The sequence below is a fragment of the Eumetopias jubatus genome, unplaced genomic scaffold (genome assembly GCF_037043125.1).
Source record: "Eumetopias jubatus isolate StellerSeaLion01/CBP00866 unplaced genomic scaffold, mEumJub1_p1.0 scaffold_14, whole genome shotgun sequence".
Taxonomy (NCBI): domain Eukaryota; kingdom Metazoa; phylum Chordata; class Mammalia; order Carnivora; family Otariidae; genus Eumetopias; species Eumetopias jubatus.
In genome coordinates this window covers 54,390,969-54,535,147 of record NW_028274820.1, presented here as the reverse complement: position 1 = coordinate 54,535,147, position 144,179 = coordinate 54,390,969, and the positions used below count along the sequence as shown (strand labels likewise).

General features: G+C 35.7%; 1 protein-coding gene across 1 annotated transcript; it reads right to left on the bottom strand.

Annotated features, from left to right (window-relative positions):
* Nucleotides 1-25,012: 25,012 nt before the first annotated feature.
* ABCB5 (ATP binding cassette subfamily B member 5) lies at nucleotides 25,013-140,626 on the bottom strand. Its single transcript, XM_028119335.1, has 27 exons — nucleotides 140,574-140,626; nucleotides 137,646-137,700; nucleotides 135,901-136,051; nucleotides 130,843-130,897; nucleotides 123,055-123,246; nucleotides 122,798-122,969; nucleotides 120,498-120,622; nucleotides 120,240-120,417; nucleotides 118,823-118,936; nucleotides 118,402-118,512; nucleotides 115,624-115,749; nucleotides 114,030-114,233; nucleotides 104,229-104,399; nucleotides 83,992-84,153; nucleotides 79,367-79,501; nucleotides 70,037-70,180; nucleotides 68,982-69,086; nucleotides 68,727-68,804; nucleotides 62,526-62,609; nucleotides 53,542-53,745; nucleotides 49,724-49,824; nucleotides 48,725-48,865; nucleotides 38,693-38,849; nucleotides 35,774-35,971; nucleotides 31,870-32,076; nucleotides 26,681-26,827; nucleotides 25,013-25,210 (listed from the first exon to the last, which is right to left on the bottom strand). The coding sequence occupies exons 1-27, from the start codon at nucleotides 140,624-140,626 to the stop codon at nucleotides 25,013-25,015; spliced, it is 3,768 nt and encodes a 1,255-aa protein (XP_027975136.1).
* Nucleotides 140,627-144,179: the final 3,553 nt, after the last annotated feature.

Genomic DNA, 144,179 nt, shown 5'->3' with positions numbered 1-144,179 from the left:
CAGAAGAAAAAAACAATTAGGGATAAAATATTTTAGAATAATGCAGTTTGTAACCAAGTAGCACACTGCTTTAATCCTGTTGTCTTTGCAGATGCTTGAGATCTCCAGTCCTTATGGTTTTAGGCAAGCAGGGTTAGCCCTGATTCTTTGGTATACCATAGTTCTAAGTAATGGTTTTAAAAAGTAAAATAGTCTCTTTCTGTCACTTTCTTCCTAGGAATAACACGCAGAACACAGTTTAAGTGTTGTTTCTTTTTTATTGAAAGTTGCAATGCTGAGGGATTCCGAGAAAGCGGCTCTGAAGGAGTTAAATGTAGTGGCAGGTAAGAGGAAAGCTGCTTGGTACATTTATAATATAAGTTGCATTACATACAGAATCACATTTGATTTAAGAAGTGGGTAATGACAAGGAGAGATATTGTCTGGAAGATTTCTTTGGGGGTAGTTGAAGGGGGACAGATTGCAAACTTTCGCTTTTCTCTTTCCCCTCCTCCTCCTCCCCCTTCTAGCTCTGGTTTATTTTGTTTTGATGGTTATTGAGCAGTATTTCTAGGTTCACTTTGTGGAGGGTGGGCAGGGTTCCCTTTTGGGGATGAACATCCTCTTCAGAGGACAGAAGGTGCAAAATTGTGATTTCTTTCTGCTTTGTCTGTGGTAAAGCACCTCTTAAGAGTGCCTGAAGGCTCTCACAAATGAAGCCAAAGGCTGGATCTCACTTTGAACCAAGAGACGAGCTTCCAGTCTTCAGATCAAGGTAGAGTTAAACTAGTTGTTGACCCAGAGGTCAGGCCAGCTTTATCAGTGCACCCTCCAGAGACTGGAACAGGGCTATGGCTCAACCCAGCCTTTCTGTTGATCTGCCTCATTTCTTCCCCAAACTTTCTTCCCTACCTTGCTTTATCCTTTGCTGGTTCAATTTCTCTCTCTCTCTCTCTGATCTTCATCTTAGGGACATGACTGTGACTTTTGACATTGGACTATCGACAAAAATATTTTACGCTAGAAGCTTAATTTAAGCCAATGTGATGAGTTACTCTCCCTTATCAACTGATATTAGAAAAAGTTCTTAGATGGTTTTGCCTTCCTTCAACTTTATTCTTACCCCAATCTTGGTATAACTTCCCAACTGGGCTTCCCTTGGGGAGAGAATGCTGAAATTAAAAATTAAAGACAAGCAGGTGATGAGACTGGACTCCTGAGTGGGCAGATCGATAATACTGCCATCAACATTTTCATCTCCCTGAGGATCTTTTGGTGAGATTACTGAATGGAATGTTACAGAAGTCCTGTGGAGGAATTCCTTTAAATTAAATATTTTATTTTGTAGGATTAGCTCAAAGGTCAGATGATCTTTTAGGTTGGTAAGTTAAGGCAGGAAATTTAGAGGAACAAAATTGTAGACGTGATTATTCTCTGGTTGCCTAAGGTGCTGGAGATAGATATAATGAAAGAAGTTCTACATTTTGCTCAATTTTTCATATGAATAGCCTCAAAGAGGGGTTAATTTGATACAGGTATTTTGAATAAACTGGGGTTTTTATATTCCTGCTGTTTTTTGCTGCTTCTGTCCAGACAGGCATCATTATTTCTCCCGGCACCCGTAAGAAAAACTCAGGTATGATCAACGCTTTCTTTTCTTTCTTTCTTTTTTTTAAATATGATTTCCGCAGTTGCCTGCCTTTCTTTCTTTAAAATATAGCCCAGCAGATGAATTCTATCACTGTATCTAGAAAAAAAGAAAATCGTGTTAAGTAAGGAATCAAAAGCAGTGAGGTGTGGAGTAATGGTGTACTCATTTTTAAGTTAGGACTGTCTCTGGGTGGCATCTTTTGAGGACTTTGCTTGTTATACAATTGTTGCTGTTGTTTAAAAATAAGATTCAGAATTTGCTTGCGCCCTATTTATTCCCTGCTTCCGGATTAAAGGAAGGCCGGTAATTCCTTGCTATCCTGGCCTTCAGCCGCTGCGGCTTAAGGGGATGCGCGTCAGTGGCCATCTCTTTAGGTTCGCTGCATTCCCGGTGCGCACAAGTGTTGATTTGCTGTAGCGTGGGGGAGGGGGGAAATCTATTTTCTTTGGTCCCTGGGCGCGTGTTTAATCTAATTTAATTTTCTGCGGAGTCTCCTGGAGGTGAGGAAGCAGCCTTATACATTTAGCTTTGGTTCCTAAGGACTGTCGGGGCTTCCAGAGCTCTAGGGACCGCGAGGAGAGCCTGGGGTGATTGAGAGCCAGGAATAAAGCTCCCGCTCAAAGCTGCCGCTTTTCACTGCTGTTCTAAAGCCATTCTTTCAAGCCCATCTAGGGGGGCTTCCTTTAAGCCCACTCCCTAACTTTGCTTCTCAGGCAAGCAAGCACTTCTTGCTGCGCGGGAGGGAACGGCGGAGGCGCCCTCTGCTTCCCAGGCAGGAGCTCTTAGCTGAGGTCTGGACTGCCCAAAGTTTCCCTCATTCTCTTTTTCTGTGAACTCGGGGGGAGGTTTTGAACCCGGGAGAATTTTCCCAGCCTTTCTAAACGCTACCTCCTCTTTCCTCCCCGCTCCTTGACGGGCCGGCTGACCTCAGAAAGATTCCTCTGAGACCGCCCCCCCCCCCCGGAAGAGCTCCGATCGGGCGAGCCACATCGTCCACTCGGGGGTTAGAGCGAAGGGTCGGCCGCAGTCTGGGAATCTCCCCGCGAGTCCCAGCCCCCGCCCGCTGTCCCCAAGGTGCCGCGGGTCGCAGCTGCCCGTGTAGCGCCCTTGCACACAAAGGCGTAGCGGGCGCCTCCGCTGGCTGCACGGACAACGAGCGCCACCATGCGCCCCGCGTTCGCTCTGCAGCGCGCCGAGCGCCTGCCTTGCCCGCCCGACCCCGGCCAGAGCTTCCCAGAGCCTCTGGCCTCGCGCGAACCGACCGTGGGAATCGCGGCGGTGAGACTCCCCGGAGCTCACCTCCCCGCTCTCTAAAGACGCTCGGGTCGGAGTGGGTGGGGGAATTGCCTTTCCTTTCCTTGCTCTCCAAATTCTCAGCATCCGCGAGCGCCTGGACCTCGCGGCCTTTCTGTCCCACCCTATCTCGGGGTGGCACGCCCTGCGCTGCGTCCTGCCAGTGCCACCAGGGCCTTCCGCGGCAAGGACGGGCCTAGGTCGTTCTTCCCAAACTTGCTTGGATTTCGCTTTGCGACGACTGCCTGCCCTTCTTCACCTTCAGTGTTCTTTTCTTGGCCAAACTGCTGAATTCACTCGCACCCGCCCCCATCCCTCGCGGAGTTCTACAAAGTGCAGCGTCCTCCTTCCGCGGGAAGTTTTAGTCTTGTCACTTTATTATTGGTTTGCCAAACTCAAATCAAGGAACTTCCGCACCTTTACCCACACTGTTATCATACAGGAAGCAAAACCAAGTCTGATTGGCTGTGAAAAAAAACTGCCCTTTTTGATTTCGGGAATCAAACAACAGTACAGCCATCTCATTGACTACTTAGGAGAACATTAGATAGATAGATAGATAGATAGATAGATAGATAGATAGATAGATAGATAGATAAAGAAGTAGCTATAGTTATAGATTTAAAAATAGATCTATTGAGGGGAGAGAGAGAGAGAAAATCATTGTACCTGTTGAACAATACTCAACTTTTCTTTACCGCGTTGCATCCTAAAACCCAGCAACTTCCCTCGGGCTTTCTTCTCCCTCTTTGCCTCTTGACCCTTTGGGCAGCTAGATATTTGGGGAGTGCTAGCAACATTCTCCAGGCCCCATATTTTGGTGATAACTGAAGGAAAGGAAGGACGAAAGCACCCTTTAAAGGGCTTTACTTGGAGCATGTCCTGCAGCTCTATGAGCGGCCTGAGGAAAGGAGCCGGCTCCTTTCTTAGGCACCTCTAGGACTTAGACCCTCTTGTCTTGGAAGTTCATTGTACATGTTTGGATCCATGGGTTATACTTTGTATGGTGGAGGTATGCCAAGGATTAAAATTGGCACTAATTGATGGTTATGCACGCACCATCTATATGCATTTAAGGCACCCTGTGATGCTGCTGCACCGTAAACATTTCCTCACCGCTCATATCCACGGAGTTCTCAGAGCAGTACACCTGCGCATGATGTGGCGCCAGCCTCCTAGCGCCTGTGGTTAAATCCACGAACTCAGCTGGCGCGTATCTCCCTAGCGGGTAAGTCAGGGGAATGACCTATCAGGTCTGCAGTGAGGGCCTCGAGTGCCAAGCCCCTGCAGCCGCCGATATAGAAACATTCTGGCCGCCAGAAGCTTTAGGATATACTTGACGCGACCACCTCTGGAGCCGCCACCACCCTCCTCCCTCCAAGTAGCCGATGACTCGAGCGCATGTTCCCACCCCTCTCTCCGGGGTCCGGAAAGCCAGGAAGCGCTGGAATGCCTCGTTCTCTCACCCTATTGTGCCTAGGTGTTGCAAACCACTGGAGGACAGAGCTTTGCGCTTTGATCTCATGTCCCAGTCATTCTTTAGCACAGAGGGGTGAGTTTAAATTAAATTTCTTTCTTTACTGATAAGTTCTAATGGGCCTCAGAAGGTGAATAATTATGCAGTAACATTTCATGGGTTGTTGGAATGGGAATTCCCACTGAGCTGTCACCAGGAACAGAATTTCCCGGTAGGCTCAATGCTAAATGAAGCTTCTCAAGGAAGCTACAAGTGTCTTTCAGATCTCAGTGCAAATGATAGTCCTTCCCTGCTCTCACCTTTCTTGCCCCTGCAAAACAGTTTGTCGTCACATTTTTCCATTTAAATTTACCTGTGGCTTAAAAATACTTAAAAAAAAACCTCTACTAAAGATCTTATATTTTAAGGTTAGAAAATATTTGCTTTGATTATTAAATATGCGTACCTATTAAGACAAAGTACACACTGATGAAAGCTGGGACCACATTTTCCTAGAAAGAGGGCAGGTGAGCCACCTGGGACCTGTCTCCGAATATCTGAATTTAGTCTTGCCATTTCTTGTCACTTATTTTAGTGAATTAGGCTTTTTTGCTTGAATCCTGAGAAAAAGGGTCAAACTGGGAGCTGCCGCAATCGGTGTTCTGAACCTATCCAGTTTGCAAGTTCAGAAATGGACTTTTCCTTGGGCGGGGGGGGGGGTAGATTAAAAGTAAAAAACACCTTTGCTACTTTATTCAAAAAATAGTCATCTACCTGTTAGAAAATGTGAAGTTAATTTTTAAGATGTTTGTTTTTAATTCCCCCCAAGATATTGAGAAACAACATCAACTCTATGAATATTTAAATGGATGATGACATTTTGATACTCAAAAGGAAATCAGACTCAAACTAAATCAAAGAAATCTAAATTTGTAATTTAAAAGCACAATGGAACTCTTTATTGTTTTGTTTCTTAAAGAAAATCCTTTCTACCCCATTCACATCAGTGTTTCATTGCATAGCATTTTCCTTGTTTACTTTTCTCCCCTTTAAATTTCTTTCTTTAAATGAATTAAGCTCCCACCAGCTTTAAGATTTCTAAATCAGCACATAGAAATTGGAGCCCGCTTATCAAGTTTTCACTTTTCTTTTGGCAACTAATTTGAAAGGGCCCAAACAATGAGTTGATTTACATTATGTTCATTTCACTCTGTACTCTATGTGAATGTTGAAAAAAAAAAAAAAAACAACTCAATAATTCACCTAGGGTTATCTTTGCGTCTTTGAGGGAACTGATCCTTCCAGCTTTAAGTTTTAGCCACTCCATTTTAAGCAGTGAAATAGAAGAAAGAAAGTAGATGTTTTCCCCCCCTAGAGTTCAGATGATTGTGTAGTTCAACTGAAAGTAAAGGATTTGTACTGTGCAATTTTGCACCCAATTTAATGTCCCTAATTATGCAGGTACCCTATCATCAGGTTTCCTATCATTTCAGGAAGTTTTGTGCTCATTCTTCTACACTGATCAATGCTTCATTTCTCTCCTACATACCTATCCCTTATTTTGGCTTTTTTTTTTTTTTTCCATAAGCAGTTTCTTTCCCCTTTCAATTTAACAAACAACGGCCTTTGTAAGGGAGGGGGAACCTGGTGGCAGGTGGAAATGTATTTAAAAGATATTCACATTGGTTTAGTAATGTTTTAAAAATATTAAGTTGTAAAAATGCTCTTTAACAGAATTTGTCTATAGATATATAAAGTTTCTATTTAAAAAATAAAGTTTCTATTTAGGGGGAAATAATCATTTTAATAACATTAAGTTATATTTCTTCCAACTTTAATAAGGTTCTTGTAGGTAACAATTCAGTAGCTTTTGTTCTGTGAGGCAAATTAAATTTTGCTCTTTCTTCTAATAAATATTTGGCTTAAAGCTGCAGTAAAGTTTGAGTAAGGTACACGTATATTTTATTTCCTATGCCTTCAATAGTGACATATTTTAGTTCATTATCACAATTGAATGTTGTAATAGTAATGAACAGAGAGCAGTAAAATAACCTTGTAAATATTTTGTCAACAGAACATCATATATTCTTCAGTTGCATATACTTTATAGAAAGCATATAATTTATTTAGTATATGGTATAATTATTAAATGTGAACACACTTTGCTTAGTGGTATGTTTACTTGAGTGTTTTACTATGTATATTCACGAAAATCAGAAGCAGTGAAGTGTTCCGTTCTTAAAATTCCACCTGTTGTTTTGCAGAGAAAATTTTAGTTTCATAAGAGGAGTGTAATAGTGTCCCCTGTTGCAAAGAAATGGTATTTATATCAGTGAAGTTGTTTGGGAACTCCTTATTTTATAGTTCAAAAGCAGTGGCATGGTTCTTTTTACTTCATTTTTTAAAGTAAACTTTCCATTTTGAAATAATTTTAGATTTATAGAAAAATTATAAAAATAGTACTGTGAATTCTGGTAGTTTTCCCTATTATCATTTTACCTTACTATGGTATATTTGTCAAACCTAAGAAATCAATATTGGTATATAATTTTTTAAAAATAAAGAATAAAAGTCAACGATGTTGCATGGCATATCAGTCAGTGGCAGACTGTAGTTTAGAAAAATGCTGACCTCTTTTTGGTCAGCTTGCCTATGCAGACACTACATAAGAGTAAGTTACATGGAAACCTATTCCTCAGGGATGTGCCTTAAAAGTATAGTTTTTTAGAATGAAAGTTTTTATTTCTTTCATAGTTAATTAAAATACAAGAAAACATAACAACTCAGTTTTTCTTATTTATGGAAGCATCAGATTAAATTTTGAATGTTTGACAGTTTCACTTCAAATTATCAAATATTTGTTCTTAGCAATGTTTTATTTGTAGCCTAGACCTATTTTTTATTCTACAATTTAGAATGGTTTATTTACTCATTATTATTGTCCTTAATGTAGTAACTACAAAATACAAGTAATCTAGTGATTCTATTTATTCCCTCCATATTTTTCAAGTTAAATTTTGGGGTTATTTTTGCTAAGGAACTAGTTTGTCAGAGTACAGAAAGCGTTAAAACCTAATTGTTGTCTTTTTCTCTTTTTAAGCACAGATAAATATATCTCCTATAGGAGCAATACATTTGCATGGGTTTTTGTCCTAAGTAAGATTATAAAGAATTTCATTAAAAAAAAGGAAAGTATTCTTTATTTGGAATGTGTTTTTACTATACCTAGGGTTGCCAGATGAAATACAGGATATACAGTGAGATGTGAATTTTAGATAAACAACAAATAATTTTTCAGTAGTAGTATGCCCCATGCAATATTTGCAACATACTTATACTAAACATGATTTGTTGTTTTTTTGAAATTCAAATTTCAGAATTGGATGTCCTGATTTTTCATTTCTTCATCTTTTCAAATGAAATTTATGTATCCATAAAGACAAAGCTAAAAAAAAAAAAGACAATATAAAAACAAAATAACTTGTGCCTATTCATGGAAATGCTAAGAACATAATGAAATTAGGATTTACTTGTTACCTGCAGGGTGGAATTATAAAATTGATTTTCCTATTACTCTTTTGTGTTTCTTATTTTTCAGCTCATTTGGCTTCATTCTGAGTTATCCTTATACATTTAGACTACTAGTACTATCTTGCGTTCTAAGATACTCTATTTAGCTAGCTTTCAAGAAAGTATTATTATGCTGATGTTTGCTGTTCATTATCTCCACACTTCTTTGTAGTATTAATGCTATAAAAAGGGAGGTATCTTTAAAAAATCCTAATTTCTACTATTTAGATCCTTGTAGTTGAGACCCTATACTGAAGTTTTGCTCATGTAAATTCTATTCCTTAGGTACTTTACACCCATGTCCTGGATTAACTGACTTAGTTAAAGTGCACAAACATGGACACCTATTATTTCCAGAAGCCATGTATAAGCCGTAGCAGCAGTACTGCGTATCAAATTCCCTTGCTCGGTATTCCATAAAGTATAACTAAAGAATCAGAAGTTAAAGTTCTCTATTCCGGGAGAGTTTGTTTTTCCTTCTGTGGAAGCATTGCTATAGGAAATAGAGGTAATATCCACAAATTTGTTCATGACATTTTCTCTTAATATAATAGTTTTCTTTCTTGTGGTTCATTTTCCTGTTAATTTTCCTAATCATTTCTTGTCTTTTGATAATTATTGTTTGTGATTATCCCCAGAAATGATAGGTAAAATTCTGTCTAGCTTACATACAGTACAGGCTAGTAAAGGGTGAGGAAGAGAACGAAACTGGCATCTAAGGTTTATCCATCTTGCCTTCACACAGCTCAGAAAGTGAAAACAATATTAACAGCCATGTATACCAATCAGATAAATCATTAAAAACAATATATGTAGTTTTTTATCTATAAACAGGAAATTTATCAAGGACCCAAAGCTGCTGCTTTCACTAGGCAACACATTTAATTACTGTGAGGTTTCAGAGAAACTGGTAAGTGGGAAGTTTAGGAAAACTTATTTTGGATGGTGGCTTAATGATCATTCCTTGGAAAATTAAATTGTTAGTAGGTTCCCACAAACCATTCTACTTTTTTTCTTCTTTATTTTGTTTTATAAAACCAATTCATTTTTTAAAATATGAAATATTTAAAAAAATATTTTTAGAAAGATAATTACCCCTCTGGATTTTAAGAGAGGCATTCACAAACAAGTGCAAATTTGTCAAATCATATTACCTGCATTCTAATCCAAATACTTTCCATTTCAATAAAAGTTTTAAAATTCATTTCTTTGGAGACAATTAGATGCTCACTGAAGATATTCTAGAAAGCACAAGAAATTGTGAAGCAGAGGAAACAAATTACCTTAACCCTACTTCTGAGATGTAACAATTGTCTTTATTTATAATCCTTTTTAATTTTTTCTTGCATATATGTACAAGAGTGTAACTTACTTTTTTCCCACTAATATTAAAATAAATTTCCCTCACTATTAAAAATTATGTGCAAACATAATTTAATTTTATTTTTAAAAATTTTTTTCTTTTATTTACTTATTTATTTATATTTATTTATTTATTTTTATTATTCTGTTATGTTAATCACCATACATTACATCATTAGTTTTTGATGTAGTGTTCCATGATTCGTTGTTTGCGTATAACACCCAGTGCTCCATGCAGTATGTGCCCTCTTTAATACTCATCACCAGGCTAACCCATCCCCCCGCCCCCCTCCCCTCTAGAACCCTCAAACTGAGGGTTTTTAATTTTTTTTAAAATGACTTTATTTATTTATTTGACAGAGAGAGACACAGCAAGAGAGGGAACACAAGCAGGGGGAGTGAGAGAGGGAGAAGCAGGCTTCCCGTGGAGCAGGGAGCCCGATGCGGGGCTCAATCCCAGGACCCTGGGAGCATGACTGAGCCGAAGGCAGACACCAACAACTGAGCCACCTAGACGCCCCGCAAACATAATTTTAAAAGGTTGTAAAATACTGTATGGGCTGCATGTATCAAAATTTTACCTGCTTCCCTAATACTGGGCATTTAGTTGTTTCCAAATGATTGAACATCCTCATGCACATTTTGTTCTAATTTCTGATTATTTCCTTAGGATACTAGAGGAGAAAGGAATTCTTGAGGAATAAGAACATTTTAAAGGCTTTGGATAGAGGGGTGCCTGGCTAGCTCAGTCGGAAAAATGAACAACTCTTGATCTGGAGGTTGTGAGTTCAAGCCCCACCTGAATGTAGCAATTACATACATACATACATAAAAAAATAAAGGCTCTAGATAGATTACCAGATTACTGTCCTGGAAGTATGTAGCAGTTTATACTCCAGGAAACAGGAGTTGAAAGAACCAGCTTTAAACACACTGAATTCTTAATCTTTGTCCAATTAATAAGGAAGAAATAAATTTCATTATCGCTTTAAGTTGCAAATTTTAGATTCCTAATTTTTTTCCATATGTTTATTTGCTATTTTAATTCCCTTTGTTGTGAATTGTCCTTCTATCATTTTACCCTTTTTTGTTTGAAAGATTTTTATTTATTTGAGAGAGAGCAAGCACAAGTGGGGGAAGAGGCAGAGGGAGAGGGAGAGGGACAAGCAGACTCCCCACTGAGCATGGAGCCCCACCTGGGGCTCAATCCCAGGACCTCGAGGTTGTGCAAAAGTTAGCCGCTCAACCTACTGAGCCACCCATGCACCCCCTATGGTTATACCCTTTTTTGAATGAGAGTCCACTTGATTGCAAAATGAGACAGATGGTCTGGGCCAATGGAGAACATTCTGGGGCAAGAATTGCTGGCTCTGGAAGCAGAAAATCTCTTTAAGGCTTCATACCATACAGTTTCCTTAAACTGAGATTTGAAAATTGGTTTCCTTTTATTAGTACTAGAATAACAACAGGAAGTGGCAGAATGGAACCTTATTTATGCTATCATTTTACAGAAGAATTTTGGGGAAACAACCAGTTCTATTTCCTAACTACAAATAGACATTGTTTTGCACTGTCACATGCTACAAAAATATAGATTCAGTTGAACATGGTAGCTTTAACTGGTTGAAAAGTAAAAATAGATTCAGTCAATAAGTTTATAGGATAGGGGCACCTGGGTGGCTCAGTTGCTTAAGTGCCTGACTCTTGATTTCAGCATAGGTCATGATCTCAGAATGGCAAGATGGAGCCCTGCTTCAGCTGGGCTCCATGCCCAGTGGGGAGTCTGCTAGAGATTTTCTCTCCCTCTGCCCCTTCCCCCTGCTTGTGTGCACTCTCTCTCTCTCTCTAAAAAAATAAAATCTTCAAAAAAATAAGTTTATAGGGTAATCAAAAAAATAACTTTAAGATTTTTATAGTTTATTAACTGAATTGGCCAGATGTTTTGGCCCCTGGATGCATGAAGCCACAGAACTGACCTTTGAAGAGAGTTCATTCATTCATGGTCATCATAGAGAACTCTGATTTGAATGAGCTCTGATAGCTGGACGAAAAGATCTATTTCAAAATCTTAATGTTTTTTGGACATTGGAGAAATAGTGTCCAAGAATAAAGTCTGTTCTACTCAATTACTAATTAATTCTGTTTTTTAAGTTTCTTACAAAATTCTAAATGAGTTATTGTATTGTATTGTATTGTAATACATAGGTGACATGTACATTCGCACTTGAAAGAAACGCTTAAATATAACCACTAACGAGTCTTAAACTCTTGAGGCACCTGGCTGTCTCAGTTGGTAGAGCACATGACTCTTGATCTCTGGGATGTGAGTTCGAGGCTTACGTTGGGTGTAGAGATTACTTAGAAATAAAATCTTAAAAAAAAATAGTCTTAAACTCTTGAGTTGTTGGATTAGGAAAGGAAGAAGAGGGTGAGTAGATTGGACATATATCATATCTAATATAGCTTCAACTTATAGTATAGACAACAGTATTTTATAGTGATATTTTATTTTATTTTTTTAAAGATTTTATTTATTTGAGAGAGAGAATGAGAGAGAGAGAGACCACACGAGAGGGGTAGGGTCAGAGGGAGAAGGAGACTCCCTGCTGAGCAGGGAGCCCAATGCGGGACTCGATCCTGGGACTCCAGGATCATGACCTGAGCCGAAGGCAGTCGCTTAACCAACTGAGCCACCCAGGCACCCCTTATAGTGATATTTTAAATGATATATTTGCTTTTGTTCAGAAATTTTAAAAAATCAAATCAACAAATACTAAATGCCTACTTTGTGTTCTACTAGTACTTTGGGTTAAAAATAAGCCTTGAGGGCGCCTGGGTGGCTCAGATGGTTAAGCGTCTGCCTTCGGCTCAGGTCATGATCCCAGGGTCCTGGGATCGAGTCCCACGTCGGGCTCCCTGCTCAGCGGGAAGCCTGCTTCTCCCTCTGCCTCTCTCTCTCTCTCTCTGTCTTTCATGAATAAATAAATAAATAAAATCTTTAAAAAAAAATAAGCCTTGAGCATGATCATGAATCAGTCATAATTTGAGAACTTACTTATAATTGTAAAACGAAAGTAAAATATTCCTTGAGTTCCTTCTCTAAGGGAAAAATTATGATTTGAAAAAAATAATCACCCCATCATCCTGCCCTTATGACTCTAAAGTTAACTATTTAAAAATTTAACAATATGTAGGCATTGTAGAAAATGCTCAAAGTGTGTTAAAATAACTTAAACCTTGGTGTGTGAGTATATATGTATTTACCGGGAACTAAACCCAATGTATTTGGATCTCAAATTGTTATGTGGGGACAGAGATTAATTTAGTTTGTCCTCCAAATACAGTTACTTAATTATTAAGTAAATTTAAATACTCTGCTGTGTTTAACAAACTAAGAGAGCTCACTGATGATGCTGAATCTATTTAGAAAAGTAATAGCTCTTTCTTTTAACTATATACAGAAATTTCCAAACGCACTAAAAAGAGACCAAAACAATGAGGACAAGAGTGTGTGCCTTTTTAAAACTGGCATGCAACAGAGAAAATAAGTTAACACTTACTGGACTTACTTGTTCTATCCATGCTCAAGCTTATAATTTTTATTCATGAATTCTATATATAAAAAGACTGGGTTTTTTTTGGTCTAGAACAATGTTTTTCAACTTTTTTGGGTTGTTGTTTTTTGGTTAACGAACTCCTTTGAGACTCTGATGCAGGCTATGGATCTTATCTTAAAAAATATGCTCATCTCAACACCTCTCTGATGCCTACAAATGGACCTTACATTTAGAGTTAGAGGTGTACTCTTGAGTCCTTAGTTTGTATGCTCTACTAAAATGTTACACGTTTAGGAGGAATTTCACTTGAGTAAATTCAAGAAAGTGTCTTTTATCTTTGGTTCTGTCATCTAGATTGATAAAAATTAACATGAAGAAAGGAGAAGGGTTGGGGCGCCTGGGTGGCTCCGTTGGTGAAGCATCTGCCTTTGGATCAGGTCATGATCCGTGGCCCTGGGATTGAGTCCCGGGTGGGGCTCCCTGCTCAGCAAGGAGCCTGCTTCTCCCTCTTCCTCTGCCCCTCCCCACTGCTCATGCATGTGCGGCTCGCACGCTCTCTCTCTCCCTCTCATGTGCTCTCTCAAATAAATAAAATCTAAAAAAAAAAAAAAAAAAAAGAAGGGTTAACTCTTGCCTATCAGAATGTGGAGTTTCCATTTTACAATGTGAAGATTCCAATTTTACTTAAGGAGCAACTTGAAATACGTAAGAAGTGGGGTGCGGTGTTGTCCCTCACATTTCAGAAGTATATGATCAAAATTTTGTGACGTTTGTACTTCTCATGCTTGTTCTGTATCTGCTGGGGTTGTGATATAATTTAGTAGTGGTTTCGCCAAATGTTTTAATTTTCTCTAAGTTAATGTCCTAAAGCCTGCCAATATGGAAATATATAGAATTTTATAGTTCATCATTAAATTTAAATTTCAAAACCCCAGTTTTAAAACAATTGCGTTTCTTGAGGCGGTAATTATTTTAGAGTATTTGGAAAGTCATTTGTATGAATAGTAGTCTGAGTATGGTTAAGCAAACCTAAACCACTTTTGATGACTCTACCTTAGCCAATACTTTACTCAATGCAGAGGTTATTACTTTTTTCAGTTACATTTGTAAATCTGTCTTGGTTTCTGCATGATACAGCTGTCAAGATCTTTTTTTATCTTAACCAAAGAAAGGAATGATGCATTAGCAAGTGGGTTGCAAGTGGAACAAAAGAGTTATGATAAACACCCTGAAAATAAAGATAGCAGGGATGATTCAACAATGAGAGACAATGTATGTAGATACCAGGGTCTAATCTTCCCATACACTCTGTGTGTGTGTGTGTGTGTGTGTGTGTATTTGTGTTTGTGTGTGTGTATGGTGTGTGCAGGGGAAGACTGAAGGGTTGTGGGGAAAATATGCTATTGCTGGAGCAGCTGTATTTCTAACTCTTCCAAATTGTAATTGGGTTGTGTACAAGAATTTTTCAGAGTGTGGGTGAGCAGAAAAAAATCCAGCTTCACATCAGAATGTTAACCAAAGAGGAACCATGTACCTTTGTATTTTTGTAGTGTAAGGAGGAGGCAAATAGCAAGTTGTTTCCTATGTGAATAGCTCAAAAGTACCTTACCATTTCCAATTCCATCTTTGTGGGATAACAGGTTAGCTGAGTGTGTGGAATCCTCATTCTGTCACTTCATTGGTGTTTGACCTTGGAAAGGTTCCTAAATTACTCTGTGCCTCACCTTCCTCACTTAGTAAAATTTGAATAATGATAGAATGTAGCCTATTGTCAGTAAGCTAATACTTATAAGGCTCAACCACAGTGCTCAGTGAATGTGAACTTCTTTTTAGTACTTCTACCTTACTTTATATTATTGATCTATTATTGTTACTACTACTAACAGGAGCATTCCATTTTATAAAGGAAGACATTTACCTTCTCTTTGTTATTTTGGAGGTTTTCTCCTTTCTCTATACTTGGGAATCCTGCTGACCTTGCTGTTATTCTTGATGACTCCACTCTTGCTCCTGCCTTCCTTTGGTGTCCTTGTACAAACCATCTGTGAGAGCCAGGCCTTTTCTTTTTGGCTAATATGTCACTTATTAACCCTTCTCTTCTCAGGGCACTTAGCTCAGGAAGTCAGGGACTAAAGGAATTTATGAAACTAATGTAGGCAAAGGTATAATTCTGCCTGAACTGGGGCTGTGGAACTAGGAACTTAATTGAAATTTGTACCACTTTTTTAAGTTTTCTGAGGATATGATGGTGGAATGTTTTTCCCTTCCATTCCTTAGCAATCAGCTTTTTTTCCATTTTTTAACATTTGAGTGTTTTCAAATACTTTTTCTTCTTTCTTTGGGGTTTTTTTTTTTTCTTTCTCACTTTTTTTTTTCATTTTTGCTTCACAATTGTCCAGAATGTTTTGGTAATTTAACAACTTCAATCCTTTTCTGGGAATCTTTTCTTGACTTTCAACTGGGCAGAAAATATTTTAGCCATGTATTATATTACTGTGATGTAGTAAAGCTGATCAAACAAAATACCTCCATTCAATAACAAACTTTACTTGCCTTATAAACGATAGCATTCCATCATTTATACCTACAAAAACACAGATCAGTTTACTAGACTATTCTTTCCCTCGGTTTAATAATGTAACAGTAATTGCATTATTTACGCCTAATTGTCTAACTTTTGCTTTTCTGTAATTTCAATAAACTTCTTTAAATAGATCCTCAAGTAGTTAAAAAGAAAAACATTTTATTATGATTAAACTGAACCTTGATAATTGAGTATAAGTCATTAAGAAAACATGCCCAACAAATTCAGTTACATTGGTGATGCTTTTTAGCATATTTCCACAGACATTATAGTCAAAGATACTATGATTTTGTCCAAGAAGTGTGTCTCTTTAAATTTTTTTTTTTTTGGCTTGGAATTCTAGTATTTCCGCAATTTTTCCCATGTAAAAAGCATCCAAATCCACAATACTTAGACATGTAAGTAAACACTAAAGGAAAAACAGATCTCATACCTTGGGCTGAATTCAGTGTTCTTCCAGTGGTGTGGACGTACAGAGTATTTTTAGGGTGTGGCTAGTTAATTTTATTAGACCACGTAACTACTGCCCTAACTTTGGTTGGATCCTCGCAATGACCCAGTGTACTTCTGTGAGCAATGACTGCGCACTCCATTCAGCTAGCCATCTTCCCAAATTAACTGTAGACAAAAGTCCTTGGGGCTGTGATTGAGACTGTGGGCTCTGGAGTTAGACAAGGGTATGAATCGTAGAGTCCAAGACTCAACAAGTTATACTTTCTTTAAGCTTCAGTTTTCTTCTCTTTAAAGAGAGATAATATTAATAATAAATGCCATTATAAAGTTGATATGAGGACTAATAATTAGTGCTTCTCCCATACCTATGTGAAAAATTTCAAAAAATGTTAGCTCATTAGAAGCAGAAGTTTAAAATGGTTTTAGAAAAATTCAAAAATGCACTGGGCCAGAAGTGTGTGAAAGCTCATATATTTGCAGTATGAAGGATGCTGTTTTTATTTGCTAGCACGTAAAGTTATTTAGTGGAAAGAGAATAAGGTTAAGAAAGTCGAACTTAGTATAAAGTTCCATTTAATAAATCTAGTCTTAGGGTAAGAGGAAATAGCAGCAATAGCAGAATCCAGCAGCAAAAGTAAAGGGAGGGGGATAAACACTTCTAAATCCTGGACTAGCAGTGGGTATAGGTAGCACGTTGTGACGGAAAAGCACAGTACTTGGAGGTAAGGTATGTGAGTTTCTGCTCTCTTATCAACATATGATGATGATGTTGGACTGGATGTTTTCAGGGTTTGCTTCGAGCTGTTAATATAAATCTGAAAAATTTTCTTATATGTGGAATAAATGTTTAAATAGGCTATTTAAATGTTTAAATAGATAGCTTCCCAAAGGTGTCCACATACTCATTCCTGGAACCTGTGAATGTCACAGGAGCTACCTTACATGTCAAAAGGGACTCTGCAGATGTGATTAAGAATCTTGGGATGGGAACATTATCGTGGATTTTCTATGTGAGCCCAACAAAATCACAAAGGACCTTATAAGAGAGGAAGGTCAGAGATAGATGTGACAAAGGAAGCCAGAGATCAGAGAGAGGTAGGCCAAAGAACATGGGAAGCTTCTAGAAGTTAGAAAAGAACAAGGGACAGATCTGTCCCCAGAGCCCACAGAGACTGATTTTAGACTTTTGACTCCAGAACTATAAGACAGTAAATCCATGTTGTTTTAACAATAAGTTTATGGTAGTTTGTTATAGTAGCAATAGGAAACAAGCAATGGAAAAGCAATACAAGCTTTATCAGTGTGGTTTTGCTAAAAGGAGGCAAATTGTGTTACTTGAGATACTATGTAGAGACATCTGGTGAACCATGCTTTTTCTATATGTATATAATTATGGCTTTTAAATGAACTTGTTGGTTTAATTTTTTTAATGTTGAAATAATTTGCTATTTTTTGGTTTTGTTTTATTTTTAAGATTTTATTTATTTGAGAAAGAAAGAGAGAGAGGTATCATGAACGGGGGGGAGGGGCAGAGGGAGAGGGTAAAGCAGACTCCGCTGAGCAGGGAGCTGGATGTGGGGCTCGATCCCAGGACTCCAAGATCATGACCTGAGCCGAAGGCAGACACTTAACTGACTGAGCCACCCAGGCACCCCAGGAATTTGGTACTTGAGTGTACAATTCCAAGTTCCTTTTCCTTGTGGGCCAAATTTCCTATAAGATTTTTATCTATATTACAACACATTCCCTAGTCTTGAGGACTTCCTGGTGTTAGGAAAAGACTGATTTCTGCCAGCCATGATTCATAGCCTAAACTTATTCAGACTGACCTCAATCCAAACCTGGCTAAGCATCCTTGCCCTCTGCTTGTCTTTTACCTTTGGGTTTGGATATAGTTACAAGAGACAAGAATGAAGCACTAGTTTTGAAAGGGGTGGGGGGAGTACCTTTAAATACCTGGCCTAGAAAGTCCTAAATGCAGTGAAGGCAGCTGACCAGAGGTCAGGATCCATCAGAGCCATCCTCTAAATGTTAGTATGTTATAGTAGCCCTCAGACCTCACCACATTTTATACTTTGTACCACCCTTCCTTCCTAGGAGAGAGAGCTAGCTATTTAGTGAGTCTTACAAAAAACTGAAACACTGAAGAGGGTACCATGGAAGAAGGTACCCATGAAATACAAACAATTTAGCAAGGGTAAGGTATGGCACAGATGTTAGTGAGAAGAAAAAACACCATGTCACATCTGTTCTATAACTAACCCAACTGATCCACTTTATATCTTGCCACTCCTTAAAATAAGCTGTAGTGTCTTTTTATGTTAAGTCAACTTAGTATTATGTTAAGTCAAATTAGGTCATAGCTAATAACTTGGTTTTTAGCTTACTCAATATGTTAGTTTAATAGTATACACAGAGTGCTTTGGATATGACCTACTGTATGAAAATATTTCCCATTCGTGTCCACCTATGTGGACATTCATTGTTTTAATCCTGAACTATTATTCCAAAAGGTTTGTGAGGTGGAATCATTGGTTGATTAGAAAGTTCACTCATAAGAACAAGTCAAGGGAAGAAACTGGGAGAGATGAAAGTGAAAGAATGAAGATAGAGGCATTGGGAGACATGGTTTTCAAGCCTTTACTATTTCTTCTACCATTAATAATAATTAACAGATTATTTCAAAATTAAATAAATTAAGCCAACTCATGTACTATAATAAAACTCTAAAATAAATTAAATTAAAATTAAAATTGTCATATGAATGGAAATAAAATTTTTTATGGACTTACACTAGCTTAGAATAGAAGTAAACTATCCAGTGGGTCACCGATGACTAGATATACTCATAACTAAATGGCATGATGTGGTTGTTAAAGCAAAAACAATTTGCAGCCCACCAGGTCATCTTTTCAGTAAATGTGTGTGCCTCATTTTGACAGCTGTCTTCAAAAACTGAATCACCTAGCATTTATTGTATCTAAGGCACTGTAAGAAGATAATGCATCTTGAATTTGCTGATTTGGTACCCTGAATAATGTGGCATTCATTACTCAAAGCCCTTAAATAAATATCAAGTTGTGAACTATAAACCTAAACATATTATTATTTAATAATTAATTTATAAGAACTTTAATGAGTGATTTAAAATTTAAAAATTAGATTTGAATCTGAAGTACCTTTTCATTTCTTTTTTTTAAAAGATAAAATTCTCAATCCCTAATTTAGCTTCTTTTTCAGTTATAGAACACCTGCTTTAAGAAAAAGTATGGGAATTAAATAGAATTATAAAATTGATAATGTATGTGTACATGATGGTTCATTTTGTTTTTTTTTTAAGATTTATTTATTTTGACAGAGAGACAGAGAGAGAGGGAACACAAGCAGGGGGAGTGGGAGAGGGAGAAGCAGGTTTCCCGCTGAGCAGAGAGCCCAATGCGGGGCTCGATCCCAGGACCCTGGGATCATGACCTGAGCCGAAGGCAGTTGCTTAACGACTGAGACACCCAGGCACCCCATGACTGTTCATTTTGAAAAAATTATCACAAGTGTCCCCAAAATCCTGAGCTCTTCAAAGTACAAAATTCCATAGTTGATTGGAATAATTTGGGGGACAAGGTGCTAAACTAGTGTTTTAATTAAAATGATATATTTAAAAACCATTTAAAGAACAGTATAGCAATTTTATACTTTTGAATTGTGTCAGTCCCAAAAGCAGCTTGTCTTTACTTACTTTCCACCTTTATTCGCTGATTACCCACACAGATTCTTATGAACTGTTGGGGACACCAATTCTCAGTATGGCTGCTTGTTCTGGTGAGAGAAGTGACTTTAAGAGAATGCTGCCTATGGAGCATCCTTTAAAATCTTTTGTAATAAAATGTGAATAAAAATTAGGTGGGGCTATTAATTAGAAAGGAAGGTGTATTATTGATGTCTGTAGGTATGACCATGGGGTTGGTGTTGACAGGTTCAAGGGGAAAGTAGGCATTGCAGGTATAAGCATACCTTAGAGATATTGCGAGTTTGGTTCCAGATCACCGCAATAAAGCAAATATCACAATAAAGTGAATCAAATGAATTTTTTGGTTTCCCAGTACATATAAAAGTTATGTTTACACTATACTGTAGTCTATTAAATATGCAATAGCATTATTTCTATAAAGCCCCACAATGTACATACCTTAATTTAAAAAATACTTTATTCCTAAAAATGCTAGCCATCATCTGAGTTTTCAGCAAGACATAATTTCTTTGCTGGCGGGGGGTACTGCCTGGATTTTGATGGCTGCTGACTGGTTAGGCTGTGGTTGCTGAAGTTGGAGTGGTTGTGGCAATTTCTTAAAATAAGACAATAGTGAAGTTTGCTGATTCAATGGACTCTTCCTTTTATGAACGATTTCTCTGTAGCATGTGATGCTGTTTGATAGCATTTTACCTACAGAACTTTTTCAAAATTGGAGTCAGTCCTCTCAAACCCTGCTGCTTTATCAACTAAGTTTATGTAATATTTTAAAACCTTTCTTGTCATTTCAACAATCTTTACAGCGCCTTCACCAGGAATGGATTCCATCTCAAGAAACCACTTTCTTTTCTTACCCATTTGAAGCAATTCCTCATCCATTCAAATTTTATCATAAGATTGCAGCAATTCAGTCCCATCTTCAGGCTCCACATCTAGTTCTAGTTCTCTTGCTATTTCTACCACATCTGCAGTTACTTCCTCCACTGAAGTCTTGAACCCCTCCACACCATCCATGAAGGCTGGATTCGACTCTTTCTAAACCCCTGTTCATGTTGATATTTTGACCGCTTCCCATGTATCACAAATGTTCTTAATGGAATCTAGAATGGTGAGTCCTTTCCAGAAGATAATCCATTCACTTTGCCCAGATTCATCAGAGGAATCACTATGTATGGCAGCTATAGCCTTATGTAATGTATTTCTTAAATAATAAGACTTGAAAGTTGAAATTACTCCTTGATCCATGGGGCTGCAGAGTAGATGTGTGTTAACAAACATAAAAAGAACATTTATCTTATTGTACATCTCCATCAGAGCTCTTGGGTGACTAAATGCATTGTCAGTGAGTGGTAATATTTTGAAAGAATTTTTTTCCTGAGCAGTAGGTCTCAACAGTGGGCTTAAAATATTCAGTAAACCATGTTGTAGACAGATGTTCTTGTCATCCAGGCTTTGCTATTCCACTTATGGAGCACAGGCAGAGTAGATTTAGCATAATTCTTATGGGCCATAGGATTTTCAGAATGGCAAATGAGCACTGACTTCAACTTAAAGTCACCCGTTAGCCTCATTAGCGCCTCTAACAAGAGTCAGTCTGTGAAGCCAGCCTATGAAGACAGGCATTGACTTCTCTCTAGCCATGAAAGTCCTACATGGTGTGTTCCCCAATGTAAGACTGTTTCATTTACATTGAAAATCTGTTGTTTAGTAGATACCTTCATTGATTTTAGTATATGTGCTGCCGAAGCGAGCACGATACCTTCATTAATTATCTGAGCTAGATCTTCTGGGTAACTTGCTGCACATTTATAGCAGCACTTGCTGTTTCACCTTGCTTTTTTTTTTTTTTTGAGAGAGAGAAAGAGAGAAGGAGGGAACAGGGGAAGGGCAGAGGGACAGGGAGAGAGAGAATCTCATGGAGCCCGATGCAGGGCTTGATGTCACGACTCTGAGATCATGACCTGAGCCAAAAGCAAGAGTCAGACACTTAACCAACGGGGCCACCCAGACACCCCTCACCTTGCACTTTTATGTTATAGAGATGGCCTCTTTTCTTAAGCCTCATGAACCAACCTCTGCTAGTTTCAAACTTCTTCTGCAGCTTCCTCAGACTTCACAGAATTGAAGAGAGTTAGGACCTTGCTCTGGATTAGGCTTTGGTTTAAGGGGATGTTGTAGCTGGTGTGATCCTTTATCCAGAACACAAAATTTCCTCCATAAATCTGTTTCATTTTTTTTTGAAGATTTTATTTATTTATTTGAGATAGAGAGAATGAGAGAGAGCATGAGAGGGAAGAGGGTCAGAGGGAGAAACAGACTCCCTGCCGAGCAGGTAGCCCGATGCAGGACTCGATCCCGGGATTCCAGGATCATGACCTGAGCCGAAGGCAGTCGCTTAACCAACTGAGCCACCCAGGCGCCCAATCTGTTTCACTTTTTTATCATCTTTTGTGTGTTCATTGGAGTACAACTTTTAATTTCCTTCAAGAACTTTTCCTTTGCATTTCCAATTTGGCTAACTGGTGCAAGAGGCCTAGCTTTTGGCCTATCTTAGCTTTCGACATGCCTTCTTCATTAAGCTTGATCATTTCTAGCTTTTGGTTTAGAGTGAGACATGGGTGACTCTTCCTTTCACTTGAACACTTATGGCCATTGTAGGGTTATTGGCCTAATTTCATTATTGTGTCTCAGGGAATAGGGGGGCTTGAGGAGAGGAAAGAGATAGGGCAATGGCCAGCAGGTGAGGCAGTTAGAACACACACACATCTATCAATTAAATTCACCATCTTAATGTGTGTAGTTTTTGGTGACCCAAAACAATTACAATAGCAACATCAAAGATCACTGATCACAGATTACCATAACAAATATAATAATAATAATGATGAAAAAGTTTGAAATGTTTTGAGAATTACAAAAATGTGACACAGAGACAGGAAGTGAGCAAATGCTATTAAAAAATGGCACTGATAGACTTGCTAAATGCAGGATTGCCACAAATCTTCAATTTGTAAAAAATGTAGTATCGAGGGGTACCTGGCTAGCTCAGTTGGTAGAGCATATGACTCTTGATCTCAGGGCTGTGAGTTCAAGGCTCACATTGGGTGTGGAGACTACTTTAAAAGTTGAATTGCAATAATGAAGTGCAATAACAAAACTCTATAAAATGAGGTATGCCTGTGTTTGCTAATCTAGGAGGGATTACAGAATTGGAGCCTGAGGTTCTCCTGCTCTGAGGTTTTTAAGCAAAACCATACAGTACTGTGCTTTTCCTCCTGCCCTCCCTACTCTGGAAACAGAAACCACCGAGACCTCTACATCCATCTATAATAGCAAAGTAGCCACAGCAAGAGACATGAACAGGTATTTCTCTCCAAGAAGACATACAATGGCCAAGAGACACATGAAAAGATGCTCAACATCACTCAGCATCAGGGAAATACAAATAAAAACCACAATGAGATACCACCTCATACTGGTTAGAATGGCTAAAATTAATAACTCAGGAAACAACAGATGTTGGTGAGGATGTGGAGAAAGGGGAACCCTCTTACACTCTTGGTAGGAATGCAAACTGATGCAGCCACTCTGGAAAACAGTAGGGAGGTTCCTCAAGAAGTTAAAAATAGAGCTACCCTATGACCCAGCATTTGTACTACTAGGTATTTATCCAAAGGCTACAAGCATAATGGTTTGAAGGGGCACATGCACCCCAATGTTTATAGCGGCAATGTCCACAATAGCCAAACTATGGAAAGAGTCCAGATGTCCATGGAGAGATGAATGGCTAAAGAATATATATATATATCATATTTATATATATAATGAAATATTACTCAGCCATCAAAAAGAATGAAATCTTGCCATTTGCAACAATGTGGATGGAACTGGAGGGTATTATGCCAAGTAAAATAAGTCAGTCAGAGAAAGATGAATACCATTTGATTTCACTCATATATGGAACTTATGAAATAGAACAGATGAACACAGGGTAAGGGAAAGAAAAATAAGACAAAAAGAGAGGGAGGCAAATCATAAGAGACTCTTAACTACAGGAAACAAACTGAGAGCTGCTGGAGGGGCGCTGGTTGGGGGGATGGGTTAATTGGGTGATGGACATTAAGGAGAACACTTGATGGAATGAGCACTGGGTGTTGTATGCAACTGATGAATCACTAAATTCTACCTCTGAGACTAATAATACAGTATATGTTAATTAAGTTGAATTTAAATAAATAAAAAAAGTAGCCATAGGCTTTCAGTGTTAATGCTTCTAAACAATAAATCTGTTCTCAACCCCCACTCCTATTTTTATTTTCCATTTAAAAAAAGTGGCATATGTACAAATGGTTTTAGTTTTTTTTCACAATATTTCTGATTATTGGCCGAGTATACTTTAGAGAAGCTGGCTGTGTCACTGTAAGTGGAAAAAGATACAATTAAAAATAGAGATAATATCACTAGATGAAATTACATATTTAAGTAAGTGGAAAATATGACTCAGTTTACCAATATTATTTACACTGAACTTGTAGATAATATATTACATAAAATAAAGTACATGTAAAATTTAAACAAATTACTTGATTGAATAATAGAAGATGGCTTTTTAAAATTTTCACCAATAATAAAACTAACTCTTATTTTAAGTAAGTAAGTGTTCATACACAAATATGCCTGTAATTCTGCAAAACCTAAAGCTTGGAATAATGAAATCTTCCAGATGGATCATGTGAGGCATTTCACTTACTGGTAAATTGGAAGATAACTATGTAATTTTGACAGAAATTTTACATTGTAATCCTCCCTATCCCCCTAATAAAGGGATATAACTGAATTTTGGGAAGCACTGGATATTCATTAAAAGAAATATTAAGAGAGAGATTATGAGAAAGTCCTATGGTCTGAAGAATAGGACTTGCTCAAAGTGCTTTAATATGTGTCACAAAATGCTGGAAGCTCCAAGGTAAAATCATTCAGCTCCAATTACATCTCTCTCTTTACTAAAATCTTTCAATTTAATTAATTGGATAATTTTTCTCTCTTGGAATATATTCCCAATTTTATAGCCGAAGTTGACAGGAAAACAGATTCATTTTGTAGGAAACTGCTTTACAAACACATGGGTCAGAACATTTTTACAAAGGAGAGAAGCAGGCATTATCTCACATGAGTTTAGCAAATTTTGTTTCCTTTAAAAAATCTGAAGAGAAGATGTTGTGTACATAGAACATGTCTGTACTTGAATAGCATGATTCTAGATATTGATACATGTAACAAAAGAGATCAAAGCATGCCAAATAATTACTAAGTACTTTCTTTGCATTACACAAAGATAAAATATGTGCTAACTCCAACAGCATCACTGCACTGACTGTGCATTTACTAATTTAAAATATATATCTCGATTTCTCAGGAGTTCTTGATGAGTTCCCTGTTCCTTTATTTTCCCATTGTGCAGGACCACTATCAGATCTGCATTCTGTATTGTGGAGAGTCTGTGAGCAACCACTAGGCAAGTCCTCCCCTTTCTGGCCTTATTGAGGGCATACTGAACCACCTGGAAGAGAAAAGGACCTGTGATTGCTAGCTTGACTTAGATGCTAATAAACTTACCCAAATCAAATTGGTAAAGGTAATCTAGTAACATTCTTTGTGTATTTGCTTATCCCCAAAGGCAACTGCCCTGCTTTGTGAAATACTCACCATACTCAATAGAAATCTAGAAAAAGTAATTATAGACACATTTAGACTTCTAAATAGAAAAGCTTTTGTGATAATAAAAATGAGGTGGTTGTCTGTATGTAACTAGGTGGTTCCAAACTGAAGAGTCAGAAAGTAGTATTTCCACACCTAAGTAGAATGTCTAATTTACTTACTTCATTTCTTCTCATAGTATTTATTTATTTATTTTGGTAGAATTTAGCTATAAAATCATTCTGGCTAAAGTCTCAGCTATGATGGGTTATAAGGTACAGGAGAAATGAGAGTGGAGGCTGAAAACCAATATTTGTTGAATATATAAAATATTCATCCCAATGATGGATATCTAATTTAAGTCCCTGCAATAACCCCATAAGGTAGGGGATATTTTTTTTTTGTGATGAATAAACTGAGATTCGAAAAGTCCAGGTCACTTGACCAAGGTCATACCGCTAGTAATTGATGAATCCAGGATTACAGCTCAGGTATGTTTGATTCAAAAAATCATGTTTTTTCTTTCATTAACACACTGTCTCCTTAGAAGTCAAGAATGATAATCATTTACAAATAGCAATTGTGTGATGTTTAATCACATAAGCTCTAAGATCAGACACCCTCTATTAAAATTCAGGGAAGTTACTTAACTTTTCTAAGCCTTAGTATGCTAACCTATAAAACGCACATGGCTAATAAAACAAACTAATTCATCAAGTTGTGAGGATTGAGATAATAGCATATAACGGGCACTTGGTAAATTACCAATGTTCATTTAACAAGTAAGTGCCTACTGTGTGCAAGAAACCATTAGAACACAAGGACATAGCAAAATTAAACATCTGAAGGAGCCTGCAGTGTAGGTCTATTGTCAGTCTCTTTTTTCCCTTGTTTTCTTCTCAAACAGAGCTAACTGTCTATAGAAGATGGAGTAACTAACAGGCTCTGACACTGCAGTGTAGATTACTCTTTTATGCATGCAGATTGCCTTATTAATTTGTTTGGTATCATAAACATAATGATAAATAGGAAAGTTATTTTTCTTGGGCTTTTTCCTTGACTGGAGAAACATTTCAAGAATTGGGCCTTTCTGATAAATCAAGTGAGAAAACCTTTCTAGAACATAAGACGCCCTGTGTCCCAAACTCCCTCCCACCTACCCACCAGCCTCTATCTTTTTTTTTTTAAAGGCCAAAACCTTAATTAGAACTTGTGACCCTATGATTACAATTCTCTCCAGGTCTTTCTTGCCCCAAACTGACCTCGATTTCTTCCACAATACTCCACTCTCTTATTTGATATAATATTCTGAGATGAAATAAGAGAAAGTTACCTTTTCATTCTCATTATCAAGGGCTGAAGTGGCCTCATCCAACAGTAAAATTTTTGGTTTCCGGAGAAGAGCCCTTGCGATAGCTAGTCTTTGTTTCTGGCCTCCAGAAAGCAGTGTTCCTTTGAGTCCAACTTGTGTGTTGTATTTCTATTACAGGAACATGCAATTAAGAAAGCAAGGCTTGGTTATTTAAATTAGCATGGCAACTGTGGGCGAGAACCATCTAAATATTTCAAATTTTGCTACTCTTGAAAATTTGTGTCCCAACAAGTGCTGAAATCTGTTCTTGAGCTCTGTTGCAAATAAACGCTAAACCAGCAGTAAACACTACCATCTCATTTACATATCTATGCAGATCAACAAACAGCAGACCTTTGCCATTAGGCTTCTACAAAGGGTCTTGTTTGAATTAAAGCATAAGAAAAAAATTACTGGCGAATATTCCCAGTAAACACAAATCTTTTTGCATTAAATTCTATTACCTTCTATTTTCAGGTCAAAATGATTTAAAGTATATAAAAACAAGGAAATCATTGGGTTTCTTCACTCTGGCTCTCACCAAACTAGGGGCACATCTCTCCAGGGACTGGGATCCTGTTCTCCGTCCCGCAGGTATCTTCCTAGCAGTAAATTAGGTTGGTGTCTGTAGACAGTCCGTTCATCTTTTCAGGCCATAATAGTGACATTTAGCACTCCCAATGTTTCCGTGGCCCTCCTACTTACTAGTGACCTTTTCTCCAGTGTTTTCCTCCACAGAAGAATAAAGAAACTGCTGGAGGAGTATCCTGAAGCTGTTGTAGTCTGCTAAATCATGACCAGTCAGTTCAGTTGGTACAAGCAGGCTCCCACTTGCCTTCTAGATTGTCCCATTGACTCTACTTCCCTCCAAGGTTTCACACTGTTTTCTAGTACCCCTTGACAATTGTCTAACAAATATATACTATTGATATCTAGACAAGAATGTGTGGATGGATTGATTCCACTGGGAAAGCAAGTCTAATTATACAACCTTGTAAAGGTGGATCCTGTAGCAGCATCATAGAGAAGATGCAGCATGTGATTAATATGCTGTTTGTCTTAGTGACTTAGAGAAGCTTGAATTAATTGCCTTTCCCTCCACATCTGACTGCCTTCAAGGGGTACCATTTGGGCGGAGTGGGTATCGAGAGAGCCTGTCACACAGCCTTATGATAAATGTGTCTACTTCACCTCAGAGTTCATTTTTCAATTTAAAATGCACAGTTGTTTGCTTTCTATAAAACAATGGTGTCTGAGTTACTAAAGACCAGTAAAAGTGTCTTCTCTGAAGTGAATGCTCTCCAAAAAAAACAGACTTTTATCTCCTCTGTGCTTTTATCTAGGACTGCCAGCACACTGGGCCCCTTCCTTCTAAAATACATTTTATTAAATTTGGAATCACGGGGCAGGATAATCAGATAAAACTATGTCATTCATTTCCACACACCACAAAGTTCCCGTCCAAATTAGAGAATCCAACCCTAAACCAAAAACTGAGAGAGGATTGGGTGGAAATGATAATGGTTTATAGCTCTTCCTGCCAGTCTAGCTTAAATTGTACATGGGTTGTTCTAGTGTAGCTGAAGAAGATAACAATACTAGCTTAGAAATCCCTTTGCATTTCTTGGCCTTCTCTGGATTGCAGGAAGATCTTAGCATCAAGAATGAATTGGATGAAGATTAAATTCAGATGTTTTTGTCCATCATTAAGCAGAACAGATTATAAATGTCAATGTACACATTGTCTCAATACCAACCTAAAAACATTTGCAGATACTTAGAGTGAAGGTTTTCATTTTTTAATGAAGAATCACAGGGGCACCTGGGTGGCTCAGTCAGTTAAGCGTCTGCCTTCAGCTCGGGTCATGATCCTGGAGTCTTGGGATCCGGCCCAGCATTGGGCTCCCTGCTCAGTGGACAGCCTGCTTCTCCCTCTGCCCCTTCCCCTGCTCATGCTCATGTGCCCTCTTTCAAATAAATAAATGAATAAAAGCTTTAAAAAAAAGAACTACAGAGTTTCATTTTCCTGTTTAAAGATTTTATTTATTTTTATGAGAAAGAGAGAGAGCGCACAAGCAGAGGAAGTAGCAGCAGAAGTCTGCAGTAGCAGAAGTAGAGGGAGAGGGAGAAGCAGGCTCCCCGCTGAGCAGGGAGTCTGACTCAACTCAGGAGGGCTCCATCCCAGTCCCCTGAGATCATGACCTGAGCCAATGCTTAACCAACTGAGCCACCCAGGTGCCCCTCATTCTGCTGTTTAAACTGAAAATCTAAATCAATTTTCTGGCAAACACTGGGATGGATGGTGAGTGTCCTGAAATATGCAACCTGTTTATGACATGCTTAAGGAACAATGACTCCTCAATATGAACCTGGGGCTAAAAGCCAATTGGGTTCTGGAGAGAACATCAGAAAATCTAATCCTAAACCAACTGTATTCTAGAGAATCCCTGCAAACCCTGGAGAGAAATTTAGGGTAGTTTCAGTGGTTGAAGTCTTATTCAAGGAGCCATGATGTGTCCTGACTGAGAGCTGCATCTATACCTGGTAAGTTTCTCAGAGGATCCTCAAGACCAAGGTGGTGTTGCTTCAACTCCCCTCCTAGGCAGGTATTTCTGGATGTCTGCAGGTCATCTCCATGGTATATAGTATAGATGTTACCCTTAGCATTCTCCAAATTGATGCCTTGCTATTCACCCTCTGAGTTTGAGTTGCCAGTCAGGTCCACAATCCCTTACCAGAAACGCTTAGGTCTATATCTGCTTAAGAATTCTTTTTTGGGGGGCGCCTGGTTGGCTCACTTAGTTAAGCTTCTGACTCTTGATTTCGGCTCAGGTTATGATCTCAGGGTTGTGAGATCGAGCTCCTTGTTGGGCTCTGTGCTTAAGATTCTCTCTCCTGCTCTGCCCCTCCCTTCCGCTCTCTCTCTCTCAAAAAAAAAAAAAAAAAAAGCAAACAACCTGTTTGACGTTATTTATTTTGTAATCTCTATACCCAGTGTGGGGCTTGAACTCACAACCCTGAGATCAAGAGTCACATGCTCTACCAACTGAGCCAGCCAAGTGCCCCTTGTTTGTTTGACTTTAGAAGAAAATATACCACAAATTGTATATACTATAATATATATTTAGTATGTGATATATAATAACACCCCCAGAAGTTCTGGGGAAGCAAGTGGTAATCAAACATATGAATATTTGTACAGAAATATTTGATTATTCATTCTAAGTAGGATTAATAAAGACTATATATGGCTTCACAACATTTTGGCCACAAAATAAGTTTGCACCAAACATACAAAATTTGTGTGTGAGGGATGGAGTTTAACAGCTTTTGGAAATTGGAACTGGGGAACAGAAAATGTGGACCTGCATTGCTCTCATCCAGAATGTTGTAAAGCACCAGGGCGTGTCCTTTTAATGCCAATCTCTGCCATTACCACAAAGGCCACAGTGCCTCCTGGATGAGCAAACAAGAGGCTGAATTTCAGCAGCAATTTTTTGCTTCAAAATCTGATCACATTATTTCTTTGCCTAAAACTGTCTAGTGGTTTCCTATTTCCAATAAGACAGAGTCCAAACTTCTTAGCCTAATATATCAGAAACTTCACATTTAGTCTCTGGTCATGTTTTGGCCTCTTCTCAATTCCCCAATTTATGCCTTATGCTCAGGATTTTAAATTTATTTCCTTCCAAACACCTGAAACTCTTTCACATGTATATGTTTCCATGTGAGCTTATTCTGTCTTCTAAGTATGGATTTGTCTCCTCTCTGCCTGGGGAACTCCTACTCATTCTTCAAAATCTGGTTTAAAACAACATCTTCTGTGTGATTTTCTCTGAGCTCCTAAAGAATTTGTCATTCCTTCCTTTGTAAGCTCATCACACACTCTGTGTGCTTTTATTCCAGCAGGCTGTCCAGTGTATCATACACTTTCTTGCTCACTTTTCACAGACATTCCTGAGCCACGTCTTGGTAATTCCACTTTTCCAATATCTTTTAAATCCTTTTCCTTGTTTTATTTCACTTTATAATTACTAATTCAGGCACTCATAACATTGGAAATAGCTCCTAAATCATCTCCCAACTCCCTCTCTTTTCCTCACTACAACAAATGATCATTTACATTCCTGCTAGATGTGATGTCCGATGTCCTATTCCAAAATGATATTTTGGCACCAGATTTCTTTATGGTTCTACATATTTTTTTTTCGGTAATGGTGATATGAAGGTAAACTAAAGTTAAAAACGCTGAGAAACAAGTCATTCTTTCTTTTAGGAAATAACATCATCTTGGTTTCCAAAGTTTATTGAAAAAAGTTAGCACACTGAGTCTCTGCAAAATGTAGTTTTGGGTAAATCTGGGAAATAGGACAACAAAAATAATGAAAGATAACAAACAATTTAAAAGTCAAATGTTATGACTATGTGGTAGGTGACAGGAGTGGTGGGGACTCTTCTAAGTAAGGTGGCCATGGAGGGTCTTGGCAAAGATGATATTTCAAGGAGCTCGAAAGTTAAGGAGCTGGCTCTGCAAAGAGCCAGAAGAAGGGCGGTCCTGGCTGAAGAAACATTTACAGCAAGTGTAAATGTCCTGAGGTAGGGAAAAACTTGGTGTGTTCATGAGATAGAAAAGAGGACAGTGTGGCTGGAGGAGAATGAGCATATGGTAAGGAAGGAACTGGAGAGGCAAGCAGGACCAGATCACAGAAAGCTTTGCCAGCCACGTAAGAAATTTGAACATTATTCTAAGTGCAAAGGGATGCCATTAGGAAGTTTTAAACAGGAAGGGACAGAATCTAATTTATGTTTTTAAAAGATCCCCCTAGTTAGCGTGAGGAAGAAGAATTACAATGGAGCAGACCGGTAGCAGGAAGACAGACTAAGATGCTACTGGAGTGGTCCAGGGGTGGGGGGGATGATGGTGGTGTAGACATGAGTAGAGTGTATATGGATAAAAGGTAAAGAATCAAATCAATCAAATCAATTAATATTCAGTGAATACAGTTTGGTTTTGGAAAAACTAGTCCCAGAAACATCTCAATCTTTGCTTTTTACATATAACTTTGTATTAGATGCTAGCAATAAATAAATTGTATAATTCAAGTAGCACATAAAAGCACTTAGGCTTACGTGGCAGCTTTGTAATTCAAGATTTCAGATATTTTTCTTACCTCAGGGAGACCCTCAATAAAAGAATGAATATTTGCTGCATTTGCTACTTCTTTTATTTCATCTAATGGCACAACACGGCTGTTATCACCATAGGCAATGTTGTCAGCAATGCTACAGTTGAAGAGTACAGGCTCTTGAGAAACAGTTGCTATTTGGGAACGGAGCCATTGTACATTCAATTCCTTTGCATCCACACCATCAAAGAGCTGCCAAAAGCAAAATGGAGAATGGTATGTGAAGATCCAATAACTGTATCATGTTACAGTTCACTATATTCAAACATATACAAATTATAACAAGAAGGGTAGGAATTCAAGCTACCTCACAGTAAAATGCTATCCAAGGATGGATCATAAATCGTACTGTACAGAAGCAGAGTGTAACTGACTAAAATGCCAACTCCTAAACTTACTTGACATTTCTACGAACAGCCACATAGTCTAGAGACTTGCCTGGATTAAAGTCTAAAGCCTGGTGCTTTGTGCTGAAGTCAGAAGGAAAATGAACAACCTCTACTGTAATAGGACCCCACTTTATTAAAGCCCAGAGAGAGAAGGTGTAGACTGATATAATAGTCCACATATAGAGGTATGTCACTTTGTACACAACCATGCTTATTCACATGAACATATAACAACATTCAACTGGCATTTGATGAGGATACCTACTAGCTGATGGGGACTCTTCAGGTATCAGGGAAATAGTGGTAAGCAAGACAAAGCTCTTGCCCTCCTGCAGCTTATATTCTAGTGGAGACAGGCAGGCAATAAACACACTAACAAATAAGCAACTCAAAAAAGAAAGTGTTATGAAAACAGGATAATGGGATTGAGAGTGACTGAGGATGTGGGGAGGAAGTGGGAAGCAGGTTGGTGAATGTGTTATTTTCTACAGAGTAATCTAAGAAACCCGACCTAAGGAAGTAGCATTTAGATTGAGACTTGAATGATAAGGAATCAGCAAAAAGGTTAGAGCGAGAAAATTCCAATCAGGGAAACAGCAAGAATGAAGGCCATTAAGTGAGTTTAAAGAACACAAAGAAGCCAGTGAGACAACACACAGTATCTAAGGTGGGGAGTTTGGAGAGAGAGGCAGGAACCAGATCATGAAGGACCATGATTGATGGAATGGACTCTGTTTTATTCTAACTGTGGTAGGAAATCATTGGAAGGTTTAAAGGAGGGATGTGCTATGTTATGTGCAAATAGATGACTGTTACCTAATTTTGGACTAAGTGTTAACTCAGTGTTACCACTGGTAACAAGGGAGCTATTCTGGACCATTTTGTTTTGCAAATAGTCATTGAGAATCTGTGATGGGGGAAAAAAAAACCACCCTGTAAACTGCAGGAGAATGAAGATGAATATGACAGTCTTTGACTTTTAGGGGCTTAGGATTTTTTGTGGGGAGGAGGAGGCAGAACAGGATGGCGTGTGTGTGTGTGTATGTGATATGGTGCTGGTTGGGGGGAGAGGATATTGAAAACCTGAATGTAAGGAAGAGTAAGAAAGGTGCCAGGTGAGAAAAAGTCACTGGGATTCTAAGGAGAAAGAGGCTGCATCTTTTCTGAGATCAGGATGCAGGACTTAACGGAGCTGATTTAGGTAAGCCCTAACCATGCTTAAAAGTTTGAGAGTTGGTGGGCGGAGAAGGCCAGTGGGAGTAGTAGGAAGCCTGAATCAGGGCGGCAGAGGACATTGATCTCTGTCTTAAACCAAGAGGATAAAGAAAGAGCCTAGATACAGATATCGGAACCTTCCTCTACAAGAATTCCGTATCTTGTAAGATCAAATTTCTTTTTTTCTTAAAATTTCTCATTTGTAGACTTTTAATTTTTTTTTAATTTTTAAAAAAATTTGAGTCTAGTTGACACCCAATGTCACATTAGTTTCAGGTGTGCAATATAGTGATTCCACTTCTCTATACATTATGCCGTGCTCACCACAAGTGTAGCTACCATCTGTCACCATTCAAGGCTAGTACAGTATTACCGGCCATATTTCCTACGTTGTGCCCTTTATTCTTGTGACTTATTCATTCCATAACTGGAAGCCTCTATCTCCCACGTACCCCGCTTCATCCATTCTACCCATCCCCCTCCTTCCCTCTGGCTACTATCTGTTTGTTCCTCTGTGTTTATAGGTCTAATTCTGCTAGTTTATTTGTTTATTCATTTGTTTTGTTTTTTAGATTTCATATATGAGTGAAATCATATGGTATTTGTCTTTCTCAGTCTGACTTACTTCACTTAACATAATACGCTCTAGGTCCATCCATGTTGTCACAAATAGCAAGATCTCATCTTTTTTTATGGCTGAGTTATATTCCATTGCATACATATATATATATATATATGTGTATATATATATATATATATATATATATCACATCTTCCTTATCCATTTGTCTATCAATGGACACTTAGTTTGCTTCCATATCTTGGTATTATAAATAATGCTGCAATAAACACAGTGGTGCACATATCTTTTCAAATTAGTGTTTTCATTTTCTTTGGGTAAATATCCCGTAGTGGAATTATTGGATCATATGGTATTTCTATTTATAATTTTTTGAGGGACCTTCATATTCTTTTCCACAGTGGCTATATCAATTTACATCCCTACCAACAGTGCATGAGGGTTCATTTTCCTCCACATTCTTGCCAACATCTGTTATTTTTTATCTTTTTGATTCTAGTCATTCTGACAGGTATAAGGTGATATCTTATTGTGGTTTTAATTTACATTTTCCTGATGACTAGTGATGCTGACCACCTTTTTATGTGTTGTTGGCTATCTGTATGTCTTTGGAAAAGTATCTCTTCAGGTCCTCTGCCCATTTTTAAACTGGATTTTTTTTTTTCTTTTTGGTATCGAGTTGTAGAAGTTCTTTATATATTTTGGACATTAACCCTTTACTGGAGATATCATTTGCAAATATCTTCTCCCATTCAGTAGGCTGCCTTTTTATTTTGTTGTTTTCCTTCACTGTGCAAAAGCTTATTTTGATGTAGTCCCAAGAGTTTATTTTTGCTTTCATTTCCCTTGCCTTAGATGATATATTTAGAAAAATGTTGGCTATAGCCAATGTCAGAGAAATTACTGCCTCTGTTCTCTTCTAGGACTGTTGTAGTTTTAGGTCTCACATGCAGGTAATCTACTTTGAGTTGTTTTATGTATGTTAGAAAGTGGTCCAGTTTCATCCTTTTGCATGTAACTGTCCAGTTTTCCTAGCACATTTATTGAAGGGACTGTCTTTTCCCTATTCTATATTCTTTTGTCAAAGGTGTGGCTTTATTTCTGGACTCTGTATTATGTTCCATTGATCTATGCGTCTGTTTTTGTGCCAGTACCATACTGTTTTGATTACTACAACTTTGTAATATAACTTGTGGTCTGGAATTGTGATGCCTCCAGCTTTGCTCTTCTTTTTTTTTAAAGATTGTTTGGGCTATTTGGGGTCTTTTGTGGTTCCATACAAATTTTAGGATTGTTTTAACAGCTTTGTGGAAAATGCTGTTGGTATTTTGATAGACATTGCATTAAATCCATAGATTGTTTTGGGTAGTACAGACATTTTAACAATATTTGTTCTTCCAATTGATGAGCATGGCATATCTTTCCATTTGTTTGTGTTGTCTTCAATTTAAGATCAAAATTTCTGTCACCATCATGACTGAAGAATCTTTGAGTCTTTGTATTTTGTATTTAGCCTCAAAGCCCTATCCATCATTTTTGTTATTGGTTTGCTTGTCCGCTTAGTTAAGGGAGAGAGTTTTTTTTTTTTTTTTAAACTACTGCAGTGTTTGCCCTATTCAAACCGGTAAGGATGATTAAGCCCAAGGGAATGTTTAAGAATAGCACCACTAAACCCTAGATAAGCAGTACTTAAAATCAGTCTTACCACTTGTCCTTGCACAGGGTCATAAAATCTCTGCAGAAGTTGGATAGAAGTGCTTTTTCCACAGCCACTGCTCCCAACAAATGCTACTGTCTTCCCTTTCTCAATACTGAGGGATAAGCCACAAAGGATGAGAACATCCTGGCGACATGGATAGAAAAAAGAGACCTCTCGAAACTCTATATTCCCTTCACATGTATCCTGCGAAAGAAAGTTGGCAGGGTTTAGAATGATAACTTAAAAAGATTGTAACACATTATAGCACATTGGCTGAGTGTTTCCTGAAAATTATGCGTATTTCCACAACCATTTTATTTTAAACAGTATTCCTCTCTATAGAGCTGTTGACTGCATGATCATTTCTGTCACTTTTGTTTAGATTTTTACATCTGTACTTCTTGTCTCCATCACTGGACTTCACCAACTTCCTAAAAAGCACTTGTTTCCTTTGGTTTCACTACCTAGACATAGTCTAATCTGCAGACTAGCTGTTTGACCAAATGTTCTGAATAATTGTATATATCTTTAAAAATTTAGTTTGTCTTTTACAGACCTTTATTGCTTAATTCGGAATAGCTGGGGTCCTCATAAACTATATGTATAATAGTTATTTTTCTAAGTTGGACCATGTTTTACAGTTAATATATATTATGCTTTGAATTTGGGCTTATCTTTGTTTTCAATTGATCATTATTTGGCAGTGATGCCTAAAAGTTTATTTTTCTCTCTATGCTTCAATCTCTTTTGATAATTTGTAAACCAATACTTAATATATACTAGGGATGTTTACAAAAGACTTTCCAGACCTATCACTAAATGATTAACTTTCCCTTTATATATTTGGTTCTAAGATTTTGGATTCTTTTGAACTTCATGTTTGCTTGCCCTCATTCAATTTCATTTGAAATAGTCTGGTGCTCAGCATATTCTGAACCCAGCATACAGGCAGCAGGCAGGGGTAGGTGGAGGACAAGAGCATCAAAAAATGTTTGATAATGATACTCTGTTGTCAAAAGAAAGAAATGTTAGGATATATGCCAAAATGTTAAGTGCTGTAGTAGCTTATTTTTAGCTTATTCAGTGCTTTCTGCTTTTCCCTGAAATGAATATTATTTATGCAAAAATGTTTAACAAAATCAACCCGGAAACTACAGAATAATGAAGAGTGCATTATTTTTGTGTACGCTCTGTGCCTTTGGAAAAGGCATAGAGAGATTTTACACTACTAGACTTTAATACATTTTAAAATTTATTCTTACTATTTTAAACATTTTTTTACAAGATTACTTATTTTTTTGAAAGAGAAAGAGAGAGCTCGAGCAGGGGGAGGGGCAGAGGGAGAAGGAGACTCCCCACTGAGCAGGGAGACTGACTTGGGGCTCAATTCCAGGACATCAAGATCACGACCTGAGCCAAAGGCAGACACTTAACCGACTGAGCCACCCAGGCAACCCTATTTTAAACATTTTATTATGGAAAATTTCAAACATCTACAAAAGCAGAGAGAGAAAAATGTAATGGATTATCTCCCAGCTGCAATAATTATCAACATTTGCCAGTTTTGCTTTCCCAGATTTTAATTTTTAAAAGCACAGGGAGTGATATTTAGAAGTATTTGTATATTAAATAAATTAATTTTATAGTCTTTATAAGAAACATTTCCATATTCCATGCCATGTAATGTAGTTCTATGAAGACATTTATCTATGAGATACTCAATCCCTTTACTGTAATGTTCTGAGAGAAATGAGTAGCAATGTTATTATACATCTAAATCGTAAGATTAAAGAAAAGTTTTCTATATCCTTTACTTTCTAAAAGACAAATATGAAATCTTATTTTGACTATGATGCATCGTTGAGCATTTTATTTTGAGAATTTCAAGATCTTTTTATTTCTGTAACTAAGGGCTGGCATTCCTTTTAATAATTAGGCAGCTTTAGGGATAATATACAATTTTAAGCTATCATACATATAAATCTACTGTTAAAATGGATTCTTTTGAACTTCATGTTTGCTTGCCCTCATTCAATTTCATTTGAAATAGTCTGGTTTAATAGTCATGCTCAGCATATTCTGAACCCAGCATACAGGCAGCAGGCAGGGGTAGGTGGAGGACAAGAGCATCAAAAAATGTTTGATAATGATACTCTGTTGTCAAAAGAAAGAAATGATAATTTTGGGGGATATAATTTTAATTATATGGGGAAATAATTTTAATGAAAAATTTCTTCTAAATATATACCTAATGGCTACTCTTACTTTTAAATTTAAACTGTCTTGATAAGTCTTAAAATTGAATATATATTTAATGTATAAGATACTATTAAGAGGCTTGTTTTGAAATTATACAATCTCACTATTATTTCTCTTTTAATATTTATGGTCTTTTAGAGTTTGTGGTTAAATATGTGTGTCTGTGTATTGTGAATTTAATAAATATAGTTCCTTTTTTTCCCTCTTCTTATTGCAGATATATTTTCCCATAAAATATGGTATCAAAACAGCAGGCATTATTCACTTTGTATGAATTATCAGAGAAAAAAATGAATTAACTCTAATGCAAATCTTCATCCAAGACTTCATCTAATACATCCAGCCAAAGCTTCAGCTGTCTAAATAAAATTAAATATATAAATCAATTCTTTGTTCAAGAACATTCTCAAGGCGTCAGGCAAATAAGCTAGAAGTATATTTTTTAAGATAAAATATGTATATGTTTTAGTAGTAGAGGTGAAAATTTGCTTAAGACAAGATTCCCTTTCTCTGTAGCCATAACAGTTATTTTATACAAGTTTTTAATTCTTTATAGCACTATCTTTTGCAAAGTTATCAAATAATACCTTCATTTAAGTCTCTATATAGAAAGCATTCATGTGTATAATTAATAATGTGGACATTTAAAATCATATTTGTGCTTACTGGTTTTTTCCCTTCTTGACTATAGCTGTCTATAGTTGGTTTCTTTTCCAGCAAAGCAAACAGATGTGCAGCCCCAGATTTGGCTCTCGAATATTCAGGTGCCAAAACAAGTGTTTCTCCAATGGCCATAGCTCCATAAGCAATTGCAGTAAAAACTCTATCAAAAGATAAAGCATTTGAATCTTAGGTCCATTTTCAAACAATAGAACTCTAAAAAAGTAAAAAAATAGAACCCTGAAAAAGCAGGCACAGGAATATAAATAAAGAAACACCACTAATGTTGAAGCCCCAACAATGGTATCTTTTTTGTTTGTTTGTTTTTAGTAAATTTATTTATTTTAGAAAGAGAGAGAGGGAGACAGAAAGAGAGAGAGAGAGAGTGCACAAGTAGGGGGAAGGGCAGAGGGAGAGAGCGAGGGAGAGAAATCTCAAGCAGATTCCCCAGTGAGTACGGAGTCTGACATGGGGCTCGATCCCATGACCCCGACATCATGACCAGAGCCAAAACCAAGAGTCAGACACTTAACCAACACAGGTGCCCCAGTGATATCTCTTTTGTAATTTTCTACCACACAGTGATCATCCCTAGCGTTGTATACCAAAATAACCTTTGGAGCTCAGGTAATCTTAAAAGTTTCTCTTCCAATTAGAGACAAAGATCAAAGGCACTAAACTAGTGAATATAAAACTTCTTAGCCACCTTGATATAAGGCTCACTCGCTTGGAGATTTGACAGAGAATTCAACTGACAATGGGAAGAATGAGTCTCTAGTAGTGAGATCTGAATTTACACAGGAGATATGAATGGATATTTTTCCTTCTTTTTTTGCATATAATGTAGTTAGAACAGACAGTTGATGCCAGATGATTTGTTATCTGCCTGAAGTGCTACATGCCTTAAAGAGAGCAAAGCGTGGAGATTGTACTTTGTTAAGGTCCTCAAAAAATCTGACTAAAACATACCTTAGCAAGCCTGGAAGAAGAGCTTAGATCTTTTAGGTTTGCTATACAGATTATGATCTGTTTCAAAACATGTTTTAATTATAAAATAGTAAGTATGCAAATGATGTCTGAAAGCATGCAGATATTCACAGATATGTGGCATATCATGTGGCCATGGTCAAATATTTTTCTCTCATTTTCATTTTAGCCATGGAAACATTTTAATAGAACAAAAAAATGTATAATCCATAGCAGAACTGAAAGTATAATTCAGCTAAGACTGTACAAGTTCCAGTGGCAATATTTGTTTATTTATCATTGAACTATAATTGACATACAATATTACATTAGTTTTAGGGGTACAGCATAGTGATTCAACATTTTTTATATATTATAAAATGATCACCACAGTAAGTCTAGTTACATCTGTCACCATATAAAGTTACTGTAATATTATTGACTATATTTCCAGTGTTGTACTTTATATCCTTGTGGCTTACTTATTTTATAACTGGAAGTTTGTATCTCATAGTTCCCTTTACCTATTTTGCCCATCCCCCTACCCCTCTCCCCTGGCAAGTAAAAAGATCACAGAACCCAGTTTCTTATTTGCCGTGCTGGATCACAGCAAGGTAAACATGTTCTGGTCTCCTTGTGAATTTCTCTGGAGATGGAACCTACCAATGGGTGGATGTTGATGCAATCTCTTCAATGACCTAAACCTCAGATCCTGAATCCTGTTGTCTTTTTTTTTTTTTAAGATTTCATTTATTTATTTGAGAGAGAGAGAATGAGAGATAGCACGAGAGGGAAGAGGGTCAGAGGGAGAAGCAGACTCCCTGCCGAGCAGGGAGCATGACGTGGAACTCGATCCCGGGACTCCAGGATCATGACCTGATCCGAAGGCAGCCGCCTAACCAACTGAGCCACCCAGGAGCCCTCTTGTTGTCTTTTCAAAGGTCAAGCACAATATAAAATATAAAAACCACTTTACTTGGATGTCTGACGCTTATTGTAGCCATTAGTTCTGTGATGTCAAGGCATTTTTAGTACTAATGTATATGGAAATTGTTTAAAGCTCAAAATGCCACTCAAAATACTCAATATCCAGTTATAAATATCAGAAGTGATTACTGAGTTTAGGTAACACATCAGAGTTTTTGTTGTTGTTGTTGTTGTTGTTGTTTTAATGCAAGAGAAAAATCTGACTGAATCAGACTTAAGCCTCAGTCTGATCCAAAAGTCAGCAGGTGAGATAGGAAGATCATTGGATTATGAGTCAGGAGACCTGGATTCTAGTCCCACAGGGATAGAGGCTTCTCAGAACAACAGAGAACATCCTTCCTCCTCTGATTTCAGACATGCCAAAATACCTACCTGTCCTAAAATTCCCACAACAAAATTCAGTTTAAGCATTAAGGATAAATATACAGAGGTCAATGTCTTTGTTAGGTCCCTCTTTAAAAAAAAAAAAAAGATTTTATTTATTTCAGAGAGAGCGAGAGAGAGCAAGCAGGGGGAGAGGAGAGAGAGAATCCCAAGCCAACTCTGTGCTCAGCATGGAGCCCAACTCAGACCTCGATCCCACGACCCTGAGATCATGACCTGAGCCGAAATCAGGATTTGGATGCTCACCTGACTGAGCCACCCAGATGCCCCTGTTAAAATGTCCTTCTCTTAAAACGGAAGTTTACTGAGAAGGGGAGAAGGGCCTTCCATTTAGAACTTGTATCTGTGGGGCGCCTGGGTGGCTCAGTTGGTTAAGCGACTGCCTTCGGCTCAGGTCATGATCCCAGAGTCCTGGGATCGAGTCCCACATCGGGCTCCCTGCTCAGTAAGGGAGCCTGCTTCTCCCTCTGACCCTACCCCCTCTCATGTACTCTCTCTCTCTCATTCTCTCTCTCTCAAATAAATAAATAAATCTTTAAAAAAAAAAAAAAAAGAACTTGTATCTGTGAGAGATAAATGACCTGAAGGATGCACATTAGAGGAAGAAAAGTTTCAGTAGAGAAGGGAGAGTATCAACTAAAAGCCCCAATGCTGTCTTTATTGTGTTATGTATTGAAGGGAAGGTAAGTCCAGATGGGGGTTGATGTTAATGAGGATTATACTAAGGAGCCTAATTTTGTGGTGAAGGAACTATCTGGGGGTTGAGTCAGGACATTAATCTTTTATATGTTTTTTCCCAGGTGGGTTCTATATAAACATAGGCCAATGCTGGTCTGCTACAGAATGTGCCCTAGCTGACTCTGGCCCAATTAGCTAGAATGAACTAAATTGTGATTCAACTTTATTCAAAAGCTATTTATTGCACAACAAACAGTACTTCAACTTTGTGGGTTGGCCAGGGTTGAGGGAGAATATTGAGCAGTAAGAGGTCTTAGAAAGGATTTTCAGGTGCTGGGCTTCTTTTTCCCTAGTTTTATGGGTTCCCCATGGGCTCATGGGGCCATTATCATTGCATCCTCACTACAGTGATTCTTTCAAGCATGTCCAAGCAATGGGGGAAAAATCCCCTTGCCTATCACTGCTGCTAAAATCAAATTGGAATTTTACAAAGATTCTTTGTCTAGAAACAACACAAAACACAGAAATGAATAATCCTAATTTTAACGCAGCTGATCCAAACAGGAATACCCTGGATAGTTTATTGGTTCAAATCTATTTGTCTCCCCTTAATCTTGCTTCCATACCCAGTTTGTAAACCTTTGGTGACTTACTCTAAGAGTAAGTATACTGGGGGGTTAAAGCCTAGGCTCTGAAGCCAGACCACTAAGACTATATCCAAACTCCACTGTTTATTTACTACCTGTGTGAACTTGGGGCATGTTCTGTGCTCCTGTTTCCTTATTGGCAAACAGGAGATAATAGGACTATCTACATTTTACAGCATTGTTGTGAGAATTAAATACATTTATAATATAAAGTGTTCAAGTTGTTATTACTCTCAGAACTGAAAGTTAATGGGACACTTTTTGTTGGCAAATAAGCTTTCATACTTCTATAGAGATACATCAGCCCACCAGGTCAAATCACAACTTCTGAAGCCCACACTCAGTAATTTTTTTCTTTTTGACTAGAAAGCAGAGTATTTTTCCTCACAGAGGTGGCCATTATAATTATACCCATACTCATGCTCTTTTCCCCTAACATCCATGTAATACTCCAAAGATTCTTTTCTTCCCACCCTAAATCCTTTCCTCAACACATGGAAGAGAGAAAATACACAAATTTTATTTGGTACTTTGGGTTTGAGAGAATGTTTTCATATATATGATACCACTTGATCACCTAGGAGATAAGTAAGGCAGGAAGTCTTATCCCTTCTTAACAAACGGGGAGACTCGAGCTCTGAGAAATTAAGCATTTGTCCAGGATCACACGGTTATAAACAGGTAGGGCTGGGACCTGAACCCCCTTGTTCACTGTACTTTCCCTTACGTGGTGTTCCTTCCAGTGGAAAGTTGGTTTGAACTATCTCTCCCTGCATGTTGGGGCTTGTTACCACTTTGTTTCCCATTTTAGAATCTTCAGAAGGCCCTCGATAATCCAATCTGCCTTGATTTGTCTCCTTTAGATTCCTTCAGTGGTTGATCCCTCTATCTACTCTCCTTATCTTGTCTTCTTCTCTTCTGGATAATCCCTGAGGAAGAGCTGGGTACAAGTTGGGTGGCTGCCACGGCAGTGAACACTGAAAGAAGACTTTCCTGTTTTCCTTGTTTTGGCTACTTAAGGCTGCTCTACCAATTATAATGACGACACACACAGTTCTTCCATGGCTGCTTGGCCTACCAGAGCAAAGATGGTGGTGGAGGCCTAGCTTGTCTCCTTCCATCCCTTAGTATTTCAAGGCCTCAACCAACTATTAATAATCACTGAAAACCCATTATGCTGATTATTATATGGCCAATAACCACATTTAATATTCAGAGTCCAAAGGATTTCTTGTCAAGAACTTTATTTGGAATTCTGGAGGACTAGGCCACCACATATGAAATGCCTGGTTCTGCTTCTCAGCAAGTTTTCAAAGTTGTGGCTTTTATTATTACTGTACTGAAGGCTGCTGTGCCTGATTCTTTCTTACCTATCTGCTTCCTGCTAATATGTCTAGCAAAGAAGGAAGAAATAAAGATAGAGGGAAGTTCTGAAGTAGAGGTATGGAAAGTTACAAAAACCTCTGCTTGGACACCTACTGGTTTCTGACCTAAATTGTAAAAGGCAAGTCAGCTAGAATCTAACCTAAAGATGCTAATGGAAAATCAGACAGGAGAAAATAAACTTATTTTGTATTTTTCAAAATCTGTACATTTATAGTGTACATCGAAAGTTTTGCCAGGGCTAACAGAGGTGGGGGAGGTGGGGAGAGTTTTACTATACATAGGTGTGTGAAAACCTAAATAAGAGATTTTCTAAATGCCTACTCAGTGTTGCAAGCCAGCAGAATGAAAATGTTATCACCTTTTTAAAATGCTTATCTCAGGGAAACTTCTATAGTAACAGAGATGGATGAAGACAGCTTCTACCATTAGAAATGTATGTTGTCTTTTTTTTTTAAGAGGAAAAAGCTAAGGCTGATAGTAGCCTTGCTGATAAACTAACATTATGAGTACATCAAAGGATTCTGCTGTTAAAATTGTGCATTTTCCTTTCCCAAGGCACACTGTCATTTCTGACAGAGACAGCTTACCCATTCCTGTAGCTATAAATCATGAAAGTATGTTCACATTTATTGGATGAATAAAACATCTATTTTTTAAATAATAAATTAAAATATGACTTTACCAATTTTTATATAATTCTAGGAAAGTTTCTGGTAGTGGCCAAAAGAAAACCCTAAGGTTTTAAGCAGGTATGGAAAACAGCCTGGCATTTAGTTCCTATGCTCATATTTCTTAAAGTGTGATCCTCAGATTCTGTGCTTCAGAATAATCTGGATGTTTGTTAAAATGTAGGTTCCTGACCCTATATCAAATCTACAAATCTCTGGATTAAGTTTGTGAGGTGAGACCTGGGTATCTGCGCTTTTAACCAGCTCCTTGATTGTTGAGTTGGGAAACCACTGATTAGAGAACAGCACAAAGTTCTTTTTACCTAAGGAGGGTTCTAATAGGAGGAAGTTTTCTTTGTAAACTCCTTCCATTCAATTAGTTGATTAGATAGAAAACTGTCTGTCACCCTAGATTCTGGAAGGCACAGAGTCTACTAGGCCAGGTATAATTGAGTGTGTCCAAAGGACAATTGTAACACATTCATGGTAGTTGGGGGCCACAGTGAGTCTCTAGCTCACCCTAGATTCTGGAAGGCACAGAGTCTACTAGGCCAGGTATAATTGAGTGTGTCCAAAGGACAATTGTAACACATTCATGGTAGGTGGGGGCCACAGTGAGTCTCTAGCTCAGATAGCTCCCTATTTCTTTCTTTCCGCAGGGTACTGGGAAATACCAATGTGATACTGTTCATTAACCACTGCCCTTATATTAATAGTCCTACATATGTTCTGATAGCTAAAAATGCTTATGTCTACAGAAATGACCCATTTTAATGAATTTAATGAAAAGAGATTCAGGATATATGGTAGATTAGTAGGCGGAGTTTTTGTATTGGAGCCTTTTGATTCCCCTATATTTTTGGGGTCATAAAATAACATTAAGCAAGTTGCTTGTTCTATTCATGTTAAGAATCAGCCCATCTCTGGGTATTCACATGTTGGAAAACTAAGAAAGAATTAAAAAAAAATTTTACAGAAGATCTATGAACGTTTTCTATAAAATTAGTAATAACAATAATCATAATGACAGTAATAATAAAAGAAGCCTGCTTTAACAAAGCCTCTGGCATCTTGAATTGTGACTATGAGAGCAAGTTAGGAAACTTGCATCTTTAATCTTTTTTATTTTTGTTTTTAAGTTTTTATTTAAGTAATCTCTACACCCACATGGGGCTCAAACTCACAATCCTAAGGTCAAGAGTTGCATGCTCTTCCAACTGAGCCAGACAGGCGCCCTGAGGTTTGAGTCTTAAGTTTCCCCATCTGTAAACTGGGAATCATATTGCACATAGTAGTTGAGAGGCTTAAGCAGATAATACCTGACAAATCCCTAATATTGAGTAAGGACTCAATCCAGGTTTGCTGTTATAGTGATTATTATATGAAACAGAATGATGTCAATTGCCAGCATGACTGTAATTAGCATGATTTTGAGGAAAAATAGGAGCCAGTCAAGGAAACAGAGGAGGAAGAGCCAATGACAAGGAAGAAAAGCCTAGAGAAGAAAATGTTTGAGGAAGGAGAGTATCAAATGTTGCTGAGAGGTCAAATTAGGTAGATGGGAGAATGAACAGTGGATAACTGTCTGGGTGGGTGAGATGGAGGACAGTGGTGACTCTGATAACAAGTGGCATGGTGGGAACCAAGGCTTGACTGGAATGAATTTAGGAGAGACTGTGGAGATGAGAAGGTGTAGAGAACAAAAATAGGCAACTCTGGAATTTGTTTTGCTGCAAAGGAGAGCAGAGAGCCACCCAAAATAGGTAGAAGGGGACTTAGGGTCATGGGAGAGATTTCTTTCTTAAGACAGATGATTATAAAACAAAAAAATAGTGACAGAAAAACTAGTGTGAAGAGAGGATTGCTGGAAACTGCTGGAACTCATCATAAATAGGGACAGTTACTTCTTCCACAGAGATGGCAGGCATGATAGACCATGTGGGTAGCCTGGTGAGTTTGGTGATGGGAAGATGAGGTTCTCTTTTTTTTTGAGAGAGAGAGAGAGAGAGAGAGAGAGAGAGAAAGAGGAGGGGCAATGGGAGAGAGAATCTTAAGCAGGCTCCATGCTCAGCCTGGAGCCCAGTGCAGGGCTTGATCTCAAGACCACGAAATCAAGAGTCAGATGCTTAACTGACTGAGCCACTCAGGTGCCCCAAGGTGGTTCTCTCTTGACTGCTTTGTTATACTACCTTCAGGTAAACCTATTAAAAATTAATTTGGTTTACAACAGGGTTTTTTAATGTATTTTTATTTATTTTTAAAATATTAATTTATTTGAGAGAGAGAGAGAGAGCCCCAGTGGAGTAGGGGGCAGAGGGAGAGAATATCCAAGAAGACTCCCGCTGAGTGGAGAGCCCCATGCGACGCAGGGTTCCATCTCACAAACCATGAGATCAGGACCTGAGCCAAAACCAAGTTGGACACTTAACTGACTGAGCCACCTAGGCGCCCCTACAATGGTTTTTAAATATGAAAATTCTTCTGTGAGAACTGATAAAATCATTAGACATCCTACATTAGTATGAATGTATTTAATTGGCTAGCCTTCAACTAATACTAAAGACCAGTAACCCTGAAGAAATGAGACCCTAGGGATTTAAAGACGGCTACAGAAAGTTCAGAGCAAAATGAGGAAAATATGTTCTGAGTCAAACATTTGGCTTGCAAACTTTTGGAATACAACCAACTTTTAAGCTTGTGATTGCCTGTATCAGAGAACCAAGGGAAAAACTTGCTAATTTAGTGCAGGCTGGTGAGCTGAATAAATTACTGTAGGCGATTCTACATTTGGCTTCTTGTTAATCTAAGTAAATTAGTCTGTGTAATCAGAATGAAGCCCAATACTAAATGTCGTACTGTGGTTTATGTATTCATTCAGGCAATACTGCAAACTGTTTTAAAGTGTAGGAAAACACAGAACAAGGAGCCTACAATTTCTGTTGAAATTTCAAATACAGATATTCCATTTTACAAGGAAATCTGCTTCCAGGAAACTGCTAAGGGGACTTATAGTCAGGTAAGATTCAGGAATACTGGGTTGGTGAACTGTGGACTATTTTCTTCGGAGCGCTTAGCAAAAAAACTTCCTGGGAACTCAGTTAATATTTGATAAATAAATAAATACATAATCACATGAACAGAAACCAAAATTATTGCAAGTTATTCTGAAATTATTTGGCTTCTAATGACTTAAAATAAAAGGATTTTATGTGTTTATCTCAGACAAAGAGAAAGAGTCAGCACGAGTGGGGGAGAGGGGCAGAGGGAGAAGGAGAAGCAGACTCCCGGCTGAGCAGGGAGCCCAACATGGGGCTATTTCCGAAGACCCCAGGATCATGACCTGAGCCGAAGGTAGATGCTCAACTGACTGAGCCATCCGGGTGCCTGGGCTTCAAATGACTTTAAGTCATTTCCTCAAATTGAATACATATACTCAAAGTACAACTATGTGCCATCACTGAGGAATTCAAAAGACTGTGCCTGAGTCTTGGGAGGCAAACCCCAAAGGGGAGTTCTCAACATATTTTGCCAAATGACACCATGTTTGGAACAGGTGTAATCTCCCAAGTCAGTATTCCGAAGAGGCTGATCCTTGCTTTGATGTGTGTTTTGGTGGGCTTGTAAAAAAACATAACATTACTTTTGGAGTCAAATAATGTATAGATTTCTCTAGCTCTAAATATTTAGCAGTGACATTTATGATACAGATTAGCAACGTTCTGTCATCTTAGGGAGTCTTAGGAAGTTCAGAATTAACATTCAAAATTAATTTTTCTAATTTCAGAAGTTGAAGTTAGGTGTTCTAGAAAGTAAAGCAACTATGCTCAAACAAATGCCTTGAGAAGAGGCAGCCATTGGAATGCCATGATCAATTCCAAATGTGACTTTTCTAAAGGGAAGTACTCATTTATATGTGTTTCTTCTGGAGCAATTTGCTTAGCAAAGAACACAACCTCACAAATGAACAGTCTTATTTGATAATGCCATCTCCACCCTGGGAGTTCCATGATGTCTTACAAATTCTTGAAGGAATGGATGACAACAAGGCATGTTTTGCCCCTACATTCCCACATTCTAGTAAACTGAAGTAGGGAGAAATTCATCTGTGAGTTTTACTCCGATTACTGATACTATGTCAGTATCAGTTTACCAGGTAGACTGCGCTTAGAGATATTAAATAACAAATTAATATTTAAAAACTTTCTTAGCATGTATTTCCCACATATGTGATTTAAATGATCAATAAAGTATAAAGTAGGCATCTTTCTGGTTAATTTAAGTACATAACCCATTTGCAGGATTTAAATATTTGCACAACTTACACGAACATGCCCTCTGGGGTCACTCGTCCAGCTTGAATTAAATAGGCTCCAAATCGAAACCCCACTGCATAGGCAAAATATACAAAAGCATGGCTGAATGCATAACAGCTTCCAAAGATCTGTGCTTTCTTCAAGGTATTTCTGAAATGCACAAAATTTACTAAGTAATGGGGCATAAGGTATAGCAAGTTCATTTTAATAAATGTAGAGTAATGAATACAGAAGACTAGACATGTTACTTAAGGGATATACAAGTTATATACAAAATATATGAGTTTTTAAAAGTGAGAATTATTATATAGAAAACAAACAATATAATGATTGTATAGTTCTATACTCTATAGTTCATTGTAACAAAGTTGCAATGTCTGTCTATTTTCCAAATGAATGGACAAGGTCTGTGAATGAACAGCTAATGAAAGAGGTAAAGAGATTTGGTTTTGAAGTATTTAGAAATATTTTCTCTCATAACCTTTCACTAGCACAATAAGTAGTGGAAATTAAAGGGTGGTACCAACCACAAGCATGAGTGTAAAAGAGTATAAAGCTATCTCTCTGATAAAGTAATACAAATAGTATCACTAAGTAAATGTGATAAGGAGGACTAGTTTAAAATTAAAAGGAGTGATAACATTTGTCATATATACATTCATTTTAAAATGTGAACTATTTTAGAAATTCAATATAAAAGACTGAGCAATCTTATTTTCTTTCTTGAATATGTTATTTTCCTCAATTTTGTTTCAGGAAAATAATAAACATGTGCAGTTAGTAGTAGTTCATAGCAACATGGGAGGACTAAAATATTCTACCTGTGCCTGTTTTCAATTGCTTTTTCTAGTCTCCTCTTGGTGAAGTCATATGAAAAATTATGATATACCATTATTAGGAAAGATTCCAGAGCAAATGAATTGGCAGGCAAACCACTGTTGTCATCCAGGAAGACTGCCTTTACAGGGACAACTATAGTTAATGAAGTCAGTATGAATCTACCATCACCTGTGCTGCATCTGAAGTGTCTCCTCATATGCTTGCTCAAAGGCTTTTTCTCTTGTTAATGACACTATAGTCCGAATATTTTCCACAGCTTCAGTTGCTATCTTATAAAATAGGACAATAAAATAAAGAAATAAAATTAGTAATGGTTAAACTCTGGTTGTGATTTCCAGTCATTTATACTGGGGGCATATTCAGTGTAGCATTAAGTCAATAAATTTTCCTGACAAGTTTTCTTAGCTTCTTTTTTTCTTTCCCAAAAACATTTTAGGAAAATAACATTTTAGGATAATATCCTAGAATAACATTCTAGGATAATAGGCTCAAGAAAAATTTATTTTGAAAAGATTTAGTCCACTGATCTAAATTCAGTCCCCTTGGAGTCTTCACTGAATTTCTATAAAACTGGTTCCAGGGGCGCCTGGGTGGCTCAGTCTGGCTGCCTTCAGCTCAGATCATGATCCTGGGGTCGTGGGATCAAGCCCCACATCAGGCTCCCTGCTCAGCGGGGAGTCTGATGCTCCCTCTGCCTCTGACCCTCCTCCCTGCTTGTGCTCTCTCTCTCTGTTTCAAATAAATAAATAAGCAAACAAAAAAAGGATTTAAATTGGTTCCATAGGCAGAGAGATCAAACATTAGCATTATGTTCATATGTAATTATGTGAAGAAATCATGAGATAATTCAAGAAGACAGTAGAGAGAATCAAATAATCGATTCTGGCACAAAAATGCAAATACCAACCAAAAAACCTCAGGAACACTGCAGTAAAGTAATATGGGTAAGGCTATTAAATGCTATATAAGTTACAGCCATTTCTCTTTTTTTTTTTTTAAAGATTTTATTTATTTCTTAGAGAGAGAAAGACAGAAAGCACGAGAGGGAAGAGGGTCAGTGGGAGAAGCAGACTCCCTGCTGAGCAGGAAGCCCGATGTGGGACTCGATCCCGGGACTCCAGGATCATGACCTGAGCCGAAGGCAGTCACTTAACCAACTGAGCCACCCAGGCGCCCAAGTTACAGCCATTTCTCATTTTGATGTCTGTGAACTTAAAAAGATATTTAATTTAAATATAATTAATGCCTTTCTTTCTTTCTTTCTTTCGTTCTTTCTTTCTGTCTCTCTCTCTCTCTCTTTCTTTCTTTCTTTGTCTTTCTGTCTTTCTTTCTGTCTCTCTTTCTTTTTTTCTTTTGGAGACAGAGAGAGAGCACGGGATGGGGCAAAGGGAGAGGGAGAGAGAGAATCCTCAAGCAGATTCCCTGCTGAGTGCAGAGCCTGACTTGGGACTCAATCCCAGGACCCTAAGATCATGACCTGAGCTGAAATCAAGAGTTGGCCACTTAACTGACTGAGCCAGACAGGTGCCCCAATTCTTTTCCAAATTTCTATAATTTTTGAAAAGAAGGAATAATCACATGAGAACCAAAATGGAGGAAACTTTTGGCTTAGAATAACTTGTTGGACATGAGAACACATGTTGACTTCAAAGAGAAACTTCCTGCTTTCCCATTCTATTTCCATAATGGCAGAGTAGACTGTGGGACAGAGGAAGACCTAGGTGGTGACCCAGTGTTATTTAAAGAATAACTGGGTTATAGGAGAGAACCAGATTTCTGGATGGTGGGCAGGATACTGGGTTTCTGCTCTCAAATTTGACTTTGAGTTGTTCTAAATTCTCATTAATTTCAGAGTAAGTTCAAAGTAACCTCCATTTGTAACACATACTGTAGTATGCAAGAAAAATGGATAAAAATGCTGAAGACTTGAGGGAAAAAATAAGCAAAAAAATCTTTGTGATCATTTTTCACAATGGAGAAAGGACTAATATCATTATAGAATCCTAGAAAATAATCTTCTTGGGATGCCTGGGTGGCTCAGTTGGTTAAGCGACTGCCTTCAACTCAGGTCATGATCCCAGGGTCCTGGGATTGAGCCCCGCATTGGGCTCCCTGCTCACCGGGGAGCCTGCTTCTCCCTCTGCCTGCCACTCCCCCTGCTTGTGCTCTGTATCTCTCTGGCAAATAAATAAAATCTTAAGGAAAAAAAAAAACACTTCTTTAAAAAAAAAAAAGAAAGGAAATAGTCTTCTGTAAAAAAACAAAAAACTAATACAGCTATTTTAAGTCTGAAAAGTAAAACATTTGATGCTTTCTCCAAATCTACATATGCAACTGAAGACGGACCGATATGTTTTATTGGTCCCTATTCTAAGTTTTGGTGTTTGGTAAATAGATTAAAAGCTACTGAGAAAAACTACAGATTATTTGTTTATTAGAGTTATTGATTGTATAGTCTGGGGTTATTCAAATAATCCAAAAAGGAAAAATTGAAGGACACATATACAATTAAAGCTCATGATATAAAAATTAAGATGAGTAAAATATAATTAATTAGGGCCCCAATAATTTGGAGGTTGTGATAATTTACACCACAGGGAGGGCCAAACAACTTTTCACTGTCTCTGAGGCAAAATATGCTAAAATAGTTCAGTCTGTACTGCCCAAGCAGACATTCCAAAGGTCCTTATCTAGTCCAAGGAAGGTGGAAATGTCCAAGGGTCACACAAACCAGATTTCAATGAGTCATGTGCTTGGCATCCCAATTCATGAATATTCATGCTACTTATAATGTTCCAGCTGTTATAGTCACTGTGATATAGACCATAACTGGTATGAAAATCATTTTCAGATTCAGAGGGTGTTCACCCAAGTGATAAAAGTCTTTGAAACTATATAATTAGAGGAATGGCTTAAAGACCTGTGTATGGATGACTTAGAGAAGACTTGGCATTTACATGATGCAGTTTCCTAAAGGCTGCTATGAGAAACAGGCTTTGGACCTCTACTGAGATGAAAGCCAAGAAGGGTAGAAGGCCACCAACAAATAGACAAACAAACAAATACCACAACCAAAAACTGCCTACCATCCAAAGGCTATTCAAGGGTAGGCAGCCTGAGAAAGTAATGTACTGCTTGCCACTGGGGAGAGAGGATTGGAAAAAGATGGACACTTGACAGAGATATTGTGCAAGGGATTTCTTCTTTGGGTAAGTGGTTGGATCAAATGACATTTCTTTCAATTATTAGATGTTATGAAACTACAACACTAATGTCCCCTAAACTTCCAATACAATGATTATTTTTATAAATATGATTGTTCCTGAGAAGCATTTTCCCAGTAATTAAAATGTTCATTTCGATCAGTATAAAGATGGTCCTTGTTTCTAAAACTTTATTTTAGGCACTATCAGTAACAGCAAATTGCCTTATATTCAGTATCTTTTATTTCCTCTACATTTTGAGAAATTAAATAACTAAAATTGTTTAAGAAAATTTAATTATTCAACAATCAGAGAATGTGGAATCATGATGTTAGCCATTTCCCTCATGATATGGTAATATGGCTGGCTTTACTGTGTGTCTTCCAGACACTATTCTAAGTGTCTTGCATATGATAATGCTAAGTGTTTTGTGTAATACTCAGAAAAATCTGCAAGTGGTATTATTATTATTCCTTATTATTATTCTTACAGAGGAAGAACTTGAAGTCCAGAAAGGTTGACATAACTTGCTCATATCACACATTCGTTAGTGATAGAGTCTGAAATCTAATTCAGCCAATTTGACTCTAGAGCCTATACTCTAAATCACAAATCCTATTACTATAGCATATCTATACCCCATCCTAAACTAGTCTGATGCATTTCAATACATATACACCACTTTATAGATAACCTAAGAAAGGAAGTTAGCATACTGTAAAAAATGGGAACTCTCATTGTTTTCCTCTTAAAATGTTATGATGGTAACAATCTTTATTTTACCTTCCCAGCATGCTTAAGTTGCTGCTTATCCTTATTGGCAAATCCAGTCATAGCTGTGGTTTCAATCATTCCTGTCAGAGCAAGTACTGGAGCAATACTCAGAATCAAGAGTGTCATCTCCCATCCATATATGAAGGAAATGATAATTGACAGTCCCATGTTAGTTGTATTTTGTGTTAAGACACCAACCCTTGAACCTGTTGCCTATAATAAGACAGATTTTGGGGAAAAAAAGTCAATTAATTTTAAATTTACAAGAATTCCTATTATAGGTTCTTACAAAACAAGGCAGGCTTTCTTTTTTAGGATTTATACTTACATTTTTACTTTGAACCTGTACTTAGAAATTAAATAATACCCATACTTTAAAAACTGTCCTCTACTAAGGAGTCATTATGCTTTGTCTACTTTATTTATTTTTTAAAAGATTATTTATTTGACAGAGAGAGAGAGAGAGAGAGAGAGCACGCACAAGCTGGGGGAGTGGCGGAGGGAGAAGCAAGCTCCCTGCTGAGCAGGTAGCCCAATGCGATACGGGGCTGGATCCCAGGACTCTGGGATCATGACCTTAGTTGAAGGCAGATGCTTAATGGACTGAGCCACCCAGGCGCCCTGCTTTGTCTATCTATGTTGAATGTTGTCCCTTGACATGTCCTTATCATTCTCTGAATATGTCCTTACTTTCTGACACAAAAAGATTCTGCAGGCTCTACCCCTGGAATCTATCATTTCTCTAAGGAGTCCTGGTTCCTTTTGGTGGATAATGTTATTTAGAAGTCCAATATATGGTGTTAGTTCTGCTCATTATTAATAGCATATCAGTGGACAGAACTGGGGAATGTGTATGTGTGTGTGTGTATAGATGCAGGCACAAACTGAAATATATATTTCTCTACTTATATGAATCATGAATTCACATCGATACCGCCAATTACAATCCAGCACCATGAAGTTATTTTCAATTTTCTTCCTTCTTATATTTGTTATGCCCTTCTGCAACAGTGAGAAACTTCGTTCCCATTTTCTTTAATTGATTTATGTGATCAAACTCTCTATATGTAACCAATCTGATATCACGGCCCCTGATTCTCCCCTGCATGGATACCCTTCTCCTTCGGCTCTGGCTTGGCCTTCCCACACCAGGCTGCCAGCACACATGGATGAGCAACTCACCATACGTGGGCTCCAAAACCCAACATTCCCCTTTCTTCTACACTGATGGAGGGGCTGGCACTCTTAGTCACTATACCGTAGTAGTGAATTGAATGATTGATACTATTCATTAAGGTGTATACTTTTTTTTTAAGGATTTTATTTATTTATTTGACAGAAAGACACAGTGAGAGAGGGAACACAAGCAGGGGGAGTGGGAGAGGGAGAAGCAGACTTCCCGCGGAGCAGGGAGCCCCATGCGGGGCTCGATTCCAGGACCGTGGGATCATGACCCGAGCCGAAGGCAGACGCTTAACGATTGAGCCAGCAGGGCGCCCCATTAAGGTGTATACTTTGGATATCGTATCTTGTATTCCATTTTCTGCATTTTATTTGGTTTCACTGAGCAGAGGTTTAAAGGAGCATTATCAAGATATATTGAAAAGGAGTTGGAAACATCATGGTATAAGGTAACTTAAAAGAAATTCTGAAAAGAATCCCAAATAAGTAGAAATATCTTTATAACTATTTTATGAGAACTATATGTCTTATGAATCAGCTTTCAGTGGGACACATGATAAGTAATAAACTGAAATGTTGAATTCCTTTAGTGCTCAGATGAAAAAACGAGACTCCATTCACCTAGAAAAATAGCTATAATCAACAACAATATCAATTCACATTTTAAAAGATTTGTTATGATCCTGAAAATATGACCATTGGAAAAGGTTTAGATAATGTTAAAATTTACATCCTTCCAGACAAATACACATACACATTCAGGTCAGGATTATTATGTGTAGTTAGCTTTGTATCTTGCTTTAATCCCTTTACATTATGCTGCAAGCTTTTAACCTGGGTGATTAAATAGTCTTCAGAAAATATTCAGGGGGTGCCTGGGTGGCTCAGTCGTTAAGCGTCTGTCTTCAGCTCAGGTCATGGTCCCAGTGTCCTGGGATGGAGCCCGATGTTGGTGGGAAGCCTGCTTCTCCCTCTCCCACTCCCCCTGCTTGTGTTCCCTCTCTTGCTGTGTCTCTCTCTGTCAAATAAATAAAATCTTTAAAAAAATATTTAGATTGCTTCCAACTTTTCACTATTAAAAATAAAGATGTAATGAGCATTTCTGTGCAAAATCTTCATGCTCATCTTTTATTTCTTAATGTTAAATACCTAAACTAGAGTTATACATTAAAGGGTATATACTCTTACATTCTTGATAGATATTATCAAATTGCTTCTCTAGAAGATTATATCAGATTTCACTAAAGTACCCTCAAATTAGTATCATCATTAAAATAACAACAATAGGGCACTTGGGTGGATCAGTCCGTTAAAGGTCTGCCTTTGGCACATGTCATGATCCTGGGGTCCTGGGATCAAATCCTGCATATCGGGCTCCCTGCTCAGCGGGGAGTCTGCTTCTCCCTTTACCCTTCCCCCCCTTCTTGTGATCTCTCTCACACACACTCTCTCTCTCAAATAAATAAATAAAATTAAAAAAAATAACAACAACAAAAAGCCCTGTGTCCCCCAAGGCTCTGCCTTTTTCCTAAAATATTTTTCTGGCTTCAGCTTCAAGATTCATTTGGTAATCTGCTATTTCCCTATTTCTCACTAAAAGAAAATTTCCAAAAAGTAAAAACAAGTAATAAGAGCAAACACCAAACAAACCATTAAATAATGAAAACTAAGACAGACAGGTAAACTATTTTAACTGTCTTAGGGTATTATACACTAATTCTAAGACCTATGAGGCTGAAATAGGACTGTCATTTGCTACTTAATGCTGACTTACACTCTGACTCTTGAGATTTGAAGGATGATGCTGGAGAAACATGAAATTGTATGTTATGGGATGAATTGTGTCTCTCTCTAACCCCAAATTCATATGTTGTGGTCCTGACTCCTGGTTCCTCAGAATGTCACTATATTTGGAAATGAGGTCTTTAAGGAGGTAATTAAGTTAAAATGAGGTCTCGAGTGTGAGCCCTACTCCAATGTAAGTTATGGAAATTTGAATGCAGACATGTGCTCTTGCATGGGAAAGACCATATGAGGACACAGCTAGAATATAGCTGTCTATAAGACAAGCAGAGAGGACCCCCAAATGAAACCAATCCTGCTGACACCTTGATCTTGGGCTTCTAACAATCAGAACTGCGAGGAAATAAATTACTGTTGTATAAGCCACCCAGTCTGTGGTACTTTATAATGGCAGCCCTAGCAAATGAATATACTAACTTGTTCCTCTCCTCCCACCCCCTGCCTTTTGGTGATGGTGGTAGGATAAGAAGAATCTGAATATATTTTTCCTGTTCCAGGAATAATTAACAGAAAATAATAGACATCTGGCCTTGAAAAATACAACAAGAACTAAAGGAAAACAGAAAATAGCCTTAAAGACCTAGAGGACAGTGTACCTCTGGAAAGAATTTAGGACTAGAATCACAGGAATTTTTTTTTAAGATTTTATTTATTTATTTGACAGAGAGAGAGAGAGAGAGAGAGCACAAGCAGGGGGAGTGGCAGGCAGAGGGAGAAGCAGGCTCCCTACTGAGTAAGGAGCCCAATGTAGAGCTCGATCCCAGGACCCTGGGATCATTACCTGAGCTGAAAGCAGACGCTTAACTGACTGAGCCACCCAGATACCCTGGAATCACAGGAAATTTAAACTTCCTTAGATTCTTTGGCAACATGCACAAAGATACAAGTTTTTCTTGGAAATTAAGAGCAGAAAGTCATGACTAAATAATTATTTAGATAACAATTTATGGATTATTACTATGTCTATGGCAATTTGCTAAATGCAGATAATACAACTTTTTTTTAAAAGATTTTATTTATTTTATAGAGAGAGAGTGGGAGGGGGGTGCGGTGGAACGAGAGGGAGAGAGTATCAAGCAGACTCCCTGCTGAGCGCGGAGCCCAATGCTGGGCTCAGTTTCACAACCCTGAGAGCACAACCTGAGCTGAAACGAAAAGTTGGCTGCTTAACAAACTGTGCCACCTGAGCACCCTGAGAATACAAATTTTATAAGAAAATTAATAGTGTACAAAGAGGAATGGCTAGTATAAGAAAATAAATGGAAGAAAACTCAGAATGCAATTGTAGAAATAAAATAAAATTCCATATGATAAGATTTCTGCTTCTGGGATAACAAGAAATGGATTTATCCTGTCATATGAAACAAGGGCAGAGATGGGAAACAAACAAGGTGAGCCCAGTGACTGCTCCAGTTTGGCCCTTGAAAGAGCGTCCAGGCTGGAGTGTAGGGTGAGCAAACTGAGACAGAGCCCAACAGACTCCCTAAATTAAGTAGACAAAACTGAGAATCTGGGCCAGCTAAGGAACCTAGAGTTCACAGGACAGAACACCAGAGAAGGGAGAGGTACACAGAAAGAGAAATCTGGAGATCTGCAGAGGGTCCTCTTTGAATATCAGCTGAGAGTCTTGTGTGAGGGCTGGGAATAGTGCTCAGTCACACCTGCCAGAGGAAAACCTCATGCCCTCATGCCCTCAGAGCATTGGGTAGAGTATATAAGGGTCTTTCCTCAGTAGTAGGTTCTAGTCCTGCCTAACAAACCTTAAAATTAAGACCCAAAGGATTGAGCTGTTTCCAGGTAACTTAACTGAATCCCAGAACAAAACAAGAATGTTTATAGAAATACAAAAATATCCAGCACCCAAAAATGTTATATTCTCAATGTGTGACATCTAGTCAAAATTTACTAGATATATAAAAAAGCAAAACAGGACCCATGATGGCATAAAAATCAATCAATTGACACTGATCCAGAACTGACACAAATGTTAGACTTAGTAGATAATGACAATAAAAGTTATTACTAGATAACATATATTCAAAAAGTTAAGAGATAAGGAACATATAAAGAAGACCCACATCAAAATTTTACAAATGCAAATTTCAGTGTCCATAAAGTTTTACTGGAGCATAGTCATGCCCTTTCTTTACCTATTGTGAGTGGCTGTCTTAGAATTATAATGATAGTGCTGAGTAGTTGCTAGAGTAACCATATGTGCGACTGTCCTCACTTTGTACTGCTTCTCAGTGTGCTACAAATCTGTGATGCAATTATAATTTGACAGCATGTTTAGTGCCACATGAATTGCTGTACTATGACATTTTATCTTAGTTTTAAAAATTACCATTGTATATCCATCATCTAAAAATAAGAAAGGAAGAGAAAAGTAGACCTTGAATGTCCTACTTTTAAGGCATAGTGGACTGTGGATTACTTTTTCTGATCAGATGCCACAGTGTTGTGTTTATTATGACATTCTATAGTACTACCAAATATACAAAATATGTCAACATTTCCAGACTAAGCATTCATCACAATATTCTTAATTTACAGGAAAGCAACATTCATAAGACTTAGAAAATTTAAAATGGAATATCTCATTTTAGTAGAATTTCTTCATAAAACTAAAAAGTGAAGATGAAGCTGAAACCAAAGTAAGTTTTTGAGTGGCTCATTCATTAGCTAAGCAAAGAAAATCATTTACGAATCGTGAGTTAACTAAATCATGTTTAATTGCGGCAGTGGAAGAAATGTGTTCAGTGAGCATAAACCTGTATCAGACGATTAGCCCCTAGGTGAGAACAGTTGCTCAGAAAGTTGACAACACTGCAGCATCACCAATAGTCAATCAAAAACCAGGTATATTTTTTTGAATAGTTTTCCCTGGCTCTTGATGGATTGACATATGTTACTGATACTGCTCAGTTGTTGGTTTCTGAGGAGTCAATGCTGAGTCTGAAGTGACTAAAAAATTTGCTGCTCTAAATGGTTTGTGTTGATCAACTATAGGTGATAATATTTTCTAAGAAGTTAAATGAAAAGGAAGTCAGTATAACCTGAAGTGGAATCTGCTAAGATATATTACAACTAATGGTATAAAAATATTTGTGGAGTAGAAAAAAAGGCTTACTTGGACAAATCTACAAAGTTTGTGAAAATGTAAGATGTGTAGAGACTCAGTTTATTCCCTGTATTACTTATCAACAAGTATTTTGTGGAAAATAATTTATCACACATTATTGGACAATTATGGTCAATGATGAAGTTCATTTGGTCTTATAGACTTAACCATCTTTATTTCTATTTCTGTCAAAATCGGAAGCTGGATATTTTGACTTGTCTTACCACACAACAGTTTGAGGGTTTAGTAGTGATAGTTTCACTGCAATATTCTGAGTTCAGGGCTGAGACTAAAATTTTCCTTTACAAAAAGAATCCCCTTTAACCACTATTGCTCTGGATATTAGCTTTTGCTTAGACTTGATAATGTTTCTTAATGAATTCAACCTAAAATGGTAAGGCAAAACAGCAATTATATGCCAACCTTATACTGTGGTAGAGTCATTTTGATGATGACTAACATTGTTTGAATCACAAGTAATATCAAACTGTTTTATACACTTCCCATGTCAAAAAGTTCAATCAGGAAATGAGGTCACCCTTGTCCAAGTAATGATATCCTAGCTCTGGCTAGAATCCAATCAATTTATCTGGCTCTTGGAATTAAATGAAATTTTTATGATTTCTTGGGACAATATAATTATAGTTCTGATAAGAAGAATTCTTGGAACCAACATTGTATCTGTCAGTGGTATATATCAAGTGTACATTACGGCATGAATAACACACTTTCTTGTGGACAAAAATGAGGTAACACTTTTGGGTGATGAAAAGGGGTTGCTAGAATATACAGAAATAATACTTTATAGTTTTGTGGAACCTAGTATTCCAAAGAATCTAAAATGGCTTTGTACCCTTAATAACACTATATATTACATAGAAAATAGTCTGTTGACAGATGTATGACAATAAGCCATTACTTTGAGCTCAAATAGTATCAGTTAAATTGGTTGTATTCAATCGAGTATTTCAGGAATCATGTTGTTCTGAGTTTATTTCACTAACATGTTTTTCTCATGACTCTCAAAGTACCACAATTTCTAAAAATGGCTAAGGGTGTATATGTTTTTTGGCCATTAGTAAAGGTTTCAAAGTTCAAAGTAATTTTTAGGTTTCAAAGTAATATTTATTATTATTAGGGAGCGATTTTTTGAACATTTACCCCAATACATTTGATAAAATAAAATTTAACTGAAATTGCATGATGAAGAAATTGAGATGGAATATGTCATAAGTTGAAAAGATAGGAAATATGACCCCGAATTAGTATTTCTTAATTCATCTCTAGTGTGTTTTTGTGAAAAAATAAATAGCAGACAAATAGGATTTGTAAATAATTCTTCCTTCAGTAGAAATAGTATTCATTCAAGTTAGATATGAATCTGCCTTTATATTGCAAAGCAAGCGTTTATGTGAATTACATGCCAGTAGACATAGTCTCACTCTTGGAAAACTTCTTTGCTTGTCTTGCTTTTTAAATTCGACAGCTTTAAAATCTCCCATCAGTATTTCAACCATTTAATTTTTAGCTATTACTTTTCAATGAAAATGATCTGACTTGCCCAGAAATTGTTATGAGACCAACATTTACAAATTGCAACAAGAAACTTTCCAGTGATCAAATGGTATTAGCCAGATGCTTGTAAGTAATCAGGCTGACAAATATTTTCATTAATTTTTCTCAATGAGAGACAACACCATTTGTTAAAAACAACTAATGAATGTAAGGCGAGTAATGTTGGTCTTTCAGTTCTAATTTGTTTTTTTGGCTGAAGTAAATACTTGATAAAAGAGATGTCATACATGTCTAACATAGCTGCTAGTAGGAATGCCTATTTCACTGGAATTTTAAAAAATTTGAATGATAGGTAGTAAGAGAAAAATATCAGCATGGTAAAGAAAAAAGTAGCAGTACATCAAAAACTTATGATGTATTATATGCTGGCTAACTGAACATAAGAAAAAAGTAGCAAATTTTATGGAATGGAGATTCAACTGGAATTATAGGGATATTTTTCCCTAAGGGAGTGAACCCTGTAATTCCTAAACACAGAAATTGTCATTCAGATAATTCTATTGTGCTATGGAAGATTAATGCTATGCTCATTACTTGACTATTAAGTGAAATTTTATTCATCATTTTTTCCACTTATGCCAGTAAAATGGATCTTCTCAGCCCTATTTTAAAATTTAAATTCTGTCTTAATAAATTTAGAACCTTGCCTTCCAAATAATGAAAAGGAGTTCCAGGAAGAAATGAAGACGATGCCACTTTTCCCCTTGAGCTTTTTCTACATCATAAAATTAGTTTTGCAAGACATTATGGCTGCTTGTGAATATTCACAAATGTAACCAACTTGTTCTATTTTGTGGTAAGACAAATCTATCCTTGGAAGGAAAAACTACACTTTCTTCTTTTATTAAAACTTCTAAATTATGTGTATGTTTTCATTTGGCTATGTTTTCTTGTCTTACTATTCAATTCTTAGCTCTTTAACTCATTCTTGGTATCTTCTTTAGTCCTCTGGTTATCCTCTTATATGTGCTAAATCTTTTTTTCCCCCTTTTTATTATTTTTTATGTGACCATATAGTTGACATACAAGGTTACATTAATTTCAGGTATACAATGTAGTGATTCAATAATATCTTTTTTTCTTGTTGTTAAAAATATCCTGAACTGAAAGACTTCCTTATATCTTTCATTGAGAGCTCCCAGTTAGCCCTGAGACTTACCTGGTCTCCTTAAGGAAGCGGGTCATCTTAGTATAGCTTACAAATATGTACAGATACGTGTATGTGCACACATACACACTGCATACATACATCATTTAAGAATAAAAGCAAAAAAAAAAAAAAAACCAACCCCCAAGAAAGCAATATACATACTCCTTGGATTTGTGCTATATCTATGGCTAATATTGTTGTCAAGGCTCCCGTGCTGTTTTCCTTATCATCAAACCAGGAAATATCCTAGAGAAAAAGGAGAATTAACATGTAGTTATGAAAAAAAAAAACAAACCAAAACAAAACAAAGAAACATATGGTTATCAAAAAGATTCTTTTCTGACTTGTGATTCTGTTGTAATAAGTCAGAAGGCATTTACCTGCCCCCTCACTCACAGGTATTTAATTCTTATAAATACTATGGATCAAATGACTTTTGTTTCTTCACAAAGATTCATACTTAGATACAAAATGAAGAACGTAAGCCCAATAGCTTGGAACATTACCAATGCTACAATACTGTACAATAATCAACATCAAAAATGGTCACTTTGAACCACCAAGGAAGTTGTAATTTTACTCCACAAGTAATTTGTGAAGAGAAGACTATTAAAAAGTTAATGCATAAAACAATTTAGAAATATTTCCAAACAAAAACAAATACTGCTAAAATGTCTATATTATCCAAAGCAATCTATACATTTAAAGCAATCTCTATCAAAATACCACCAGCATTTTTCATGGACCAGGAACAAACAATTCTAAAATTTGTATGGAACCACAAAAGACCCTAAATAGCGAAAGCAACCTTGAAAAATAAAAGCAAAGCTGGAGGCATCACAATTCCAGACTTCAAGCTGTATTACAAGACAATATAGTACTGGCATCAAGACAATAATAGTACTGGCACAGAAAGAGACACATAGATCAGTGGGACAGAAAAGAAAACCCAGAAATGGACCCACAACCATATGGTCAACTAATAATCTTCGACAAAGCAGAAAAGAATATCCAATGGAAAAAAGTTTCTTCAACAAATGGTGTTGGAAAAACTGGACAGAGACATGCAGAAGAATGAAATTGAAACAATTTCTTACTCCATACACAAAAATAAATTCAAAATGGATGAAAGACCTAAATGTGAGACAGGACACCATCAAAATCTTAGAGAAGAACAGAGGCAGCAACCTCTTTGACATTGACTGTAGCAATTTCTTACTAGACACTTCTCTGGAGACAAGGAAAACAAAAGCAAAAATGAATGATTGAGACTTCAGCTTCTGCACAGCGAAGGAAACAATCAACAAAACTAAAAGACAACCTATGGAATGGGAGAAGGTATTTGCAAATGACATATCTGATAAAGGGTTAGTATCCAAAATCTATCATGAATTTATCAAACTCAACACCCCCAAAAGAAATAATGCAGTCAAGAAATGGGCAGAAGACACGAACAGACATTTTTTCCAAAGAAGACAGTACAGATAGCTAACAGACACATGAAAAGATGCTCAACATCACTCATTATCAGGGAAATACAAATAAAAACCACAATAAGATACCACCTCACACCTGTTGGAATGGCTAAAATAACAACAATGGAGACAGCAGATGTTGGCAAGGATGTGGAGAAAGGGGAACCCTCTTACACTGTTGGTGGGCATGCCACTGTGGAAAACATCATGGAGTTTCCTCAAAAAGTTAAAAATAGAATTACCCTTTGACCTAGCAATTACACTACTAGGTTTATCCAAAGAACACAAAAGTACTGATTGTAAGGGGCACATGCACCCTGATGTTTATAGCAGCATTATCAACAATAGCAAATTATGGAAAGAGCCCAAATGTCTATCGACAGATGAACTGATAAAGAAGATGTGGTGTATATATATATATATATATATATATATATATATACAATGGAATATTACTCAGCCATCAAAAAGAATGAAATATTGCCATTTGCAATGATGGGGATGGAGCTACAGCATATTATACTAAGTGAAGTAAGTCAGAGAAAGATAAATACCATATGTTTCACTCATGGAATTTAAGAAACAAAACATATAAACGTAGGGCGTGGGGAAAAAAGAGAGAAGGAAGCAAACTGTAAGAGACTCTTAACTATAGAGAACAAACTGAGGGTTGATGGAGGGTGGGGGATGAGCTAAATGAGTGATGGGTATTGGGGAGGGCACTTGTGATCAGCACTGGCTGTTGTAAGTGATTAATCACTAAATTCTACACCTGAAACCAATTTTACCATGTATGTTAACTAACTAGAATTTAAATAAAAACTTGAAATTAAAAAAAAATTTCCAAACCTTTCTGTCTAAACTGATGAATGATAAAAAGTCTATCTCCTTCTCTTTAAGACCCACATAGGCAAGATGTTCCCTGACACTTCATATTACTTCCTAGATCTTATAAGCACGGGGCATTGTGAGAGGCTAAAGAGGCAAAAAGGCCAATGTAAAACCCCTGTGGCCAAGAATCATGTGATCTGAAGGAGATAAGTCAAAAATATAAGCAAAAAAAGGATAATGTTATAGCCAATTTTATTTTCAACAGAAAATAGAGATAGCACATCTTAGCACTTCTCAGCCTGAGGAATTCTGATTTCCTTTTATTAGCTATTGAATGTTTCCTCCCACTCACTCAAACCACTTATATCTCTTGTGGATTAAAATCATGTGGAGCCTGTCTCTGAAAAATGACTTATTTTTAGTAAGTGAAGAGTAAAAGAATTGTTGGCTTATAACTCAGCCAGGGCCCTGACACCCAGGTTACATGTTTCTGCCAACTAAGTAAACAGAAGCATAACAGAATGAGGGCTGTGTATTAATCACACAGTTATGTGAGAAGAAAACTCCCGTGGAGGAATATGGCAACAGTGAGGGTGGGTACAACCTCAGTATGACAGCACTACTCTGGAAGTACAACCTCAGAATGACAGCCCCTGCACTGGAAAGGTGTTCCAAAGAGTTAAGGATCCAAGCTACCCAAAGAGCATCCTATAGAGATCACAATTTGCACTACCAATCATCATTTTGAAAACACAATTCAAGAGCCTAACATACTGTGAACACACATCAGCAATGATAATAATTATAGCATTCTTGAACTGGAAGACATTACCTGTTTTTTTTTTATTGTATACTCAAAAAAAGTAAGATAAACTTTACATTTTCTAATTATTTCTATATTTCAACATGGCATGGAATGCACAAAGAAATTTTAGATACACTATAAAGTAAAAATCTAGAAAGGATAATTTATTATGGAATATTACATTCTTGATTCTAGAGTAACTTGTATAACACACTAGGCATAGGATATATATGTGACGAGTCTTAGTCATTATCTATGTTCAATCAATAAGATGTCCAAGATTACTTTCCAACAAGTCAGCAATGTGTACTCCAGGGACTGTATTCCAGCGTAGGCAATATATGCTAAAACACTTAGAGTTTCTGGAACATAGCTGGTGTTGAGTAAAAATTAGCTTGCTTTTTCTTTTCCTGATGGTAAAATGATTGTAAGTAAGACTATCAGGTTTTTTGAGACTAGTAAATCCATTTTTTCCCTATAATTCAATAATTATACTAGAAGTAAAAAAATACAATAACATTATGATGCATACATAGTTGGTACATATTTTCTCAATTAATCATCATAACTGTATGAGGTAGATACTATGACTATCCATATTTTATAAATGAGGAAGCCAAGGTACTGAGGGATTAAATAACTTGCTCAAGGCCACATAGCTGGCAAGTGCTGAGGCCAGGATTTGAACTTAGGCAACCAGATGCCAGAGTTTTTAATCAACTATCATGTTCTACCTCCCATTTAACTGAAGCATTATAGTTGAGTCTCATTACCTGTTTCTCTTGCTTCAGGACTTGTTACCTCAAATCCTTTTGGAGGTAGCTTTTTGAAATCCCTTAGTGATCACCGTTAATTCTATCATCTCATGATTTAGAGACCCCCAAAGAAGCCCTAGCCAATCTAATTTAAAGAGAAATAGGCAAAAATACATATCTGTTCAGAAATCCAGCAGATCTTTAGGTCAATATTTATCGTTAAGAAATTAAATTTAGCTTTGAGCAATGAATTATTTTCAACCATTGAAGTCAGCAACACTGAGAACATTCTTTTCAATTGGAAGGATGTCAAGTAATCAAATAAAATACAGATTTTATACCTGCAAAAAGACCACACCTGATTCCATAAATACCTCTACCTCAAATGAAGTTTCAAAATAGTTATAAAAAACAGTGCAAGTTTCAGGATGCTTTCTAAGCCTTAAAAAGTCTTAGGACAAAAACCAGGTAATAAGAGTTAGGCAAAAGTACACATTAGAAGTCCCTTAATATAGACAAAACTGAAACTGGGAAGGTATTTATAAAGAAAAGGCCCAATATCTTACTCTTCTTTTTCCCCAATTTGAAAAAGCAAAGATAAGAAGCAAAAAGAATGCTAAAGCATGAAGAGGACAACCAAACAATGAGCTAAAAGGGACTGAGTTGAATTTATGGGCAAATTTAATAACATCTGCTGAATAGCTCAGAGTTTCTGTGTGTGTCTTTGAATGTGTGTGTTTTTTGAAGGATCATAGTTTCTCGTTTATAAATCGGGGAATTCTTATGGGCAGAAGCTACTTTATCCAAGAATGTTACTGTCCAGCTATTTACATAGCTAATGGTAGGCAGAGCATTAATGTCTAGTATTAACCTTCACGATATTGGATTAACAGTAACCACTGGTTAAACTGGCTCCTGGGCTTGAGACTCCACCAAAAGCACACTCTGAACCTCTAGAGACAAAGTTCAAAGCAGTGTTTGGAAAAGTTATATATATTCTTTTGTTCAAAACATTCAGACATTCAGGGTACACTGTCAAAAATTCCTGGAAATTGAAAAAAATAAATTTCCTTGAATGTGGAAAAACAAAAATGAGCAGAAACTGTCAATAAGTGTGAAATATAGTATTAGTTAATTAAAATCCTACCTAATTCCATCAAATATTTGAGTAAAGGATATGAAGTGTTCATAAATAAAAAACAAAATTAAAGTATAACTTTAACTTGAGTGAGTTGTGCAGGCATTAAATGGTTTTATGATCCCTCAAGTATATTTTTGTTTTTCTGGATTAAGGAGAGTCTTCAATTATCTCTGACAGACTTTTGAGCAGAGAATGTCAGGCCCCAACTGCTTCAGAGCATCAAGTTGCTTTGAGAAAACTTGCACTTGCTTTACTGAATTTTGTAGCTTGTAGTTCCCCGAAAGCAAAAAGGCCTAGGATTTTTTTTTCTTTCTCAAAGATTTTATTAAAGGTCTTTACGGATTAAAATCCAGTCTCCAGGTCCAGCTGCCAAAGAGACCCTGTTATGCTGTGGGTACTGGCTGTGGCATAGCAGGCGGCTCTGGCTTCCCACCCTTCTGTTCCGAGATGGGGGTGGTGGGCAGTATCTCAACTTTGGGTTCCACAATGCTCACATGATCCGGCAGGGGCTTCTTAGAAGGCCAAGTACTTTTGTTACTAGGCAGCCCTCTGAGCACTATTGCTAAACATCACAAGATGTAAAAACTGGCTTTGACGACTCAGCTGGAGTGACAGTAATTCTATTTCTGAAAAGCAATGACCTTGGCAGGAAGCTATTTCCTCCTGCACAGGGAGCTTTGGTGACAGAACGTATGGTGAAGGGCTCCGAATGAATATTAGCTTTCAGGGAACCCAATACAGGGAACGCAGCCTCCTGAAAGAATTTTAGAAGTGCCGATCTCAGACATTCCTGCCACTTGCCCCCAAGATTCACTTCTTAAGATTACTACTTGATCTACCTAGTTTTACTTATTTCACAGGTGGCATTGATCATCTGTGTATGGCAGGCCAACCTGCCTCAATTCAGGACTTTTCTGATGAGGACAGAGAGATTGGCTGCTTTCAGAAGCATGGAGTGAAAAAACTTAAGTTATGCACATGGACGAGACCTAGAAGAATTACCTCCTCCTTTTAAAATATGTTCCCTGAGATATTGTAGCTCTTAATTCTTCTCAGGTTTTATATGACCTTTCAATCTGATCCTAAAACACTACATTATACATTTAAAAAAAGGATTTGTCAAGATAAATACAAGGAGAAAGGAATTCTGTTTTCTATTTTCAAACAATTTTGAACTTGCTCCTATTAGAAAAATATACTGTAAGAACTCTGATGTTAGATGCTGCTTAGAACACAAAGAGCATGGTCTTAAGGGATCAAAGGAAAGATTGTGTCAAGAAATTGACTTGAAAAACTACAAGTTGGAATATTTAAAAATACATTTTAAATAAAATAAAAAATCAACTAAACACTGACCTGATACAACATGGCTTTAAATGCCAAATGTCTTAATCTCATAGTTAAAATTTCCCCTGCTCTGCCATAAAATAATCCCTGGAAAACAAAAAGAAAATCTGTATTTATTCTTAATTCTCTTTTCTATTTCTTTGTAACATTTAGTCACTACATTTACTTATTTATATTTTATTTATTATATTGTTATTTTTAACTCAGAGAGGATGACATAAAAAATAATCATGTTCAAGATTGTTTAATTCATTAAAAGCTTACCTGAATGAAATAACTGACAAAGCAAATAACACCCAAAATGACAAATATCATGGAATATATCTCAGCATCATGCTTTAAGGTGGTTTTATCATCATTTTCAAACATCTGAAAAGGAATAGATTTTTTTATCAGGTGATTGGAAGAAAATCAAAAAGAAAGAAAAAACTGCAATGTCTATCAGGAATTTTGAATGGATTTCAACATAAGAATAAGATTATATATACATTTTGGGGGAAAATAAGTGCACCATTATTCTATCCACTATGTTCATTACACATGATAAAAAATGACTTGCTGTCAAATTTCTCACTTAAGCTATGTAAATATGAGATCAATGAGTCTTCTATCTGCTATTATTATCGCAGTATATTTTCCAAGAAATCACCAGTTTGTTTGAATTACTATTTCTAATAATTGCTAATAACTTAAGTTTCTTAATATTCTTCTATTTATGTACTAAAGTACATTTAAGTACAATGTACTTAAAGTACTTTAAATGTAATGTGAAACCTTTATACATGTCCCTAGAAATTGTTCCTAAGATTAGTAATTATACATATATTGGCATCTATGTTGACAAAGCGTAGCTGTGCAAATCTGGGAGACTGAAGACTTAACGTGACTGTGTTCTTGAATCCATCAGCTCTCCTGAGTCCCTTGGCACAATCCCAAGCTCTTGTTATTTCCTCTCCTTGAGCTGGCTGGTAATAAAAAACGGCCATTGTTCGGACTAGTTGAAAGAAGAGTAGTTGTATTTGTCTATTTTATTGCTTCAGTGCTTTGGAATGCTGATACAGCACTGGAGTCAAAATTAGAAAACAAAGTAATTTCTTTACTGATTGCCCTGTCAACAAGGCCCAGCCAAGACTTCACAATAGAGGCTGGTTTATCCCCTGAGAACGTTTGTTAACCTTCCTATCATGGATCCTACACTATGGGTGACCCACTGCAAGTCCCAATTTCCCCACTGCTGGGTCAAAGTACAACAGGTCTGTTCTCTCAGACTATATTTTGTTTAAAATTGTTAAAAATATTAGCAAATTAGCCTTACTTACAGTTATGATTTTTGCAAAGATGATGGAAAATACTGGATGAACAGTTCCATTTAGAACAGCAGCCAATGTCCCCAGAACCACAGAAAGCCATTCAGACTTGATTAATTTAAAAATTTTAAACAGAGAAACTTCAGGAAGACTTGTCTATGAATAAAATACTTTGGTTAAAACCCCAGTTTGAGAGCATAATGGAACCTAGAGAAGTTAGACAATTTTAAACAGATTTGTAATGTAAAATATCAAATATAATAGGTGGCAGAGTAAATGTAGAATATTTCTTAGAAAAATTTCACCACCCACATGACTTGATGTCCTCAACATGTAAATCTTACCCCAAAGCGACTATTTGTGCAATTTATCCTTTTGGTATTTCACTGTTACTGTCATTTAAAAAGTACAGATTAACTCAAATTCTGACAGCTAATACTCTCAGAAGAAATGATAGGCATATTTTCTTTATTCCTAGATGGAATATTATACCCTAGGATAAGACAAAAGGAACTAAGCATAGACCGAAAGTAAAAATTTTACTAGCATTTCAAGCTTGAAAGTTTTCCAGTTTCATGACTTATTTTCAGAAACATTTTTTCTAATATCTTAGTTTAAAGCTTGTTTTGGGGTTCCCATTCACAAGTAAAATTCTGCAATATCTGAGCATATTACTTTAAATCACCAAGCCTCAGTTTCTTCATCTCTCCAAGGGGGATGATATCAGCTCCTATAGTCTCAGATTATTTTTATTAATTTTTTAAATATTTTATTTATTTGAGAGAGAGAGAGAGAACACAAGCAGGGGAGAGCACAAGCAGGGGAGAGGGAGAAGCAGACTCCCCACGGAGTAGGGAGCCCGATGTGGGGCTCAATCCCAGGACCCTGGGATCATGACCTGAGATGAAGGCAGCCTCTTAACCAACTGAGCCACCCAGGCACCCATCGGATTATTTTTAGAATTAAGTTTAACTCGGTATTATTATAGAGGAAGGATTATATTGTGCAAAAATCCCAGGTCTTATACAGAGAAAGCAAAATGCAAGTAACTATTTTGGTATCTGTCAGCTCTTTCTGGGATGTGTGGAGGGTGAATGGGGAGATAGCAGTCATGATGATCAGAGGATAAATAATATGATAATGATTTCTCCTTGCTCTTGTAAACATATGTAGTGGATTTATTTCAGAAACCTAAAAAAATCTTGTGAATAACTTTGTTGTGAGTAATTACTTTGACTAGTAGACAGCAAACTACTAGGCATTTCATATATTAAAACTTCCTCTTGACATTCACTCTTGAAGTAATGACATTTATGAACCTAATAAGAGAATTCTTCAGGAATGACTACAAAATAGTTGTAATTCTTGCTTTAATACTAGTCTGGCAACTGTAATGTAAACCCTATTGTTTGAACAATAGAACTTTTAAAATTCTAAAGTCTTCATAGTCTATTTTCAGGATGGGTAAACCACAGTTATATTGGGTTACTTAATAATTTGACTATTATCTTTCCTTCTGAAGTTTTCTGAAGATCATCATCACAAAAAGTCTTACTTTTCAGTTAGGTGACTGTTCAAAAGAATATACAGAAATTTAAAAAGTTGCATACCAACTCTTTGTCAAGCACTGAGCAGAGATTTTCTGTCAAAGTTTTTATAAAATTACCTCATTTTGTAATGAAACTAAGACTTAGTGTGTCCCAGGACATAACAACAGTAAATTAGAGACAGTAAATATAGGTAGGCTATCTCACTCCTACAAAATAATGTATCCTTTTGTCTTTGGAAAAATATACAATAGCAGGTTAAAGAAATGGGTATTACTTAATGTTATAAAGATAGAAAAGGATAAAGTAAGACAAAAACAAAATGAAAAATTTCAGTAAGATCATGAAAGTTTCTGTGCTCCCTAAATATGTTTCAGGTTATAGCATGTTTTAAGAGAATCTGATATAAAAATATATGAAATTATAGATATTTTGTAAAGAGATACAAAAGGGCTTTAAAAAATTAAAAACCGGGCGCCTGGGTGGCTTAGTCGGTTAAGAGTCTGACTCTTGATTTTGGCATAGGTCATGATCTCAGGTTTGTGAGATCAAGCCCTGCATCTGGCTCTGTGCTCAGGGGAAAGTCTGCTTGAGATTATCTCCTTCTTCCCCTCCCGCTGGCCCTCCTCCTGCTGCTGCTCTCTCTCTCTCTAAAATAAATAAATAAATAAATAAATAAATAAATAAATAAATAAATAAATCTTTAAAAAGTTAAAAAACAAACCCTCCTAAAGAATTTTAAATTTCATATATTTTAGAGCCATAATGAATTATTACTGTTTTCATACAACAAACTATATATTTAAAATGTACAACTTGGTAAGTTTAGATATAACTATACACCCATGAAACCATTAGATAATGAGCATATCCATTACCTCCAAAATTTTCTACTGCCTTTTGTAATCCCCCTCTCCCACACCTCTCAGCTGCCAATCCTCTTCCCCTACAATCACTGACATGCTTTCTGTCACTACAGATTATTTTGCATTTTCTAAAAATTTATATAAATGAAATCATAAAGTGTGTATTCTTTTTCATCTGCTTTTGTTCAACATAATTACTTTGAGATTTAGTCATAATATTGTATAAATTAACATTTCATTCATTTTTACTGCTGAGCAGTTTTCCATTGTATGGATATGCCAAAATTTATATATCCATTCACCTGTTGACATGAATTTGGCTATTACAAATAACACTGCTATGGATATTCAAATTCAAGACTTTTTGTGGACATATGCTTTCATTTCTCTCAGGTAAATACCTAGAGATAGAATGGCTGGACCAGGTAGTAGGTGTATGTTCAACTTTTTAAGAAATTGCCAAACTGCTTCCCAAAATGAGTTTACCATTTCATATTCCCACCAGCAAAATGTGGAGTACTGGTGGCTTGACATCATTGCCAACACTTACTAGAGTCAGTCTTTTTAGATTTCACCATTCTATTAGGTGTGTCATGATATCTCAATTACAAGTTTAATTTGCACTAATGACTAATGACGTTTGGCATCTTTTTGTATGCTTGTTTCCCATATGCACATCTTCTTTGGCAAAATGTCTATTCAAATCTTTTGCCCATTTTTCATTTGGATTGCTGGTATTCTTATTGTGCTTTGGGAGTTCTCTGGATATTTTGGACACAAATCCTTTATCAGATATGTGACTTACATATATTTTCTCCCAGATTATGGCCTATCTTTTCATCTCTTAAAAGTGTTTTACAAATAGCAAAGGTCTTGATTTTGGTGAAGTTTAATTTGTAATTTTTTTCTCTTTTATAAATTGTGCTTTTGGTGTTGTATCTAGGAAATCTTTGCTAAATTCAAAGTCACAAAGATTTTCTACTAGATTTTCTTATGGAAGTTTTCTAACTTTAGGTTTTATAGCAAGCTCTGTAATCCATTTTGAGTTAATTTTTATCTGTGATCTGAGGTATGGATTGAGGATGATTATTCTGTATATAGTTGTATAGAGGTATAGCATCATTTCTTGAAAAGACTATACATTCACTATTGAATTGCCTTTGGACTTTGATCTAAATATAATTAAACATATATGTGTGGGTCTATTTCTTAACTCTATTCTGCTCTATTGATCTATTTGTTTATTTTTGTGCTAGTGGCATTTTATTTTGATTACTATAGCTGTATACTAAGAATTGAAATTAGGTAGTACAAATCTTCCAACTTTGTTCTTTTTCAAAGTTGTTTTGCTTATTTTTTCCTTTTGATTTTCCATTCAGAAGTAGTTCGTCAAATTTTACAAAAAAGCCTGCTGAAATATTGATTGGTATTGCCTTGAACCTGTAGATCAGCTTGAGGAGAACTGACATCTCAATGATATTGAATCTTCTTATTCATTCTTACTCTTGATATACATGGTATATTCCTCAATTTATTTAGCTCTCCTTTCATTTTTCTTTGTGATATTTTATATATTTCAGTGTGTGGATCTTATAATTTTTTATCAAATTTATCCCCAAGTATTTCATATTTTTGATACTACTGTATATGACATTATTTTTAAAATTTCAATTCCTATTTTTTATTTTTGTATATTGATCATGTATTCTGCAACCTTGCTAAGCTCAATTACCTGTTTTAGTACCTTTTTTGGGGTGCATTCCATAGGATTGTTTACATAAATAATCATGTTATCTTTGAATAAAGACATTTTTATATCTTTCTTTCCTATCTGGATTCTTTTCATTTTCTGGCCTTATTGCATAGGCTGGAACTTGGCACAATGTTGATTAAAAGTGGTGGGAAGTGTACATCTTGCCTTGTTCTTGATCTTAGTCTTTCACCGTTGAGAATGATATTAGCTGTAGATCTTTTGTTGTTGCCCTTTATCAGGTTGAGACAATTTCTTTCAATCCCTAGTTTGCTGAGAGTTATCAGGAATAGACAGTGCATTTTGTCAAATGAATTTTCTGCATTGATTGAGATGATTAGTTTTTTCTTTTAATTTTTTTAATAAGAGGAATTACATCAATTTCTTAATGTTAAACCAAACTTGTACTTCTTAGATAAATCCTACTTGGTGATGATGTATTATTTTTTTTATATAGTGTTCATTAGATTTACCAAAATTTTGTTAAGAATTTTTCCATCTATGTTCATTGTTGGATATTTATCTATAATTTTGTTTCCTTGTAACATCTTTGGTAATTTTGATACCAGAGTAATGTTGGTCTCATAGAATAGGAGCTCCTTTCTCTTCAATTTTCTGTTCGGTAGAATTCACCAGTTAAGCCAACTGGACCTGAAGTTTTCTTTAAGGAAAATGTTTTCACTACAGATTCAATTTCCTTTGAGCAGATGTAGATTATTCAAGCTATTATTCTTTTTTAATTAATTTATTCTTGAGTGGGCTTTGGTAGTTTGTGCCTTTCAAAGAATTTGTCCATTTCATCTGAGTTGTAGGATTTATTTGCTTAAATGTTTTCATAAGATTATCTTATTATTCTTTTAATATCTGTAGAGCCTGTAATGATGTTGCCACTCTCATTCTTGATATTGGTAATTTGTGTGTTTTTTCTTAACTTGTTTAGTCAGTCCAGTGGTTTTTCAGTTTATTGATGCTCTCAAAGAACCAGCTTTGGATTTCATTAATTTTTTTCATTATGATTTTCTTCCTTCTAGTCTCTTAAGGGGTAACTTTATTAATTTGAGGTCTTTCCTTTTTATATAATATAGGTGTTTAGTTGTATAAATTTCTTTCTCAATACTACTTTAAGTCTCATATCATATATTTTTTTAAAATGTTATTTTTTTAAAAGTTTTAATTTAAATTCCAGTTGGTTAACATACAGTGTAATATTAGTTTCAGGTGTACAATATAGTGTTTCAACACTTCCATCCATCACCTGGTGCTCATCATGACACGTGCACTCCTTAATCCCCATCACCTATTTAATCCACCCCCCCATCGCCTCCCTGGTAACCATCAATTTGTTCTCTATAGTTAAGAGTCATTGTTTATTCAAATGTTTTTGCCTTTCCTTTGGGAACATATGAAATACAGTTATAATAACTGTTTACTGTTCCTACTAATTCTACCAAGTGTGTCATTTCTGGGTCTATTTCTATTGATTCAGTTACTCTTCATTTTGGGAACTATTTTCCTGCTTCTTTACTTGTCTGGTGATTTTTGATTAGATGCCAGACACTAAATTTTACTCACTGGGTGTTTTTGAATTCTTTTTTTTTTTTTAAGGAGACTTGTTGCTGAGTGAGGAACCCAGCGCAGGGCTCTATCCCAGAACCCCAAGATCATGACCTGAGCCAAAGTCAGGCACTTAACCAACTGAGCCACCCAGGCACCCCAAAGATTTTATTTTTTTAAGTAATCTCTACATCAAACATGGGGCTTGAATTACAACCCTAAAAACAGGAGTTGTATGCTCTACCAACTGAGCTAGCCAGGTGCCCCAGGACTTTTGAATTCTTATATATATTATTGAGCTTTGTACTGGAACACATTTAAATTACTTGGAAATAGTTTGATCCTTTTGATGTTTGCTTTTAGGTTTTGTTAGTTGGGTTCAGAGCTGCATTTAGAATGGGGCTATTTCTACCCCTCCCACCCCACCTCCCAGGGTAATATTTTCCTTAATATCCAACTCTACAACCCATGAATTTAGAAACTGCTCACTCTGGCTCATTTAATAAGAATTACTATTAAACTGGTGGTTACCAGAGGGGAGGGATGGGTTAAATAGGTGATGGGGATTAAGGAGTGCTCTTGTCCTGATGAGTACCAGGTGATGTATGGAAGTGTTAAATCACTATATTGTACACTTGAAACTAATATAACACTGTATGTTAACTAACTGGAACAGTTTTAATAAAACTGTTTTGAGACGGTTTTAAAATAAAAACTTAAAAAAGAATAAGAACTACTCCTGACCCTTTGTGAGCCTTTGTGAAAGGATTATTCCTTTCATTCTTTCTGGTAGATCTTTCCTCTGTCTTTGGAAGTTTTCTCAATAAATGGGCTGATCAGTACTCAGATGAAGACTCAATGGAGAACCTATGGAGATCTCTGGAACTCTGAGCAGTTCTCTCTTCGTTCTTTGCTCTGAGGATGCTCCCTAATTTGGCTTCCTGTGTCCTGCATGTGTTTCCCTTCTAGCTCTGAGGCTTAGAAACAACCCAGGCAGTAACATGGACCAATGATAAAATTCTCCTCATTTGTTTCCCTTTCCTCAGGGATCACGATCTTGTTCTGCCTGATGTCCAATGTTAGAAAACTGTTTCACATGTGTTGTTTCGTTTTTAGGTGTTTCAAGCAGAAAGGTAAATCCAGTCCCTGTTAACCTACCTTGGCTGGAAGCAGAAATCTCTAATTTCATCTGGTTTTCACAGCAATTGACACAAATGATCTCTTCCTCTTTTTTTTATTATTTATTTTTTAGGAAACAAGGGGAAATTACATTTTTTATTTATTTTTTAAAAGGTTATTTTATTTAAATTCAATTAATTATCATTTAGTGTATTATTAGTTTCAGAGTTAGAGTTCAGTGATTCATCAGTTGCATATAACACCCAGTGTTCATTATTATATCATGTGCCCTCCTTGATGCTCATCACCCATTTACCCCTCTCCCAGCCCCCTCCCCTCCAGTAACCCTCAGTTTGTTTCCTAAAGCTGTAACACTTTTCTTCATCAGCTTCTATGATACTACACTTTCTTGGCTTTCCTTTTATTTTCCAGTCATTCTTTAGGCTCCTTTGTTGGCTACTGCTTTTCAACCTGAATTAAAATTTTTCCTATCCTAGCTGCTTCTCCATCTATAATTTATTTCTCATTAGAGAGCTTTAATCAGGTCCATCGGGTCCATTACTTAACCACCATCATCTTTTCCCTGCCCTGTTCTCCTTGATCCCACCCTGGTTCCCAAATACCATTCTCCACACAGCAGCCAAATCAGATAAATCAGTACATGCACTCTTCTGAATAAGATTCTCTTAATGCAACAGTTCTCAACCTGCTTTGTGTCATGAACCCCTTTGGAAGACTGGTGAAGTCTGAGGATTCCTTACCAGAAGAATTTATAACAATGTGCTAAATAATCCATAGGTCTCAAAGAAAACCAATTAATTGAAATATAGTATTCAAAATATTTACCAAAAAATTCAAAGTTGTGGTAGTTATGGTTGTGCTTCATTATTAGCACATTAAATAACAAGATATAATAGTGACAAGTGTGAAGATATTCTAACATATCTATAACAACTATAATGTGATATCAAAATTTCTGTGATTTTTAGGGGTGCCTGGGTGGCTCAGTCGGTTAAGCATCTGACTCTTGATTTGGGCTCAGGTCATGATCTCAGAGTCGTGAGAACAAGCCCAACATCGGCTCTGAGCTCAGTGGGGAGTCTGCTTGAGATTCTCTCTCTCTCTCTCTCTGCTATTCCCCCGCTCATGTGCACTCTCTCTAATAAATGAGTAAATCTTTTAAAAAAATTTCTGTGATTTCCACTGGTGACATCATAGGCACTGGTAATACTAATGTAGTTTGTTGTTCATATTCATAATTAAATTAATTTTTTATCAACAATAGGTGGGAAAAAAAGTTACGATTTTTTTTATATTCAGGATAGTTGCCTTTGAATTCTATCCAGATTTTCCTGTAGGTCATGGACCACTGGTTAAAAACCCCTGATGACTTTCTGTTAGAGTAAGAAAATCTAAAACTGTTATTGTGGTCTACAAGGTACTACAAGATCTGGTCCCTGAGTATCTCACACAACTCTCTGCCCATACCTCTCTTCTTAGTCACTGTGACCCTCAACTCCAGGCCATTATATTAGTTATTCCCTCTATTTAAAATAATACCATCTCTCTCTTGGTTACTGATTTATTACCTCTTGGGTCCAAATCCACCCTTTTGCCTTATAAACATTTTTCCTCTACCAGTTAAGAAGATGTCAAGCCCTGTCTGTTGAGGGTACTGGAAAAACACTGCAGGAGGAGGGAATTTTTCTTCCTGTTCTTTCTGGGGTGGCTTCCTGGGAAGGCTCCTCCAAGATAAGCTTTTCTCTCTGCTGCTCTGCTTGCAGTTTTGTCAGAGTAGGTGCCTGCTCAGTACAGTTTTCTCCTATGTTTGGCCACAAACTGCTTTCTCCAGTTCTTGGTTTGGCCAGGAGAGATGTAACCAGGGGACCCAGACAGCATCAGCCTGTGGTTTAGCCAGGTCACAAATGTCTGCAGAGGGCAACCTCTCCAGCTTCTGGTTCCAACAGTGCCCCATAGCTTCTGCTGGAAACTAATAAGTTCTGGCATCAGGACAGATTTCCAGCAAACTCCACCAGTGAGGTACCTTAGCAACTTCTCTGCCATCCAGTGAACCAAAGCTGTGCCCTCTGAAGTAAGGCATGAATCTCAGCCTTTTTGGGGGAGAAGAATGAGGACTCTTCCTTGGGTCTCTATGTCAACCTCAGTAGTGGTTGCTACTTTTATCTGCTACCTCTGCATTCTTTAGTGTTCTCTTAATTTTCACTAGCCAATTCCTGTTATGCCCAGAGGAACTAGAAAAAGAAGGACAAGTCCATTCTTAGAAAGTTTTCTTGCCCCCAAAATGACCTGTGACATAAATGGTCTTATTTGAGGGCCACTTTCTTAGAGCATCAGAGTGATATTACAGTGAAGTTTGGGAAAGACTGATGCTTTTGTACACTTAGTATTATAGTAATATTTTATCATAAATTCTAAATATTATAAGAATTAAATAAAAATAATTGGAGGACATGTGGATAAAACTTGTTGATAGTTGAACCATTACCTCTTTATATTGGATGGATTCCTCAGACTTGTCAGGAAGGTCTGACTTGATGCTATTCGTAGAGCACAAAGGAACTGAGTTGATACTTTTTTCAGTAGACATTGATTCCATCTGTTCATCAGCTTTTTTAATATCCTTAAATGAAGAATTTACATGTTACTATTAGAACACTGTTTCCAAAATTCAAAAGACTTTTATTAAGCATCCCTCTAAAACTGTATCACCTCTGATACTGAAAGTCCTATATTCCTGTACAGCTCTTACTGAAGTTTTCAGGCTTGATAGAGAGCTAATAAGTCCAACTTATACTAAAATGTTAGTGGGTGACAATAGCTTATTGTGCCTTCTTTTTCAAAGACCTGTACAATTAACTGGAGAAAACAATGCCTTAGTTCAAAACAATTATTCCACTAGTAGGGACAGATTTTAGTAAAAAGAGCTCTGTGAGGGACATGACTCAAAGATACTCTTTCTGACTCCTTTTTCCTAGCCTTTTATGGAGCTTATAAATTTATAACATATAGCTAGGCACTTAAATGTGATGCTGGCCCTGGGCCTGAGAGAAATCTCAGGAGACAATAACACTTTCCAGGCCTGCAACTGCGGCCCATTCCAAACTGTTCAGAAAGCAAAATCAGTGGGATCAACTCCTAGAGAATAAGAAATCCCAGAGACAACAACTTAAAAAAAAAACAAAACAAAACTGTTTAAATCACAGGATAGGATGAAGTTCTAAACCAGACTGCTCTAAGTCTAGTTTTTGCTTTTCTTGCTACTCAGAGAAATGAGACCAAATTTCATGAAATAAAGGAACTATGTATTTTCTGCTCATCACTATGTGGTGTGAGTAAATCTGTAGCTTCCCCATGAAGAGACGGGGAGGGGAGACAGAAAGCCTTAGGTGGATTTAGGTGCAAAGGAGAATATGCACGTGGAAGGCTTTCCAGTGACTGTGATTCTTGGACAAGCTTAACAACTGTTAATCAGGCATCTCAAAGTACAGTAAACTTTAAGCAGCCTTATAGTATCCTAACATCTTTAATCAGACATTATTCTATGCTATCACTTTCTCTTTTTTTTCTATAAATTTCTCTACCAAGAAAGAAATCTTTTACTTGGCTTTTTTCAGGAGCTATTTACTTTGTGGCAACTTTAAAATAAAATTTCGACCTCTTCTCGTGATAAATTTTTCTAAGAAGGCCGAGAAGGCTGCTACACAAAATAATGATGACAGGAAGTTTTGGTATGCATCTATCTATACCTGTTTTTATTTAATTTTCATGTGAAAAATCACTAAAGGAATAGGTCTGAAAATAATCACGTATGACTAAAGGAATCGGTTTGAAAATAATCATGTATGTTCAAGATAAATAATTACAGCATTAATCTTCATGGTTTGAACTTCTGTAAAAAGTTTGATTGGATAATGCTAATATTAGTAATATAATAAAATTTAGTATGCCAACAATGATTCTAAGCACTTCACATGAATGACTCATTTAATACTCACAGTAATTCATAAATAAGCTACTATTATTTTCCCCATGTTACAGATTGGAAAACTGAGGCACAGAGAATTTAAATAACTCGCCTAAGGTCCTAAAATTATTAAGTGGCAGAGTCAGGATTTTCAAGTTAACAGTGTCTCCAGAGCCCATAATCCTAACCACTGCTATACTGTTTCCTGGGATTGATTCTCTTAGCAACATTAACTTCTTAGTACTTATGATCATCATGGATTCTAATAAACTGATTCATCTGGATACTATAGGCATAGTGGCAAATACACATTTCTAGAGTTTCAGAAATGAGTTACTGTCTATGTAGATATCATGAATTGTTATATTTACTATGCAGTACCCAGAATATTGTAGTTGTTCACTGAATATTAAAAATGGTATTGTTTTATCAGAATGAACATTACTTTAGGTAATGAGAGACTACTAATCCATTTTGAATAAGGTATTTTAAGTATTTAATACATTTATACCACAGACACTCCATTTTTATTTTCCTTACATTGTGAAACTCTTTAACCTAAGACCCAATAATAGAGTTTTTTGTTTAGTTATAATAAAAAAAAAATGTGGTTTATATACACATGTTACTTCAAAGAGATCTGAGTGTTTAAAAAAATCTCAAAATATGGTTAAACTTAACCGTAGCTATTTTCTTTTATTATTGTACTTATTTGAAAATATTGAACTTCATAATTTCATAAATTATTAAGTCTACTCTGGAATGAAAATCATGTAAATTCAACTGGCATATAACAGCTAACTTTTATTTTTAACGGAAAATACAGCCTAATGTGAAATAAAATTGGAAATGGCAGTTTTTGAATCAATATAAGATTATATTTTCAAACTTTTTTTTATTATCACTGCTTTATAGCAGATGTTTAAAAATAATTCATTCTAGCATTGTGGAGAAAGCTAGGGTTTTAAATGTGAAGTTTCAAGTTTGATGAGGAGATGGAGGGTCATAACTTTCTAAATTTCCTAATTTGTGAAATATTATTTATTAAGTTTTAAATTTTAATTCCAGTATGGTTAACATATAGTGTTATATTAGTTTCACATGTATAGTATAGTGATTCAACAATTCTATACATTACTCAGTGCTGGTCATGATAAGTGTACTCTTTAATCCCCATCACCTATTTAGTTTACCCTCCCCCCCCCCAACCACCTCCCCTCTGGTAATCATCAGTTTGTTCTCTATAGTTAAAGAGTCTCTTTCTTGGTTTCTCTCTCTCTTTTTTTTTTCCTTTTACTTATTTGTTTTGTTTCTTAAATTCCACACATGAATGAAATGGTATTTGTCTTTCTCTGATTGACCTACTTCACTGAGCATTATATTCTCTAGCTCCATCCATGTTGTTGCCAATGGCAAGATTTCATTACTATTTATGGCTGAATAATATTCCATTGTATATATACACCACATCTTCTTTATCCATTTATCAATCAGTGAACACTTGGGTTGCTTCCATAATTTGGCTATTGGTTTTTTTTTTTTCATAATTTGGCTATTGTAAATAAAGCTGCAATAAACATAGGGGGTGGATGTTTCCCTTTGAATTAGTGTTTTTGCATTTTTAGGGTAAATATCAAGTAGTGCAATTACTGGGTCAGAGCGTAGTTCTATTTTTAACTTTTTGAGGACCCTCCATACAGTTTTTCACAATGGCTTCACCAGTGTGCATTTCCACCAATAGTGCATGAGGGTTCCTTTTTCTCCACATCTTCACCAACACTTGTTGTTTCTTGTGTTTTTTGTTTTAGCCATTCTGACAGGTGTGAGATGATATCTTATTGTAGTTTTGATTTGCGTTTCCCTATGATGAGTAGTGTTGAGCAGCTTTTCATGTTGGCCATCTGAATGTCTTCTTTGGATAAATGTCTATTTATGTCTTCTGCCCATTTTTTAACTGGATTTGTTTTTTTGGTGTTGAGTTGTATAAATCCTTTATATATGAAATAATAATATTGACATCAAAAATATAATCAGAAAGTTGAAAAAGTAAAATAAACTGCAAAGGGGTGAGATTTGTTGTCTGTACATGACCCCTTGCAAAGTAGACTGCCTTCCAGGTCAAGAGAAGAAGACTTCTTCTTCTTCTTCTTGGAGGAGGAAGTTAGCTACAGCCTAATTCCTATAATTTACATTAATGTGTTCTAATGAAAAAACTATGTGAGATCACCTGGCATGCAGAAATGTGGATCCTAAAAAAAGGAATTTGCCAGAGTGCCTCCAGCATTATCATGACTCCTTCTGAATGGGTACCATAAGCTTTCTGATCTACCTGAGAGGATGTGGTTTATATACACATACATTTGTGTGTACATCCCTTCATTCAGCAGGCATTTACTGAATGTCCATTGTGTGTCAGGCACTGTGTTAGGTGATTCTGACACAATAAAGTAAGTCAGAGTAAAAAAAAAAAAAAAAACTCTTCTGCCTGGTTTCTAAGAACTTCCATGATTTGGCTTTCTAATACAACTGTTTTTGATTGTTCTCCCAACATTCATCTTTACTCATGGAAGGAAGGCTGGTCTTTCTGTTTGTTGCACACCAAGTTCCTTCTTACCTCCGTGGTGCTGTTCCAGCTATGCAGACTTCTCTTCCTCTTCTAACTCCCACCTTCCAGTCTTGAGACCTCTTCATGAAACCTTCCATGGGTAATCTAACTCCCCTTTTCCCCACCAACTTTGGTTATTTCTACATTTTGTAACATCCGTATGAAAGAGTCTGCATTTTGCCTCTGTAGCTAAGTTTTCAGTATTTAAGTAGGGATTATGTGTTAAATTTGTGTTCTAATAAAAAGATGACAGTATATAGAGTTAGACTGTTCTGGATCTGCCATGTACAAGCTTTGAAGCCTATTTGCAGTGTGCCTGGCAACTATTAGGTACTATGAACCCATTAATTCTTTAATTTTCATTATATTATCTAGCACAATGCTGAGGATATTAGTCACATTGAATTTCTTCATTGAGGAATTATAAATAAACCTTGGTTGCTTTGTGAAAACTAAGATTATGATTCAGGACTTCTGTGGAATGATCTCTGAAAAGTTAAAAAAAACCCTGCTAACATAGCATTATGTCACATAAACATACCTGTGACATTGCAAGTGAATAATATAGACCTTGCTTTGCTATTAGTTCAGCATGTGTTCCTTTTTCCACCACCATCCCATCTTTCATAGTCACAATGAGATCTGCACTTCGAATAGTGGAAAGCCGGTGTGCTATGACAATTGTAGTCCGACCTTTGCTTGCCTACAAAACAGTAAGTATAGAAAATAAACATGAAATTAATACAAATAACAAACTCTGCAATATTCAAGAAAGCTTATTGTAGTATTATTTTATTGCTTTTAAAGATTCATTTGAGAGAGAGAGAGAGAGAGAGAGAGAGACAGAGTATACATGCAAGTAAGAGGGAGGGGTAGGGTCAGAATCTTAAGCAGATTCCCCATGGAGCTCAGAGCCTGACACAGGGCTTGATCTCACAACCCTGAGATCATGACCTGAGCCAAAATCAAGAATCAGATGCTCAACCAACTAAGTCACCCATATGCCCCTGTAGTATTATTTTAAATATCAAGGAAACTTATCTGTGAATATAGAAATTTAGACTTTAATAGATTAGGAAGGCCAAAAAATTAGCATAAAAAGAAAATCAGAAAGTTAATTAGATTCTAATTTGGTGGATTTAAAAAATTATAGTATCCTGAACTAGACAGGAAACTAAAGATCATTTAATCTGAGCTATGTAATAGTTGCCTGGCTATTAGTAACTAAAAGTAATTAATTCAGTAACTTAAACTCACTTTTTCTTCATCTCTAAAATGGGGATATTACTAAACTAGTGGGGTATGAAATTCAAGGTAATATATGTCTTCACCTCTTTTAACAAGTATCTTACAGATGTGGAAAAGTACACATAAATGTATAGATCAACACATTTTGACAAACCAAATACATCCAGATGCATAGTATCCAGATTAAAAAAAGGTCATTGCCAGCACTCTGAAACTCTTCAGGCTCTCTTCAATCATTGTTACTGCTCATCCACACCAACGGTAATCACTATCTTGACTTTAAATAGCATAGATTAGTTTTGATTTGCTGTTGTCGGTAATCACTATCCTGACTTTAAACAGCATAGATTAGTTTTGATTTTCTGTTGTATTTTATATAAGTGGAACCATGCAATATATACCCTTCTGTGTTTGTGAATTTTTGTTCAACATTATGTTTTTTGATATTCATCCATTTGTTTTATATAGTTATAGATCATTCATTCTTATTACTGAACAAAATTCCATTTGTATATACCACAATTTATTTATCCATACTATTGTCAGTTGGCATTTGGATAGTTCCAGGGTTTTTCCTGTTATGAATAGATTCCTATACATTTTTATTGGATGAACATATGTAGAGAATTCTTCTAGTTATATACTGAGAAGAACTGCCCAGCTTTTTTAGGTTCTGCCAAACAGCTCTTTAAAGTGGCTGTCCTAATTTATAAACTCCCAAAAGTGCAGGAGAGTTATGGCTACTCTATATTCTAACACTTGGTACTTTCTGTCTTTGTCTGGTAGGTAGGTACTATCATATTGTGGCTTTATTTGCATTTCCCTGATGACTGATAAAGTTGAACAACTTTTCATATGGTTGGTGACAATTTGGATATTCTCTGTTGTGAATTGTCAGGTTTTGCTTGGTTTTCTGTTGGAACTGTCTTATTCTAGTTAATTTTCAGGACTTGTTTATATATTCTATATATGAGGACTTAGTCACATACTATTACAATGATTTCCCCCCCTAAAATGGTTGTCTTTCCACTCTCTTAATGATGTCTTTCTGAATAGAATTAAAAAAATTTTAGTGAAGTGCAATTTATCAACTTTTTGCATAATTTATGTATTTTGTGTCCCTATTTTAAGAAATCTTTATCTACTCTAATGTCACATAGATGTTTTCCTATCTTTTACCTTACTATGTTTATCATTTTGTCTTTCATATTTAGATCTATAATTTATCTGGAATGACTTCTGTGTGTGGTGCAAAGTAGGAATCAATGTACATTTTCCCATTTGGTTAAACAAATGTCCTAACAGCATTTCTGAAAAGACCATTCTTACTTTATTGCACTGCAGAGTTGTCTTTGTCATTAAATCAGGTGACCATTACTTTGTGTCTGTTTTTGTATTCTGTATACTGTTCTACTATTCAGTTTGTCTGTTATTGCACCAATGCTATACTGTCTTAACTACTACAAATTTAAAACAGGTCTTGATATCTGTTAATCTGAGTCTTCCAGCTTTATTGCTCCTCTACAAGACTGTCTTGACTATTCTTGAAATAATGTATTTTCTATAAATGCCTAGCACAATAATGGATAGTTTTGGCATACTAAAGGCACACTAAAAATTTTCTGGTGCTCAAGAACTGATAGCTAATATTATTACTATTAGTAGTACTGCTATATTACTGCTATTTACTTTTATAGTTCTTATTTTTATTTTTATCAATTACAGAAAAGGAAATTGGGAGTTCAGAAAATGTAAGAAGCTTCCTTAAGGCTCAGCCAGTCACTGGAAGGACTGGTACTAGAATCTGGTATGGTGTTCTCTAGTCTCTGAAAAGGGTCGCTCCATGCAGATGTACTTAATAAAGCAGATTAAGTATTTCTTTCAAATTCTATTCCAAATCTATAAGAGAAGAAAACTTTTCAGAACAACTTATTAAGATTAAATAATAATGTGGAAACAGATTAATAACAAAATATTATATGGAAGTTTATGTATCATGTTATAACTACGTTAAAAAATTTATCCATAGAAGATTATACCTATATGAAAATATACCAACATACTCATAGTGCCTGTATTTAATTACTGGGCCTATGGATTGTATTCTTCTTTTCTCAATTTTCTTAATTATTTAACATAAATGTGTTTCATTTTTGTTTAAAAGCAAGAAAGCTAAATCAATAAAAATAAAAGCAAGAAAGCTAAAATAATTTGGGTAAGTTCTATTTGTAATAACTTTGTTCCTATGAGTAACATATATATGTACACCAGAAACAAACAGATGTAATTATGAAGAACTGAAAATAGTTACACTGTTATGTCTTTTTTTTTTTTACCATTATTTTTACAGTACCTTCTTTAAAATAAAAAAAGAAAGGTATATTTTGAAGCATTTGGTTTATGTTATGATGACCATCTGGAGAATTATCCAGACTAGGACACTCTTGAGTTGGACAAAAGTGGCAAACTGGAACTTTCTCAGGACAATCTGGAGATATGGTCATATAACTAAAATTAAAACCTTTGGGATTCATGGTCTAGGGTCAGAAAAGTTACCGTGAGCCCAGAAATGGACCCTCAACTCTATGGTCAACCAATCGTTGACAAAGCAGGAAAGAATATCCAATGGAAAAAAGACAGTCTCTTCAATAAATGGTGCTGGGAAAATTGGACAGCCACATGCAGAAGAATGAAACTGATATTCTCTTACACCATATACAAAGATAAACTCAAAATGGATGAAAGATCTAAATGTGAGACAGGAATACATCAAAATCCTAGAGGAGAACACAGGCAGCAACATCTTAGACCTTGGACAAAGCAACTTTTTGCAAGGCACGTCTCTGAAGGCAAGGGAAACAAAAGCAAAAATGAGCTATTGGGACTTCATCAAGATAAAAAGCCTCTGCACAGCAAAGGAAACAATCAATAAAACTAAAAGGCAACCTACAGAATGGGAGAAGATATTTGCAAATGACATTACAGATAAAGGGCTGGTATCCAAGATCTATAAAGAACTTCTCAAACTCAACACCCAAAAAACAAACAATCCAGTCAAGAAATAGGCAGAAGACATGAACAGACACTTCTCCAAAGAAGACATACAAATGGCCAACAGACACATGAAAAAATGCTCCACATCACTTGCCATGAGGGAAATACAAATCATAACCACAATGAGATACCACCTTACACCAGTCAAAATGGCTAAAATTAACAAGACAGGGAACAAAAAATGTTGGTGAGAATGTGGAGAAAAAGGAACCCTGTTGGTGGGAATGCAAGCTGGTGCAGCCACTCTGGAAAACAGTATGGAGGTTCCTCAGGACATTAAAAATAGAGCTACCCTACGACCCAGCAATTGCACTACTGGATATTTACCCCAAAGATACAGATGTAGGGAAAAGAAGGGGCACCTGCACCCCAATGTTCATAGCAGCCATGTCCACAATAGCCAAACTGTGGAAGGAGCCAAGATGTCCTTCAACAGATGAATGGATAAAGAAGATGTGGTTCATATACACAATGGAACATTGCTCAGCAATCAGAAAGGATGAATATCTACCATTTTCATCGACATGGATGGAACTGGAGGGTATTATGCTAAGGGAAATAAGTCAATCAGAGAAACAGAATTATCATATGGTTTCCTAATATGTGGAACATAAGGAATAGTGCAGAGGACAATAGGGGAAGGGAGGGAAAACTGAATGGGAAGAAATCAGAGAGACAAACCATATGAGACTCTTAACTCTGGGAAACAAATTGAGGGTTGTGGAAAGAGAGGTGGGTGGGTGGATGGGGTAACTGGATGATGGAAATTAAGAAGGGCACATGATATGATGAGCACTGGGTGATATATTCAACTCATGAATTATTGAACATTATATCAAAAACTAATGATGTATTATATCTTGGCTAATTGAATTTAAATTAAAAAAATTCCAGTGAAATCATATATATCATTCAAGTTCCAAATGGCAATAGAGAGGTGGTTAACTACTTAAGTTGGGTATTCTACCTGGACTTTAATTTTTAAAATTACTTAGGGAACTAGGATTGGGGATGGAGATAACTACAAATCATCAAGGCTAGGCTTCTGCATTAAGCAGATATTGTTACTAATTTTGGTTCTTGAAATATAGTCATCTGTGAACACACATACACATATAAAAATATATTTATGTCAGGAGTACATACACACATATATACATATTCAATATAGGTATATACATGCCTGATGTGTGTGTGTGTATGTGTGTGTGTGCATGTATGCATGTTTTGTACTCAACCATGCCAACTAAGAATGTTATAATTTGGGTTAGTAAGGAGGAATGACACCTAAAGCTCAGAACTGAGGACAGGTCACTATATCACAGTCAAAATTTCCTCCTAGTCATGGTGGCAGTAGAGACCAATTTCATGGGTATATGAACTATGCAGTTGCTCAAGGCCCTGTGCTTGGAAGGATCCCACTCTTGGTTTATGCTCTGCTGTTGTCATCTCATAATTCTTAATAATTTTTGATTAATAAATAAATAAAATCTTTAAAAAAATAATTTTTGATTAAGAGGCCCCACATTGTCTTTTCTCACTGGGCTTCATAAACTATGTAGCTGGCCCTATACACTGGTAAAAGTAAAAAGGTTTCTATGTAGGTGGACCTTAGCTGGTTTGTGTCAAGCATAGATATTACGAGTCCTTAAAACAGGTAGATTAAAAAAGGAAAAAAAAGGGTAGTTTAACATCTATCCAAGGTAGGGTCTCTCCCTGTCATGACTTCAATAACATTATAATAATGAGACTCTATAATTATTATTCAAAGCATCTAAATGTGTATTATATTTAACCTACATCTCCTATCACATAGACTAGATAATACAGATAGTTGTTTCTACCTCCAGCAGCCCTTTTTCATTCTTCTTTTCTAAAAATATGAGATAATGAGATATGACTAGCACCTATGACTAGGGGCGGGGAGAGGGAGAGAGAGAAGCTTAAGCGGCTCCACTCTCAGCATGGAGCCTGATGTGGGGCTCTATCGCATGACCCTGAGATCATGGCCTGAGCCAAAATCAAGAGTCAGACACTTAACTGACTGAGCCACCCAGGTACCCCCATAAATAACTGATTTTAAATTATTAATCAAATATCTTCAAGCTGCAGACCCTTGAGTCTTTACTGAGAGCAATTCTAAAGCCCTTGACAGAGCTAATAAGGGGGGCAAAAAAAGAATTACAACATAAAGTAAAAAATGTATAACAGAAATTATATAAAAATATTACAGGGGAACAGAAGTAATTAACTGTTTAGATGAATACAGAAAGATTGCCAAATAGATGACTTTTGAGTAGGGTCTTAATGAATGGACAGATATTTGCCAAGTGGGAAAAAGAGAGGAGGGGCAATTATGATAGAGGCTACAGCAAGACCAGGTAGTTGGGCCTAAAAGAACATGGATTTCTGAAAAATACTGAGGTTCACATATAGCAGAGGTGTGTGAAGAATGGAACATGGGGCTAGGAATAGAATATTTGGGGCTAGTTCATATAAAGCAATGTTAAGTAGTGTTTCTTCTGTAGGGACTACAACTTATTGGAGGTTTCAGAATGGGGGAATTGTTTATATAAATGATATTTGTCCTTTATAAACTACCCAACACTCTGTATCTACATATGGATACAGGACTTTCAAGGTCTTTCTCAACCCTTAGACTCTATTTTTTCCCCTAGAGGTCAATCTTACCATGTTTTTGAGATTTAAGAGATTATAAATGATCAAGGTAAAAATGATTGATGCTGTAATGAATAAATATAGGCATGATATTTTGAATTATTTTTGCTGCTTTTTTGGTCTTTTTACTCAAGACAACTGAATATAAATATGTTAAATATTAAATACATATGTTGAATTATATATGTGTGTGTATAATTTTAATTTCAGGTGACTCACATTGATTTTATCTTTTTTTTAAAAAAGATTTACTTATTTATTTATTTAATTTGAGAGAGAGCGAGAGAGACAGAGAGAGAGAGAGAGAGCACAGAGGGAGAGGGAGAAGCTGACTCCCTGCTGAGCAGAGAGCCCAATGCAAGGTTCTATCTCAGGACCCTGAGATTGTCACCTGAGCTGAAGGCAGACGCTTAACCAACTGACCCACCCAGGGTCCTAGTTTTGTTATCTTTAAAAAAGAAGTAGGGAGACCATAAAATTAATTATTAATTACTGATGGCAAAAATAATTCTTACTTTTGAAAACATATTTTAAAGAGTGTTAAGAGTGTAAAAGGTTCTATAACATTCCTCTATTTGGTTTTGCTCACGCAGTCCTGTCAGCTGTCTGGGAAGGTAGGTTTCTGAGAGACAGGAAAATTGAGGCTCACAGAAATTAAGTAATGGATGCTAGTTCATATAGCGGGTAGGTGGCAATGCTGCAACACAACTCAGGTCCTTTGAATGCTCTAAGTTCACAAACTCTGCTGCATCTCTGTGACATGATGTGTTCCTGTTAATGTGACTAAAGCCCTTTGCATTGACTGCTTCCCATACCCTGCAAATTTTCTTTTCCTGTATCTTGTACCAGCACTAAAGACAGGCCTTCATTTGGCAAGTGTATATCTTTGTAACAGTTCTATACATGAACGAAGTATACCTATTTAAACTCCCTCTGTTGAAACGTGGATAATGATAAGAATTACTGATCTTTAAGAGTGATCTTATAATACTCGACATACATGCCAAAAGAGCTATTTTTGATTCTATAACATATACTTCATTTAAACAATATTTATAAATATACCCTCTGATAGTTTATTATGTATAATTTAAAAGATGGGTGGTTTCTAAATTTTATAAAAAACAAAAAAGTGAATATTTTGGAAAAAGATAATACCAAAGCAATGCCTCAAAAAATGAAGAGTCAATTGTATTTTTAAAATAAGACAGACTTTTGTTTTCAACCCAAGATGGACTATCAAGAATAAGATTTAAAATAAATAAATAAATGAATAAATAAATAAATAAAAGAAAAAATAAAAATAGACAATACATGGGGTGCCTGGCTGGCTCAGTCACTACAGCATGTGACCCTTGATCTTGGGATCATGAGTTCGAGTCCCACATTGGGCGTAGAAATTACTTAATAAAATATTTTTAATAGTAGATGGGCTGCTGAAGCGAGCACAATACAAATTTTTTTAAATAAAAAAATTAAAATAGATAATACCTTCACATAGTTCAAAAATCAAAACAATAAATAAAAAAGTAGACATTGAGAATTCTGCTTCCATGCATGTCTTGCCTCACCTGGTTTTCTTTCTTTTTTTTTTTGAAACAGACAGGGTTTTATTAGTGTCAGGTATACAATATAGTGATTCAGTAATTCCATACATTACCCAGTGCTCATCACTGACAAGTGCACTCCTTAATCCCCATCCCCTATTTCACCTGGTTTTCTAATTTCCTCTCCCATAGGTCACTGCTTTTAACAGTTATAATGTTCATTTTTGAAAATACAAGCAAATGCAATTATGTATGCCCATCCTTTCTTACACAGAGGTTAACACACTATATACATTATTAGGCACCTAAAAAAAACAAAACAAAATTAATAATATATAGTGGAGACTTTTTCTTATCACTACGTAGAGAGTTTCCTGGTATAACATGGTGAAGAAACTACTCAAAGCTAGAAAAGAGCTCTTTGAAAGGATTAGAGGACACCATACCCAGCACTCATAGAGGACAGGAAATAATGCCTGTTCTAAACAGCATGACCCTAAAACTTCAAAATGCGTAGAGGTATTGAGTAGAGTACAAAGAGTCATGCCTCAGCAGTAAAGAATAATTTGCTCTAGACCTAACATGGCTCTAATCTAGCCTAACAAAAATTAAAAGCAAAACCAAAAAAAAATAAAAAGGTCAAACTGTTCTTAACTTAAAATTCCATCTCTCAACAAATGTTAAAAAAAAAAAAACAACCCAGCACCCAACAATGAAAAATTCACTATTTTTGACATACATTAAAAAAATGACCAGGCAAGCAAAACAGCAAGAAAATACAACCAATAATGAGGAGAAAAATCAATTAATCAAACTGCCCCAGAACTAATACAGATGTAAGAATTAGTACACAAGGACATTAAAACAATCATGGTATCTAAACTATAAAAATGACCATAATCATTTTCTAGGTATGAAAAATACAATATCTATGAAAAAAACGTAGATGGGAATGATGAATTAAATATTGCAGAAGAAAAGGCATGTGAACTCAAAGACAGCGATTGAAACTATTTAAAATTAAACACAAAGAGAAAAGAGAATAAAAAATATATTAAGAAAATATCAGTGAGGTGGGAGACAAAATCAACCAGCCTAAGGTATGTGTAATTGGTATCCCTGAGGTGGGATAAAAATATTTGCAGAACAATGGTAAAATGTTTCTACATTTGATGAAAGCTATGATCCCACAGATCCAAGAAGCTCAACACAGGAAACATGAAGGAAACTACTCCAAGGCATATCAAAATCAAATTATTTAGTAGTAGAGATAAAGAAGAAAATCCTAAAAGCAGCCATAGGGGGAAAAAAAAGACACATTACATAGAAAGGAGCAGAGATAAAAATGACAGTAGATTTCTCATCAGAAAAAAATGCATGCATGCAAAAAAAACCCAAAAACTCTATCAAGCCTGAAAACTTCAGCAAGAGCTGCACAGGAATACAGACTTTCAGTATCAGAGGCAATGCAGTTTTAAAGGGATGCTTAATAAAAGTCTTTTGAATTTTGAAAACAGTATTCTAATAGTAACATGTAAATTCTTCATTTAAGGATATTAAAAAAGCTGATGAACAGATGGAATCAATGTCTATTGAAAAAAGTATCAACTCAGTTCCTCTGTGCTCTATGAATAGCATCAAGTCAGACCTTCCTCACAAGTCTGAGGAATCCATCCAATATAAAGAGGTAACAGTTTAACTATCAACAAGTTTTATCCACATGTTCTCCAATTAATTTTTATTTAATTCTTGTAATATTTAGAATTTACGATAAAATATTACTATAACACTAAATGTACAATGCATGTCTATCCCAAACTTTACTGTAATATATCACTGTGATACCCTAAGAAAGTGGCCCTCAAATAAGACCATTTATGTCACAGGTCATTTTGGGGGAAAGAAAACTCTTAAGAATGGGCTTGTTCTTCTTTTTCTAGTTCCTTTAGGTGTAATAGGAATTGAGATCAAGAGTCGCATGCCAGGTGTCTGGCAAACTACAGATTTAATGCAATCACTATCAAAATACCAACAGGATTTTTCACAGAACTAGAACCAATAATGCTAAATTTGTAAGGAGCCACAAAGTATTTTAACTATACTGGAATTAAAATTAAAAAATAAAACAGAATAAAGAGCAAAGGATATAACCAGAGTAAAGAGGTTTATTTCATAATGATAAAGGGGTCAATTCATTAAAAGAACATGACAGTTTTGAATGTTTACGCACATAATAGGGCTCCAAAATACATGGCACCAAAATGAATACAACTGTAAGAACAAATCCACAATAATAATTAAATAATTCAATACCCCTCTTTCAGTAATTTATAGAAGTAGAAAGAGAATTTGTAAGGATAAGGAAGACTTGAATAATACGATCAACCAACTTAATATAACTGATGTTTATAGAACATTCTACCCAACAGCAAAATGCACATTACTTCCAAGTCAACATAAAATATTTAGCAAGATAGATCATATTCTGTGCCACAAAACAAGTCTTAATAAAATTAAAAGGATTCAAGTCATAGAAAGTATGTTCTCTGACCACACCGGAATTATATTAGAAATTAATACAGAAAGATCTCTGGAAAATCCCCAAGTACTTGGAAACCAAATAATAATTCTCAAGTAAATGACCTCAAATTCAGCCTAAGAAAACAACACCAAAAGAGCAAGTTAAGCTCAAAATAAGCAGAAGACAGGAAATAATAAAGATCCAAGTAGAAACCAATAAAATATAAAAGAGGAAAATAAGCCATAAAGAGACAAATACATCAATATAACAGAACAGAGAGTCCAGAAAAAGACCTACACATATATGGAAAATTCAATTTTTCACAAAGGTGCAAAGGCAATTCAGTGGAGAAAAGACAGTCTTTTCAGCAAATGGTGCTGGAACAACTGGAAGTCTATATGCAAACAAAACCAACAACAATAAAACAAACTTCAAACCATATCTCGCACCGTGGACAGAAATTAACACAAAATTGATCCCAAACCTAAATGTAAGAACTAAAACTATAATACTTCTAGAAAAAAATGTAGGGAATAATCTTTGTGATCTTGGATTTGGCAAAAGTTTCTTAAATAGAACACTAAAATCTTGATTTATAAAAGAAAAAATTATAAATTAAACTTCCCAAATTAAAAAGTTCTGTTCTTTGGATGATGCTCTTAAGTGAACAGAAAGACAAATCTCAGATGGGAAGAAATATTTTCCAATCTTTTTTCTGATAAAAATACTTGTATCCAGAAATACAAAGAATATATAAAGAACTCTCAGAACTCCGTGATAAGAAAACAAATGACCCAGGGTGCCTGGGTGGCTCAGTTGGTTAAGCAACTGCCTTTGGCTCAGGTCATGATTCTGGAGTCCCGGGATCGGGTCCCGCATTGGGCTCCCTGCTCGACAGGGAGTCTGCTTCTCCCTCTGACCCTCTCCCCTCTCATGTGCTCTCTCTATCTCATTCTCTCTCTCAAATAAATAAATAAAATCTTAAAAAAAAAAGAAAACAAATGACCCAGTTAAAAAATGGGCACAACATCTGAACAGACACATTAACAAAGAAGAGATACTGATGGTCAAGATAAAATATAAAAATAATAGCACATAAAAATGTTCAACATCACTAGTCATCAGGATAATGCAAATTAAAATAATAATGAAATACCACTACACATTTATTCTGATGGCTAACATTAAAATGCATGGTTATCCCAAGTGTTGGCACGGATGTGGAGTAGCTGTAATTCTCATATATTATAGGAATGTAAAAGGAAAATAATTTGGTAGTTCATTTATTTAAACATACTCTTACCATAAGGCCTACCCCTTTAAATCCTAGATATTTACCCAAGAGAAATAAAAGTGCATGTCCACAGACTTAAATATGAATGTTCAGAGTGACCTTATATGTAATATCCAAAAACTGCAAACAAACTAAATAACTTTAACGGGCATCAATACCAATGAGCTCAAACAGTGGTACATCTATACAATGAAATACTATTCACCAGTAAAAAGGAACTCTTGATACATTTCACAACATCAACAGGTCTGAAAACAATTATGCTGAGTGCTAGAAGTCAGGCAGGACAGAATACATGATGTATGATTCCATTTACACAAAGTTTCAAAAAATACATAGTAATCTATACTGGCAGTAAACAAATTAGTGGTTGACAAGAGTGGGGCTGGGTGGGGAGAGGGAGGATTGGGAGGGAGTGTTTACAAAAAGCACTTAAAAATTTGGGGGGTGATTGGTTCATTATGTTGACTGTGGTGGTTTCACAGGGGTACATGTATGCCCAAACTTTCCTAATTGTATACTCTCGTATGCGCAGTTTAAGTCAATTAAATCTCAAAAAAAGCTGTTAAAAAAAACAATGTCAAACAAAAGAAGCATCTGTATTTATAGCACTCAAGTTGGCCATTCTTGAAGTTCTCGAAGAATCCTGAATGGGATTGAGGCATTTTATTGAATGTTATGCAAATGTAATGATAAAGTGGATTGAGGAGCAACTAACTGTATTGTAGGTAGGAAGATTTATTTTTCTTAATTGCTGCAAGGTCTGATAATATACACATAATTATGTTGTTAATTGGCACAAGCATATGTGAGTTTCTCTAGATTATATTTATGTGTAACATAGTACGCCAAAAAGAGGTCAAAACACTAAAATGCTTAGTGCTTCCTTTATTTTTCATATTGCCAAATATATAGATGTTTTATTAAAATAATAAGTGAAAGATAATTGGGAAGAGAGTTTTTATTGTTTGCTTTTTGTTTTCCTCAGTTTCCTATTTACTTGTATGTGGTAATTCTAAGCCTTGCTACACAGAAACATCCTAATGAATGGTACAGTAAAATTGGTAAAAATGTGATTTTTTGGCTTTATTTTAATTAATTAATTAATTAATTAAAGATTTTATTCATTCACCCAACAGAGAGAGAGACAGCAAGAGAGGGAACACAAGCAGGCGGAGTGGGAGAGGGAGAAGCAGGCTCCTCGCCGAGCAGGGAGCCCGATGCGGGGCTCGAGCCCAGGACCCTGGGATCATGACCCAAGCTGAAGGCAGACACCCAATGACTGAGCCACCCAGGCGCCCCTGCTTTAGTTTTTTTAAAATAAACTTTATTTTAGAATAGTTCTAGATTTAGGGAAAATTTGCAAAGATACTAGAGTATTCATGTACCCTGCACACAGTATCCCCCCGTGTCAAAATCTGACATTTCTATAGTGTGTTACAACAAATGAACCAGTAGCAATACATTATTAACTAAACTCCATACTTTATTCAGATTTCCTTAATTTTTACTTATTATTCTTTTTCTGCTCCCTGATCTCCTTCTCAATACATTACATTTAGCCATTATGTCTCCTCAGGCTCCTCTTGGCTGTGACAATTTCTCAGATATTCCTTATTTTTTATGAACTTGATAGTTCTGAGGAATACCAGTCAGATACTCTGTAGAATGTCCTTCAATTTGGATTTGTCTGATGTGCCTAGTTTTTAGAGGTAAGACATTCAGCCTACACTGATCGCACTTTTCTCATTCAAACTTCAAGTTTAATTGTATTCTGGGTCTTGGAGACCCTGAGACTGGCCTACAGCACCCTAAAGGGGAATGAACATAAGAATGGGGTTGTTGAGTAGGCATGCATTAGGACTACCTGTGCAAAGGTGAAAACACTCAGACACCCAGGCTCCTGGCCCATATCTCTCTCATTTATTCAATTACATTCCCTTGAGGTGACAAATGTTATTTTCTAAAAGCAACCAGATCTCAAACCTTATTGATGAGGCTATAAGATGTTACCAATTAGCTTAATAATTTCACAATACTATTAAACACTTCTCAAAGCAAATTGATATGTATGAAATTTACTTAAAAAATATAAAAAGGGCACATATAACACAGATACTCTAAGGAGAATCTAGAGAAAAGGAAATTGTAAAATCAATTAGGAGACTGCAGTTAAAAAGATTTGAGAATGGTGTGCAGCACCATGACATAATCAGAATTACGAAGTTTCCTGATGCAGATTGTATTATTCTAGACCTTCTTTTCTTCATGGGAGGCTCACTTCACAGGCATTTTTGTAGACCTCTCTTCTAATATTTCTTCGCTTCTTAGCCATTACATATGGAACAAATTTACTTATTTTGCAAAAGTTCATGCTGTTGTCTGACATCTGGAAACTGACAGTAAGGGATGACATTTCTCTAGTTGTGCCTTAGTGAGCATTGACGTTCCTGCAAACTGGAAGGTCCTGCATTTACCCATCTGTACCACTTTTACTCTGCCAGGTTCATGGTCTAAACTAAATATTTGATTCAGGTATATATTATATTACAGTTTATTATAGCATGAATTAGTGTCTGAGTCTTTCAAATCACAAAAATGCCTAATACTTTAAAAGGGAAAAAACTAGGGGTCTCTGGCTGGCTCGGTCAGTAGAGCGTCTGATTCTTGATCTTGGGGTTGTTTGAGTCCCACATTGGGAGTAGAGGTCATTTAAAAAAATTACAAAATAAAAAGGGAAAAAACTATGCTCTAAAAAACCTATAAAATGGGCTTCCAATTATCTTACACATGCAGGGTACTATAAAGTGCACTACAAAAATACAGCTCCACTACATCACCAAAAATGTGATCTAGAACTGATGTACTAGCCGTAGGAAACAACCCTAATTGACTAATTGTTTCAGACTTAAAACATAGGAGAAATTTTGGAAGTCAAGACCTCCTAGAAAACTGGTTAAAGAAATTTGAGCTGATGCTTTGTTTTTTAACAAGAAGTACTGTAAAAATAAAGGAGATAGCGGAATCCATTCCACTGATTTTTCAGATGTCTCAGAGAAGATGTGGTAGATTTTCAATGTCTTTGTTGCTATTCTTCTAGAGAGTACCAATTTGAAAGAATTTCCTAGTATCTTCTCCTCCTTCATAGTTTAAACAAAGCTAAAAGCCAGACAATTAGGTATTTAACAAAAAAAGGTCAACAGGAAGGTAGGTCTCTATTTGACACTGTGCTGGCATTTGTTTTTTTAGATTACTTTGCAATTCCATGCACAACAATAAATCACCAGGTAATTAGCCTGCACTTTGAAATAGAGGGTGTTTTAAAACAACCCTCATGGAAATGCTAGGACAGAGATAAGGGCCAGAGGAGGCTAGCTAGCTTTTCACCAGTGGTGATCATGTGCCTTGAATAAAGGTGGGCCAAAGGGAAAGAAAGAACAATGTAAAGCTGTGAGCATTTCAGAGGGCCTGAATTTGACTGGTGGGTCAATTAACAGGGGTAATATACTCTCTGAAGAAGCCTGTAAACACAGAGTTCTCATGTCCCACAGCAAGCAAGGGGTGGGAAACCTACGGAAGGCACGTTCCCACTGACTGCCCCCTTCGCAGGTTGGCTCAGGTTAACTTGGGGCGCTCTGATGACATATACTCCCTAATGCAATACAGTCTTATGGTCTTCAAATTCTTTTTTTTAAGCTGCAAAATCCTTTTATCAAATAAAAGCACATGTGGAAGCTTAATAGATTTAAATTAACCATACAGATTAATGGTTAGTTGCCATTTGAATTTTTGGGATGGTGGTGCACAGCTCTACCTGCTCATCCACCCCATCTCTCTACCTTCTTCCACTCCTCAAGAGGCTCCTGGAGGCGCACCCGGGTGTCTCAAGTCAGTTAAATGTTTGACTTCAGCTCAGGTCATGATCTCAGGGTCCTTGGATCAAGCCCCATGTCGGGCTCCCTACTCAGTGGGGAGTCTGCTTCTCCCTCTACCCCTCCCCCTGCTCATGCGCGCAGGCTCTCTCTAATAAATAAATAAAATCTTAAAAAAAAAGAGGCTCCTGGAAAACCCTAGTACCCTAGTTCTCCAAGAATATAGTCCAAAAAAACCTCTCGTTACTGTTTTACAAATTTCCATCTCTTTGAGCTACTGAATTTCAATTGACCATCTGCTATAAGAAGGTCTTTATGGTAGTTTTATGGAAACACAGGATTTTTGGTGTCTTAACTACCTTTTTATGATGTTGAAAGCCAACTGGCTTGCCATTCTTCTGAGTCAACACTGGTTCCATAGCTGAACAATACAGAATTACTGTCAGGTCACTTCACCTGTCCAAAAATGCTTTCTCTTTTGTAAAATGGAGTGGCAAATAGCAAAATATCAGCCCCTTAGAAGCCATATTTAATAAGTGACTCACCTCCTACTCAACCTCTTCTTTTCAGTTTGCAGGAATCTACTCATGTGAATACACACACACACACACACACACACACACACACACTTAGGTTAAGACTATTTAGAGAGTAAAACACATTCAAAATCTAAACTCTTTGATGAGATGAGGCCACATGTACTACCTAATTAGGAATATGGAATAGTATTCCAAAGTACAATGTTTTCTTTTTATAACCTGAAATATCTCCATTCTCCCTTCCAAATAAGTTAACAAATCAGTTAATAATTGATAATAATAAAATTATTCATAGCCATTTAATACCTTTCTCCTTTATTAAACAAATATCTGTGGAGAAATTACAACAAGAAGTAAATGGTGGGCAAGAAGAGAAAATGCTACAATAATTAGCTCATCTTTCTCCCCAAAGGGAATTATATCTTATTTAGCCCAGAATACTGACCTATAAATAATATATTAGAGATATCTTATTTGGTAGCAATTAGAAAAATTAATATCTTATATAGAAGGTTTTCTTGTGGGGGAAGACGAGACTTAGGAATAATTTAAATTTACAGAAATCATCAAGATACTTACTTGTATCATGGAAAAATGTTTTGCTATATTGTTAAGGCTTTTTATTGTATTTTTTTAAGACTCTGAAATGTCCTGCTAAGTAATAACGATTTAAACCCATTTGTGAAAGAAAAACCCATGAACTATATATACAATAGGATCAAAATAAGCAGCTTAAGGGGACAAAAGTGAGTCTATTATAAGCTGACATGGGAGCCTCAATTTGGGGTATGGTTTTTTTCTTTCCCAAGGAGGCAATGTGGTTTTAGAAAAAGCCTAGTATTTTGTTTTTCTGTTTTTTTTAAACTCTGGTAAAATATACATAACACGAAATTTACCATTCTAACCATTTTTAAGGATTGGGTCCTCCTGGATCAGAGAGGCCAATTCCTTCTGTGTCACTATTCTTTTATATTCAGGCTTAGATTGTTATTTTTTTTTTAGTGGTCAAATATACATAACATGAAATTTTAACCAGTTTCAACCATTTTAAAGTGTACAGTTTAGTAGCATTAAGTACATTCATATTGTTGTGCAACCATCACCACTATCTAACTCCAGAACTTTTCCTTCTGGAACTCTATATCCCTTTAAACCATAACTTCCCATCCCCCCCTTCCCTTAGCCCCTGGTAACCTCCATTTTACTTTCTATCTATGAACATGACTATTCTAGGTATCTAATGTAAATGCAATTACACAATATTTGCCCTTTTGCATCTGCCTTTCAGTTAGCATAGTATCTTCTAGGGTCATCCATGTTGTAGCATGTGTCAGAATTTCCTTCCTTTTTAAGATTGAGTACTATTCCATTGTATATACATATATTTTGTTTATCCATTCACCTGTCAATGAGCATTTGGGCTGTTTCTACCTTTTGGCTATTGTGAATGATGCTGCTGTGAATACTAGTATACAAATATCTGTTGAATTCCTTTTTTTAATTTTCTTGGGTATATACCCAGAAGTGGAATTGCTGGATCATATGGTAATTCTATCTTTAATAAGAGGCTAATTTTGAAGAGTGATCTGGATTAAGATTTTGTTTAAGTCCCTAGTAGATGTATAATCTTGGGTCAATATAGCATGGTGGTTATATGAATGAGCTAAAGAAACATGTCTGGGTCCACATTTTGGCTTCACTGTTGCCTAGCTGTTATTCAACCTCTCTGTGCTTCAGTGTGCAAATCTGTAAAATAGGAAAATAAGTGGGTTCTTATAAGGATTAGCTACTACCACCCATTTGTTCCTTTATTATACCCAAAATAATGACTCATGAATGGCCTCAGGGGGTCTATAAACCCCTCAATATATATTATATGTAAATCTTTGTGTACAAGTGCAATTTGTAGATTTCTCTGAGGAGTTACAGTGGTTTATTTTTCCCTTTTTTAGTCAGATTCTCAATGGGGACCTGATCTATCAAAGGGGGAGAAGCACTACCCTAAAATAAATTAGTAGTCTATAATTTAACACCAAGTCTAATAAATGTGAGCTTGATTTGGCAGGCTTATAAAATGTTCCATGATGCTTTTAGAATGAGATAGTCTCTATCTACCTTTGTTCTTCTGGCTAAATTCCAGCCAAGGAAATCCCCTTGCAGAAATTCCCTTTCTGTTCTCAACTATTATAATGTTGCTACAAATGGTTTAAAAAAAAAAAAAAAGAAAGAAGGAAGAAAAAAATGAATAAACCCCTAATTCTACATATAAAAAGCAAGATACTTAATTGACAAAGATGCACCGAAATGTGTAATAATTAACCTATCTTTAACTTTGGATAGCCACTTCTTTGGGCTTAATTTAATAAAGTAGCCCACAGCTTAACACAGTATACCAATTTTCTTATTGCTCAGTTCTCCAAGTAATATAAATATGTTAAGGGGCCTCTGAGGAAGATCAACAGAATGCATCACAGTGAGAAAGAACAGTAATGATAAAGAAAAGCCCATGAGGGCTGCAACAAAGCAGCTCTGTCTCTTCAAAGAATAAAACTGTAATGGAAACCCTTCCCTCATAATTAGCAAAGGGTCTGTTTAAAGGTTCTCCATTGATGTGGTGTAGCTGACCCTCCCTTAGTAATAATTTTTCTTAGATTTGCATACCACTTTTCACATTTCAAAGAGCTTTCACAGGCTTTATCCAAAAGTCAGTGTGGGCTTCCTCTGCTTCCCCAGGGGCCTAAAGGTGTTGACTGCCATCCCTCCTCTACTGGGACTGAAAGGAAGCCTGCTGCATTGACATGCTGGGTCCAAACCAGTAGCAGAGTGGAACCACATAGACTGTAGCATAAATCTTTATCCACTGACCCTAGGTCCTCCTCATGAACAAGATAAGCGAAGCAAAACTACTTTGCAACAAGCCTAACTTGAGAAATCCAGAAAATAGAACCTCAGGCCTTGAAACATTTGAAACAATCTGACTTGCAAGTGATAAGAGTAACTAATAGATAATTCAATAAAGTAGTGGGCACTCTGGTTGCCAGTATCCATTTCTGGTTGCACATAGTATTTAAAAAGAAAAAGCCTGTAATTTTCTTAGGCAGAAAACCACATTTTCAAACAAGCTCACAGTAATATGTGTCATTAGGCCTTCTGAAGGGTCTAAAGGCCATGATTTAAAAAAGGGTTTGGGGGCACCTGGGCGGCTCAGTTGGTTGAGTTTATTCTTAATTTCAGCCTCAGGTTATGATCTCAGGGTTTTGAGACTGAGCCCTGTGTTGGGCTCCATGCTCAGCAGGGAGTATGATTGAGATTCTCTCTCTCCCTCTCCCACTGCTCACTCTCTCTCTCAAATAAATAAATAAATCTAGAAAAAAAAAAGTAGCATTGCCCATTGAAAAAAGTATTCAATGGTTTTTCATATCACTGCCACCAACTACTCTCCCAAATGCAACATAATTTGGTAAAGGACCATCCCTGCATTGTGGTCCTGAAGGGTGTCAGTAGTATGCAGTAAGCAGGAGGTCAGTGTGAGGTTAGAGGGCCCAGGGCTCTTAGAGGAGGATGGTTCAAGGGCAGGACAAACCAGACTGCTTCTCCACTGGAGGTGAAATTAAGTTAAAAAGTCTTTGGGGGTGCTCTAAAGAGGAAAAGTGGTCACAGAAGAGAACGCACAGGTGTGTACAGAAGAGGCTGGGAGTGAATGTGGTTATAGCTGTGATGGTGGTAGTGGTGTAGGGTTATTATGGGGAGGTGTAAAGTGCAGACCTATTGGAAAAAAGGCATATATGGGATGATTGCTTGGATATCAGCCTGCTATATGTTTTTAGCACTAACTATAGCATCTTCTTCTCTCATCCAGATAATTTCCATCATGTGTAAGTTTTTACAAGGGTGAACACTCTGCATCAATACCTTAAAGACAGCTCTGAACTCAGTAAATAATCTACTGCAGAGCCATACTTTCTTGTGTTAAAAACAGTGTTGAACCAGGAATATGGAAATAAGAAATGATTTGCTCACTTACTTTCTCCAGTGCAGCTTGAACAACTGATTCACTTTCTGTATCTAGGGCAGATGTAGCCTCATCTAAGATCAGGATCTTTGGGTTTCGAACTAAAGCTCGAGCAATAGCGATTCTCTGTTTCTGTCCTCCACTCATTTGTGCTCCTTTTTCTCCTACCAAGGTATTAAATTTCTAATGAAAAAATAGGAAAGAGCACAGAAAGAGAAGGCAGCATGATGAAATCATTTGAACAGGAAATGACAATCACAGTTGTGTTTTAATACCTAGCTTAATCACTACTTCAGCCTGGCTGCTTTTGACCTTTAATTTTTTTCTTTGTAAAAACAAACAACTATTTGAAAAAAAGAGTCTAGTAAAAAGAGAAATTTAGCCAGGACTAAGAAAAATTTGACTAGGACTAAAAGAAATGAGAACGGGGACTCCTGGGTGGCTCAGTCAGTTAAGGGTCTGCCTTGGGCTCAGGTCATGATCCCAGGGTCCAGGATCCCAGGATGGAGTTCCACATCGGGCTCCCTGCTCAGCGGGGAGTCTGTTTCTCCCTCTGCCGTTCCCCCTGCTTGTGCTCTCTCTCTCTGACAAATAAATAAATAAAATCTTAAAAAAAAAAAAAGGAAATGAGAACATATGATCATCAAGGATTTTTAGGTAGATTAACAATAATTTGAACCAATTTTCAAAGTTTTTAAAGACAGTTTTAGAATGCACTGATATCTTTAAAAGAACCACAGTAATACAACTACATTCTTAACTATTATTTGAAAGATTTACTAGCAATTTAATATATTACCTACAATTTCCTTCCTGGATATTTTGAAAAAAAGTATGAGAAGATTAATGCAAAAACAAACTTCTCAAAATATTTTTCCATCTTGGAACACTTTTTAGACCTTTTTATTTATTTATTTATTTATTTATTTATTTATTTATTTATTTATTATTTTATTTTTTATATTTTGGGATATACATCTTTAACAGAGTAGATATCGTTAGATATCTGAGGTTGGAGGTAATTTCTAGAACTAATGAAACATAGTAATACTGTATTGGAATAGGTCTATGACCTAAAGCTCATTTCTTCAAGGATATAAATTTAAATATTCTTTCTAAAACTTTGATTATTCTAGAGTCTGACCTTCACATTTTTAAAAAACATAAACCTTATTGAGAAATAATTTATACACAAGAAAATGCACACATTTTAAGGGAATGGTTCTATGAGTTTTGACAAATGAGTACAGCCATGTTATCACAACCCCAGTAAAGATTCAGAATATTTCCATCACCCTAGAAAGTTCCCTCATGAATCCTTCCAGTCCAAATCCACACAATGATTTGCTTTTTATCATTATAAATTAATTTCATTAGTTCTAGAACTTCAAATAAACAGAATCATACAGTGCATGCCTTCTTTTCACTCATTTTTTAAGAGCAGTTTTAGGTTCATGGTACAATTGAGAAGAGGGTATAGAGATTTCCCATATACCTTTGCCACACACATGCAACATCCCCCATTCCACAGGATGTCCCCCCATCCAACATCCTCCACAAGAGTGGTACATTTGTTACAACTGATGAACCTATATCGACACATCATAATCACCCAAATCCATTGATTACCTTAGGATTCACTCTTGGTGGTGTACATTTTATGAGTTTGGACAAATGTATAATGACATGTATCCAATTGTTATAGTATCATGCAGAGCATTTTCACTACCTTAAAAATCCGCTGCGCTCTGCCTATTCTTCCCCACCTCCACCTCAAACTCTGACAACCACTCATCTTTTATTACTGTTTCCATAGTTTTGCCTTTTCAAGAATGTCATATAGTTTAAATCATACAGTATGCAGGTTTTTCAGACTGGTTTCTTCCACTTAGTAATATGTATTTAAGATTTTTCCATGTTTTCATGGCTTGATTGATCATTCTTTTCAGCACTGAATAACATCCCATTGTCTGGACATACCACTGTTTATTCATCCATTCACCTACTGAAGGACATCTTGTTGCTTCCAAGTTTTGACGATACAAATAAAGCTGCGATAAACATCTGTGTGTAGGTTTTTGTGTGAACCTAAGTTTTCAACTCCTTTGGGTGAATACCAAGGAGCATGATTAGTAGATAATATGGTAAGAATATGTTTAGTTTTATAAGAAACCAACAAACAACTTCCCAAATGCCCATACCATTTTGTATTCACACCAGCAATGAATGTTGCTCCATATCCTCGTCAGCATATGGTGTCGTCAGTGTTTTGGATTTTGGCTATTCTAAAGGGCATGTAGTAGCATCTCATTGTTTTATTTTGTGTTTTCCTGATGACATATGATGTGGAACATCTTTTCACACACTTATTTGCCATCAGCATATCTCCTTTGGTGAAGTGTCTGTAAAGATCTTTGGCCTGTTTTTAAACCAGGTTGTTTTCTTATTGCTGAATTTTAAGATGTGTTTATATATATTTGGATAAGAGTTCTTTATTGGATATGTGTTTTGCAAATGTTTTCACCCAGTCTGTGGCTTATCTTCTCATGCTTTTCACACTGTCTTCTGCAGAGCAGTTTTAATTTTAATGAAGTTCAGCTTATCAAGGACTTCTTTCATAGTTTGTGCCTTTGAGGTATTGAAAAAATCTTGCAATACCCAAGTCATCTCAGTTTTCTACTACATTTTCTCTAGGAGTTTTATGATTTTGCATTTCATATTTAGGTCTATGATTCATTTTGAGTCAATTTTTGTGAAAAGTATAAGGTCTGTATCTAGATTTTTTTACATGTGGATGTCCAGTTGTTCCATTTGTTCACTGAAATGAGCAATAACACATATTATATGTGATCTGTTGTATTGCCTTTGCTCTTTTGTCATAGACTAGATGATTATATTTATGTGAGTCTGTTTCTAAACTCTATATTCTGTTCCACTGATCTATTTGCCTATTCTTTCACCAATACCACACTGTCTTGATGACTGTAGATTTATAGTGAGTTTTAAAGTTAGAGGGTGTAGTCCTTTAACTTTGTTCTTCTTCAATATTGTGTTGTCTATTGTGGGCCTTTTACCTCTCCATATAGACATTAAAATTGGTTTGTTGATATCTACAAAATAACTTGCTAGGATTTTGATTGGAATTGCACTGAATCTATAGATCAAGTTGGGAAGAACTGACATCTGGCAATATTGAGTCTTTCTCTCCACACACATGGACTATCTCTCTATTTAAAAAATTCTTTTTTGATTTCATTCATCAGAGTCTTGTAGTTTTCTTTATATAGTTCTTGTACAAACTTTGTTAGATTTATACCTAAGAAATTCTTTATTTTGGATGCTAATATAAATAGTATTGTGCTTTTAATGTCAGATTCCACTTATTCATTGCTGATGTATAGGAAAATGACTGACTTTTGTATATTAACATTGTATCATGCAGCTTTGCTATAATTGCAGTGTGTACTTTTTTGGTCTGTCTTACCTAGCATATTTTTGAGATTCATCCATATTGTGTGCATGAGCAATTTACTCCTATTCATTTCTAAGCAGTGCTTCACACAATGTGAATCTACCTTGGGTTACCAAATTTAACAAAAACAAATAAAAACAAAAAACCATGGGACTCAGTTAATTTTGATTTTCAGTTAACAGTGAATACTTTTTAAGCATAAGTATATCTCATACAATATTTAGGATATACTTATGCTAAAATTATTCATTGTTTATCTGAAATTCAAAATGTACTGAAAATCTTGTATTTCATCTAACAGTCATATATCAATCACAATTTGTTTATCTATTCAGCTGCTGATGAACATCTGCACTGTTTCCAACTTTTGAATAGTATGAATAAAGCTGCTATGAACATTCATGTACATAATGTTCTTGAGGTCATATTTTCATTTCTTTTGGAAAAATTTGTGGGAATAGAATGCTGATTTATAAGTGTATGTTTAACATTAGAATAAAGTGGCAAATTTCTTTCTAAAATAACTGTACCAATTCACTTTATTCAGAATGAATAAGAGATTTAATTGCTGGGCGCCTGGGTGGCTCAGTCATTAAGCATCTGCCTTTGGCTCAGGTCATGATCCTCAGGGTCCTGGGATTGAGCCCCGCATTGGGCTCCCTGCTCCACAGCAAGCCTGCTTCTCCTTCTCCCACTCCCCCTGCTTGTGTTCCCTCTCTCACTGTGTCTCTCTCTGTCAAATAAATAAAATATTTAAAAAAAAGAGAGATTTAATTGCTTTACATCCTCATCAAAAGTTATTATTGTTATTCTTTTTAGTTTTGGACATTCTAGCAAGTGTGGAATGGTATCTCACTTTGGTTTTACTTTGGATTTCCCTGTTGACTAATAATGTTGAATATTTTTCATGTGTATATTGTCTATTTCTTTTTGTGGGTGTGTGAAATATCTGTTCAAGTTTGTATACTTTTTTGTTTTATAATTGTGTTCTATATATATCCTGGGTGCGTGTCCTTTGTCAGATGTGTGTATTGTGAATATTTTCTTTCACTCTGTCTTGTCTTTTTATCTTCTAAATAGTGTATTTTAAAAGGTTTTAATTTCAATAAAGTTCAATTTGTCATTTTTTAAATAGTAAATACTTTTCTATCTAAGAAATCCTTGGCTACTTCAAAGTCATAAAGGTTTTTCACCTTTTTATTTTTGAAGTTTGATATTTTGTTTTTCTTTTTTTTTTTAAAGATTAATTTAGTTTTAGAGAGAGAGTGTGAGCACAAGTGGGAGGAGGGGCAGAGGGAAAGAATCTCAAGTGGACTCCTTGCTGAGTGGAGAGCCTGACTTGGGGCTCAATCACATGACCCTGAGATCATGACCTGAGCTGAAATCAAGAGTTGGACGCTCAACTGATTGAGCCATCCAGGCGCCCCTTAATAGTTTAAGTTTTTACATTTGATCTAAGATCCATGGCAAATTAATGTGTGTATGGGGTGAGGTAAGGGCCACATTTCATCTGTTTTTCTCATACGGATATCCAATTTTTCCAGCACCATTTGTTGAAAAGATTTTCTTTTCCCCCACCAAATTAATACTGGCCTTGTCAAAAATCATTTGACTAGATATGCGTGGGTCTATTTCTGGCCTCTATTTTATTCTACTGATCTACATATCCATTGTTGTGCCATTTCCACTGCCTTAATTACTGTCTTAAAATTAGATATTTTATATCTTCCAGCTTTGCTGGTTTTTTTTTTCATAATTTTTTGCCTGTTTTTGTCCTTTAAATTTTCAAATAAATTTTGGAATCAGCAGGTCAATTTCTAGACACACAAAAAAAGACTACTGGGATTTTGACTGGTATAGCATCAAATTTATCAATTTTGGGAGAACACATATCTTTAAAAATACTGCATCTCTAAATCAATGAATAAGTTACATTCTATTTATTTAGATCTTTAGTTTCTCTCAGAAACATTTCATATTTTTCATATAGAAGATTTACACCTTACGTTAAATTTGTTCTACTTTAACATTTTTTGATGCTACTGTGAATGCCACTTTTAATTTTATTTTCATTTGTTTTTTTTTACGATTTTATTTAACTATCTGACAGAGAGATACAGCGAGAGAGTGAACACAAGCAGGGGGAGTGGGAGAAGGAGAAGCAGGCTCCCTGCTGAGCAGGGACCCCAATGTGGGGCTCAATCCCAGGACCCTGGGATCATGACCTGAGCCAAAGACAGATGCTTAACGACTGAGCCACCCAGGCGTCCCTATTTTCATTTGTAACCGTTGCCACTATTTAGAAATCTAGTCAACTTTTTTTTAAATTTTTTTATTGTTATGTTAATCACCATATATTACATAATTTGTTTTGGTGTACTGTTCCATGATTCATTGTTTGTTCATAACACCCAGTGCTCCATGCAGAATGTGCCCTCCTCAATAACCATCACCAGGCTAACCCATCCCCCCACCCTCCTCCCCTCCAGAAACCTCAGTTTTTCAGAGTCCATCATCTCTCCTGGTTCGTCTCCCCCTCTGACTTACTAGTCAACTTTTTTTATAGTTATAGGTCTTACTAAGATTATCTACTTCTTTTTCAGTGAGTTTTGGCAGTTTGTGTCTTTCAATAAATTGACCCTCAACTAAGTTGTCAAATTCATAGGCATAGCTTTGCTCATACTATTCCTGTAATCTTTTAATCTCTTTGAGATCAATAGTGATGTACTATCTTTCATTCCTGATACTGGTAATTTTTCTTCTCTTTTTTGATTATCAGCCTTGCTGATTTTACTGATTTCATTAGTCTTTTCAAGCAAACAGCTTTTGATTTTAATGATTCTTTCTAATGTTTTTCTGTTTTTGCTTTCACTGATTTTTGCTCTAATCTTATTTCCCTTCTGCTTGCTTTGGGGTCAACTTGCTCTTCTTACTCCAGTTTCTCATATTGGAAGCTTCATTTACAGATTTTGGATCTTTTTTTCTTTCTAAAAGAAGAATTTAATGCTGTAAATTTCTCTTAAAGCAGTTCTTTTTTTTTTTTTTAAAGATTTTATTTATTTATTTGAGAGAGAGAGAATGAGAGAGAGAGAGCACATCAGAGGGGATAGGGTCAGAGGGAGAAGCAGACTCCCTGCCGAGCAGGGAGCCCGATGCGGGACTCGATCCTGGGACTGCAGGATCATGACCTGAGCCAAAGGCAGTCGCTTAACCAACTGAGCCACCCAGGCGCCCAAAACAGTTCTTTAACTGTATTCTACAAGTACTGATACATAGCAGTTTCATTTTTATTTAGTTTAAAATAGTCATTAATTTTCCTTGAAATTTCCTCTTTCAGGCATAAATTATCTACAAGTGAGTTATTTAATTTTCAAATATTTGTGGATTTTCCAGTCTATGGCCATACCACCCTGAACGTGCCCAATCTCATCAAATATTTGCAGATTTTCCAGATATATTTCCGTTACTGATTTCTACATCTTAATTCTATTATTGTCTGAGAACATTTTTTGTATGTTTTCTTTGAACTTGCAAAGTTTTTTTTTTTTTTTTTTTTTATGGCCCAAACATTATCTATCTGAGTGAATGTTCCATGTGTACTTGAAAAGAATGTATTCCGCTGTTATTGGGTGGAGTGTTCTATAAATGTCTGTTAGATCTAGTTGTTTGATAGCATTGTTCAGGACATCTATAGCCTTACTAATTTTCTGCCTACTTGTTCTATCAAGTACTGAAGGCTTCAATAAAATTGTGGGTTTGTCTATTTCTCCTTTTAGGTGTAGCAGTTTTTGCTTCATGCATTTTGAAGCTTTTCTTAAGTGCATAAACATTTAGATTATGATTTCTTGCTTATGGGTCATAGTTTCCTGTTTCTTTGTATATCTGATTATTGCAGAATATATACTTAATTCTGTGCATGTTGGAGAAACTCTGAATTCTGTTTTCTTCTGAAAACAAAGTTGATTTTTGTTCTAGTAAGCAATTCGAATCCTGACTGATCATTTTGAACTTGTGTAATCCTGGTTTTATGCTTTGTTGAGGTGAATCTGTAGAATAATCTCTAAACTTGGCAGGACCCAACATATAAGTTCTATCTCCTCTGGGGATCTTGTCATGGCTTGGTTTTAGAATTTGTTAGGGCAGGTCTAGAGTCAGCATACTCTAAGGTATAGTCTTTACTCCTAAGGTGTGGCCTTTTTTTGGTGTCTCAGCTATATGCCTGCTGTATTAAAAAGGTGTTAATGTTATCTCTCCACTCTGACTGGGCTGTGCTTTCAACATCCCCAGCACACTCCTTGACTTGTAGTATCTCTGTTCTATTCCCAGCTTTGTAGCAGCTGCTCTCTGGTAATCCTTGGGAAGTTTTATTCTCAGATAAGGATTTCCAAGGGGTGCCTACAGGGACTTCTACCCCAATACCTTAACTCCACAGCTCTTTCATTGCCTCTCCAGTTGCTTAAGCTGCCCTGAAATTCTATCTCTGTCTTTCAGTTTAGTCTAGTGCCATGTTCTGTCTGGATTCTAGTTCACAGAGATGGGGTCAGAGATTTGTTCCTATCCAGAATGCTGCAAATCAGGGACTTTCCTCATGAGTTTCATTTCTCTCAGGGATCACAGTTTTGTGTTACCTCTTGTCCAATGCTTGGAAACAATTATCCTATGCCTAATATATTTTAACCAGTTTTATGGTTGTTTATGGGAAAAGGCTAGGAAATATCAGTTAATCTTAATACACTAATTTAAAAATAAATAATTAAAAAAATTTTTAAAAATTTTTAAAAAATTAAAAAATTTAAAAAATTTAAAAAATAATCTAAAAATATCATAGAAGTAATGGAATTTATTTTTAAACACCAATTTCCCCAATTTTTCTGTAGAGGACTTCTGGAAATTGTATTTATTACTGTGCTTATTATTTCTCTGGTCAACTATGGCTGTGGAATTTAGTTTCCATCATGATAAGTCAGTATCTTTAATTTGTTCTTTGGATTATATCTTTAAGATTTACATTAAATTTATAGCAAGGGACATCTTTGTGTAAATACTGGCCTTTTACTAAAGGCAAGTAGTAACTTCTGGGTATGATTTAAGAGGTCCCAGAAAACTTCCTAATTTCAAGTGGGAAACTGAAGATCCTTGGTGTTTGAGGAAAGGAAGTCATTGAAAGTGCCAAAAGGTCAAAGAAAGGGAGTCTGTTTTCCCAAACTACAAGGCAAAAAATGACCTCAAGCCCGTTAATTAATGAGTTTGTTATTCCAATTATGACCCTAAATAATGGGGATAAAAGGTAATTACTGACATAACAAAAGTTTTTATTAAAAGAAACAAAAGACAAAATTATTATGACCCATGGAGTATGGTTTGTAAAATATATTCACTGAAATAAACTTTTTTGTTACCGTTGCCTTTTGGTATAGTAGAATTTTATTCTGTATTTTATTTTTTAAAGAGTTATTTATTTATTTTAGTGAAAGAGAGAGAGAGACAGAGAGGGAGATATGTGCACGTGGTGGGGAGGGGCAGAGGGAGAGGGAGAGAAAGAATCTCAAGCAGACTCCTTGCTGAGCATAGAGCTCACCGCAGGGCTCGATCTCATGACCCTGAGATCCTGACCTGAACTGAAACCAAGAGTTGGACGCTTAACTGACTGCACCACCCAGGTGCCCCTTATTCTGTATTCTAATTTCAAATCTCATCCTTTTGTAATTCACAGGGTGCTCCCCACAACAGTTTCAGGTGATATTGATGAATGAATACTTTGGGAAATGTAAATCAATGGTTTTTATAGCTACCAATTCTAAATATCCATTAAAATCTGACATGTCCTAATATCAAGAGTTTTAGTTTATTATATCTCTTTCCAAATATGATTTTACATTTCTTGTCCAATATTGGCTTCATGTGCTTCTAAAAATGGGTCCTAGTTTTCCTTTTGCCTTATCACAGAACCTATCTCAACACTGTCTGTGACATTCCCACTTTTAGCCACAAGATGGCCTTACAAATCAACATTCTGCAGACAGCAATTCTCAGCTTGGACCGATGATCTTGTCTCATATTTCTTTGGTATATTTTAATATATCCTTCATTTATTTTTCTTTTCCAGTTGCAGTGAGAACCAGTAAGAACTAAATATGATTTTTAAAAACTGAACTTTCAGTGACGCATTTTTTCTTTTGGTTGCTGCCATGCTTTCTCATTTATAGACATTTCATCTAGGACAATCCAACAATTATTCACACTCCCCCTACTCTGTAGAAATTATTGTTTTGTTATCTTATTTTGGAATATTGCACTGCTTTAGTTCCAAGCTAAGACCACAGGCTACATAGTGTACTTACATTGGGAAATGCCATTATAAAATCATAAGCATTTGCTTCCTTTGCTGCTTTCTCAATCTCTTCATCAGTCACTCCATCTCGTCCATATTTAATATTGTTATTAATGGTGGTCTCAAACAAAACAGGCTCTTGGCTGACCACTCCAATATGTTCTCGATAATGGTGCACATTTAAAGTTTTGATGTCATTCCCATCCACCATGATCTGCCAAACCAAAGAAATGAATCATGTTGTGATGCCTTACACTGCATTGGGTTTAGTCATTTTTTACTAGTTCAAACCCTAAGCTGAGAAGCAGGTATTTCAGAGATCAAAGACTTATTTTGATAAAATATTTATAGTATGTATATTGTCAACAGACTTTTTCTGATAGATGGGAATTGATAAAACGTCAAAAACCTGGCTTAGAATGTCTTGTCAAACCACCTTAATATCTTAACTCTTAAGAAAAACAAATTAGTTACTATGTAGATACATGCTATAGGAGCCACAAATGTTATCATGTCAACGCATGTAACAAACTTCAGTTTTGTTATTTTAAGACTGATGTGACATTTGCATATTTTTCTAGGAAATATACTTTTTTTTCTTTTAAGTTTTATTTCCCACGTGGGTCTCAAATTCACAACCCTGAGATCAAGAGTCACATGCTCTTCCAACTGAGCCAGCCAGGTGACCTTAGGAAATACCCTTTCTTCTCTTCAACACCCCATTTCACTGCAAAAGGCAAACATGTCTTCTATTCTTTTGTATAAATAATAGTAAATGAACACACTCTTCTTCACAGATAGTGCCATTACCCATTACTCCAAATATTCCAGTGGCAGAGCCAACGTTTGATAATTATAACTCAGAGAGCCTGTCTTTCTCACCAACTTTGGTATTCTCTCTGGGCATGGGTATTCTATGAAATTGCTTTATGTACAGCATGCTTATCCAATTATTTATTTAATATTAGCATGAATAAATGAGTTTAGTATACTCCAAATGAAGACTTAGTCAGTCAAATTTAAATGAAATCAGGCTCTAGCAGAGTAGATTTTCTTTTAAATAGTTGAAAAATCTGAAGAGAAGCATTAAAAATCATGCTTCTGTGACTTCATAGTCTTATTCTCTATGCTATTTACAAGGTAACAAAGTCAAGTGCAACATTATGGATGACAGAAAAAAATGAGAGAGCATATTTTCTACAGATATTCTTCTGGAAGTTTTGAGAAACTGATAATCTTGTAAATTCTGGGTACTACAAATTATGTTATTTTTCTCCACAGCTTTCATCACCTTCTATCATACTATATGGTTTACTTGTTTTATTTGTCAGTCTCTACTTATTACAGTGTAAATTTGATGAGGGCAGAGGTTTTTATGCTTTGCTCATCAATGTTCCCCAGGACATAGAACAGTGCCTAGCACACAGTAGGTTTTCAATAAATATTTGGTGAATGAATGAACATGCAGGAAAGAAAATGATTTGGCTTTTCTCAGCTCCACTGTTAAAAATGAAAAATTGATATATCTGTAAGCTCCTTGTTATAGGTCGTATTTCTTAATTTCATCATGTGGGCTATGAATGATTTTATCTAGGTACACTTACAAAGCCGTTATCAGGATCATATAACCTTTGTAGAAGCTGGACTGTAGTACTCTTTCCACTGCCGCTGGGGCCAACCAAGGCTACTGTCTCTCCAGACTGAATTTTGAGATTCAGATCTTTCAGAATCTATTGGGATGTAGGGAGAAAAATTCTATAAAAGTAGGTAAGTGAGAATATAATTCACATATTTTCAGAAATTTAATGTATAATTATAAACAGAAATGAACTCTGTAACACTTAAAAACAAATTTAGATCTTGTTTTGTTTCATGTACATGTATAATAAAAATTGACATAATTTTGGAAAATGAAATTAAAAAATCTCTTACCATCTCTCTATATAAAGAGGAGATCTAGATTAAGAGTACTCATAGAATATTAACTAGCCACAGCAAACTGTTCACATTTTGAATTTATATCAATTTAATGACCACCAAGTTAGTGAAAGCTTTTATCTTCTAATTTGCAACAACTGAATGAAATCTTGCCAGGTATTTTCATGAGGCATTTAAGGAAATTCTTTCTTAAAAAATATATTTAACATTATCGCAGAATATATTGCAAAGTAAAGCAACCAGCAAGACTCCCTAGGTGCTCCCATGAATGGGATTCCACCATTAGAAACCCTCTTCTTCTGGTAGATCTTATGTGGACATTTCAACTTCGGGTAGCACTTTAAAATTATTCTCAATAACTGAGGGTTGCTACCAGCTTTAAGTGTCCTACAGACCTGCAATGTGAGAGAAGCCTGACAAATAATTATCCTACCAAAATGACAATAGCAATCAACCTTCACTTATCTTTGCTTGCATTTATATGTACAGAGCCAGAAAACATGGGAATCTCTCCTTGGACTCTCTCACTTTAATCTCCCCATTTGTAAAGAAACAGACCCTTTAAATAAGCTAAACTTTTTATAAAACTTTCAAAGGGTCAAGCAGAGAAGAATTCTGTCAAGGAGGTGAGAAACTGGGGACTCCTGATGGGAGTACCTCCTCTCCCATCTGCACTTCTACTCTGGAGTTGGTTTCTGTACTTTCCTTGGAAGAATCTGTGTTTGTTTGTTTTTTAAAGATTTTATTTATTTATTTGTCAGGGAGATAGAGAAATAAAGAACACAAGCAGGAGGAACAGCAGGCAGAGGGAGAAGCAGGCTCTCCACTGAGCAAGGAGGCTGAAAGGGAACTCAATCCCAGAACCCTGGGATCATGACCTGAGCTGAAGGCAGCTGCTTAACCGACTGAGCCACCCAGGCGTCCCAAGAATCTGTGTTTTGTTTATTTAAACCATATAGTATGATAGACGGTGATGAAAGCTGTGGAGAAAAATAACATAATTTGTAGTACCCAGAATTTACAAGATTATCAGTTTCTCAAAACTTCCCAGAAGAATATCTGTAGACTTTTTCTTTGTTTAAAATTATTCATTCTTTAGCTTAATAAAAGGGCCATATTTCAAAAGTTCACTTAAAAATAGTTGTTTAAAACCCAGAGAGCATTTTACCATGCAATATAATGGCAAATTGGTACTTAAGTGTTCAAGAACCAACCCAAATGTAGTTGCAAATGTTGTGTTTATGTTAAGAAAAATGGTAGAAGACAACACTATTCCAGTAATGGTGATTAAATAACAAAAATTTAAAAAATAAAGAGCTTTGAAAAGAGAATTTCAACCAACAACTTAGAGAAAAATAAGGAAGTAGGAGTAGATAGATCTTTTCTGGATGCAAATTATGCAGGGGGCATGTGGGCACTTTAAACTGTATTAAAGGTTGATGTCATTAGTAATTTTTATCAATTTTACTTAAAATCATTGTCTCCTTTTTCTTTTCTTTTTTTTTAAAGGTTTTATTTATGAGAGAAAGAGAGCACGAGTGAGCAGAGGGAGGAGTAGAGGGAGAGGGACAAGCAGACTCCATGCTGAGCATGGAGCCCCACACGGGGCTCCATCTCAGAATCCTAAGATCATGACCTGAGCCAAAACCAAGAGTTGTACACTTAAAGAACTGAGTCACCCAGGCGCCCCATGGTCTCCTTTTTCTATGAAATAGGTGTTTTATTAGTAATACTCTTTGCAATTTTTAGCTGTAATTACTTTTTTTTGGATAAATACACAAATAAAATGAAAAGAAAAAGAAAAGACAGATAAATATTTTCACAAGAATGTGTCAAAGACTAAATGATGGAGGGTGGAAAAATTCTGTGCTGCATATGTGCCTGTGCACGCACATGAGTGTGTATATGTATCTAAAAGTGAGGAAGAAAGTACTTGAGACACAAATGCTGGTGCAGTAAAGCTCTTAGGAAAGGGAGAAGGGAAAGGCACAACATGTGCATAATTTCTCCAGGTTAGAGGCTAGAAGGTTAAAATGAGTTATCTCTGTTGAGTGGGATAATATCCAGGGACCAGCAATAGGTAATGCCATCAATCCAAGACATTTTGTTGTGCTCCCAAATGCAGAGTAAAGGAATTTCAGGGTATTGAAAATGTTTTAGTCAGCTGAATGCAGAAAAGAGGCTGCAAAATGTAACTAGCTCTTCCAGAGTTTTTGGTCCATTACTGATCTTTCTTTCCCTCCGACTCTTCCCCCTCCCCGCTTTCTCTTTCCCTCCCTTCCTTCTTCTCTTTCTTTTTTCTTTATTCTCTCTCTTTCTCTCCTGAAGTGTCAAAGAAGAGTAGTAAAATCTTGGTCAAAATGATCCTAAAATAATCTCTTAAAAGAGATCTTAGCCAGTATAATATCAGAAAACTGCACAATTCTATAATTCAATTAAGCTACCTTGACAGATGGTCTTGATGGATAACTGAAAGAAACATTTTTAAATTCCACAGTTCCTTCTATGCATTCTGGTTTATATCCTTTTGTTGAGAAGTTATCTATTGCAGGTTTCTTGGAAAAACAAAGAGAATGTTACAAATCTTCAATGGACTAAGTTGACACTCTACATCCTACAAATAGTTTAAAGATGGTTTTCTTTCACAGTGTTTTCTTTTCTGTTTCAGAAGTATATTGAGTTAGACATGAAGGTTTCCATAAGACACAATGTCTTTGCAGAAGAGTTAAAACAATCTCTTTCCATAGCCAATTGTCCAACATGGATTTTGCCCATCTTTTTGTTTTAGTGAAGTAAGTGTGTCAATTTTTTGGTTTCTTTCTTGCAGTAATGGTAGTTTTCTTTCAGAGCAATTTGAAGTCTTACCTTATCAATAACCTGGAAAATACTAAAGGCAGCTCCTCTGGCTATAGTGAAGGTTTCAAAGTTAGGGGCTGCTGTTCCAATGCAGTAACTACTATGGATTACACTAAAAAAAACCTATAGGAACAAGAAAATAATATTTACCCTCCTCAATTATGTAAGAGAGACAATAGAATGAAATGTATACATCGTTGAGATCAGAGAGATATTAGAGAAGTTAGGTGGGAAGGAATGGAAGCTGCTGTCTAAACATAAAGGAAACAAAAGTTAATTCAAGTATGATGGCTTTTTCTTAATGTGGAACAACTTTCAATCAGACGTCTTCAAGAAGACATCTTCTTATCACCTGGGAAGTCTGAGTAGGAAAATATGCTTACTGAGGAGTGCTTACTGGTTGAGTGAGGAGGTGAGTTGCACTTCCTCCTGGCTGGTAAATCCCTCAAACTTTACAGAAAAGGATGTCATAGATTTCACTAGCATAGAGACACTGTACTATTTCTGTCCAAACATCTCTGAATTCGTGTATTATTGGACAACTTTCATTTTCAGACAGACACATGTTTGCAACAAGTGAAATAAGGAAAGAACCCCATAAGCCAGGTGCATTTTCCCTATCTCACAAATGAGGAAGCTAAGGTTTAACAAGTCATTTGCCCAAAGTCACACATTAATTGAGAAGTAAGGATGTGTCCCAAATTTCTCATGCTCAAGTTTCATTTTTATAAAAGTTTTAATGATGAAAGTCTCAAATCCAAAAGATAACTTTAGTTGACAGAAAAGAAATCTACATAGAATGGGAAGGCCAAATAAGAACTGAAGTATATAGACCAGATCAATTCAGTTCAGCAAGACAAATTGTTCTTAATCCCGAACTGAACTGTTTATTGTTGAAACCTGGGAGGATAACTGAATAAATTAAAATTTAACGCAAAACCCCTAACAGTTTAAAAAAAATCTCTAAATTGTGATGTTGGACAGAGCTGTAGATAGTGTGACTTTAACATTACCATACGCTGAAAGGACAAAGGAAGGGCAGGAGAGTTTAATCTACAGAATGTTTCCAGAGGGAAGACATTCAACAAGGTGAATGTAGAGTGCCATCTTACCTCAGCAAGTTTGAAAGGGAAAAGTCTCACTAGAGACTGGCCTTTTTGATTGCTGGATTAAGAAAACTCTATATCCCAGTGGAGACTTCATTTATGGTTCTTCTAAAAGCATGGTGCTTTTAAAGATACACTGGATGAATAAATCCTGCCAATTCATAACTATGATTTAAAGGTATATACAAATCATTTGAAGGAAACAAGTATTTGTTAAAAAATTCATTTTGGATATTCATTGTCATTGACAAATTTTTACTAAATTCTAGGTAAGAAGAGACTCTATAGGCCAGTTACCTTTGCTTTCAAACAAGACTTACAGCAAGAACAGTTCCGATGGTATAACCAGGTTCTCCACTAAGAATCAAGGAGGTTCCATACCAAAGAGCAAGTCCATAGGTTCCATTCATAAAAAAGTACACTGCACCAAGCGAGAGTTTAGAAGCTATCGCCTTTCTTATGCCAATATCTTTTGCGTATTTTAGATTCTGTGTATACCTTAAAAAGACAAAATGCAATGTCACAGACTTTGGGAAAAATAAAACCAAGCAAATATTGTCATAATTAAAGGAACAGACCTTTGAATTTCTTTTTCCTGGGCCCCAAAGGCTACAACTGTTCGGACTGAAGACAAGACTTCTTCTGCCACAGCCCCAGCTTTGGAATAGGCATTTAATTCCTTAGTGGTCAATGAGATGATTATCTGTAATAAACCATGACCACAGTTAAACAAAAAAATGACCCTGAGGCAGTAACAACGTGCAGAGAATTTAATTCAGGTAGAATCTAGAACAGCAGAATTTTATTATTGAAAAGGTACTTAAGATCATTTGATGTAACTTTCTCAGTTTGCAAATGAGGAAAGCAATGGCCAGAGATATTAACTGACTTTTTAAAGTCTCACAGCAGTGGCAGAGCTTAGTCTGATGTAATCTTCAATCTAAATCTCTACTCTGCCTTCTACAAGTAGCACGTCACTGTTCCCTTCCTACATGTTTAAAACCTTAGAAAATGGGTACTTACATTAATAAAATTGGGAAAGACTTGATTTGGAGATGTGTGTTAGGGACACAGTCCTTTTTGGGTGCGCTTTAGAAACTGGTAAGCCTAATTTGACTTGATATGTTATTATGTAAAAAGCAAGTCTTCCAGAGGTTATGGGTCACAGAAGCAGGAAGAGGAAGATGATCCTGCTGCATAGGTCTGGAGTGTGACCCCTGAAGCTATTACTGTATAATGTAAGCTACATAGTACATGCTATATCTCTAACAGTAAGAGGTGAGATTTAAGAGACAGAGAGGAAGCAGAATATCATGCTTGTTGATATTAGGCAGGCTTACCTGATTTTTCAAAATTTTAAAATCAGAATGTGCCTTTTTCTCTATTATACATCTCACTTTCTACTCCTTTAATAGTAAAGGATTTCATTTAGTTTAGCACAATGGTTCAATGAAATGGAACAGGAGGAAAATTGTCCTCTGAGCTGTGAGTCTTTATTACCTACTCCCATAACAAATTTCATTTTCAAAACACATTCCACATAATTGGAGATGATTTTATATAAGACACGCTTGGATAGTTGTTAATGTCAGGAGGTAGCATAAACTGAGTAATACTCTTTATTTTCCGAATTCACATATGTATCACTGGAGAGGAAGCAGCACCTAGCAAAAAGCCTTGTAGATAGCAAATGTTTAATCAATGAATCAAAGTAAGCTAGAAACCATCCACCCTGGCTTCTTTCGTTATTTGGATAACTTTGACCTTTATTTGCTTCTTCTTTACAACCAGTTAATATAATAGCAGAACTTAGATTTCCCACGGTTGTTCCTTTTAAACTTCTTATCCATTTTACTTTCCTGTGCAGTTAAGTTTAAGTTCTGATCTCAGTAACACATAGTGGGCAATCTTGCTATTGAGGAGGTCCTTATTTCAAATATGCTGGGGATTAAGATTTTTACAAGGGTTATAAGGTCAATACTAGAAGTCTCATTAAATAAAGATTTCTTGTATAAACATTGAAGCCTGTTAAGAAATTATTCAGCCATAGAATATTTTTATTGCTGCAAATTCTCTTTTGGTTGAACTTGTATAATGTTAGCAAATAAACTCAGTGAATTTTATGGCTTTGATTTCCATAAAGAATAATTAGCTTTGCAAAATTAAAAACCTCATCCATCCCTAAGAATGCACTGTGTCTCCAATCTAGGAGATGGATATATACATTTCTAGAATAGCCAGACTTGATTTGGAGAGAGATATTAGGGATATATTGGTTGTTTTTGTACTTAACAAAGAGCATTGGTTTCAAATCCAGATTATAAATAGATTAATATCTTGTGGTATATTCACAATAGTGCTAGAAATATAATTTAAAATGAAAATACATAATTTGTTTAAAAAATTGAAACAGATTTTTAAAGTACCTAAAAGTAGACATTAGAAGACATTTGCAATGTAATTCAAGACTCTTATAAAAAATATAAACTTGAAATGGCTGACATGAAAAAGTGTTTACAGTTTTAGGATTTGCTTATTCTGGTCTAGTGAAATGAATTGCACACATTTATCTGGAAATTTAGAACACATAAGGCTCTTCTCTATCCATGCTATCATCTGAAGTTGCACTAGGCTACTAAATGAAGAGGAATTTTTTTAATGTTAGTAAGATATTAAAATTAATCTCATTGTGACCAAATAACTTGAAGACAAAAAAGTGATTAATAGTGAATAAAATCAAAAGTATTGGTGATGTTTAATATCCCTTTCCATTTTTAAACATAGGATATGAATAGAAATTCCTTTTTTGACAAACTTAGTAAAAAACCTAGTTCACACTCCTGTTTTCAGTCAACGCTGCATTAGCCATCTTGCCTACCCGAGAAAATATGGCTGCTGAAGCAATTATAAGAGGTGATGTGGAGAGGGTCACCAGGGTGAGTTTCCAGCCCTTGACCAAACCAATTGTCAGGCCAATAGAAAAAGTAGATATGTTTTGAAACAACAGAGAAATCTTCTCTCCAATACCATCACTGATTTTGTTGATGTCACTGAAACAAGTAAATAAATGCAGTTAAGTCACTGATACAGCATATATGAAAACAAAGTCGATATACTACACACCCATCCTCTTACTCAGTCATGCGAGTGTTAAGTTCACCAATGTCACAACCATCAAACCATCTGATGTCCTGTGCCAAAACTGAATGGAAAAACTGTTTTCGAATTCTTTTGGTCTGTCGTGCTGCTGTCATAACCCAAAAGGAAATCTGCATGTAGCCAAAAACCAAGGCAGTAAATCCTATTCCAATATAATACAGAGTCAACCTGAAAAAAGATTATTGGAAATGTTAGTGAGACTCAAATGCAGTTTTTCCCTTTGTTATAAAAAATGCAATCTATCATAATATTTGATTGAGAGAATTTGTGCTAGAACCTATAAAATAACTAAAAATAAACCTCCATGAGAAGTAAAGTACATTGAACATAAAAATCTAGGTTTCCATAGTCTAGAGTATGTCTTTCTTACATTACTAGTAAAAACTACTATTTTAAAACATTTGCTATTTATATCTTCTTTCAATAATTTTTAATACTTTCACTTGAAAAGTTACATTGAAGTAATTAAGATAGCTGTACATGGAACAGGTGGATGAAGAAATGATAGTAGTCAAAAGCACTGTAAAAAATATTTTATTTTATTTTTTATTTTTTAAAGATTTTATTTATTTATTTGACAGAAAGAGACACAGCAAGAGAGGGAACACAAGCAGGGGGAGTGGGAGAGGGAGAAGCAGGCTTCTTGCGGAGCAGGGAGCCCGATGTGGGGCTTGATTCCAGGACCCTGGGATCATGACCTGAGCCGAAGGCAGACGCTTAACAATTGAGCCACCCAAGCGCCCCTGTACAAAATATTTAAAAAAAAATATATTATTAAATACAAAATTCAACTTCAGGAATTTGTCCTAAGGAAACATGTAAAAAGATTAATCTAGCTGGATGGCCATGGTAGTTAACAACAATAAAGAAAAGCTGAAAACAATCTAACAGGAGACCAGATAAATGGAATCATTAAAGAAATGTACTGGGTACCCACTATGAGTGGGGTTTTAGAGATACAGTCATGAGCAAGATAATAAGGCCCTCCCTATTCATGAAGAGTTTACATTCTGGTGGGAGGAGACAGACAATATACATAGAAAAAGAATTTCATGTTGTTCTATGAGGGAAGTAAACAGGGTGATAAGTCACAGAATAACCAGTGAGTAAAGGTGGGTTGGGAGAGCTAGGGCAGACAGAGTGGTTAGGAAAAACCTTTTTGAGGAAGTAATATTAGAACTAGGTTCCAAAGGGTAAAATGGAGCCAACTCATAAAAAGAGCAAGAAAAGTGTATTCTAAGGAGAGAGAAAAATAATAAGGTCTGAGGCAGGAAAAAGCTTAGCATGTTCCAGGAACAAAAGAACTCCAAAGTGGTATGAAATGATTAGGTCAGAGAATTTAGCAAATATTGTAGGGCAGCCATGGTGCATTGCACAGGCTTTAAGAAAAAAGGTAGACCATTGGAAAATCTAAGCACTGCATGACCTTATCAGTTCAACTTTTAAAAAGATCACTCTGGCTCCTCTATGGAGAATGAATGGAAGCAGGCAGTTTAGTTAGGAGGCTATTGCAATGGCCAGTGTGAGAAGGCTAGGGACTTGGATGAAGATGGTGGTAGCTGATGTATAAAGAAATGGACAGATTCTAGTTATATTTTGGAAATACGGCAAACTGAAATTGCCAATGTACTGACTGTGAGGAATTCAGGAAGGGGAGAAATTAAGATTTTGTTTTGAGCAACTGGGTGAATGGTACGCCGTGTACAGCTGTGGGCAACTGGGAATGGAATAGATTTGTAGGAGATTGTTTTGATTTAGATACATTGAGACCAAGATGCCTATTGAACATCAAAGTGGGGATCAAGTAAGAAGCTGAAAATGAGAGTCTGAAATAGTTGGGGCAGGGTCTAGGCTAGAGATGTAAATTTGAAAGTCATCAGCTTACAGGTGGTAATTAAAACAAAGGACTGACTGAGACTACCCACAGAGAGAGAGAATTAAGTGTAGATAAAAAAGACAGAGGACCAAAGAATGAGCTCCGGCAGACATGGTAGAGTTTGGGATGAAGAGAAAGCGCCTGCAAAAGCAAGCTGAGGAGTGGCCAACACGGTAGGTAGAAAGCCAGGAAAGTGAAGTATCAAGGAAAACACAGAGGAACATACAATTGCTCCCCATTATTCCCAGATTCAGTGTTGGCAAATCTGCTTGCTCATTAAAGCTTATTTTTAACCCCCAAATCAATACTCAGATGTTTTCTTTGTTACTCATGGACATGTACAGAGTGTAAAAAATCTGAGTTGCCCAACAAAGATGTTCCCAGCTGAGGTTGAACAAGGCAACACTCTGCCTTCTTGTTTCAGCTCTCACATCATAAATAAGTGTCGTTTTTGTGGTCTATGTAGTGCCACCTTTTCCTGACTTTTGTGTTTTTGTCTAATTTTTGATGATTCCACTGTTTAAAATGACTCTTAGGCAGCATACTTAAGTGCTGTCTAGTATTCCTAAGTGTAAGAAAGCTGTGATGTATCCTATGGAGAAACTGTGTGTGTTAGATAGGTGTCATTTGGGCATAAGTTACAGTGCTATTGACTATGAGTTCAATGTTAATAAATCAACAATATATATTAAATAAGTTGTCTTTAAATGGAAATACACATAAAATGAGGATATGTGTTGAATGATGAAAATGTTGTGACCAGAGGCTCACAGGAACCTAACCCTGTATTTACCCTAGTAACAATGGTTTAATGTTTGCTAATTCAGTATTCATGACAACTTAAATAAAGCTATTACAAATAATAAGAGCTGACTGTTTCCTAATGTTTACAATATTCTAAGAGGAAAATGGGTTATAAAAGCAAATCAAAAGAAGAAATGCAAGATCTGAATACTGAACTACAAAATACTGTTGGGAGAAATTAAAGAAGATCTAAATAAATAGAGAGGTAATCCATGTTCATGGATTGGAAGACTCAATGTTGTTAAGATGAAAATATCCTCAAATTGATGTATAGATTCAATACAATCCCTATTAAAAATCCCAGTAGACTTTTTGGCAGAAATTGGCAAGATGATCCTAAAACATACATAGAAATGAACAGAACTCAGAAGAGTCAAGATAATTTTTACAAAGAACAAAGTTGGAGGACTTATAATTCTTATTTTATTTATTTATTTATTTTCTAAAACTGCACTAATCAAGACAGTATAATACTAGCATAAGAATAGATTTATCAATAAATGCAACAACACTGAGAGAACAGAAACTAATCCTTATATTTGGACAAATGATTTTTAGCAAAGGTGCCAAGGCAAAGGAGAAAGGAGAATAGATAATTTTTTCAAGGAATAGTTCCAGGACAAATGGATATAGCCATATGCAAAAAAGATAGAACCTTATCTTGTAACAGTCACAAAAATAAACTCAAAATGGACGATAGACCTAAGTGTAAAAGCTAAAATGTTCAAAGTCCCAGAAGAAAATGTAGGAGAAAATATTCATGATCTTGGTTTAGGCAAAGAATTCTTACATCCAAAGGCACAATCCGTAAAAGAAAAACTTGATAAACTGTACATCATCATCAAAACTGAAAACTATTGTGCTTCAAAAGAAACCTTTAATAAAATGAAAAGACTAGCTATAGACTAGAAGAAAGTATTTGCCAATCACACATATGACAAAGAACTTTTATCTAGAATTTATAAAATAGAATTCTCATAATTCTGTAATAAGACAAATGACACAATTAAAAAATAGGCAAAATATTTGAACATTTAACCAAAGAAAATATAATGAATGCCTAAAAAGTAATGAAAAAAATGCTCATTATTAGTCACTGGAGAAATGCAAGTTAAAGTCACAGTATGATACCACTCCACACCTACTACTATGATTATAATAAAAAAGACAGACAATAAACAAATGTTGACAAGGATATGGAGAAATTGGAACCCTTACACATTGGTGAAAAAGCAAAATGGTGTAGCCACTGTGGAAAACACTTTGGCAGTTTCTTAAAAAGACAAACATAACTTACCATATTGACCCAGCAATTCCACTCCTAGGTATCTACCCAAGAGAAATAAAAACGTATGTATACACAAAGACTTCTACATTGACATTCATAGAAGCATTATTTTTAAATAGCCAAAAACCAGAAACAATCCAAATATCCAACAACTAGTGAACAGATAAACACTACAGGTGTACCCCTGCAATGGATTACTACTAAGCAATAAAAAGGAATGAACTACTGACACGTTACAACATGGATGAAACTCAAAAACATTATGCTAATAAATAAAAGAAGCCAGATACCATACATATTATATGTTTCCATACACATGCAAAGTCCAGGCCATGGAAATTTTTAGAGATAGAAAACAGATAAGTGGTTGCCTCAGGGCTGGGTGTGGGAATGGGAATTGACTACAAAGGAGGGATCTCTGTAGAGTAATGGAAGTGGGCTAAAAAAGGATTGTGGTGATGGTTGCACAACTCTGTCAGTTTACTAAAAATCACTGAATTGTACAGTTAAAACTGTTGAGTTTTATGATAAGTAAATTATGCCTCAATAAAGCTGTTAAAATCATATGAACAGTATAATTCCAATTATATTAAAATTATAAATGCATACTCATACATTTAAAAAAGTATTATAAACCAAAACTAATGTTTATTATCTATTAGTGGCAGGATATTATAAGTGATTTAATTTTCTTTGTGCATTTTTATCTTTTTCCACTATGTACAATGAAAATATTAAGCATATAATCAGAAAAAGTAAATTTTTTACAGAAAAAATAATTTTTACAGAAGCCTTGATACACTTTTTAAAAGACTCTTCCTTAAAAAGAAAGAAAACAACACATTCAATTTATTTCAAATGGAAGATACTATACTTATTAACTCCTCATTTATCCAGTAATCAGACTTCCAAACTACCTGGGATCCAGGAGAAGAAACTCCAGTAGTCCCAGAGCCAAGGTATTTTATTTTGTTTGCATCAGGAAATGAAACTACCTTCATAGTCTAAGTCTTCTGATTCAAAACTGCATGAAAATTAAGGTTGATTTTATGGCTTCATTTATTGAGCATTTATTTTGTGTTAAATATTATGTCAGGCCCTTGACATATCTGAGTATCACTGAATCTTCAGTAAGTATTAACATCTCATTTTACAGATGAAGAAACCAAAGCTTACAGAAGTTACTTAACAGCTTGTATAGTTAAAAAGTGGCAGAGCCCAAGATCTGAATCCTGAATGCATGATCTGAATCCTGAACTTAAAATCTGAATAACTTTAGCAATATTTCTGAGGAAAAAGGGTTCTCAAATAGATTTGGGAAACCCTGTATAAACCCTAGCATCATTCCTCCTTGGAAACTGATAATATACATGAACATATCAAAAAATCAAAAAGTAAAGAAACTTTAATTTTGTTCAACTCAACTGTCTCAGACCAATTAACTATGAACATCCACCTCCTTTTACCATGTATCACCTATTAACAGTCCCATTGTACACAATCTGGGAATTATTCTAGGCCACTACTTGATGCCACTAATTGCTATCAGCCAATATCCGGTTTTATCTTCTTCCTAAATAAGAGAACCTCCATTTTATTTGAAGTGGCAATACGCCCAGCTAAAATGGATGTGGTCATAGGACTAGTACAAAAACAGAGGGTGCCCAGTCCCTAATGGCTTTTGAGCCATATTTCATACTTAGACTACTTACTTTCAGATATTTATATGTGAGAGAAATAATTTCTATCATGGTTAAAGAACTATTATAAAGGATTTTACATTAAATGCAATTGAGCTAAATCTAACGCAACCGTGGATATAGTTCACCCCTTCATTTTCAAGTAGATTATGAAAGATATATCAGAAGCAGCAAAAGGGAGGGTACAAGTTGCTCAGAAGTTCATATGGAATTAATCAATTAACTCTTGAGGGAAGAGGAGGCATCATATTTACCAGCAATAATCTTGGGACTATTTGGTCATTATGATTTGGATTCAATAAGAAAATATTCAATTATTTTCAGAATATTTGGTAAATAAAACAAGGATACAGGTTGAACATTAAAATATTAAACTTACATAAAGCTATGAGTCATTGTCTTTGGAAAATAACATAGGTGGAGTAAAACTCTTTGATTCCTGATGATTATAGCTGAAAGAGGTATTACCTTATCCTCATCAAAAAAGAGGATATAAAGCAATGATTCCCAGAAATGTGTTCATCAAAACATTAGTTTCATAGGATGTTACCAGGTGTGTGGGGAAAAAATTGGGTCTTATAGTCAAATAGGTTTTAATAACTTGGAGTAAATGGAATTTTACTATACTTACCTGTCCTGTATGTACCCAAGAGGAGGAAAACCAGTTTGACCATGGAACCTTTTTGTTTTCATGTATCCCAAATATTCCAAAACAGAACACCAGTTTGAGAAACAATAGCATAACAAATACTACAGTAAAAATGTTAAGAATTTTTTGGTAAATTTTGTAACCTTCTAATAATTGTACACAGACATATCTTTTCATTTTATTCTCTTTTTTAATCTGTTCTTTAAATGGATGATCCTATTTTTAAAAGTTCCAAATTTCTTTGTAAGAAACTCAAACTTCATGATTATACACCAGAACCCCGGTATGACATTGTAGGAACAGAATTCAGTAGAAGGCAATACACTGGATTTCAATCAGGAATTTTCAAAAGAACCAATATAAAGAAATTTTCTGTAAAATTTGCTAAAAACCAGAACTGTCTCTCAAAGAAAGTTGAGGCTGCAGCAAAGTACAACTGGAGAGGGTGCCATTTATACTGCATAGAACAGTACTGTACAATAAAATTTTCTGTGATGAAGCAAATGTTCCATATCTGTGATATACAAGGTGGCACCAGTCAAATGTGGCTACTGAACACTTGAAATATGACTGAGAATGAGGAACTAAATACTTAGGTTTTATTCAGTTTTAATTAATTCAAATTTAAATAACCATATGTAGTTGTGGCTAACATACTGGACAGTGCAGGTCAAGAATTATAGCCCAGAGAGGAATGTGATCAGTGTCCCTTGGGTTGTGCAACATGCAGGCTGCACTTTTGGGAGAAAAATGAGGGATGACTTAGGTCTGTAGCAAAAACTCTCATAATTTTAGTGAGATGCTATGAAAGTCCAGTGAATATAATCAGTAAAGCAGCATCTAACAAACTTAACACATGACAAAGGAAGCGATACTGTTTCATACATAAACTACAAAAACTGAATGTTTTTATAAATTATTTACTTCAGATTTTACAATTTTTAGTTTGAATACATTACCATAATAATCTGAAAATTAGTCTTCAAAATTAGTTAATAAAACTTTACGTTTTAATTTTTAAAATTATTATTTTTACTATTTGCTACACATGACTTTTTGGTTTTTAAAGTTTATAGAAGTAGCATTTTTCTGTAAGGTTTGTAAGGAAAATAATTTGAAAATAAGGAAAAACAAATCCTTTAGCCTTTAGGATATGTACCTTCAGTTCTAGAAGGCAAAATTGGCCTAAAAATGCAAATCCCAAAATGAATTTTTTATTGATGAAAATTCTGTCAAATACAACTTAAAGCATATGAACCTACATTACCTTTCAAATCAAAGAAAAAATTATGTATAGTTATATTTCATATATCTAATGAAAGAAAAGGTCTCACTTGCTTTAATCACTTATATGTGATGTTAATGATCAAACCTCAGTTTTCTCCTTGTAAGTATTGGATAACGCAGTATACAATAAACATGATATTAACATTTTATTTGTACTTACTTAATCATATCTTCCTTCAGTTTCTCTTGAGACTGAGTACAATTCTGGTAATTTGCTGTAAAACAGTGTTTTAAATTATGAAAACAATTAATTTATAATTGACCACACTGTTTCATACATAGCCCTCCAAACCAAATATAATGCATTCTCAGAAAATGGACTTAATATCTTAGATTTATAATAATCTTAACTTTCTATTCTTTAAACTAAAATTTGAAATCATTATCTCTGGTCTCAAAAAGAACTCTTGCAATGTGAAAAATTATAAGGAAATATTAACCATGTAGCTCATACCTGAAAAAAATTCATTAGGACAGCTCTGATTTCAGATAATAGTTGTGTAAGTAATAGTATTAGAACTCACCTTTCCTGCTGAGATTATGCATTTAGAATTCAGTTTGAGGTACCCCAGGGAATAATTTAGAAAGTCCAAGAAAAGCAAGAACACATGTGAGAGTTATAGAAGTAACAGTCATAGCAAAAATTTAAGTGAAGCTCATTGAAATATGTTGGGTATAACAGCAACATAATAAAACAGTATTTAAAATAATCTTTGGTTTATAAGTTTTATATGTAAACTTTTCTATATATCTTCTAGTAAAAAATATACCACACATTATTATATCAAGGTTGTGATTTCACAAACAGCACAAAACAATGGTCAATATCCACTATCATAATTTTCTTTCTTAAACCTCTATAATTAGCTTTTTTTCCTAGATTTTTTATATATTTATTTTAGATAGAGAACATGAGAATGAGCAGAGTGAGAGAGAGACTCTCAAGCAGACTCCATGCTCAGTGTAGAGCCTGATACGGGGCTTGATCTCACAACCCTGAGATCATGACCTGAGCCAAAATCGAGAGTTGGGTGCTTAACTGACTGAGCTACCCAGGTACTCAAAACCTCTATAATAAACATTTGAAATGAATTCCAGACACCTTGTCTATTCTTTTAGATAACCACAACATCACATATGATAACGTCTATGATCTTTATTTATATGCAAACAATAATTTTTCCCTATTCCATTTATGGAATTATGATAGGAAAAAAATTTTAAAGCAGTTTATTCCATACATTAGAATTAAGACAGAAGTACTAAACTCTAGTGGAAAGTTTTAAAGAGATTAACTAAGTTAATGAAGAGAATAAATATTGTTTCTAAAAATGAGACCTAAAAATCACATAAAAATGGCATATTCTCATTTTGGAGATTATATTAACAGAGGTAGTATGCACAAAAGTTCAGTGCTGGCACAAAAATGGGCCCCCGATCAGTGAGCTATTATTCATATTTTCATTTATAGGAGCAAATAATCCTCCTCTACATTCCTCCAGAAAATCAATGCTAAGTTGAAGGTATATTATTTAATGTCCTCACTTCTCTTTAATAATATGTCATGATATACCAATAATATCAATGTATTTATCTAAACCTTTAACAAACCTCTTTACATATTCATCACATTTGACAGACTACATAATGAAATTCAAAAAACCTGGAGAAGCCTTAAACAAAATCAAAAATTAAAATTCAAAGCAATATCATTTGCTATGTACTGCCCATCCTATCTAAAGCTGGTAAGAGAATCAATTATAGAGTAGCTCTAACAAAAGGAATATTCCCAAGCCTATTGATTTAGGTTGCTAGGGTTTTTTTCCCCCTCCTTCTTTCACTCATTAATTTGGAGAGAGGGACACAGTTGGCAGTCAATAAATATTTACTCAGTGAATTCGTGGTTCCATTTGTTTAATAAACAGAATAGCATCCTTAATTTACTTTCTATCATTAAAATATTAAAAATTAATAACTGTAGACAGGAGATCATCACATGAAAGGATCTAGAGGTGGACGTGATGGTTTTATTCTGCTCAAACAAGACTAGGACACTTGAAAGATTAGCTTTCAGGTGGAAAACAAGAGGATATAAATTAGTATTTAAAGTTAAATAGGACACAGAGTGGGTACAGTATAAAAAGCTAGGCTTATGTCTAAAAGACAGTCCAGGTTTTTTAAAAAAAATTTTATTAAATTCAATTTAACATATAGTGTATTATTATTTTCAGGGGTAGAATTTAGAGATTCATCAGTTGCATATAACACCCAGTGCTCATTACATCAAGGGCCCTCCCTTAATGCCCATCACATAGTTACCCCCCCATCTCCCCTCCAGCAACCCTCAGTTTCTTTCCTATAGTTAAGAGTCTCTATGGGTTGTCTCCCTTTCTGTTTTTGTCTTATTTTATTTTTCCTGCCCTTCCCCTATGTTCATCTGTTTTGTTTCTTAAATTCCACATGAGTGAAATCAGATGTTATTTGTCTTTCTCTGACTGACTTATTTCACTTGGCATAATACCCTCTAGTTCCACCTATGTCATTGCAAATGGCGAGACTTCATTCTTTTTGATGGCTCAGTAATATTCCAGTGTGAGTGTGTGTGTGTGTGTGTGTGTGTGTGTGTGTGTATAATTACTGCTATAAACACTGGGGTGCATGTACTCCTTCAAATCAGCACTTTTGTATCCTTTAGATAAATACCTAGTAGTGCAATTGCTGGGCCGTAGGGTAGCTCTATTTTTAACTTTTTGAGGAACCTCCATACTGCCCCAGATTGCATTCCCACCAACAGTGTAAGAGGGCTCCAATTTCCTCCCCATTCTCACCAACATCTGTTGTTTCCTGAGTTGTTCATTTTAGCCATTCTGACCGGTGTGAGGTGGTATCTCATTATGGTTTTGACTTGTATTTCCCTGATGCTGAGTGATGTTGAGCATTTTTTCATGTGTCTGTTGGCCATTTGCATGTCTTTGGAGAAATGTCTATTCATGTCTTCTGCCCATTTCTTGACTGGATTTTTTGTTTTTTTGGGGGGTTGAGTTTGATAAGTTCTTTATAGATTTTAGATAATAGCCCTTTATCTGATATGTATGTCACTTTTGAGTATACTCTCCCATTCCGTAGGTTGCCTTTTAGTTTTGTTGATTGTTTCCTTTGCTGTGCAAGAGCTTTTCATCCTAATGAAGTCCCAATAGTTCATTTTTGCTTTTGTTTTCCTTGCTTCTGGAGACATGTCTAGCAAGATGTTGCTGTGGCTGAGGTCAAAGTGGTTGCTGCCTGTATTCTCCTCTAGGATTTTGATGGATTCCTGTCTCACATTTAGGTCTTTCATCCATTTTATTTTCATGTATGGTTAAGAAAGTGGTCCAGTTTCATTCTTCGGCATGTGGCTGTCCAATTTTCCCAACACCATTTGTTGAAGAGACTGTTTTTTTTTTTTCCATTGGACATTCTTTCCTGCTTTGTTGAAGATTAGTTGACCATAGAGTTGAGGGTCCATTTCTGGGTTCTCTATTCTGTAACACTGATCTATGCATCTGTTTTTGTGCCAGTGCCATACTGTCTTGATGATAACAGCTTTGTAATAGAGCTTGAAGTCTGCAATTGTGATGCCTCCAGGTTTGGTTTTCTTTTATAACATTCCTCTGGCTATTTGGGGTCTTTTCTGGTTCCATACAAATTTTAGGATTGTTTGTTCCAGGTCTGTGAAAAATGCTGGTGGTATTTTGATAGGGATTGCACTGAATGTGTAAATTACTTCGGGTAGCATAGATGTTTGAATAATATTTGTTCTTCCAATCCATGAGCATGGAATATTTTTCCATTTCTTTGTGTCTTCCTCAATTTCTTTCATAAATGTTCTATAGCTTTTAGAGTACAGATCTTTTACCTCTTTGGTTAGGTTTATTCCTAGGTATCTTATGGTTTTCGGTGCAATTGTAAACAGGATCAATTTCTTGATTTCTCTTTCTGCTGCTTCATTGTTAGTGTATAGAAATGCAACAGACTGCTGTGCATTGATTTTATATCCTGTGACTTTGCTGAATTCCTTTATCAGTTCTGGGAATTTTTTGGTGGAGTCTTTCAGGTTTTCTACATAGAGTATCATGTCATCTGTGAAGAATGAAAGTTTGACTTCTTTGCCGATTTGGATGATTTTTATTTTTTTTTTTTGTCTGACTGCTGAGGCTAGGACTTCCAGTACTATGTTGAACAACAGTGGTAAGAGTGGACCATCCCAAGACAGTCCAGGTTTTAATAACACATTTATCTCAGATACAATAGCTATAAGGATGCTTTCTACTGTGTAATTTGGAGAAAAACATATAAAATCAGGGAATTACTAATATTTATAATATCCATTGGATAAAAAAGACTATGGATACTCAGTATGTCAGTGCATAGAATTGCTGGATTTACATCTAAAGAATGTTATCTTTAAGGACATGACCCTGAAATAGGATATTACAAAGGTAATGATATATGAAGGACATCTATAATTATGGGAAAACAGAATTCCTTTTTTTCCCCACACCCATTAGATTTCCCTCCTAATCTTTTTTCAGGATTTTTACCATAATTTTCTGCATGTTCATTTTGGCTTCCCCGCTGCATTATGTTCTACAATGCCATGCATGTCCATACACGATTAATGAAACTCTAAGCAGCTGAGATTTTGTCATTCTTGGCTTCTCCTTTTTAAAGGGTGAACTATAGATTAGGGCCCTGGAATGGCCCGAGCCTTTGGTTAAATCATGATATAATCACCACTTCTGATGAAAATTATTTAATTTCCTAGAGAGAGAAGTTGAGGTACACTCAGTCTCAGATGATTTTTATATACCATGAGCAGTTCACTCCTGAGTCTCTAGCCTGCTGGTCCACCCTGCAGATTTTGGACATGTCAGCTTTCATAATGGCATGAACCAATTCCTTAAGATAAATTTCTTTCTCTCTGTCTCTATCTCTATATTTACACACACACACACACACACACACACACACACACACACACACACTCACATCTTATTGATTCTGTTTCTTTGACAAATGCTAATACACATTTTGGTTCTTTAGTCCCTGGATATATAGAAGAATAAATTACTTATATACATATTATGTAGATACTGTGTGATAATACAAAAATCTGTATTATGAGGTGTTTTATTTAATGCTTTTGCATCCCCAGAAATAGAAAAGTAAATACTGAACTCACTTGTATTGGTTTTACCTAGACATCCACCAATAAGGTCATCACTCATTTCTCCTAAAATCAGTGACATTAGAGGAAGACAGGCTCCATTTACTAGTGACGCCAGTAATCCCAAGATCATGAGTGTGATGTCCAGTCCATCAGCAAAGCGGAACTGAGGAAAAAAAACATGGTGGCATTATAGCTATAAAAAACAAAACCAAAATGAACCTACAGTTTTTGCCATTAAGTAAATGTTATTTTATAAATTAAGAAACTAAATAAATGTATAAAATCATGGAAAAGTATTTGTAAATAAAGTAAAAAAAATCCCCGATCTTAAAGATTTACAATGTATTTTGAAGAAGTGTTGAAAAATATAAAGCAGCAAAATCAGTACAAATTATACATCTGTGACAACATCTGTGACACAGGTCAGATCAGATGTGGGTATGAATCAGAAACTTCCTTCCATTTGGTTGATTCTGGAATAAATTAATATATTTTAAAACATTGCATTGACAGTATCTTGACTTATGGACAGCTGAACTTCAAACTCTCAATTCCTTAGCCTTATCAGCATCATAGCAATGATACAACTAAGTGAAGTGAATACTAACCATGTGGTAAAAATTAGTTCATCAATGTAATAAATTATATTTTTCATATTATTTTAAATTCCTTGGATGTTTTCTACCCAGGACAAATTCTATTCTTTAAATAGGGGTCTATAATAATTTGTAAGGCTGTTTAGAATAAGAAAGAAATAACTGAAAGCCAAATACTGATTGCTTTATATTCTATTCTATAGCAGATCCCAACAATGCTATTCCAAAACAAAAACATGAACAAAACTTGAAAATGTGGATTATTTATCTTACTGAGAAGTCAAGACAAAATATATAATGGTACTGAAATGAAATTAGATTTGTATAACAGCAAGAGGAACTTAGTACATATTTTATGAGTGGAGACTGAAAAAATTTAATGTTTTTTCATTTATTCATGTGATTGCTCATAAATATTTATGAAGTAACTACCAGAGTGTTGTACTTGGTACTACAGATGATAAGAGGGTATCTGATTCTCCACCTTCCCCCAGAATAGTATGTTATCTCCTTGATAAAGTTTGTCATGTTCTGCTATGTCCCATGTTTTTTAGAAATTGACTTCTGAAAAAGCAGTTACTGTTTCATGTGAATTTCTAATGACACTGACAGCCAGGCTGACATAGAGATTAGAGTAGGTAGAGGAGTTGTTTTGGAAACACATTCCTGAAAATGTTCCTTGAACATAATCCTAAAGAAATGTGCTCATACACTTTTTTATGTATAGATTTTACAAAACATTTAAATAATTATTTTTATTTCAAAAGAATTTATACACTTTAAAAATAACAAAGCAACTTATATCAATGTACCTCATTAGAAAATACTGAAATATAAGCATAAAATAGTAAAAGTCACTCACAATTTTCCACCACTTAGAAATAGCCTCTGATAACATTTATGCATCACATTCACATATACACTTTTTTTTGTTTTTTGCAAAATTGGGATCATTGTATAAATACTGTGTTTCTTTTCTTATCTCTATTACGGGAATGTTGGGTTGATTATATTTTTTCTTATTGGAGATAATATTTTGATTAATTACTTTTTAAATTTCCCTTTACCCCCCAGTAGATGTAAACTATCAATCATTTTATGCACTACTGACAATTCCCTAAAATTTTCAGATTCACATACTTTCTAACTGATTTCACTTACTATCTCAATAGGTCCAACAATTTGTTTTCCTACTTTGGGTAGTTCTTGTGGTTTTCTGGAAAATAAATGTTGAAGATGGAAAGGTTACAATGTGAATATAATCTGCAAAATTTTCCAGTTAAAATTGTTCTGAAATATCAAATTGCACTCTTGATAGCAAATCTGCATCAACACTGAAATTTTTAAAAACACACTTACTGATACACAGTACAAAGATTTTTATTATAATCAATGGGAAAGTTGAAACTGGCTGTCTCTACATTAATTAGGCTAACAAATGAAGGCATGCCTCTGAAGTAGAATTTTTTAAATTGTGGTAAAACACATATAACATAGAATTCACCATCTTAACTAATTTTAAGTGTATAATTCATTAGTATTAAGTACATTCATATTGTGCTACCATCACCACCATCCATCCACAGAACTTTTCATCTTGAAAAACTGGCTCTGTACCCATTAAACAGTAATCCTCCTTCTTCTCTCTTGCCTTCAGCTTCAGGCAACTATCATTCTATTTTTCTATCCCTGTGAATCTGCCTACCTTAGTTGCCTCATGTAAGTGGAACCATATAGTATTTTGTTCTTTTCTGTTGGGTATATTTCCCTTAGCATAGGATCTTCAATGTTCAGCTCTGCTGCAGGGCATGTCAGACGTTTTCTCCTTTTTAAGACTGATTACTATTCCACTGTATGTATATACCACGTTTTGTTCATCCATCCATCTATTCATCAGTCAATGAACACATCAGAGTGTTTCCACTTTTTGGCTACTGTGAATAATGCTGCTATTAATATGGGTATACAAATATCTTTTCAAGTCCCTGCTTTCAATTACTTTGGGTATATAACCAAGAGTGGAATTGTCAGATCACATGTGAATTTCGATTGACACTGACAGCCTTGATAAATTCATTTTTAATTTTTTGAGGAACCATCATACTGTTTTCCATAGTAGCTGCACCATTTCACATTCCTATCAACCATACACATGGTTTCTCTACATCCTCACGATCACTTGCTATTTTCTATTTTATTTTAATAGCATCCACCTTAATGGGTATAAGGTGGTGGATTAGAATTTTTAAGCTTTTGTAACAAATTGCTCAAGAGCAACTGTAAGCTTTAAATGAAAGAAGTCCTAGGAAGTATACATTAAGTATACTGTGAATTTTGTCCCCCACTGAAAATTTCATTTCTTAGCTAGAATTTCAATAAAGTCCAGATGAAAACTGTAAATTGTATTCATTGATTTCAGGGAAATCTGTCAATTAAATACACACACACATACACACACACAAAAGATTCTTTTTTGTTTGTATTTGGTTATCCTTATATCTATGGGTGTACATTTTTTAAAAAAAATTTATTTAAATTAATTTAGTTAACATATAGTGTATTATTAGTTTCAAGGGTAGAATTCAGTGATTCATCAGTTGCATATAACACCCAGTGCTCATTACATCAAGGGGCCTCCCTTAATGCCCATCACATTAGTTACCCCACCCCTCCACCTCCCCTCCAGCAACCCTCAGTTTCTTTCCTATAGTTAAGAGTCTCTATGGGTTGTCTCCCTTTCTGTTTTTGTCTTATTTTATTTTTCCTGCCCTTCCCCCTATGTTCATCTGTTTTGTTTCTTAAATTCCACATGAGTGAAATCAGATGTTATTTGTCTTTCTCTGACTGACTTATTTCACTTGGCAGAATACCCTCTAGTTCCATCTACATCATTGCAAATGGCAAGATTTCATTCTTTTGATGGCTGAGTAATATTCCAGTACACACACACACACACACACACACACACACACGATTGGAGGTCATCAGATTAAGTTTTCTAAAAAAGACATCACAGAAAGATGAACTTCTGACTCTTCTCTCCAGCTTTATAACATATTGTTCTGTCAGGTTTGATAAATAACAAGTCACTTAATTTTATTCCCTCTAAGGTTAATAATTTACTTAAGTACTGGGCCAATCTGCTCTGAGATGTTCCATAGATGACAAGTGCTTTAAGATTGTATAGCCCTTACATTATCCCAAATACTGATTTTAAAGTTTTTTATTTTATTTTTTAAGTAATCTCTACACCTGTTGTTGCACTTGAACTCATGACCCCTGAGATCAAGAGTCACATGCTCCTCTGACTGAGCCAGCCATGTGTCCCCCAAAAGCTGATTTTAAACAGTAAGACTCAGTATGCTCTCTTTTGATAAATTTTGTTTCAGGGAAACATTTCTGTCATTGACCTTCATGAAAAGCCTTTGAAGGAGGGTTCACATAGTCTTTTGAAGTCTCTCTTCTATCAGAGTTGAGAGTAGAGAAGAGTACATGGGCAGATACAGTGGGAACTCCCTTTCTGGCTATTTGCAGCCCTGCATTAATGAAACAGGCGATCCAAAGGGCTCTTTTGAATTTTACAGCTTATATATCAACATGTAACACAATTATTACGGTAAAAGCGAAACTAAAATAGACTTTAAGCCATTTCAATTTTAAATCTATAAATTAATGGATTATAGGTATAGGAAATTTTTTAACACAAACATATACATATACATCCATTTAGTGAGAAAATAATCAGAATCCAGTATTTTCTTTCATTAACTGTACCACATGGATTAAGTTTCCATAGAGAATTGAATTGAAAATATTCAGGTATTTCTCCTCTTATATTGGTAAGGTACAAGAAATTCAGAAGAGAGATCTGAAGAACTAAAAGTACTAAATCAATAAATCCTGGTTATTACACTTTCTAAAGTTACTATTAAGCCAGTTGTAACAGTGGTTAAGAGGAGGTCCATAAAAATGAAAATAGTACTGTTATTTTTGGAAAAAAATTATAAACATTTTTGTTACAGCTTTGAAAAGGATAAGGTATATTTGAAGTTGCAAAACATTTTTTTGTAGAATTTAGGCAAAGCTTACCCATTTCTCTGATAATTTTCTTGCATCTCTTCATCTCTTTCAGAATTTGCCATCATATTTACAATTCAATTCTTCTGAAATATTAAGAAAGATATCATGACTGTGTAAAATGTCATCATTTAGTTGATAGAAAGCATTCTTTACATCCCTAAGAGCTTCTGAAAAAGTATGCCACTGAGTTTCATCTTGTCTTCATACTCTGCACCCCAAATGAAGTTTCTGGTTAGGAAGCTCATTTTTTTTCAGATGTTATCATTGAATTTATAATTTTGTTGCTTCATTCTGGGCTTAGTTTTGGAGCTAATAAAAATTCTAGAAATGAAATAAAAGGAAAGCCAGATTCTATGGACAATACATGTTTTTTCAGGACACCAGATTTTATTCCTATTCTGCCACTGATTTGATTGTAACTGATGAAACTTTTAAACTTCTCATGCTTAGTTTTCTCTATAAAAAGTTGATGCAATAGTTTCTGCTAGTCAGCAGTTTGAGCGAGTAGGGCTTTCTAATTTACCAAGTATAAGCAAGTTAGAGCTTCTATCATGTATAAATAGCTGTCAAAAAATTAGAATATTTTGAAAACCCATTGATCATTAAAATTATATTAAGAATAATTTAGTCTTCCTTTGGATGACACTTCAGAATTCTAGCCTGTCTTAAGATTGCAAGTATGTACATAAATTTTCATTTCATTGCAAATGTAAAGATATTTTGACTTAATCTCATTTGTTAGGCAATATAACATATTACTGATATTGAGATGATTATAAGTATATGGATTTAAACTCTAGTGTGTAATTACTGATTAATGAAATACTACCCAAGTATCCAAAAAAAAAAAAAAACCCAAACAGTACACTTTTAAATAGTAAGCTTCTCCATGAAGGAATGAATCTCAATGGGTCAGTTTTTAGTGGCTGAGAAATAAAGCATGATATGAATACATTGGCATATTATTTATTTTTCAGAAATCAGTGGTCATAACTTTATATATATAAGAAATCTTTACAATTGCTATACTGACTTTACATTATCTCCAGTTATTTGGCATATGTGTAAGGAAAGTAATAAAATAGACTCTACTGATCATTTGCATTTTATAGAAATTAACAACTATGGAATAAAACTCACAAATTCATAAAAAGAAATCAAAACAATTATGGCTTACCTCAGTCAGTGCATGGTATGTTCATCTACACCAAAATCATGTGTGGTTTCTCTCCTCAACAAATAACTAACTGTACTTTCACGCTGTGCTTTACCAAGCTTATTTTCTGACCATGCTGTAATATCAGATTACAACAATGGTGAATTTCCAGGTAAAGCACACTATGTTCTTCATGCCGTACTGCACATGGGAAACAAAAGTTAGCTTTAAAAAAATTCACTGATCCAAAGAAACTTTTTAAAGACCTGGTTGTGTCTCTGATTTTCTTTTGGGCTTTTCTTATATCTATATCATGTTCACTGACACATTCTGTCTTATATTACAATTCTTAGTTACCCTATTTAATTGTATTTCTTTATCTATTCCTTCATAAATTCACTGAAAAAGGTACTGAGCTTGTATTAGGTATCAGCCGTTAGTTTACAAAAATAGAAAGACATGGTCCCTTCTCCTGAGAAACTCACACAAATCCTTCCCCCCTACCCTTTTCCTCTATGCTATAGCCTTGCTATTCAGTGTGGTCCCAAGACCAGCAGCATCAGCAACACCTGGGTCTTTACTAGACATGCAGAATTATTTTTTTTAATTGTAGCAGAATATACATAAAATAAAATTTCACATTTTAACTATGTTTAAATTACCATTTAGTGGCATTAAGTACATACATAATGTTGTGCAAGCATCATCAATACAAAACTTTTTCATCATGCCAATTGAAACTCTGTACCCATTAAACAATAACTTCCCATTCCTTCCTCTCCCCAGTCCCTGATGAATACCATTCTACTTTCCGTCTCTATGAAGTTGTCTATTCTAGATATTTCAGAGAAGTAGAATGGTAATATTTGTCCTTTGTGTCAGGCATATTTCACTCACCATGTTTTCAAGATCCATCCATGATATGGCATGTATCAAATTTCATTCCTTTTTAAGGCTAATAGTATTTCATCAATTATATATACCACATTTTGTTTATCCATTCATCTGTTGATGGACATTTGGACTGTTTCCACCTAATGGTGACTGTGAATAGTGCTACTCTTAACATTGGTATATAAGTATCAGAGTCCTTCTCTAATTCTTTTGGAATTGAAGTGGAAATTGTGAATCATATAGCAATTCTATGTTTACCTTTTCAAGGAACTGCCATATTGTTTGTCACAGTGGCTATACCATTTTACATGCCCACCAGCAATGCACAAGAGTTCCAATTTCTCCATATCCTCACCAATACTTTTATTTTCTGGTTTATTGATAACAGTAATCCTGATAGGTGTGAAGTGGCATCTCACATGGTTTTGATTTGTATTTCCCTAATGACTACTGATATTGAGCAACTTCTGTCATTGGCCATTTTTATTTCTTCTGTGCAGAAATGTCTAAGTCAGCTGCCCATTAAAATTTTTTTTTCTTTTGTAATTAAACTGTAGTTCTTTATGTATTCTGGATATTAAACCACTATCAGATATAGGATGTTAAAATACTCTTTCTCATCCTGTGGGTTGTCTTTTTAGCCTTGTGATTGTATCCTTTGATGCACAAAGTTTTTTATTTTGATTAAATCAAATTTATCTATTTTTTCTTTTGTTGCCTGAGCTTTTGATGTCATAGTCAAGAAATTATTGTCAAATCCAATGTCATAAAGCTTTCCCCATTTTCTTCTAAAAGTTTGATAGTTTTAGCACTTACATTTCCATTTTCCATATGGTGTAAAATGAAGGGTCTAACTTCATTCTTTCATATGTAGATATCCAGTTTTGCCAGGACCAGTTTCATTTTGTTGAAAACACTATCTTTTTGTTCATTTTGTCAGTTTCACTTGTTGAAAATGCTATCTTTTCCATATTGAATGATCTTGACATCCTTGTTGAATATCATTTTATCATATATGTGAGGGTCTATTTCTGGGCTCTATATTCTATTCCATTGGCCTGTATGTCTTCACGCTAGTACTACATTGGTTTGATTACTACAGCTTGGTAATATGTTTTGAAATCAGGAAGTGTGAGTCTTCCAAATTTGTTCTTCTTTTTCAAGATTGTTTCTGCTGTTTTCAAGATTGTCTTTGCTATTTGCTATTTTGCTATTGTTTTGCTATTTGCTATCTTTTTCAAGATTGTTTTGTTATTTGCTATTAAAACTACATAGGAATTTTAGGATGGGTTTTCCTATTTATGCAAAAAACATTACTGGGATTTTGATAAGGATTGTATTGAATCTGTAGATCACTTTCAGTAATACTGTCATCTTAAAAATATTAAGTCTGTCGGTCTATGAACATAGGATGCCTTTCCATTTATTTGTGTCTTCTTTCATTTCTTTCAGCAATGTTTTGTAGTTTTCAGTGTATGCATCTTTCACCTCCTTGACTAAGTTTATTCCTAAGTATTTTATTCCTCATGATGCTATTGTAATGGGATGGTTTTCTTAATTTTCTT

Bases quoted from the DNA above. Each gene is read 5' to 3' on its own strand.
- ABCB5 (XM_028119335.1), bottom strand. From the start codon at position 140,626: ATGGCAAATTCTGAAAGAGATGAAGAGATGCAAGAAAATTATCAGAGA. The intron at 68,805-68,981 runs GTAAGCTTTTAA...TTTGTTTTCCAG, and splicing joins TTGTCAGTTATTTCATTCAG to GGATTATTTTATGGCAGAGC. The intron at 49,825-53,541 runs GTAAAATAAAGA...CTATTTTATAAG, and splicing joins AACTTAAGCATGCTGGGAAG to ATAGCAACTGAAGCTGTGGA.